This window comes from Hyperolius riggenbachi, chromosome 4 (assembly GCF_040937935.1).
Source record: "Hyperolius riggenbachi isolate aHypRig1 chromosome 4, aHypRig1.pri, whole genome shotgun sequence".
Lineage (NCBI taxonomy): Eukaryota > Metazoa > Chordata > Amphibia > Anura > Hyperoliidae > Hyperolius > Hyperolius riggenbachi.
Window position 1 is genome coordinate 190,907,925 of NC_090649.1, and position 144,179 is coordinate 191,052,103.

General features: G+C 43.4%; 1 long non-coding RNA gene across 1 annotated transcript; it reads right to left on the minus strand.

Annotated features, from left to right (window-relative positions):
* Positions 1-52,083: 52,083 nt before the first annotated feature.
* Positions 52,084-93,818, minus strand: LOC137570614 (uncharacterized). Its single transcript, XR_011031112.1, has 4 exons — positions 93,741-93,818; positions 88,243-88,493; positions 60,348-60,537; positions 52,084-52,368 (listed from the first exon to the last, which is right to left on the minus strand). It is a non-coding gene; the product is annotated as an uncharacterized lncRNA (long non-coding RNA).
* Positions 93,819-144,179: the final 50,361 nt, after the last annotated feature.

Genomic DNA, 144,179 nt, shown 5'->3' on the forward strand with positions numbered 1-144,179 from the left:
ACATCTATACAGTGTTGGGTCCCTGAGCTGTCGCCCTAGTGATCACATCCGCCCTAGTGATCACATGAGCGCTATGGGCAGCAGCCATTGCAGGTGTCCATGAATCTTAAGGCCAAGTATAGGTCACACAAAGGTTAATTAGTCTGGTAGGGGTTTATACTTTAAGTGGACCTGAACTCTTGCACTGGACAGAAGGAGACATATAGAAATGCACCCTGTATGTACTCAGAGATTTTAGTCTGTCCAATTCCCCCTCATCTGTGACTAATAACAAGTTGTAATTTGATCCCTTAGCTGTGTCAGTTGACTGGCACAGCAGAGAGCTCATTTGTAAACACAAGATGTTAACAATATGTATGCTCCTGTGAAAGCAGGAAATATACAAACTGCAGATTTACTCCAGGATTTGTATCCGCTGTAACAAAGATATGATTTTCCTGAAAAGTTATTATGCTGTTGCTTATTTTTTTCGAGCCGAGATAAGTTTAGTTTCGCTTTAACAAAAAAAACCTTTTTAATGGGATACTGTCACTTTAATTTAATCTCCCCCGAAACCCCCCCTCCCCCAGGTAACTTTATGTGAAGAAATGTGAACGATTGCTGGTAGCAGAAATCATTCAATGTTGGATGAGTGCAAAAGCTTGGCACTAGCGGCAGGGGCGTGCACGATCGCGGTGGCTTTTAGTGCTGGAGGTGAGTCTCAGGTCCAGGAACCTTTAGGGCCCTTTTACACTTTATGCGTTGATATGCATTAGTATGCGTCAGTATGCATTAGTACGCATCAGTATGCATCAGTATGCATTAGTACGCATCAGTATGCATTAGTACGCATCAGTATGCATTAGTACGCATCAGTATGCGTTGGTGTGCGTTTTTTCAATAGCAATGCATTGTGAAAAAGATTTCAGTTAAAACGCATTAAGTGGGAACTGTGCCAAAGGAAAATATGGACATTACTTTGAAAATCAGTTGTCCTTTTAGTTATAACTGAGAGCAATGATTAGAATAGCTAGTTTGGACAGGAGACTCACGCCCAGGAACCTAAAGTGGTTAAATGTTAAATTCCGTGTTTTAAAGGGTAACTGCATAGTTATACATTTTCTCACTTGTCAGTTGACATGTCAGTCAGGCCAGTAAAATAATTACATTTTTTTTATAGACACACATGACTGCAGTAGGGATTAGACTGTAAGGCCATCTGAGGGACAGGTAAGTGACAAGACTACATTCTCTGTACAGAGCTGTGGAAGGTGTCAGAACTATTTAAATATTAAATAATTAAGATGGTATTCATAGTATATGTGCACAAATTAATTTAGCTATACAGGTAAGGACCAGGGGCCGGATGATTGTAATTTACCCATTCATCGCAGAGATTAATCACTTCAGAACGAGATCAATTTTTTAAATATCAGTGCGGTTCCCATATATTCGCCAATAACTTTATTACTACTTATCACACCTAAATGATCTATATAATTTTTTTTCCAGGTCAAATTAGGCTTTTAGTGTGTGATTATTTTGTCTTTTTCTGTTAAAGCAGCGCAGCTTAATGAAAGGAGTTATGCGCACGTTACGCGCGGTAGTGCAGCGTAGTGTGCGCTGCTAAGTAGTACCCCGCACTCCTTGCTAATAACGACCACTCCACTGAACCCGCCTTGAGCCCCAGCACGTCGAGTGTCCTTAATGGACATCATCCCTACACTTTGATTAGCCCAATAGGCTACCTGTCACTTGATAACTCACGCTCCCCTCATTAAGCTGCGCTGCTTTAACAGAAAAAAAGACACCTTAATTCCAAATGCAATATTGTACTAGGGACATAATTTAGCAGTGCAGTTTACTGAATCAATCCCCTTATTTGTAATAATAATAGTAATATACCCTCATGGCTCCTAAGGTAACAATATATGTTTTTTCTTTTATAGTCTGTCACTTTGTTTACATTTTACAAGTCTTTTATTTTGATACAGAATATGTAAAAAATATAATTGCTTTTGATTTAGTTTGTGACTAAAAAAAATACACAAGACATGGGCCTCAACCCTAAAACTCTCTAAACTCTATTCTACTATTTATCACGGTTAAAATGTTATCACAAATGTCTCTTGTAGGTTTTCTAGAACTTTCCAAAGTTTGATCATAATTCTAAAAATGACTTTTTATGTTGGGTTGAGTTTGTCCCTACCTATTTTTTATGTGACGTGGGTCCAAGATTTAAGACACACCAAAATGTATTCTACAACTCGTTACGGTTAAAATGATAACACATGTGCCTAATTTAGTAATAAACTGGTGGTGCACTCTCCACAAATACACTGGATGTATATATACGTCCAGTTGTCATTAAAGTGAACCTCCAGACTAAAAATCGACTCAGCAGCACTGAAAAGGCCTAGTGTTTCTTTATCAGTTTCACAGCATCAGAACTTTGTTTCTCTTATACAAGCCTCATTTTTAGCTGCACAGAACTGCCCGGACAGAACTGCACAGAACTGCCCGGGCAGTTTTCTTCTGTGACCTTGAGACTGTACTGTGTACTCCTGTCTGTTTATTGCCTGAGGAAGCGGGAATATACCCGTGAAACGCGTTGCGGCTCTGTTCATGGAGTATGTGAATAAATTGTCTTTATCTTAAGCGACAGCATCGAGTCTATTTCTGAGTGGCCGGTCCACCGCCGCCACCCGAATATTTTAAACATTTTAGCATATTTTATCCTTTTGGCGCCTCTGTACATCTACTTGTCAAGATATCCACCCTTGGTGGTTGGAAGGGTGACAAACCCTCTTTTCCTTCTTCAGAGAGCGACATCTTAATCCTGAGTGGGGACAGGTCTAATCTCCCCACATGCCTATATAGTGGTTGCCTGAACGGTAACCCATGTTTGTAAGTATAATACTTACTCCACACTAATTCTCCCTGATCCAATACATACTACACTATATTGGGCTCTCGGTTTCTCTGTTTTATATTCCCCTTTAAGTGGTTAACTCAACAACCAGCCAAGCTGCTGACTAGATTGGTGACCAGCCTAGAGGTGCATACACACATGCGACTATAGTCGTTTGAAACGATCGTTCCCCGATCATTTCAAATGACGATCATTTAAAAAAAGCAGCCAACGACCATTAAGTCTAACGACGGACGAACTAGATCGTTAAAAATGAACAATCTAGCTTGGTGGATTTTTTCCAACGATGATCGTTTGCAAAAGTAGTACATCATTGGAAAACGGTCGTTTGTACTAGGCTTGACATGCGCTATTTCTCCAAGAACTTTTCATTTTTATGCGCAAGCGCAATAGTTGCTTTACGTGATGTAACGTTCGTTCTAACGATCAGATCGTTACACACCTTTGAAAGCTAACTTTACTTAGGTCGTTCTTTCGTCAATTAAAAGTTTGTTCGTCGTTCACAACGAACGATCGTTGTCGTATGTGTGAACGTAGCTTAGGAATCAGCCAGGTTGATTAACAGCCTAGTGTACAGCCAGCCATATAGTATGCAAACTCCTGCAGGCCTTCAATCAAGTATAGCGGGAGCCCTCTGGCAAAAGGTGATCCACCTCACTGAAATTCTTTCTCATGGTGACACAGGCAGAAGTAACAACAGAAAGGAGGTCTTCTCCATTTCCACACTACTGAAAATAAATATAAACAATTTCTTGGAGTTTAGCTTTATGAGGATAGCTTTATGAGGATAGCTTTATGAAAGCATGGTCAGCCCCAAATCCACCTATGATGCTTTCCATGCCATTATTTCCTCGTTTCCATTCAAGCAATTGCTAATATATGTTTTATTTCATTTTTGCATGACTTCCTTCAATCAGGAGGAAGCATCAGAAGAATATTAACTAGATAAGTGGTTGAAAATAAAGGTCATGAATAAATGCAATAAAGAGGATGTTATCCCTGTACAAATCTTTATTTATGCTTTTTTAAAATATATCTAATAAGACTGATACAGCCGCTTCCCTCCAGCATTTCCAGTAAAGCATCAGCCCTGTTTGGCTGTGGTGCATGATGCGTGGATCTGGGCAGGAAAGCCTCACATGTAATGATTTTATTATATTTTGATTGATGCGCCTATTGCCAAGCCTCACATAAATAGTCTGTGGAGTCTAGGAAAGTACGTGTGGCTGGTCAGAAACATCAAGCCCTCTGGAAAAATGTTTCTCTACATCCAGTCAAGGCACATTCATGCCGGATCACAAACTGCAAAGCTGTAAGGAATCAAATGTAGGTCACTAGTACCCGGAATGTGGAACACACAGAACATTGCCCAAAGGCTTTTTGTAAAAGCATCATTACTACAACTGGAGCCTACTTGTGCATTTCTGTGTATTCTTTGCATAGGCAGTTCTCTACAGCCTGTGCTGAACTGCTAGGTTGTTACCGCAGTAATAATGTAGCACTGTTGTCTTGAAGAGACTCTGTACTGTAAAATTCTTACAATAAAAAGCATACCATTCTATTCATTATGTTCTCCTGGGCCCCTCTGTGCTGTTTCTGCCACTCCCTGCTGCAATCCTGGCTTGCAATTGCCATTTTTATGCAGTGTTTAAGCCCAATCCACACAATACGATTCTATTTACGATCCGATTAAATCCAACATGTCCGATCGGGATTCGATTCAATTCAATTTGATTTGCCATTGTCTTGCAATGGCAAATCGAATTGAATCCTGATCGGACATGTTGGATTTAATCGGATCGTAAATAGAATCGTATCGTGTAGATTGGGCTTTACAAACAAAAAACATAGCAAGTGATAGGCTGAGAGTAGCTCAGTGTGTGAGTCATACAAAGTGTGCAGGGGGCCTGCAGAGGGTGTGCATAGCTTCTATCCAATCACAAGCAGCACAGCACATTGCAGCCTGACTGCCTCAGCCTGACAGAGCCGACAGAGGAGAGAAGATTAGATCATACAGTATAACAGAGATAATACAGCCACTGTGCAACTAGAAAAGGCTGCAGTTAGACAGAGCACATTAGGTATGGAACTTATAGGATAGAAGAAATAAGGATGAAAATTTTGTTACAGAGTCTCTTTAAGTTATAGATGTGTCAGGGACATTCTCTGTATAAATGATTAGGTACTCTATGTGTTTGTGTGTGGCTTGTAGCTTGTAGCTTCAAACCTTATTTCATGTTACTAGAAAAAAATATAGAATAGTGCTCCTTGAGGAATGCGTCAGGTCCCTGCATGCATTTTACTTCACCAATGGCCGCGATCAACCTGTAATTTATATCCAGAGAACATTCTACCAAGGATCCATTTGCTTCCCTGTATTCTTGTTCTGCCCACAGACATGTACCAGCATTACATGCGCTCCAAAAACAGTGGCACTTTACTTGGCCTAAGGAAGTGTGTTTGCACACACGAAATGCGTTGCCAGTGCTAATAAAAACAACTTAATCCTATTTAATTGTGTCATTTGAGAGGTAAGCCACCTCCACTCTTTTTCTGGTGTATTTTGTTTTTAACATAATTTCATCTCATTTTGTGGGTGCCTCTTCACCCTTGTTATGTACCAGCATTGGTGATGTTTTAAACCACACATCAACTATGTATGTATTTGTACTATGTATTTGCTGAATGTCCTGATTGTACAGTGTGTTGAACTAGTCATGTATCTGTTTTCCTCTATTTGTTTTGTACTATGAACAGTGCTACGGCAGATGTTGGCGCCATATAAAGAAAAAATAATAATAATTTAAAGTGGTATGAAACTTGGCATTTCTTCTTTGCTCTAATAGTATAGTATTTACTGCATTAAAATTACGAGGAAAAAAATGGTAGCAGAACAGTATTCAAACAAACACAGCACTTTTTTCTTCAGTGGAAAACTTATTTGGAGATGTGATTGCATTGTCTTTTATTTACATTTCCTTTTCAGCCAAATTTAGTAAACATTTTTAGCAATGCTGACACTCAACTGCAGGCTTAGCAGGAGAGAGTGGAGAGGGAAGGAGAGAAATTATCACTAGATTCTTTGTAAATTATAAATATAGCAGCTATGCAATAAAATGCAGTGGCAGCTTTAAAGTGGAATGAAACCCAGCATTTCTTCTTTGCTCTAATAGATTATTTACAGCATATTATATGCAACCAGCATTTTTTTTACTAGAACAGCATTCAAAGGGTTACACACAGGACTTGAAAGTTCAGTGCAGAGAAATCTGGACTCATCCGAAGTTGTAGATAATGTTATCTTGTGTTTAATTGTATCAAGTGAGGACTGTAAATAAACACTTATCCTATGCTGCCCGGTCCCCTGAACAAAGTCAGACAATTTAGAAAGCATTTCTGCTTGTTAGAACATGAATAAAGCAGGTATAAATAAAATGCAAAGTCAGCTTTCAGAGCAAAAAAGTGTACTTTGGGAACGTATAATTTCTAAATGAATACTAATACTTATGCACAAAAGCAAATATGATAACCGTATGGCATATAAAAAGTAGGAAAACATATTTTTTATTGAATATTATGTCAGGGTTTTATACCGCTTTAAGAGCAGATAAACTGTACTTTGGGACCTTGTCATTTGAAAACGAAAAGTTTCCAAATTACTTGTCGTTTACAAATGACAATGTTACTTGTGCATAAAAGCAAATATGATAACTGTGTGGGTAATAAAAAGAAAAACATGTTTTTATTGAATGTTATGTCAGAGTTTTATGCGGGCTTTAACCTTTTGGGGACCAAGTACGTTGAATCAATGTCCAGCAGGTGGTGCTACCGTTCTGACTGGACGTTGTTTCAATGTCCGCGCTAACGATCCGTCCCGACGCAATCGTGCGCACCGGAGAGGGGAGATTAAGCTGTCATATGACAGCTGGCAACTCCCCTCAGTGATCAGCAGCCATTGCGTATGGCTGCTGATCACGTGATCACTACGATCGCCGTCGGATCGTAGTGATCAATTTGCCACCTGCAGCAGTAGGGGGGAAAGAAGAGGATCCACTCACCTCCCTGCCGTTCCCGCGATTGGCGCCCCCCACCGCTCTTGCCGGCATTTCTGCTCCTTCTGACGTCAGCACCGGGTCCCGGCTTGATGACGTCATCAAGCCGCGACCCAGAACTGAGCGGCAGTAGTAGCTGAGATGCCGGCCGGAGTGGAGGGATCCGCTGCGGCTCTTCGCTGGAGCCTGGAAGGTGAGTGATTGCTGCTGACAAGGGGGGACAACTGGCCACACAGGGGGGAGACAGCCCAGCCAGACCCTGCAGGGATTCAGCTACCTGACCCCCCAAACGCGCCCCCCCCCCCTTCTGCAAAAATGCCAGGTCCTGAAGGGGGGTTAGGCGGCCGGTCCCGAAAGGGTTAAAAAAAAAAATAGAAATCAATAACATATGGCAGGGCTGACAGACATATTATTTTATAAAGATACAACTGTAAATGCACAGCAAATCTAATATCTGCACATGTATTCATGCATTTGTGTCTCAATTTGATTGTATGTAAAACGTGCCCAATGTACACATACTAGAGCAGTGATGGCTAACCTTGGCACTCCAGCTGTGGTGGAACTACAAGTCCCATGAGGCATTGCAATACTCTGACAGCTCTAAGCATAACTCGAGGAGGGAGAGGCATGATGGGATTTGTAGTTTTGTCACAGCTGGAGTGCCAAGGTTAGCCATCACTGTACTCAAGTGTGCATGACCTTTCAGCTATACTTCAACAAGGATCCCTGGATGTTCTGAACCCTGAAGCTCTTGTCATCTGTTAATAACTTCACACAACTCTCCCCAAACGCAGTAAAAAGCAGCGTCACGCATTGCAGCACTTTACAACATCCCCTTGACATTTCTACCGTGCAGGGAAAGGGCACACTTCACCTTATTTTTTTTTAATCATGATTAAATTTCATACCTGTGCCCTACACAGCCCTGGAACCTAACATTAATTCTCTTTAAGAGTTTCTCAGCTGTCATGAAAAATGTAGGTAGAGCAAGAGTGCAGGCACCCGTAACCGGAGAAGCTGTCACCCAGATTACATCTGATTTGCCTTAAATACTGAGATTAAGACCTTTAAATTCATTATAAGTAGTCTGGCCTTAACAGGAAATCATTGCGGCTTTCTGGAGCATGCTTCTGTGCGGCTCTGCAAAGTGCTTGACTTCTCTTATTATGTAAGTTATTGAATAAAAGCAGGCAATATGGACAAAAGAAGGGTTTTCTGGCCATGTGGAAAGAAATTGAACAGTATTATAATAAACTTACTCAACAGAGTGGCTGTAAAATGTCGAGGTGACTGTCTAGACATGTTACGCCGGTTACTAATGTAAGTAATAGTCCATTATGTGATGAGTAATCTTTCGCTAGATGCCATTTCACATGTCCTCCCAGTGTTAAGGTTTCCCGTGTGGCAGAAGTCCCCATCGCTGTCCTCCTGATAGCCAGTCACAAAGCTAAACAAAAAGTTACAAATCCTTGAGTTGAAGCAAACCTGAAATGAAAATACATTTATGAGATACTGAATTGCATGTGTAGTACCGCTAAAAAATAAAACATTAGTAGCAAAGAAAAGAGTCTCACATTGTTTTCCAGTACAGGAAGAGTTAAAAAAAAAATCTCCAGTTGTTATCTTTGCAAAAGAGCTTCTCTGAGCTCTCCGACCCACTGCGGAAAATAGAGCCCTGTTTTCTGAAGGACTTAAACAGCAAAGAAACAGTGAGAGACAGCTGCAGGAAAGTTCCAATGGTCATTATTTCTGCTTTGTTTTATAGCCTAAAAGACATAATGTGGTTTTAAAACTGCAACTGTGACCGTATGATGCAATGTTATTTAAAAAAAACAAAAACGATATAACGGAAATAAAAATATGAGACTCTTTTCTTGGCTACTAATGTCTTATTTGTTATCCATACTGATACTACACATACAATTCATTATATCTTACGGTTTTTTTTTTTTCACTTTAGGATTGCTTTAAAGGGGAGCTGACTATCATTTCATATTGTTTTCAGAAAATACAAAAGTCCCAAAAGAAACATTGACGTGTGTTACATGACTTAAAGTGTACCTGAACTCTTGCACAGGACACAAGGAAAACATAACAGAAAGACACCCTGTATGTATTTAGAGAGTTTAGCCTGTGTAATTCCCCCTCATTTGTGTCTAATCACTGGTTGTAATTTGGTACCTGTGTCACCTGACACAGGGGGGAGATCTGCCTATGGCAGATAAACAGATAAGCACATTTAAAAGCACAGGCTGTAAACATTATGTCTGCTTCCGTGAAATCAGGAAGTAGAAACTGTGAAGATTTAATTTAGGATTTGTATCAGCTGTAACAAAGAAATGTTTTTTTGTGTAATGGTTATTATGCTGTTGTGTATCTTTTAGAGCAGAGAGGAGTTCTGAGTTCAGGTCCGCTTTAAGCTAGAAAGAAGATATACGATAAGCTAACATGCAAGAACACATTTTGCTGTTTTGATGCAGCCTGGAATTCCCTGGCTACAGTTATTGAGTTATTCATGCTACTTCCTCTTGTCTAGAAAAACGAATTGTACTAGAGCTGTAAAATTCATTTTCACTAATTAATCTCTGGTATATGGCAGTTCACATAGAGCAATTAGCAGAAAGCTGTCATCAGCCAGACCTATTTATTAATCTGGAATTTGCTCTAAGAGTGGCATACAAGTGTTCACAAAATGATAATTATTGTTATTAGTGATGTATAGAGTGCCATCGCCTTCCGCAATGGCGAACAAAAGTGTATAGCAAAACATGGATACGTAACACTGAGGTGGTGAACAACATGAATGTAACAGTGGCTCAAACAGTTTGTTCCCTAATAAAATATACAGTGGTAGGAGAAAGCCTTCCTTGTAAGCTTACAATTTAAGGAACACATGAGGTTAGGCAGTGAGAAAACTGTATATCAAGGAGCAGTGAGCAAGTGGCAAATGGGAGCAGCAATTGAGGAGCGAGAGGAGAGGCAGCTGAGTCTGTATGGACTGAAGTGGTCCCACTCTGTAAGATGGCAAGTAACTGAGTTGTACTGTTATGGTCACCTCATAGCCATGGGAATAATTTAAATATGCTGCCCCCCCCCCCCCCACACACACACACACACAACACCACCTCTTCTGCCTGTGTGTGCTGATCTTTCCCTTGACTGCATAAAACCGCCTAAATAGCCTAAATGCACCGCACCCCCCTCGAAAAAAAATAAATATCTAAGCACAGGTAGCCTGTGTACGCTGCTTTTGACTCATCCCTCCTGCAGAGTGGTAGTGGTGGAATGTGATACTTGACCTGCTTCTGGCCACAGGACAGATTCTCCTCACTCCCCTCTTCATTGTAGCCATGCACCATACACCGCATTACAATTTATTATACAAATTATTATGCAAATTATATCTTCTCTGATTTTCCTAAATAGTTGATGCGAGTGGCAGTCAGCATCATTTTTAAATCCTCAACCATTAGAATATAATCCGAATGTTACTGCACAAACCTCCTAATGATAGGTGTTTAAAAAATAAAACACAGCAACACAGTTTCAAAACATTTCATAGGTTGTAAATAGCTGAAACGATCATTTGTTGAATTGAAGTAAAAGCTATTTTAAATTGAAAACATCTTATCAGGTCATATTATCATAGGTCCCGTTATTTGACAGCAGCTTCACGATTCTTGCATCCATTGAACTTGTGAGTTCTTGGACAGTTTCTGCTTGAATTTCTTTGCAGGATGTCAGAATAGCCTCCCAGAGTTGCTGTTTGGATGTAAACTGCCTCCCATCCTCATAGAGCTTTTATTTGAGGATGCTCCAAGGGTTCTCAATAGTATTGAGATCAGGTGGGGATGGGGCCACACCATGATTTTCTCTCCTTATATGCCAATAGCAGCCAATGATGCAGAGTTATTGATCGCAGCATGAAATCGTGCATTGTCATGCATGAAGATGATTTTTTCACGGAAAGCAGTTCTTCTTTTTATATCATGGAAGAAAGTGGTCAGTCAGAAACTCCACATACTTTTCAGAAGTAATTTTGACACCTTCAGGGATCCTAAAGGGGCCGACCAGCTCTCTTCCCATGATTCCATCCCAAAACATGACGCTGTCACTTCCTTGCTGACGTTGCAGCCTTGTTGAGACATGGTGGCCATCCACCAACCATCCACCACTCCGTACATCGGGACCATCCAGGGTTGACCAGTACTCATCAGTAAACAAGACTGAAAATTAGTTTTCATGTAGTTTTGGGCCCACTGCTTATGAGCATAAAAAGAGCCCTGAGACGCAATACTATAGTATCCAAACGTTTAATTAAAAAGCAAAATATTTAATCTATTAAATACAATTTGCATAATAATTTTGAACACGATGTACAGGACTATACTGAGCGCGCCCAGCCGGGCTGCAGCTCTCTTAAGCTGCTCCAGACCTTGTCTCAGATTTCTACACCTTTAAACCTATTTGTGCTGAAACTGGACTCAAAATACAGAGGATTTCCACCCACCACGACTAAGGCTACAACTACAACCAACCAGAACAATCGGATTACTTTGGATGGCAGAGATTTAAACTGGATTGAAATCCTCCATGAAGCTTACCACTGCTGAACACACCAAGCCTTCTAACAGCTGACCTGAAACAAGACCTTCAACCTCTCTGAAGACTTGATTGCCTGTGATTGCCCTCACTCCACCCTGTGAGTAATCCTTTATCCATTATCCAAGGCATATGCACCAAGTGATTATTTTCCACATTTATGTTATCATTTATCATCTAACTCTAAAACAAGGAACTTTACTTAAAATAAATCTATGATCCAACTCTGTGTAGGAATGAAAGGAGTTTGCACAGATCCCCTTTGATCTCAGCAGGACTCCAGAAGTACAAGCTATCAGAACAAGTCTATTGTTTCTAATGTCAACATACAAATACTCATCAAAGGACCTTTTCTCTGCCTGCCCTCCAAAGAATCAATTACAAATTAACACCTCACTAGCTCTCCTTTTAAAATCCTTTGGGATACTCAGGAAAAGCAGAAGGGGGCGGAGAGGTAGTGGATCCAAAAATAAACACCAGGGAAGCAACACCAGGCAAAGGATAACAAGTTTGACAGTGAAGCCTAAAAAACATCCCCAGCAAAGCCCAATCACAGCCACACTCTGCAACGCCAGATCGATAAATAATAAGACTGCAACTATACATGACCTAATAGAGCTCTCTGATTTGACCTTTTTGACAGAGACCTGGCTTGGGAAGCATGCAGGCCCAACTCTTGAAGCAACCGTGCCGACCAATTATTCAGTTTTGCACTGTGAGAGACAAGTCCGCAAGGGTGGGGGGGTTGCCATATGCTTCAGATCCTCTTTGAACATAAGGCCCCTGCCCATAGGCCCCACTGAAACCTTTGAATGCATTGCAGCCCAACTGTCAGCAGAAGTAAATATCAACATATTGCTCATATACCGCCCCCCAAAAAATGGTCCAGCCTTTCTTAAGGAAATATCTGAACTCTTATCCTGCCTAACAGTGGAACACCCTAGATGGATCATCCTGGGAGACTTCAATGCATGGGTGGATGATCACGACTCCCACCTAGGAAGTGAACTACTTCTCATAATGAATGAACTGGGTCTCTCTCAGGCTGTCAACCTCCCCACCCACAAGAAAGGGCACACCCTGGATCTTATATTTCATTCCGGACTTTTAATATCACACATGGATATAAACCCAGTGGTATGGTCAGACCACCACACCATCCACTTCTCTCTGACAGCACCAGCGATAAAACACAGAGGGAAAGAACTCATAAAATACCGTTCACTGAAAGATGTCTCACCCCAGCACGTTCAGAATACCCTCAACTTCGACGCATTAACCAATCATTGCGCAGACCCAGACTCCATGGCCCTGATGTACAACCACGCAGTGTCATCTGCCTATGACGCCCTTGCTCCAGTTCGCATTAAACGGTCTACACCACTTCACCATGCACGGTGGTTTGACAGCTCACTAAAGGACATGAAGAAAGAAGTGCGCAGACTAGAAAGGAAGTGGCGAAAATCCCAGAATTCAAAAGATAAACACACCCTTGTCTCTCACCTGGAAAACTACCAAAATGCGATCACCAAGAAAAAATCCTTCTACCTATCACAGGAGATCGCAAAGGCCGCCAACAGGCCAGCCCAACTATTCCGCACAGTTGATAGACTATGTAATCCATCCTGTCTAAAACCTACTATAACTCCCTCAAAGGAGCTATGTGAGAAATTTGCTTGCTACTTTGCTGACAAAGTATCCTCTATTCGGTCTCTCATTCAATCCATAGCACCCAAGACTCATGCAACTCCTGGAAATAGCTGCAAAAACAACCTAACACCCTGGACTGACTTCAAAAGTATTAGTGAGGAAGAGATCTCAGACATCCTCCGTCGCCTCCGCCAGACAACCTGCGACCTGGACCAACTAAACATATGCTGAAATGCCCTGACCTGCTTGGTCCAGCATTTCACAAAATAGTAAATTGCTCTCTGCAAGCAGGGAGGTTTCCTACCTCTCTAAAAGAAGGAATCATCAAGCCCCTTCTTAAAAAACCTTCCATGGATCCAGATGCTATGAGCAGCTACAGACCTGTCTCCAACCTCCCCTCCTTAGGTAAAGTTATTGAAAAGGCTGTCTATCTGCAACTTGAAACCAGGCTGTCAGTAAACAACATCCCGGACCCTCTACAATCTGGCTTTAAGAAACACCACAGCTGTGAAACAGCCCTCATCCAAGTCTGCAACGATCTGCTCATGGCAAGGGACAGAGGGGAATGCTCCATCCTAATCCTGTTGGATCTCTCAGCGGCTTTTGATACAGTTGACCACGAAATCCTGCTTAACAGACTGCAGGAGTACTGTGGCATCAGTGGATCAGTCCTCCAGTGGTTCAGATCATTCCTGACTGACAGAACACAGAGAGTATCCCTAGGACCTATAATGTCCAAACCTGCACCTCTACAATTCGGAGTGCCACAAGGTTCAATCCTATCCCCTCTGCTGTTTGCAATCTACATGTTGCCACTCGGCACACTTATCCAACGACATGGCCTGACGTACCACTGCTACGCCGATGACACACAGCTATACCTGTCCTTCAAACCTGGTGGAACAGACCCTACCCCAAAAATAAACTCTTGCTTAGCTGAGCTAGAGGCATGGATGAATAACTGGTTGAAACTGAATGCTGACAAAACTGAGGTCCTGTTTGTCCAAGGCCAGTGCCCGCCATCCAAACAGCTCTATCCTAAAGCAACACCAATCAGGATTGGGAATTCAGACATAAACAGCTCCAACCTTGTGCGCAGCCTTGGCGTACTAATCGATGGGGAATTGAGTTTCAGAAACCAAATTTCATCTGTAGTTAAATCCTCCTTCTTTCATCTGAAGAACATTGCAAAGATTAAACATCTGATTCCCCCAGAGGATCTTCCAACCCTAGTCCACGCCTTCATCACATCACGACTGGACTACTGCAATGCCCTTTATGTTGGCCTCCCCAAAAAGGACCTGCGTCGCCTGCAATTAGTGCAGAATTCTGCTGCCAGATTGCTAACAAACCAGCCTCGCCACTGTCACATTACACCGATCCTTCGCTCACTGCACTGGCTACCAGTAGAATGGAGAATACTCTTCAAGATTGGACTGCTGACATTCAGATCCCTGCACAGTCTGGGCCCTGGATACATGAAGGACTTGCTAAAGCTGCACCACACCTCTCACAACCTCAGATCAGCAAGTTCTGTAAACTTGGTCACTCCCAGAGTGCACCTCAAAAAATCTGGAGATAGAGCCTTCTGCCATGCTGCCCCTACTCTCTGGAACTCCCTACCACACCCAGTAAAGACAGCACCATCCCTGGAGCTATTCAAATCCAGACTGAAAAGCTACCTGTTTAGCCTGGCATTTCCAGAGTTATAAAATTTCTTCCTCTGTACCACGATGGTCTGAGCCATGCTTATGCGCTTTGAGTCCCACGGAAGAAAAGCGCTTTACAAATGTTATTTGTTGTTGTTGTTGTTGTTGTGGTCCCACCTATGCATGTCATGTGACATGCGTCAGAAGCTGCAAGGAGATAGGCTGTGGGTTGCCGAGATGCACTGAAGAGGACTAAGGAGCACCTATCCTGGCTCTGGAATGAGGTAAAGTATGATGCTCTGCTGTCGCTACTCTGCACCTAACAACAGGATATGGCCCTCTTAGGCCCCATTTACACTTAATCAGTTGGTATGCGTTAGTGTGTGTTAGTGTGCGTTTTTTCCATAACAGTAAATTGGGAAGAAGATTTCAGTTAAAACGTGTTAAGTGTGAACTATGCCACAGGAAAACATGGACATTACTTTGAAAATCAGTTTTATTTCAGTTATAACTGGGAGCAACTGATTAAGTGTAAAAGGGCCTTAGCCTCCGGGCCCTCCACTATAGCTCCGCCTCTGCTTGTAGCTCAGCTTTCTGCAGAAATAGAAAGCAAACAGATTCTTTACACATTCCACAACACTTTCTTACAAAAGCTAATTTTTTCCTTAGTTATATAAATGTTATGCTGCATATCCTTAGTAATAGGCTGTGTACACTGCCAGGTAGCCAACATACCTAAACATTTACATCAGCATCTAACAGTATACATTCCCTGGCTCCTGAGCTGACTACCCCATAACTTCAGCTGGATATTTAATCTATTGAGTATTATCACAGATATATGCTGTAAAAAAAAAATGTGCTTTTGTTTTGCGACAGACCTGGCCCTGTGTCCTCACTCCTGGTAGGAGCAACCCACATTGTAAGACCATGAAAGTAGAAAAGGAATAAGATGAAACGGGACCCTTGGCAAGATAACAGATTTTGCCCACCGCTGATGATCACCCGTTTTTGTTTTTTTAAACGATTTGGTGAGGTCTAGCAACCACCAGGCCCCTGGACTCTCTCCAGGCCCTAGGTAACTGCCTAGATTTACCTAGTAGATGATCCGGCTCTGCATGAAAGGGAACAAGACTGACCTGTGCTGCGGGGAGAGACTCTTGGCTCACCTAAGACTATTTTTTAAGTTGTTAAAGATTTGTTGCGGTTTGAATTGGTGCTGCTGTAATCTGAATACTACAGAGGGAGTATTTAGCATCTACTGTCTCTAAACATTTACAAATGCAAGATAAATACAATAATCTCAGCAATGAGTGAGCTTATCCACACTTTGATTCAAAAGTGACGAGTTTAGGATGGTGGAAAGGAACATAACAAATTGATATAGTAATTACACTGAATGTACTACATGTGGTGACAAGGCAATTATAAAAGTAATAATAATAAAAAGAGGGGACAACGGACACAAAAAGTGTCAAATACTTGTGTATGCATAAGATTTACATTTTCCCATAGTAAAATGCACTACGAATTAAAATTGTCCTATGTTGCTGTCACTTACAGCATGCAGTAAAAATTTGACAGGTTTTGAACTAGTCTATCTCCTCATGGGGAAATCCAAGGATTTTCTTTATTTTCAAAAGCACTTACTGAACAGCAGTTGCTCAGTCCAACTGTCAAAATAATGTGCAAATGAATACGCAGGCTGGTCAATCCAGAGAGTACTTTTGTAACAAATAATGGAAATACTGACAATCCCCCATCATAAGATGAAGCCGTCACTAACCTGTCTAATCTGTCTGATTTGTATTACCTACTGTAAGTGACAGCCACATAGGAAGAAAAAGTGAATTACAGTGCATTTTACTCTGGAAGGAATGTATGTCTTATATGTATGTTTATATGTACAGTAGATAAATATTTTACTCTGACTACTCTGTATTTAGATATACTGTATATGAACAATGTTTTCTTGTTTTCAGTGAAATGTTGTAACTCGAGTCCTTTGTAAATAGGGGATGGTCTGTACTTAAAGGAACACTATCGTGAAAATCGTAAAATTTCAAATACTTGTAAACACATACAACTAAGAAGTACATTTCTTCCAGAGTAAAATGAGCCATAAATTAATTTTCTCCTATGTTGCTGTCACTTACAGTAGGTAGTAGAAATCTGACAGAAGTGACAGATTTTGGACTAGTCTATCTCCTCATGGGGGATTCTCAGGGTTTTCTTTTCAAAAGCATTACGTTAATGGCAGTTGCTCTGTCCAACTGTCAAAAAAGTGTGCAGCGAGCAGAGAGGCTAGCCAGCAATCCTTTTCAGGGAATTACTTTATAAAGAATAAAAGCCATGCTGAGAATCCCCCATGAAGAGATAGACTAGCTCAAAACCTGTCGGTTCTGTCAGATTTCTACTACCTACTCACTGTAAGTGACAGCAACATAGGAGAAAAGTAATTTATGGCTCATTTTACTCTGGAAAAAACCATACTTCTTATTTGTATGTTTACAAGTATTTTACATTTTACGATTTCCAAGATAGTGGTCCTTTAGAATGTCATAATTTTTCACAATAGTGGGCCTTTACCTAACTTTACATCTAAGCTAAACAGAACGTGACGGCCGATGGTGGACTTTATAAGAGGCTAGCTTCTGCCTACATTGTAGAATTTTCAAAGGCAATATTCTCCATCTTGACATTAATCTAATAAAACTACAGAAGGATTCCTTGCATAATAAGAGCTGAGAAGGTTTATGTATTCCAGGCATAGTGCAGCCCCATTTCTTCCTGCTGTTACTGTGAGTAATGAAAGCAGCAAGAACATAACACATTTTCAGAACCAGTAAACTCCTCACAGCTTCATTGTAATTCAGGTTAAATATTCTGTACACTTTCAGCCAATGCTCCAGCTCTATGTATTTGTTGTTGAATATTCATTTCACAATTTCAGCTGTATGTGTCCCTGTGTTCTCATTGCCTTGTCCTATCCTGTGTGTGTTCCTGTGTTCTCATTGCCTTTGCCTTGTCCTATCCTGTGTGTGTCCCTGTGTTCTTATTGCCTTGTCCTATCCTGTGTGTGTTCCTGTGTTCTCATTGCCTTTGCCTTGTCCTATCCTGTGTGTGTCCCTGTGTTCTCGTAGCCTTGTGCTATCTTGTGTGTTTCCCTGTGTTCTCATTGCCTTGTCCTATCCTGTGTGTGTCCCTGTGTTCTCATAGCCTTGTGCTATCTTGTGTGTGTCCCTGTGTTCTCATTGCCTTGTCCTATCCTGTGTGTGTACCTGTGTTCTTATTGCCTTGTCCTATCTTGTGTGTGTCCCTGTGTTCTCATTGCCCTGTCCTATCCTGTGTGTCCCACTGTGTTCTCATTGCCTTGTCCTATCTTGTGTGTGTCCCTGTGTTCTCATTGCTTTGTCCTATCTTGTGTGTGTCCCTGTGTTCTCATTGCCCTGTCGTGTACCTGTATTCTCATTGCCTTGTCCTATCTTGTGTGTGTCCCTTTGTTCTCAGTGCCCTGTCGTATACTGTGTGTGTCCCTGTTTTCTCATTGCCTTGTCCTATGTTGTGTGTGTCCCTGTGTTCTCAGTGCCCTGTCGTATTCTGGGTGTGCCCCTGTGTTCTCATTGCCTTGTCCTATCTTGTGTGTGTCCCTGTTTTCTCATTGCCTTGTCCTATCTTGTGTGTGTCCCTGTTTTCTCATTGCCTTGTCCTATCTTGTGTGTGTCCCTGTGTTCTCATTGCTTTGTCTTATCTTGTGTGTGTCCCTGTGTTCTCATTGCCCTGTCGTATACTGTGTGTACCTGTGTTCTCATTGCCTTGTCCTATGTTGTGTGTGTCCCTGTGTTCTCAGTGCCCTGTCGTATTCTGTGTGTCCCCCTGTGTTCTCATTGCCTTGTCCCATCTTGTGTGTGTCCCTGTGTTCTCATTGCCCTGTCGTATACTGTGTGTACCTGTGTTCTCATTGCCTTGGCCTGTCCTGTGTTTGTTCCTGTGTTCTCAATGCTTTGTCCTATCCTGTGTGTGTCCCTGTGTTCTCATTGCTTTGCCCTGTCCCATGTGTGTCCCTGTGTTCCCACTGCATTGTCCTATCCTGTGTGTGTCCCTGTGTTCTTATTGCTTTGTCCTGTCCCATGTGTGTCCCTGTATTCTCACTGCATTGTCCTATCCTGTGTGTGACATGTCCCTGTGTTCTCATTGCTTTGTCCTGTCCCGTGTGTGTCCCTGTGTTCTCAATGCCTTGTCCTATCCTGTCTGTGACACGTCCCTGTGTTCTCATTGCCTTGTCCTGTCCCGTGTGTGTCCCTGTGTTCTCATTGCCTTGTCCTGTCCCGTGTGTGTCCCTGTGTTCTCACTGCATTGTCCTATCCTGTGTGTGACACGTCCCTGTGTTCTCATTGCTTTGTCCTGTCCCGTGTGTGTCCTTGTGTTCTCAATGCCTTGTCCTATCCTGTCTGTGACACGTCCCTGTGTTCTCATTGCCTTGTCCTATCCTGTGTGAGACATGTCCCTGTGTTCTCACTGCCTTGTCCTGTCCCGTGTGTGTCCCTGTGTTCTCGTTGCCTTGTCCTATCCTGTGTGTCACATCCTTGTGTTCTCATTGCTTTGTCCTGTCCTGCGTGTGTCCTTGTGTTCTCATTGCTTTGTCCTGTTCTGTGTGTGTCCCTGTGTTCTCATTGCCTTGTCCTATCCTGTGACAACTAATGTTACTGTTCAGATTCAGGTTAATGTCAAATTCATCCTAAAACACTGAAGATTCATATTCAGATTCTGTATCGTCAAATGCAATTTATCATCCATTCTATTACCATACACATGATGTATGTCTGCCTTTACTCACCCACATTCTGTGCTTTCAAGTTCTCCTATATTCTATAGACTACCCCCCTCCAACCATTATCTTCTCATTCACAACAAGAGTAATATTTACATAAGTTTGTCCTATTTTTTTATTTATTTATTTATTTAGCGCTGACATCTTCCACATCGCTTTACAGAGTATATACTTGTGTCATTAAGTGTCCCTCAGAGGGGCTCACAATCTAATCCGTACAATAGTCATATGCCCATAATAGTTTAAGACCAATGTGGTTGAAAGCAAATGAACGTATCTGTATACTTGGACATACTATACGGATGAGGGAGGAGGCCTACACAAACATGGAAGAACATACAAACTCCATGCAGATATTGTCCTGGCCTAGATTCAAACCAGGCACCCTAATGATATAAGGGGAGAGTGCTACCCACTGCATTTACATTATTATTTGTTTGGACACCAGGATGCTTATCTGTACAAAAGTTACATCATGCATCTGCTGATTTTATAATATAAGTAAAATATTGGAATATATTAGCCTTTGAAGGAGCAGCCTCTGAGCTGCAAATCATGCATCAGGCAAGGCACATATGCACGATTTATACATTATATATATATATATATATATATATATATATATACGATTTTGTTGCTATAATGTGCCACTAATTGTTATCTGTACTCTGTACTGATGGATATTATGGATATTATATACTGTACATGTACCTGTTAATATATATTTTAAATTCTATTATAAGATAAGTGTTTTAAAAAGCATAAAGATCTGTATACTCAGAGGATTTACAAATACAATGTGCTTATTAAAGAGGAACTGTAACCAAAATAACATATTTAATAATTTTTTTGCAATATTTATTTATAAATGATTTAGTCAGTGTTTGCCCATTGTAAAATCTTTCCTCTCTCTGAACTACTTTGTGAAATTTATCACGGGTTGCTACATCTTGAGTACTGTCAGGTGATCTCTATGGAATGTGCATTTATTGAGAGTTCCAAAGCCAGTACAAAATAAACCTGATCTCCCAGAATGCTCTGGGGAAGGTGGGGTTTCCACATGATAAACAGCCTAAGTTGTGCCTCAGTGGGAGGAGGGGGGTTACATACCAGCTAATATATTGCTATATGAAGTGTCTTTATTCATGCTGAAACCAGGAAAGTACTGTAAAAGTGGATATCTTGAATAATTTACTGCATACTACTATATGTTACAGTTCCTCTTTAAACCCCCTTTTCCCCCTGTTTTTATCTAGGGCTCTTCTGTTCTATCCTTTTAATGGATGGTTGCTCATGTTTATTGAGGATGGTGACAGGAACCTTTCTTTCGCTTCTCTTTCTTGTTATTTTTTGAAAGGCATAATTTCTTCACACATTCATTTCCTTTGGATTTGACTTTGGCCATATTTTGTCTTCCTTGCTTTTGGCACTCAGTGCCCTGTGTATAGAGCTAACTGCCCCAACACTGCAAGCCACACATACTACAGCTGCTGGAGGCAGGAAGAGATGGATGGATTTTTTTTTCAGTTTCAGAAAACTCAATGAAATTATGTTGCACTTTTCTATGAATATGTTTGAATGATTTTCTATAGTACACCAGTCTACTTGCATACTGCCATAAATAATAACAATGAATGGAAGCACAAGTGCAATTTCAAACAATTGGGACTTTCATGTAAATGTAGTAAATAGTCTTATATCATTGTAATTGCTTGTAATTATAACAAATCACAGGTCACTGAACAGCAGTAAAAAAATGATAAAAATGCATTGAATATATGAAAGCAGATGGCCCTCCAGTGCTTGAAAGGTAAGGCTGCCTTTGCCCTAGAAATGGAAAAAATAGAGGACAAAAGATAAAAGTAGGTCAAAAATGGAGAACAGTTGTAATGTGAATGAAAAAGCTCCCTAGATAATCAGTGAGTCACTGACAGCCTTCTTCTTTCATTCCAAGAAGCAAAACATCTTCATATATCAAAACAGCTTTAAGTCGTGGGCGATACCTTAGCATAAAGGATTAAATCGTATGCTTATTATGTGACAGGAAAAAAAGAGCTAGAATTCCACTTACTATTCGTATATAGATTTAAAGCAAAACTGCTACTTTACATACTTTGTCTAAAAAAATAATATTGTCATCCCCGTGGGATAAAATCAATAGTAAATCAAATGTAATCTTTGTTTAGATGCTAAAAAAGGCTTCCAATCCGTTCATGTTCCCTCTGCTGTAATCACATGATTATGCTTACAGGAAGCTGTTGACTGATGCATGCAGTAGACATCTAATGGTGGGCATACACGAGTTGACCCGGCGGCTCGGTTAGCCGCCTGATCGACCCCCGCCGCGTCCCCGCGCGGCCGGATCGATTCCCGCTCGTCCCCGCGGGCGCTCCTTATCTTCCACTCGATTCCCTGCTATTGTCCACCCACGGGGATCGAGCGGGGTATCGATACGGCGGGTCATCGGACCTGTCAGAAATTATCAATCGAGCCATCAGTGGCTCGTTTGATATAAGGGCGCATCGGCCCGTGTATGCCCAGCATAAGTCAGCTGCTTTACTTATGCATAATTCTGTGACACAGCCTGGGTAATAAGAAAATAAGGTATTTTAGTATGAAAACAAAAATGACCTTTACACAAGGCCGGATTTATACCTTTTCCGCCAATAGGCCAAGTATGTTGGGTCTCCCCTTCCAAGTGGATCAGTGCTTCTCCGTATTCCATGTGCAGCCCCCTCTTCCATGCATAACATCCATATACTGCAGCCCCTCTCTTTCATTTACAACGCTCTTGTACATCAGCTTCCCTTTTCATGTGTTGCGCCCCATTTGCAGCCTTCGCTTTCATATGTAGCAATCCCTATTTCATGTCCATTCCCCCCCTTGGGCTGCCTTTTTGGCAGAGGCGTAGCTAGGGTTTTCAGCGCCCGGGGACAAAGACTATTAATGCGCCCCCTAAGGTGAAGGGGCGTGGCCAAATATGGGCGTGGTTATGGGTGGAGCCAAACGTACATGGAGGTTAGCAGGCTCACGCTCACCCACCCTCCCTCAGTAGGTACCTTCCAGCATGTTCCAAGACAAATTCAGCAATCATGAGCTCCCCCCCATCAAGACAAATTCCGCAATCATGAGCAAACATGACCAACTCAGCAATCATGAGGCCCCTAACAAGACAAATTTAGCAATCATGAGGCCCCCAACAAGACAAATTCAGCAATCATGAGGCCCCTAACAAGACAAATTCAGCGATCTTGAGGCCCCCAACAAATCATGAGACCCCCAACAAGACAAATTCAGTAACCATGAGGCCCCCAACAAGACAAATTCAGCAGTCATGAGGCACATAAATAGACAGCATTTCACATAAATAGGCAGAATGCCCCCTTAATATGGTAGACACCTCTCACCTGGCAGCAGTTCCCCAAAATACACTCAATCTGACAGCAGTGGTTCCCCAAAAATAGGTAGCCCCAGTATAGGTGGCCAGCAGTATAGATGTCCCCAGAACAGGTAGCCAGGAGTAGAGATGTCCACAGAACAGGTAGCCAGGGGTATATGTGCCCAGTATATGTAGGCAGGGGTATGTGTCCCCAGTATATGTAGCCAGAGGTATATGTGCCCAGTATATGTAGCCAGGGGTATATGTGCCCAGTATATATAGTCAGGGGTATATGTGCCCAGTATATATAGTCAGGGGTATATGTGCCCAGTATATGTAGCCAGGGGTATATGCCCAGTATATGTAGTTAGGGGTATATGTGCCCAATATATGTAGGCAGGGGTATATGTGCCCAGAGTAGGTAGCCAGGGGTATATATGTGCCCAGAGTAGGTAGCCAGGGGTATATGTGCCCAGAGTAGGTAGCCAGGGGTATATATGTGCCCAGAGTAGGTAGCCAGGGGTATATGTGCCCAGAGTAGGTAGCCAGGGGTATAGGTGCCCAGAGTAGGTAGCCAGGGGTATATATGTGCCCAGAGTAGGTAGCCAGGGGTATAGGTGCCCAGAGTAGGTAGCCAGGGGTATAGGTGCCCAGAGTAGGTAGCCAGGGGTATAGGTGCCCAGAGTAGGTAGCCAGGGGTATAGGTGCCCAGAGTAGGTAGCCAGGGGTATAGGTGCCCAGAGTAGGTAGCCAGGGGTATAGGTGCCCAGAGTAGGTAGCCAGGGGTATAGGTGCCCAGAGTAGGTAGCCAGGGGTATATATGTGCCCAGAGTAGGTAGCCAGGGGTATAGGTGCCCAGAGTAGGTAGCCAGGGGTATATATGTGCCCAGAGTAGGTAGCCAGGGGTATAGGTGCCCAGAGTAGGTAGCCAGGGGTATAGGTGCCCAGAGTAGGTAGCCAGGGGTATATATGTGCCCAGAGTAGGTAGCCAGGGGTATATATGTGCCCAGAGTAGGTAGCCAGGGGTATATATGTGCCCAAAGTAGGTAGCCAGGGGTATATATGTGCCCAGAGTAGGTAGCCAGGGGTATATATGTGCCCAGAGTAGGTAGCCAGGGGTATATATGTGCCCAGAGTAGGTAGCCAGGGGTATATATGTGCCCAGAGTAGGTAGCCAGGGGTATATATGTGCCCAGAGTAGGTAGCCAGGGGTATATATGTGCCCAGAGTAGGTAGCCAGGGGTATATATGTGCCCAGAGTAGGTAGCCAGGGGTATATATGTGCCCAGAGTAGGTAGCCAGGTCAGGTGTCCCCCTCCCCAGCAGGAGGGGAGCAGCGCAGAGAAGAGAAAGAGCTGCTCTCTCTCCCTCGCTGTCCCCTCCAATGTCTGTCCGGGACGGTGCTGGCAGCCGCGGGCGGAACTTACCTCCGTCTCTCGCAGCGCAGGATGGATCTGCCGCTACTCTGGTCTGGTCCAGACCAGAGCAGCGGCTGCGCACCCGAACTTCCGCCCGGCGCTGGAGCGAGACGGAGGTGAGTTCCGCCCGCCGCTGCCAGCCACCCGGACATTGGAGGGGACAGCGAGGGAGGGAGAGCACCTAAGGTGAGGGAAGGAGGGGGGATATGGCCCCCGTTCCCCACCGTCCGCACAGCTCTCTCTTCTCTGCGCTGCTCTCCTCAGGTCTCCGCAACAAAACAAAAAAAACCCCGAAGCTCAGCTGGGCGCCCTTGGGGACCCGGCGCCCCGGGGCACTTGTCCTACCCCGACCCCCCCTAGCTCCGCGCCTGCTTTTTGGCCTTTAAAAAAATCTGGCCTTGCTTTTACAATGCTATATATTTTATGATACAGGGATTGCAGGTCATTCTTTTAAAACACAGTATATGTGGCGACTGTTGTTCCACTTAAGCTGTTGTCCAGGGTTGACTTATTGAGCACACAGACCATAGGCTGGTGCTGTTCTAAGGTGGAGCTATTCACAAGCTGCACTACAAATATTCTCCAGAAAAACATTATTTTATTTATTTATTTTATTTCTATCCGCATGAATGGTTTAAATGTTGGTTTAAAGGTTGTGGAATGGAAAAACCCTTACAAGGCATGGTCCAATTAGCCCCAAAAGGGAAAAAAATTCCTTCCCGACTCCAGATGGCAATCAGATAAAATCAGATAAAATCCCTTGATCAACATCATTAGGCGTTACCTAGTAATTGTAGCCATGGATGTCTTTCAATGCAAGGAAAGCATCTAAGCCACCTTTAAATGCAGGTATAGAGTTTGCCATAACGACTTCCTGTGGCAATGCATTCCACATCTTAATCACTCTTACTGTAAAGAACCCTTTCCTAAATAAATGGCTAAAACGGTTTTCCTCCATGCGCAGATCATGTCATCTAGTCCTTTGAGAAGGCCTAGGGACAAAAAGCTAATCCGCCAAGCTATTATATTGCCCTCTGATGTATTTATACATGTTAATTAGATCCCCTCTAATGCGTCTTTTCTCTAGACTAAATAAACCCAGTTTATCTAACCTTTCTTGGTAAGTGAGACCTTCCATCCCATGTATCAATTTTGTTGCTCGTCTCTGCACCTGCTCTAAAACTGCAATATCTTTTTTGTAATGTGATGCCCAGAACTGAATTCCATATTCCAGATGTGGCGTTACTAGAGAGTTAAACAGGGGCAATATTTTGCTAGCATCTCGAGTTTTTATTTCCCTTTTAATGCATCTCAAAATTTTGTTAGCTTTAGCTGCAGCGGCTTGGCATTGAGTACGATTATTTAACTTGTTGTCGATGAGTACTCCTAAGTCCTTCTCCAAGTTTGACGTCCCCAACTGTATCCCATTTATTTTGTATGGTGCTAGACCATTGGTACGACCAAAATGCATGACTTTACATTTTTCAACATTGAATTTCATCTGCCATGTATGTGCCCATATAGCCATCCTATCCAGATCCTGTTGCAATATAACACTATCTTCCTGAGAGTTGATGATTCTGCACAATTTTGTATCATCTGCAAAAATAGCAACATTGCTCACTACTGCATCTACTAGGTCATTAATAAATAAATTGAAGAGCACTGGACCCAGTACAGACCCCTGTGGGACCCCACTGCTAACAGTCTTCCATTTTGAGTATGATCCATTGACCACAACTCTTTGTTTTCTGTCCATTAGCCAGTTCCCTATCCATGCACACAGACTCTTCCCCAGTCCTTGCATCCTCAACTTTTGCACCAGACTTTTGTGGGGAACAGTGTCGAAGGCCTTTGCAAAGTCCAAGTATATCACATCTACAGCATTCCCAATATCCACATTAGCGTTCACTACCTCATAAAAGCTAAGCATGTTAGTCAAACAGGACCTGTCTTTAGTAAACCCATGTTGATGCTGAGAAATAAGATTATTTTCTACTATGAAGTCATGTATAGTATCTCTTAGTAACCCCCTTAAATAGTTTGCATACAAATGATGTTAAGCTTACAGGTCTATAATTTCCTGGATCTGATTTTTTGCCCTTCTTAAATAATGGCAAAACGTGGGCTGTACGCCAATCCACTGGGACTCTGGCAGGTGAAAGAAAATCACAAAAGATAAAATAAAGGGGTTTATCTATAACTGAACCTAATTCCCTTAGGACCCGAGGATGCATGCCATCCGGGCCAGGTGCCTTGTCTTCTTCCTGTGTTAAGTATTTAATATTACAGTTGGAAGATTGAGACTCTTCTGCATCTGTAATTTGCAACAGTGCAGTTTCCTTTGTAAAGAAAGCATTTAATAACTCTGCCTTACCTTGGCCATCCACCATTGAGTTCCCACCCTCATCCTTTAGGGGTCCTATACAGTCAACCTTTCTTTTTTTAGAGTTGATGTACTTGTAAAACTTTTTGGGGTTAGATTTGATATCCCTAGCGATTTTATTTTCAGCTTCTAACTTTGCCAGCCTAATTTCTTTTTTACAATTTTTATTGCACTCCTTATAATTGCTTAGTGCAGCCTCGGTCCCCTCCTTATAGGCATTCTTTTTCCTCTTCATTTTATCTCTAACCTTTCTATTCATCCATAGAGGCCTTTTTTTATTCCTAGACATTTTGTTTCCATATGGTATATACATACTACAATATTGATTGAGAATAAGTTTAAAAGCTTGCCATTTCCCTTCAGTGTCCTCCCCTTGTAGTACATTATCCCAGTTCACCAAACTTAGTGCCTGCCTAAGTTGATTGAACTTTGCTTTTCTAAAATTCATAGTTTTAGTGGTCCCGATGCCCCGTGGCCTATCAGTCACCAGATCAAACGTTATCATGTTGTGATCACTATTTCCCAAATGTTCTTGAACCTGCACATTTGATACATTATCTGGTCTATTAGAAATGATCAGATCCAGTAACGCATTCCCCCTAGTTGGTTCCGTTACCATTTGAGTCAAGCAATTGTCCTGTAGTGCTGTCAGAAATCTGCTGCTTTTACCAGAATGGGTAGCCTCAATACCCCAGTCAATGTTTGGAAAGTTGAAGTCACCCATAAATATGACCTCATTTTTACTTGCAGCTTTTTCAATCTGCTGTAGTAATCGCAGTTCTGCAGATTCATTAATATGAGGTGGCCTGTAGCATACCCCAATAAGCAATTGGCAACTTTTATTTCCACCATGAATATTTACCCAAATGGACTCCACATCTTCGCAATCTTCCTCCATCTCATCGTTGAGGACAGCTGTAAAAGAATTCTTAACAAAGAGACAAACCCCTCCACCTTTTTTCCCTGTTCTATCCTTCTTAAACACATTGTATCCTCAAAAATTCACTATCCAGTCATGGCTTTCATCCATCCATGTCTCGGTTATTCCCACAATGTCATAGCCTTTGCCATTCAGAATGAACTCTAGTTGGTCTATTTTATTTGCAAGGCTCCGAGCATTGGTTACCATTAACTTTATATTTTTACCACCACATTTACCAATTTTGTTTACATGAAATGGGCTACTTGAAGTTTTACCAACCTCCTTAATCTTTACACTGTCAACAACCTCCTCTCCACCCCCCATAATGTTAGGCTCCCACTGTCTTTTTACCTTATCTTGTCTATGTATTGAGACTTTATCCTCCCGCCTCCCCCCAGATCCTAGTTTAAAATCTCCTCCAAATAGTTTTCGTTCGATTTCAATTTAAAAATCGTGGCTGCCATCTTGGCTATGTTACAACTTCTGAATCACCCCTGTCTTCTCTGTTAGAGAAGTGCATCACTGAATGAAGCAGGAAGAGGAAGTGACACGCATGGCCATTGCAAGAGGCGTCATAGCATGACTGTTGGAAGTCGTCTGGCTTAAAGGCATGCCCATAAGAGGTGCTCGGAAGTCCCTTTAATCCTGCCATTGAATTATCTGGGAGGAAGAGAGGGGTTTGCTGTCATTCTTTTACAACTTTACAACTGTGTAGCATTGTTATTAGCTCAGAGATAAATAGTGTTATCTAGGATTTTGTAGGGAGGGGATTGCAGAGACTTATTTTCACGTCATGGGGCAGGAAGTAGTTAAAGATTACCTGGATGCCATATTTATTCCCTTTCTAAACTGAGAACTGACTTATGACCGATCTTTTGTTTTCATTAGCTTTGAGGTTACACACCTGTAACAAACCTGCAGCCAATGGAGTCAGAGCACTAGTTGTTGTCAGTGATTCGGAAATGACAGGAATCCGAGATTTCTGCAAAACAATCCGGTGGGTAGTATTTTCAAAAGAGAGACATTGATGTTGCTTTGAATATTCTTTCCAGCTCAGGTTACCTTTATTGAATAACAGTTGAGTGTTTGGAAGGTGTGGAGGAAGAGTTTGCTATTTTTATTAAAGAATTGAAAATTCCATTCACTTTCCAAATCATCGATTGTAGCAGCAAATACTTTTGCTTTAAAGGAAACATCCAAGCAAAAAAAAGATCCACTTACCTGGGGCTTCCTCCAGCCCATGGCAGCCGGTCTGGGGATGGAGGAAGGCCCAGGTAAGTGGATCTTTTTTTTTATTTTTTTAGTTTGGACACTTAAAGTGAACCTAAAGGCAACCAAAAAAAATGAGATTAACTCACCTGGGGCTTCCCTCAGCCCCCTGCAGCCGATCGGTGCCCTCGCAGCTCCGGTCAGATGCTTCTGGACCCGCCGGCGACGACTTCCGATTTCGCCGTCACCGGCCGACAGGCATGGGAACGCGAGTGATTCTTCGCGTTCCCAGCCTGTATATCGCCCCTTATGCTGCTATTGCAGCCTCCTGGCCGCAATAGCAGCATAGGGGGCGATATACAGGCTGGGAACGTGAAGAATCACTCGCGTTCCCATGCCTGTCGGCCGGTGACGGCCAAACCGGAAGTGTTCGCCGGCGGGTCCTGGGCCATCGGAGCGGAGCTGCGAGGGCACCGATCGTCTGCAGGGGGCTGAGGGAAGCCCCAGGTGAGTTAATCTCTTTTTTTTTTTTTTACTTTAGGTTATCTTTAAGAGGCCCATACACCCATACAGACCCATTTCATTCTGAAATCTATTGGAAATCTGTTCATAGTGTGTGGCACACATCAGATAGATTCCTGTCAGATTCGACTTGAGAGGCATCTGACAGAAATCTATCTGATGCTCCAATATGCTGCAAATCTATAAGTGTATGGCCACCTTTATTTTAAGAGTTAACCTGAGAAGTGGCAGCTCTAGAAATTTTAAACACAGTCTTTAGTTGTTAATCCGTCCCTTTATCACACTGTCTCTGTACTTTGTACACAGGTTCTCTAGTAAAGAAAAAGCTGTCACACAGCACAGTATAAAGGTTTCTTGGCTGTTTACTGATCAGCTTAGCTGGCAACAATACAATGTCCATAAATCCTGCAAAGGGTGTTTACTAGTAGCACTTACTAAGAAGTAACTGTTTACTGAATAACTGAATCCTCAGCATAACATGCCCATGTAGTTTTGCAGTCTCATTTAACACATTGATATTTCTTAAGGGGCCCATACACCTAACGATTTTCCCGCCGAAATACTGCCGCTTCGATCACAGTGATCGAAACGGCCGTGAAATCGCCGCGCACACCGCTGACAGAACAATGAATTTCCGTCCGAAATCCATCGTTCCCGACGACTCCCGTCGATCCATCCGTGGGGAAGATTTTTCTCGGTCGCCGGCGGGTCGGGAGTGCGTCGATTGCCCGATGACCGACGCAATACAGCGGGTATACATTACCTGTTCCGCCGGCGCGAGTCCCCTGTCTTCTCCGCCTGGTCCCGGCATCTTCTCCGCACCAGCTTCCGCATCCCGGCATCCAGCATAACTTCCTGTGTCACTGCAGTGACAGCGAAAGTACAAATAGAGGGCGCTCTATTTGAACTTCCGCTGTCACTGGAGTGACAGAAAGTTATACGTGGATGCCGGCCGGGAACCGATGCGGAAAAGATGCCGGGACCAGGCTGAGAAGACAGCGGTGGACCAGGGGACTCGCGCCGGCAGAGCAGGTAATGTATGCAGGGGGGCGGCAGCAGCGGCAGCTCCACAGATTGTGATCGGTTTCAAACAATCTGTTTGCAGTAAAGGTGGCCATACGATCCCTCTCTAATCAGATTCGATCAAAGAGGGATCTATCTTTTGGTCGAATCTGATGGCAAATCGACCAGTGTATGGCCACCTTTAGATGATGTCTTGCCGTAGCAGGAAACAGTTGGATTTGGCACACCTATATAGTACACAATACAATATTCTATATCACAAGTGCCTGCAATGTAACTTCTACTCTATACTCCTGTTTATGTACTTTTATATAATGTAAGATCTGAGGAATCTGTATGGCTGATAGTGTGATGAAACTACTCCCACAGTGTGATGTCAAGACCATGGTCCTGACAGTTTGCTGTCTGTGAACCTTGTTGCATTGTGGGAAATAACAGCTTTTTCCAACTGCCAAGCAAGCGATACCACCCTTTGCGCATAGAACTCTCAGCAACGGACATTCTGCACAGATCACCTGGCAAAACTAAAGATGTCACCAGCAGTGATAAATTTCAGAATGTAACTCAAGGAGAGGAAGGATTTTACTTTGGGCAAACACTGACTTAATAATCTGTAAATGAATATTGTTAACAATTATTTTATTCACTACAGTCCCTTCAGAAGGTCAGAAGGTCCAGAAGTGCGGGGCCCAGCCACGGATAGCAAATCAAGTCAAAATTTTGCTGGTGAGCATTGTAGATAGGGGCTGACGCAATGTTAAAAATATGAGGCTTGTAATTAGTTTGTGCTATAACTCTTTAGGGCATGCATAATAAACCTTTTAACCAAGCTGTTGGTTATGCCAGCTTTATATTTTAACCTAAACCTGATCTTAACACTAGCCAAACCCTCAAACTAATCCTTTCCTAACCATAACCTGACCTGACCTTCCCAAGCCCTGAAGATAATGCCAAGATGAACTACTTGTCCGACTGTGAGGACTCATATGCATATCCCACTTCGGGTGAAGCCCTTCTTCACCACACATTTCATAGCTCCAAACCCACATGAGCTCAGGATGCAGTCAGTGTAACGCTATAAAAATATGGAGTGGCTGTCCTAAGAGCTCTGCCAACATCCTGTCTCTGCATAATGCAGCACTCGGTGTTCCACATACTCTGGCACTACTTCACCATGCTTTCTCAATACAACCAATCTGCAATGAATGCTAGGGATCACAACCCAAAGTAAATATATCACTATATTAATGTTTTTCCCTCATATGGAGGCCAGGGAGCCTATCATGCAGTTTGCTGCTTTTGGCATTAATGTCGCTATAGTTGATTAACACTAAATTCTCAATTAACCCTCTGCACAGTGCCAATACTTCAATTCGTTTAAATATAAATAGTTTGGTTTTCAGCTTGAGTGGTAATAAATGGTGTGATACACACACAAAAAGTAACCTTGGTTGGCATAGATGAAGCTGTAACTCCCACTCTGCAGCCCCTATGAACTAGAAGGTAATAGTCTATTTTTATGTTATATTTAATTACACTCTATTTTAAAGCTGTTCATTTTCCCTGCAGGTGCTGTTGTAATGCTGCTGCAAGTTAAAAAAAGGAAAAAAATAACGTAATATTAATAATATGCATGGAATATCCCAGCTATAATACTCTGTAATACGTTCATCCGGACACCTTTCTAGATCTGTTTTCACACAGGTAGTCAGAACATTCTTTGCCTTTCAAGAAGAAGAAGAAAATCTTTTATTTAAAAAAAAAAAATCCGTACTGTAAGATCTTAGGGGTTGAAGCACTAACTGCCAGTAATATTGCCAGGCGCAGACAGTGCAGGCAATATTACTGTAATTATCGCCAACAGAATACTGTGAATTATGCAATTAGCTCAACCCTGTGGTTCATGGGTAATGTAAGCACTGCCTACGGTACCATGCATTACTGGTATAATGCACGTTACTATAGGAATGCTCATGTTTATCATGTATAGCGGGCCGCTCTAATTGTGTAACACGCGGGACACTGCTGGTGGTAGTAATGTTAACATTGCCTTACGCAGCCTGCCTAGGTCACGGGAATGTCCATTTACTTGGAGATAGCCAGGCTTCTCCATAATTTTCTTTCTGATGTCTCCAGTCAACTCTCTGCTTTTTCCCTGTTTAGTGTGGTAACATGATAATACTAGGATGTTGTGTCCACTTTTCTCCAAGGTGAATCAATAACTGCATGATTGAAGGCACATCTAAAAAATGGTTTGAAAAATTCAGATTAAATTATTTAAAAACAAAAAGTGGAGGAGCACTCATGCATAAGGAGGAACTAGCGGCCGCCAGAGCCTATTTTTTGACCATGTTGTCATTTTAATGACTGACAAATAAAGAGCTAATTTTTTATTTTTCCTATTTTTGTGTGGTGCCAGCCTTTTTCTGCATACAGATTAAATTATTTATGATTTTCTTCTGAATGTACCTGACAAATGTGTTCAGGCAATTTCAGGGTATATTTGAAGCATAAGCTGTACTATTTTAATGGTTGTAATCAGGGTGGGAAGATGTTGGCATAGCCAAAGTTATGCCATCTCCATGTTGCATGCCAAATGCCCTCCAAACAATTCTGCATTTCTTCTTTGCTCTAAAAGATTATTTACAGCTTTAAACTTACTACCATAAAAAATGGTAGCAGAACAGCATTCAAACAGTTAAACACAGCACTTCTTCTTCAGTGGGAAGCTTAATGCCGACGTTAAATCCGAACTCAAGTGATAACATTATCTATTCAGCTACTGTTTGTAAACATTGCTGTGCAGTGTATCAGCATGCACAGATAGAAGACGGTAAAAGCAGCAGAGAAATCTCACTGGGCACATAAAAATATGTAAATACAGCAGTTGTGCAATAAAATGCAATTGCAGCTTTTAGAGCAGATAAACTGTACTTTGGGAACTTGTAATTTGTAAATGGACAATAATTCTTGTGCACAAAAGCAAATATAACTGTATGAGTAATAAAAAGTAGGAACCATGTTATTATGTCAGAGTTGAATCCCGCTTTAACTACACCAATAGCTGTTCTGTCCTCAGAGCGTAGCTAGTCCACAAACAAATACAGTGGTTAATGCCATGAACTACTGATCAAGATGGAAGGATTGCCTTGGTGCCGAGAATTTGAAGCAGACTAACTTTGCTTCACACTCAGGATCTGTTGCAGCTACTGTGTGACCTAAATTGTATATACGATTAAGGCCTCTTGCACACTACATGCGATTCTGATTTTTTTATACAATCCAATTTATTCCGATTTAAAACAAGTATTGTATGTTGCTGCGTTTTCTTTTAATCGGAATCAACAATTGGATCGCATAAAAAAATCTGAATCGCATATAGTGTTCAAGAGGCCTAAAATACCTCTTAAAGAGACACTGAAGCGAAAAAAAAATTATGATATTATGATTTGTATGTGTAGTACAGCTAAGAAATAAAACATTAAGATCAGATACATTAGTCTAATTGTTTCCAGTATAGGATGAGTTGAGAAACTCCAGTTGTTATCTCTATGCAAACAAGCCATTAAGCTCTCCGACTAAGTTTGTCGTGGAGAGGGCTGTTATCTGACTTTTATTATCTCAAGTGTTATTGTACTAGAGTTCATTACTTTACAGACTGCTCTGAAAGACTCATTTTGAATGCTGAGTGTTGTGTAATCTGCACATATTATAGAATAATGCAATGTTAGAAAAAACACTATATACCTGAAAATAAAAGTATGAGAATATTTTCTTTGCTGCTAATCTTCTAGTAATTATTCATAGCACACAACTAATTCACTATATCATATTTTTTTTTTTCGCTTCAGTGTCTCTTTAAAGTATACCAGAGCTGAACTAAATGCAAAAATCGATACATACCCGCAGCTTCCTCCAGCAGCATAAGCCCGTCTGAGTCCCACGCCGTCCTCCCACGATCTGCTGTTTAGCAGCGATCAGCCCTGGTAATAGGCTCAGATGGATTTAGTGTAGGTCTTCTGCGCTTGCGCGGAGGTCTTGCGCATGCGCAATAGACCCGGACGGACGGGTCTGAGCCCTATTACTGGGGCCGATCGTGGCTGAACGGCAGATCATGGGAGGACGGCGTGGGACTCAGAAGGGCTTATGCTGCTGGAGGAAGTTGCGGGTAAGTATTGATTTTTGCATTAATTCAGCTCTGGTACACTTTAACTACTTCAGGACCATAGGCTTACACCCCCTAGTGACCAGGCTATTTTTTACAATTGAGGGCTCTGCAGCTTTAAAAGCTTGCTGCAGAGCCATACCACACAGCACACAAATCAACCCCCCCCCCCCCCCCTCCTCCCCCTTTCTGCCCACCAACAGAGCTTTCTGTTGATGGGCTCTGATCGCTGCTGTTTATTTGGGGTTTTTTTTAATAAGCTGACCGTCCAGTTGTGAAGGCGGAAATGTTGGGATAGTGGTGTGCAGCCTGGCGGGAGAGGCGGACACACAGGACATGTAGCACATTCTGTTTGTGAGAAAACGCGGAAAAGCCGCCGCATATGCCAAGAGCGAGGTGGCTGACTCCGCGTCCAAAGCGGCGGTTTGCACGCATGGACACGCGTCTGGTAGTATGGTGGAATGCGGAAAAGCCGCCGCATGTCCTGACAGCAAAGCGGCTGTTTCCGCGTCCAACGCGGCGGTTTGCATGCAGCAGCATGCGCTTGGTGTGGCTGGGTCTGTTAGTGCACATAGGCAGATGGAGAGCTACGCGCGCGCGGGCCTGAACTCAGGACCTTTATACCAGCAGGGGAAGTGTCAGCTGATCAGGAAGATCAGCTGATTCCTGCAGGACTCATGATTGGCTGAATGGCTCGGGCGGGGCGGCAGAGTCCAGCAACTATATATTCTGCTGCTTGTCAGTTGCTGGTTGTCTGCCATTGCTAACACTTGCGTGAAGGCACTGAGACCTTAGCTAGACCCGACAGTGTGCCAGAACCGGCTGGAGCTGGGAATCCACACTGAGTCAGATTCTTGATAGCTTAAAGTACTAATTGAATTGTATTATTTGTTAGACCAGTTCCAGGGTGTTGAGATCAAGGCCCTCACACCCCAGACTAGGAATACTGTGTATCTTCTGTGTATTCTCTAGCATAGTTCCAGGGTGTTGATGATCACGGAACTCACACCCAAGACTAGGGAATTGTATTATCATTTGTGTTATGCTCCAGACTAGTTCCAGGGTGTTGTGAATACGGACCTCACACCCCAGACTAGGTTGTGTTATTACTGTGTTACGTTAGCCCAGTTCAGGGCAAAACCTTACATATTAGCAGCAGAGCTTCCTGCATCCCAGCCTTGGTCCCTCGCTCAGGGGTCCACAGGCTACAGGCATATCACCCACCGCTCAGGGGTGAATTCCTCAGGAGTATAGGCCGCCAGCTCCTCTGGTGGTCTTTACTCAGAGTTGTTATTCTCTCTGGTGTCTAGAGGTTAGACATATCTGATTATTGATGATTCCGCAGATCCTCAATAATCGGGTATATCTGTATTCTTGGGGATACTGCGGATCGCCAAGGATCATATTCTCTCTCTGGTTGCTGACACCGATCGTTACACTGTTGCACCCTGGGTTAGTGGTCTCACTTATTCCTATACATGAGGTAAAAAGCCTAAATAGTTGTAAGATGAAAGATTGCTATGGTCAGCAAAAACACTTTTCTATAACAATTTCTTTAAAAAGAATGACCCTTGTGATTTTCAATTAGAACATTTTAGTTAATGCATTTCTGTTCAGCGTGAATTTAGCAGATGGGTCTTTTTTCATCCATATCAGCTAGCAATTCTGGTGCTGGTAACAAGTTATAATTTAGACTAGTCACCAGTCCATATAAAGCAATGAAGACGCAACTACTTAGAACATTTTTAGCACTTTCAGAGAAGTTAATTATAACCCTTTCAGCCCATAAAGATAATTACTGTCTGCAAGAAACAAAGAATGTGTTTGATGTTCATTGATTTCACTTTCCATAGTAAATGTCACTATTGCATTTGCATTCCATTTACAGTGGGTTGCAAAAGTATTCGGCCCCCTTGAAGTTTTCCACATTTTGTCACATTACTGCCACAAACATGCATCAATTTTATTGGAATTCCATGTGAAAGACCAATACAAAGTGGTGTACATGTGAGAAGTGGATCTAAAATCACACATTCCAAACATTTTTTACAAATAAATAACTGCAAAGTGGGGTGTGCGTAATTATTCGGCCCCCTGAGTAAATACTTTGTAGAACCATCTTTTTGCTGCAATTACAGCTGCCAGTCTTTTAGGGTATGTCTCTACCAGCTTTGCACATCTAGAGACTGAAATCCTTGCCCATTCTTCTTTGCAAAACAGCTCCAGCTCAGTCAGATTAGATGGACAGCGTTTGTGAACAGCAGTTTTCAGATCTTGCCACAGATTCTCGATTGGATTTAGATCTGGACTTTGACTGGGCCATTCTAACACATAGATATGTTTTGTTTTAAACCATTCCATTGTTGCCCTGGCTTTATGTTTAGGGTCATTGTCCTGCTGGAAGGTGAACCTCCGCCCCAGTCTCAAGTCTTTTGCAGTCTCCAAGAGGTTTTCTTCCAAGTTTGCCCTGTATTTGGCTCCATCCATCTTCCCATCAACTCTGACCAGCTTCCCTGTCCCTGCTGAAGAGATGCACCCCCTGAGCATGATGCTGCCACCACCATATTTGACAGTGGGGATGGTGTGTTCAGAGTGATGTGCAGTGTTAGTTTTCTGCCCCACATAGTGTTTTGCATTTTGGCCAAAAAGTTCCATTTTGGTCTCATCTGACCAGAGCGCCTCTTCCCCATGGTTGCTGTGTCCCCCGCATGGCTTGTGGCAAACTGCAAATGGGACTTCTTATGCTTTCTCTTAACAATGCCTTTCTTCTTGCCACTCTTCCATAAAGGCCAACTTTGTACAGTGCATGACTAATAGTTGTCCTATGGACAGAGTCTCCCACCTGAGCTGTAGATTTCTGCAGCTCGTGCAGAGTCACCATGGGCCTCTTGACTGCATTTCTGATCAGCGCTCTCCTTGCTCGGCCTGTGAGTTTAGGTGGATGGCCTTGTCTTGGTAGGTTTACATTTGTGCCATACTCCTTCCATTTCTGAATGATCGCTTGAACAGTGCTCCGTGGGATGTTCAAGGCTTTGGAAATATTTTTGTAGACTAAGCCTGCTTTAAATTTCTCTAACTTTATCCCTGACCTGTCTGCTGTGTTCTTTAGACTTCACAGTGTTGTTACTCCCAATATTGTCTTAGACAACCTCTGAGGCCCTCACAGAGCAGCTGTATTTGTACTGACATTAGATTACACACAGGCAGGGCCGGATTTAGGCCTAGGCCACCTAGGCCATGGCCTAGGGCACCACAGAAGGAAGGGCACCAAAGCAGCAGGCTAAACTGGTGCAGATTTGCAAGCTTGCAAATGCTGCAATGCAGGGAGATCAGGCGAGCGCCTGACTGTGGTATTCTACTGCTGGCTGCCTGAGAAGGGGAGGGGTTATCTGGCCACCTATACTGGAGGGAAAGAGGGGAGGAGTCATCGGGATACCTATACTGGGGGGGGGGGGGGTCATCAGGCTACCTATACTAGAGGGAAGGGGGAAGGGTCATCTTGCTACCTATTGAAGGGGGGCGGCTGGTGACAGTGGCCTAGGGCGGTAAAGCGTACAAATCCGGCCCTGCACACAGGTGCACACTATTTAGTCATTAGCACTCATCAGGCAATGTTTATAGGCAGCTGACTGCACTCAGATCAAAGGGGGCCAAATAATTATGCACACCCCACTTTGCAGTTATTTATTTGTAAAAAATGTTTGGTATTATGTATGATTTTCGTTCCACTTCTCATGTGTACACCACTTTGTATTGGTCTTTCATGTGGAATTCCAATAAAATTGATTCATGTTTGTGGCAGTAACATGACAAAATGTGGAAAACTTCAAGGGGGCCGAATACTTTTGCAACCCACTGTATATAGCATAATCAAGAATCACGTGCAGAGCATATGTGCTGAGGGCAGCGCACATCAGTGACACCCTGTTCATCACTGCTCAGTGACACCCTGTCCAATCATTGCTCAGTGACACCCTGTGCCTCATGTGACAACCTGTCAAATCCCTGCTCAGTGACACCCTGGCCATCACTGCTCAGTGACACCCTGTCCAATCATCGCTCAACGACACCCTGTCCAATCATTGCTCAGTGACACCCTGACCAATCATTGCTCAGTGACACTGTTAGCTCAATTTCATCGGAGGCAGCTACAAGATGACTTAGCAGAATAATCTGCAACCCAGGTTAAAGTTCTCCCCCAATCCAAGTGAATACCCTCTCTCCAGCTGGGAGACACGGACCACGAACACTTAAGTTGGTGGAACAGCATCTGAAATCTTTATTTACAGGTCAATCTTATATACCCACTGATGTTGGGGAAAAACCAGATTAGACCGGAGTGCACATAGAAAGTATTTGAAACAATAGCATAGACATGGTACAGACAGCAGAGACAATAGGATTTGTTATTCTGTAAACAACTGGCAGAGGTAGACTTTGTTACATGTGTTAATTTTCAATAGACCAGGTTCTTAACAACAATGCATGAATAGGTCTGAGTCTTCAGATCTCTGTCACAGTGGCTTGTATGGTAATATACCAAGTGGGTATTCAAATACAGGTTTGTCTCCTATATGGCACAATAATGTGTTTCTGGCCAGACAGAAGACAAAATGAAAATTTGATGTGCTGTATATCGTTTAATATCAGGGTGGTTCAAGCAGCACATTATTACAACCTTTCAACCCAACCTTTGATCCCAACCTTTTCTAAAGGAAAGGGCGGGATCACTTAGATACTATGCACAGCTCTATGTATGTTAGAGATCAAGGAGTTAGTGTTGTCATTGGTACACAAATACAATATACAGTTTAAAGGGTTACACAACTGCAAGATGAATTGACAGTAGTTAGCTTTGCTAGTATATCATCCTAATCTAGCCCTGCATAACTTAATGGAAAACTGAATGTGGTAAACTTTAACAGGTTGCCTAAAGCCACACCTCACCCATAAGGTTAGAACTTCTTAATGCATTTTGAAAAAAAAATGATCCTCGAGTGGGTCCAGGAAATGTCAGTTCATTATTGCAGAGTAGAATATTGTTCATCTGAAGGGTGAAGGAGGACGGTGAATTCATCACCACAAGCCCTCATGATGAATGCAGATGTTTTTCTGCCAAGCTCTCGCTGTCTCGGGGCAAACAGACAGTGGTGGTTGAGAGCTGGCCGTGTAATCACCGTGGCTACACCCAGTGCCTTTTTGTTAGCAGTTTCATTGTATGGCATTGGGCACCCACAAAATAAATGGAAACAGATTTATAACAAGGATGTAGCAATTGCAGCCAGGTTGTAAAAGGCAGGGAAGGGCAGACTCAACTTCTCATCCCAGTTGAGAAACCTCACATCACAGTTGCAACGGCAGAGGCGGAGTTCTTCCCAAAGGATGACACAAAAGAAAGGCTTGAAGCAGCCATTACCAACACAGGAGGAGGGCAGGTGCAGGAAGGGCTCATCCTTACAGCAGAGGGTCATCCTTCTAGGGCTGCATCAGTGCAGGAGAATCAGATCAGATGATCTCCAAAGTCTTCCATAATCAGGTGATATCACAGGTAGGTCTCCAAGTGAACAGGTAATAAAGAACACTTGTGCAGGCAAATTAGTAAAGATGAGTCAGACAAGAGTTCAAGGTTTGTCAAACTGCATGAGCCAAGTAATTGATAGCTCAGTCTCAATCAAAGCAGTTATGTAGAGGTCCTCAATGGTAATAAGAAGTTAAACAGCTTAGTGGGTATGTGCAACCTATTTACCACATGTGTAGCTATGTAACAATATTTTGGACAAAGGTTACTCTCTCTATTCTCGTCTCTATTCAAATTTCTTCTACTAACATCATACTGTCTGTAAATCCTAGTACTATAGAGTTCTGACACTTACAACACATTTCTCTGACCTTGCTTTATACAGCACAGTATTAATACAGACATATGGAGACAATTACAATCAAATCAACCAATAAGTATTTTACATGACATATTTGTCTCCACCCTCTCCAGGCATGTTAGAACACTGATGTGGGCCGGGTTATGAGGCTGTGTGATTCAGCCACTTGCAGGTTTAGTTGGCCCCCCATCTCACCCTGTGCACAGTGGGTGGTACAGGGAGTCAACGTCTGCTGTTCAAAAACCTCCCCAAATGCACCAACACCAGGGTTTGTTTCCCACACCCCTCAGATTGTAACCAGATACAGACCAGAAACCAACAAAGAAATTGCTGTAAAAGCATTTGTTAGAATTTTACACAATTACAAGTGAAAAAATATAAGTATGTCACTTTGCTTAAGGGACTCATCACCACTAATGTCATACAGGTACCCAAACATTCACACAATTGTTTGCATTATTCTTGGCAATATGAACGGAAAACCTGGATTGAGCATAACTTCTAGTAATTTGAGCAAGATGATTTTGGACACAATCTCTCTCCATTACATTCATTTCGGCATGAGTGCAAGCTCAAATGATTATATTTCATTCACAGCAACTTAATTCCTACTTGAATATTTACAAACCTAATTAACCCATTGACAGCAAAACTGTTGTGTGCTTTGAATTCTCAGGTATATGCAAAATACCTAACAACCAAAACACAAACTCCAGATTGAACATGCCTTATCATCCGTTAATGTGACATTACTGACCTTACATTACAAATGTCAAGGCATTTTAAATCTGGTTTCCCTTAAATAAATTGTTGCCTTTTTCAAAGATTAAAATTAAAAATCATTGTAATGGCCAGCAACTTTGTGCATGGGTAATTAATTATGAGGTAAAAAACCAATTACACATTCAATCTCACCTGCCTTGCCTCAAGACAATTTACAAACCTTCTCCTATAGTAAACAAAGACAACACATGCAAATGTACATAACCACAGTCAGCATACCTTAGACTACAACAATAATTTAGCTTTTGACTTTTCTGACTGTAGAAAAAAAACGATCAATTAAGTTAAGAGGTTTCTTCCTAACTTTAAAAAAAATATTTGGATACTCTCTGTGCACAGACACATACACAAACAGACAAACAACAAATAGCTGGGATCTTCTTTTGTTTCTGTTTCCTGCCACTCTCCTCATTGCCCCCAGTCTTTTCAGGGAAGAGGAAAGAGAAAAAACAAAAGCATTAACACAAGTCTCTCCCAATACATGGAGGGAGGGGGTAGAACCCTGCAACAACTCTGAGCAGATGTCCAGAGATGCATATTTAAAGTACAACCTAGCTGAAAAAGTGCAACCAGTCATACACAAGCAATTTATATCACAGTTCCACAGAAACTACAGTGAGAGGAGATAGACAAACACATTTACAGTAATCAGAAGAAAAGGCTCAGAAACATCTAGTAGCCAGGCCAGAACATTTTGGAGGGACTGATAAAAAAAAAGTTATCCTGCGGCCGCAATGCCCATTCAAAATGTCCTGGTCCAGAGAGACACCTGCAACTGCTGAGTGTTTCAGAAAAAAAAAAATGAAACCCCTAAATAGAGTTATTCAGAAATAAGATTCAAAGAAAATTGTGGAACATGATTCTTTCTAAAACTTACAAATCTATATATCCGCATTAAACAGCATCACAGAATATGATACATCATAAATCAAAAATAACCCTTGGAGTCTCCTTACCTTGAGACTTTCCCATTATGCTAAGCTAAAATAAAAAGAAATAGAGTGAGATTAGCTGAGTTTGAAGGTTTATCTAGGGATGGTGACATCAGTATTAGACTTTACTGGCAAACCTGGTCTCCAGCTTATGTGATTCTTCTATAGTTTCTAACCAGGTTTATCTACACCCAATTTATGATTTGAATTTTAACTATCCTCTGTGGACAAGTTTATACCTTCAATCTCCGCTTAACCTCACATACAATCTACACAAATCTATACAGTAACATGCAATCTTATATAACAACTAAAATTCACTTAAGCGACTATACAGCAATATACAATGTTTAGAGAGAATATTCACTTAGACACACAGTACTGCTTTCTTAATTGGGGCATCAGACCTGCTATTTACTTTAGGAATATCAGATTCCTGTGAGAGGCGCTACAGAAGCGCTTTCCTTCCGGGTTCTATTAATCCGCTCTGACAGTATAGGGTGGTAATCAAAAAATAGAATTACTCACCCGATACTGTATATGGCGGATCCAACTTCTCGACACCAAACTGTTAGCTCAATTTCATCAGAGGCAGCTACAAGATGACTTAGCAGAATAATCTGCAACCCAGGTTAAAGTTCTCCCCCAATCCAAGTGAATACCCTCTCTCCAGCTGGGAGACACGGACCACGAACACTTAAGTTGGTGGAACAGCATCTGAAATCTTTATTTACAGGTCAATCTTATATACCCACTGATGTTGGGGAAAAACCAGATTAGACCGGAGTGCACATAGAAAGTATTTGAAACAATAGCATAGACATGGTACAGACAGCAGAAACAATAGGATTTGTTATTCTGTAAACAACTGGCAGAGGTAGACTTTGTTACATGTGTTAATTTTCAATAGACCAGGTTCTTAACAACAATGCATGAATAGGTCTGAGTCTTCAGATCTCTGTCACAGTGGCTTGTATGGTAATATACCAAGTGGGTATTCAAATACAGGTTTGTCTCCTGTATGGCACAATAATGTGTTTCTGGCCAGACAGAAGACAAAATGAAAATTTGATGTGCTGTATATCGTTTAATATCAAGGTGGTTCAAGCAGCACATTATTACAACCTTTCAGACACCATGTCCGTCACGGCTCAGTGAAACCCTGTTCATCACTGCTCAGTGACACCCTGTCCATCACTGCTCAGTGACACCCTGTCCATCACTGCTCAGTGACACCCTGTCCATCACTGCTCAGTGACACCCTGTCCATCACTGCTCAGTGACACCCTGTCCATTACTGCTCAGTGACACCCTGTCCATTACTGCACAGTGACGCCCTGTCCATCACTGCTAAGTGACACCTTGTTCATCACGTCCATCATTGCTCAGTGACATCCTGTCCATCACTGCTCAGAGACACTCTGCCCATCACTGCTCAGTGACACCATGTCTATCACTGTTCAGTGACGCCCTGTCCATCACTGCTCAGTGACACCCTGTTCATCACTGCTCAGTGACACCCTGTCCATCACTGCTCAGTGACACCCTGTCCAACATTGCTCAGTGACACCCTGTCCATCACTGCTCAGTGACACCCTGTCCAACATTGCTCAGTGACATCCTGTCCATCACTGCTCAGCAGTGTTGCCAACTCATCCCTTTAATCACTGACACATCTAAGTTATACAGGTTCTGGGGCTATTTGCACATAATTAGTGCCTTAACTGCATCTACCTAGCCACAAAACCTGTATAATTCATATGTGTCAGTAATTAAAGGGATGAGTTGGCAACACTGCTGCTCAGTGACATTCTGTCCATCACTGCTCAGTGACATCCTGTCCATCACTGCTTAGTGACACCGTGTTCATCACTGCTCAGTGACACCCTGTTAATCACTGCTCAGAGACACCCTGCCCATCACTGTTCAGTGACACCCTGGCCATCACTGCTCAGTGACACCCTGTCCATCACTGCTCAGGATAAATTGCTGCATATTACCATACATTATATATTGTAGCATCAAATATATTTCTGTTGCTATCCTTTTTGTTTTATCTCTTCTTTCTCCGTCCCCACAGAGAAAGGCAAATTCAAAAGAATGTCATAATACATTGATGACACTGGCTGCTAATGGTATTTATTTGTTGTTCATTAAAGGGACTCTGAGGAGTAAAAATAAATGAAATTGGTACTCACCTGGGGCTTTCTCCAGCTCAACGTAGGCCGGAAGGTCCCTCGGCGTCCTCCTGGCTCTTCTCCCGGTCCCCCCGCCGCATACCGCACCGGCGACAGGGTCGGGTGTCGGGCTTCTTCTTCCTGATCGGTGACGCTGCGCGTCATCTCGCTGGCCACTGCGCGTCATCACGGCGGCCGGCGTGTTAGTACCGTGCATGCGTGAAACCGCCATGCATGCACAGTACTGTCACGCCGGTCAGCGTAATGATGAAGAGCGTCCCCGTTCAGGAAGTGGGAACCCGACACCCGGCACGGGTGTCCCCGGTGCAGCATGTGGCGGAGGGACCGGGAGAATAGCCAGGAGGATGCAGAGGGACCTCCCGATCTACAGTGGGCTGGAGAAAGCCCCGGTTGAGTACCAATTTCATTTATTTTTACTCCTCAGAGTCCCTTTAAGTATTTTAAGCATTTAGCAAATAAAGAACTGTTCAGATTTCTACAGATTTCTCATTTTATTAATAAACATATCAGGGCCCGATAATCATTGCTTTCCAAAACATATTTTGAACATATATGTACTACAGGCCCTGTATCCCCAGGCCTTATCTCCCAATTATATAAGAATGCAATCTCTCCCCCTAACTTTCCTAAACCACAATACATTTTGAGGTGGGAGCGGGAACTTAACGTTACTTTCGATATCGAAGACCTACAACATATGTGGAAGGGTACCCCTAGCCTCTCTATAAGCTCATCTTTGGTAGAAACACAATATAAAGTTCTCTTACGCTGGTATATGACTCCTGACCGTATTGAGAAATTGTGTCCCTCAAACAATGGTTTATGCTTTAGAGCTTGTGGTCAACGGGGTACCTTCCTACATGTATGGTGGTCTTGTCCAAGAGTGCGTAGGTTCTGGATCAGGGTATACCAGGTTATTTACTCCACCATACGCCACCAAGTTCCTAAGCTCCCAGAAGTAGCCCTATTAGGTTTAAAACCTCCAGACCTCTCAAAAGCACAATACAAATTATTAATGCACATCTGCCTTGCTGCCAAAAGAGTGATTGTGGGCTCCTGGAAGACCCCTTTACTTCTCTTCAACTAATTTAAGCTATGCACTGTGTTTTGAAAAAATGAAAGACATCCTGGACGACTCTCTCCCGCGATTCGAAAAAATCTGGAAACCTTACTTTATTAATTATTCCCATTGGCTTCCGACCACACTTGCCACGGTATAAGACTAACATGATTAGATTTAGGGAGGCTAGTGGTTCGGCAAATGACACTCCTTCTCCTTTCATCCCTTCAATTTTCTCTGTCCTTTCTCCCTCTTCTTACCTCTCCCTCTCTCCTCTGGATGGTTCTGTCCCATCCACTTCCTAATTACTGTAGCCTCCCAGCTACAGAGTCAACAGGGATGGAGGATACTTTCCCCCTCATATCTTTCTTCAGCTTAATAATGCTTAGGCCTTATATTTAGAAATAAGGTACTAACAGTCAAGAGCAATTGAACCACCGAATCTGCGGTGGCCCTTGTAATAATTTTGTACATTAGCTAATTGTTGGCTTATTGTGGTGTTGGTATATGATGCCTTGTGCTGCCGACAACTACTTCTATATAATGTGTAAACTCTCTCTGCTTTTGCAGACCTTGTGTAACGATTGGTGTAGTAACACAGACGTCTGATTATGTGTGATCTGCAGAATCACCGATAATACAGACGCTATACCTGATTATGTGGTGATCTGCAGAATCACCAATAATGCAAGTATAGCTAGCAAAGTGTGTAGTGCTTGGTGCAAGAGTAACTGAATAGTTTTGCGAGACCTCACCAGAGGAGCTGGTGGGCACTATCGGTACACAGTAACTGAATAGTTTAGCTTAACCTCACCAGAGGAGCTGGTGGGTACTATGAAAGAGCACCTCACCAGTGACAGGGCTCACTGGTAAGTAGAATGGTCAGACAGGCTAGGATCAGCAACAGGCGGGCAGGTACAGTACAAAAATCGACAGGCAGGAGAGTAGTAAGATATCAGGCAGAGTTCAGCAACAGAGTCAGATGGGCAGAAGTACAGAATCGATAAGCAAGAGCAGGGTCAGAGGATAGGCGGAGTCATATACAGAATATACAATAATACAGTAATCCTAGTCTTGTGTGAAATCCCTGGTTTCCTCCCAGATCAAAGCACACCGGATACTATCTAAGGTCTGAGCGCTAGCACCAAGTGTTTGCAACAGCAGACAGCGAGCTACTGACAGCTCGCTGTCTTTATGCTGGCAGGGGACTCCCAGGCACGCCCCCACCAGCCAAACCAATCAGGAGCGAGGAGCTGACCCGTAGGTCAGCTGATGCGTCTTCGAGATGCATAAAGGTCTCGCCGCTGGCCGCGCGCGCATAGCCCTGACGCTATGCGCTGGCGAGAGGCCAGCGCGTGGCGGAGCGAGCTGAGCTGTGGGGACGGCAGAGATCGTATCCCCGCCGCTCGTTACACCTTGCTGTACCTTATGCATTGTAAGTGTTACTATTGTTATGTTGCAATATGTTTCTTTGGAAATGCATTTCTCCTGTTTTTTAAAACAATAAAAATGTTAGTGACAAAAAAAACAATAACTTATCGTGTAGAGATTTGACCAAATTATTCATTTGTCTCCATTTGCTTCTTTTCTAGTCTGATCCCTTGAAATCTATGACAAGCTATCAGTGGGGCCCCTGTCACAAGAGGCTGAAGGTGGTGAATTTACATGCACCTGCAGGATAATTTGGCCTGGCTGTGGTGCAGCTGCATGGGCCCCTGAGGACATTGGGGCTTCTGTGCGGCTGCACAAGTCTATGTCCACCCCTGATCCACTGCCTGTCAGCTGCTCCCATACACTGGCTGGGTGCTTGCCATGGGCAATGAAGTTTCCCCTCATCGTAGTCAAATCTAAGCATGGCCAAAGAGGCAACATGATGGGATTTCTGCTGCCAGGTAACTGAACTGTGAGTCAAGCAGCACTAACGGGTGGGATTACAAAGGCATTGCAGCTGGAAGGCACACATTGCAGCTGGCTGGCAGAGGGGAGCACACAGTTCAGCCTCCCATGTGAATGAAGCCTTAGAAATAATTTTAGCTTAATCCACATAAAATGAATGCATATAAGCCAGTATATTGATCTGATTGGTAAGTGTAAGCACCTTAATGTTATATTTAGAATTGCTCTGCATACTCAGTAAATGGCATCTAATATTGAACAATTTATTAGCAATACTTATACAGGGTAAGTCAGCTAATTAAGAAAAAGTTACCTGTCAGTCAAACAAACACAGAACATTTATATCGCGCTTTTCTCCTGGCGGACTGAAAGCGCCAGAGCTGCAGCCACTAGGACGCACTCTATAGGCAGTAGCAGTGTTAGGGAGTCTTGCCCAAGGTCTCCTACTGAATAGGTGCTGGCTTACTGAACAGGCAGAGCCAAGATTTGAACCCAGGTCTCCTGTGTCAGAGGCAGAGCCCTTAACCATTACACTATCCAGCCACCAGACTTTATTTAGCGCAATTAAATTTAATATGAACTGTTTCATCTTTCATCGTCTCTGCTACATTTCAGCTCTCCGCGTTTAAATACAGTCTGTCATTATCATTTAATATCATACACTGAAATGGTAGAGCCTTCTTTAAATGAAAGTAATTTTTTCCAGCAAAGTGCTACAGGGAGTGCAGAATTATTAGGCAAATTAGTATTTTGACCACATCATCCTCTTTATGCATGTTGTCTTACTCCAAGCTGTATAGGCTCGAAAGCCTACTACCAATTAAGCATATTAGGTGATGTGCATTTCTGTACTGAGAAGGGGTGTGGTCTAATGACATCGACACCCTGTATCAGGTGTGCATAATTATTAGGCAACTTCCTTTCCTTTGGCAAAATGGGTCAAAAGAAGGACTTGACAGGCTCAGAAAAGTAAAAAATTGTGAGATATCTTGCAGAGGGATGCTGCACTCTTAAAATTGCAAAGCTTCTGAAGCGCGATCACCGAACAATCAAGCGTTTCATTCAAAATAGTCAACAGGGTCGCAAGAAGCGTGTGGAAAAACCAAAGCGCAAAATAACTGCCCATGAACTGAGAAAAGTCAAGCGTGAAGCTGCCAAGATGCCACTTGCCACAAGTTTGTCCATATTTCAGAGCTGCAACATCACTGGAGTGCCCAAAAGCACAAGGTGTGCAATACTCAGAGACATGGCAAAGGTAAGATAGGCTGAAAGACGACCACCACTGAACAAAACACACAAGCTGAAACGTCAAGATTGGGCTAAGAAATATCTCAAGACTGATGTTTCTAAAGTTTTATGGACTGATGAAATGAGAGTGAGTCTTGATGGGCCAGATGGATGGGCCCGTGACTGGATTGGTAAAGGGCAGAGAGCTCCAGTCCGACTCAGACGCCAGCAAGGTGGAGGTGGAGTACTGGTTTGGGCTGGTATCATCAAAGATGAGCTTGTGGGGCCTTTTCGGGTTGAGGATGGAGTAAAGCTCAACTCCCAGTCCTACTGCCAGTTTCTGGAAGACACCTTCTTCAAGCAGTGGTACAGGAAGAAGTCTGCATCCTTCAAGAAAAACATGATTTTCATGCAGGACAGTGCTCCATTAGGCCTCTTGCACACTGCAACCGATTCCGATTCCGCTTTTTAATCAGTTTTTACATCCGATTCCGATTCCGATTTGCAGTGTGCAAGGAGCAAACTGCAAATCTGAATCTGAATCGTAAGTAAAAACCGATTAACCACTTAACGACCGCCTAATGCCGATAGGCGTCGGCGGGTCGTTAGTGGTATAGCATGGAAACGGCCGCTCGATTGAGCGGCCTTTCCATGCTAGTTCACGGAGACTGCCTCCGTGAACAGTGTGCGAGCCGCCGATCGCGGCTCGCACGCATAATGTAAACATGCGGGGAAGAATTCCCCGCTGTTTACATCACACGGCGCTGCTGCGCAGCAGCGCCGTGACGTAGATCGGCGATCCCCGGCCTCTGATTGGCCGGGGATCGCCGCATTCTGATTCCCTGGCATTGACTCTAGGCGGCGCAGGACGGATCTCCGTCCTGCGCTGCCCATAGGAGGAAGGGGAGGGACGGAAGGGGACTGAGGAGGAAATTCGCTGTGGAGGGGGGCTTTGAGGAGCCTCCCCCCCCCGCCGAACGAACAGAGCCGGCGGCGATCAGACCCCCCAGCAGGACATCCCCCTAATGGGGAAAAAAGGGGGTAAGTCTGATCGCCCAGCCTCCTTGCTGATCTGTGCTGTGGGCTGTAGAGCCCACGCTGCACAGATCAGCGAAATCACCCCTGGTCCTTAAGTGGTTAAAAAGTGAAATCTGAATCTGAATCGCTTGCAGTGTGCAAGAGGCCTCACACGCGTCCAAGTACTCCACAGCGTGGCTGGCAAGAAAGGGTATACAATAAGAAAAACTAATGACATGGCCTCCTTGTTCACCAGATCTGAACCCCATTAAGAACCTGTGGTCCATCATAAAATGTGAGATTTACAAGGAGGGAAAACAGTACACCTCTCTGAACAGTGTCTAGGAGGCTGTGGTTGCTGCTGCACGCAATGTTGATGGTAAACAGATCAAAACACTGACAGAATCCATGGATGGCAGGCTTTTGAGTGTCCTTGCAAAGAAAGGCGGCTATATTGGTCACTGATTTGTTTTTGTTTTGTTTTTGAATGTCAGAAATGTATATTTGTGAATGTTGAGATGTTATATTGGTTTCACCGGTAAAAATAAATAATTGAAATGGGTATATATTTGTTTTTTGTTAAGTTGCCTAATAATTATGCACAGTAATAGTCACCTGCACACACAGATATCCCCCTAAAATAGCTAAAACTAAAAACAAACTAAAAACTACTTTCAAAAATATTCAGCTTTGATATTAATGAGTTTTTTGGGTTCATTGAGAACATGGTTGTTGTTCAATAATAAAATTATTCCTCAAAAATACAACTTGCCTAATAATTCTGCACTCCCTGTATGAAAACATCTTTTGTTTGGTGAAGAACATCTTTTATGAAGAGGAACACAGTGCATATTCTCCAATACCGTCCAAAGAAGACTCCTGTTCTCTTCAGTCATGTTATATACAGAATAATGCAGGTACCGGTGGGGAGCATCGGGTAATGTTCACATCAATTATCTGAATGAGAAAAATGTGATCTACGAGATTTTCATGGTTCCTTGAACAAACGGTTGATCGGTGTTGCAGATTTTTTTCGGCTCGCGGACTAAATATAAATGCAGGAGACATTTGTCTCCTTTGTTTACATTGAACGGCGCTGCTGCTACAGCAGCGCCGTAAGGCAGATCGGCGATCAGCGGCCCGGGGATTGCCGCCATGTGACAGAGGACAGCCTGTCACAGGCTGCACAGGACGGATAGCGTCCTGTGCAGCCCCGATCACCAGGGGGGAGAGGTAGGAGAGGGAGGGGAGGGGGAATTTCGCCACGGAGGGGGGCTTTGAGGTGCCCCTCCGCAACACTTAGGCAGGCAGGAGCGATCAGACCCCCCCTGCACCTGATTGCTCTGCCTGCAACCTGATCTGTGCTGGGGGCTGCAGAGCCCACCCAGCACAGATCATAAAAAACAGCGCTGGTCCTTAAGGGGGGGGGGGGGGGGGGTAAAGGTTGGGTCCTCAAGTGCTTAAATAACATGTTTTCTTCCATTCTGATTTTACTTAAAATACGATCATTCGCTAAAAATTGCATCGGTTATAGGCACCTTTATAAAAAGCTGATATGTAGTGGCTGGATAGTGTACTGGTTAAGCGCTCCGCCTCTGACACAGGAGACTAGGGTTACAATTAAGGCTAGCCAGCACATCTTCAGTAAGGAGTCATTGGGCTAGACTCCCTAACACTGCCCACTGAGTGCGCCATGATGGCTGCAGCTCAAGCGTTTAGTAGGACGGAGAAAAGCGCAATATCTTATTTGTCTTGTCTAGTCACAGAGGTTGCCTGACTAAATGCCACAGCATCTGGGATAAATAGCTCTAGAATCAACTCAGTCATTAACACTGAGCAAGAGGTTAATGAATCCCACCCACAAACCAAATCACCAACATAATCCCATGTGTCACAAGTGGCCTGACCCTTCTGAATTATGGATAATGTATCGGTTATCATTATTCCCACTATAACATGGACTGAAAATCTGTCACTTTGGTCTTACACTGCTGTATTTATTATGTCATATTTAATATTATATCCGTTTCTTAACCTTTTAAAAAGATATGCTGGTTAATTGCACTTTGGAGCTGCAAGTTGTGCATCTGTGTGTCAGACAAGCTTGGGTCACTAAGGGAGACAGCTGCAGCACATCCTCTGCAGCTGCATCCAGATCAGGACAGCTTTGGCTTAACAAATATTTTACATTCATTTGTTCCAGCTACACTCCATACATGAGACCAATGCGCTGCTTATCCTCATATTCTAGTAGTTTACGTAAGATGAAAGTAATCATTCATCAGTAAACCACGTATTGTATAGACACTGCTCCCGCTGAAAGACACAGACTTTATTTAGCGCAATTAAATTTAATGTGAACTGTTTGATCTTTCATCGTCTCCGCAACATTTCAGCTCTCTGCGTTTAAATACAGTCTGTCATTATCATTTAATATCATACACTGAAATGGTAGAGCCTTCTTTAACTGAAAGTCATTTTTTCCAGCTAAGTGCTATGAAAACATCTTTTGTTTGGTGAAGAACATCTTTTATGAAGAGGAACACAGTGCTTATTCTCCAATACCTTCCAAAGAAGACTCCTGTTCTCTTCATTCAAGGATTCTAATAAACAGCCACATAGCAACATCAACAATCATGGCACGCATCCAGCATCTATATTAGTACAGATCAAACAAAGAAAAGAACAGTCTAATTACCGTACTTGTGGCCGATAACACATGAACATAATGATATAAATAAGCATAAGTTACTTGTACAAAGATGCAAACAAATGATATATGTGAAAACAAAAATGTGAAAATTTTTTTGTTATACTTACCTGGGGGCTTCTTCCAGCCCCCAGTAGTATCTGAGGTCTCTTGGTGTCCTCCCGGGGTCCATCATCGTGCCAATGTCCCCCTGTCCCATCAACAAAAGTCTGTGATAACTACTGTGCATGTGCAGCCCCAGCAGTTGCAAGTCTTATGAACTCTGAATGTCCAAAACGCTTCCAGCCAACTGAGCTTGATTAAGGAGGCGTGTACGGTTGGGACAATGCATCAGGAGACAGTGGCACAATGGTGCGCACCAGTAGGACACAGGGGGGGGGGAGGACTTTAGATACTATGGAGGCTGGAAGAAGCCCTAGGAAAGCAACACCCACTTTAGGTGTTCTTTAAGCAGTGTACACACTTTTCGTGACATTCCTTCCTTATCCTTCCTTATCCCTTTACTGTGATCCACCAGAGGGCAAATTGCCTTGCCAATGTTTCTTATGTTTGACATTCCTGCACTGCAGTGCTACTCCAATGGCCACTCATCTTCCCTTTCCATAGAGCAGTACACGTTGGTGGGATGGATGACGAGCAGTATGCCTGGACAGCAATTTTTTTAAATCCACCTCCTGAAATAATCTTCAAATTGTTTTGGGTGAGTATAAAGTCCCGTACACGCGCTAGATAAAACTCGGCCAAGCCAGCTGACAATGACCGCCTCTGCCGAGAATACAGCATGTGTTAAAGAGAATCTGTATTGTTAAAATCGCACAAAAGTAAACATACCAGTGCATTAGGGGACATCTCCTATTACCCTCTGTCACAATTTCGCCGCTCCTCGGTCCTCGCCGCATTAAAAGTGGTTAAAAACAGTTTTAAAAAGTTTGTTTATAAACAAACAAAATGGCCACCAAAACAGGAAGTAGGTTGATGTACAGTATGTCCACACATAGAAAATACATTCATACACAAGCAGGCTGTATACAGCCTTCCTTTTGAATCTCAAGAGATCATTTGTGTGTTTCTTTCCCCCTGCAGCTATCTTCCACTGAAGTGTCAGGCTGTTTCTTCCTGCAGAGTGCAGACAGCTCTGCCTGTATGTAATTCCTTAGTATGTGAAAGCCCAGCCAGCTCAGAGGAGGATTTATCCAGCTTGTAAAAGATAAGAGAGAAGAGAGAAGCTGCCCTAATCTAAATAATACACAGGCAGTGTGCAGAGAGGGGCCTGGAGGGGGGAGATGCATCACAGAACCACAACACTGAAGAACTTGGCAGCCTTCCAGACACAGGCCGACAAGTCTGACAAGAGAGAGATAAGTTGATTTATTACAGAAACAGTGATAGTATAAAGTGCTGCAGTAAGCCAGAACACATTAGAATAGCTTTTGGAACTTGTAGGATGATAAAAAACAGGATGCAATTTTTGTTACGGAGTCTCTTTAAGCACCCTGGATGCCCCTCCGATGACCTGTCTGGTGGATTACTTCAGCCTAACACTAGCCAAAAGCACTGTCCACTCCACTAGCCCCACCCGCCATGTCACTCCTGAGCCGCTCAGTCAGCCCTATGCCTAAACAGAACACGTTGCTACCATACAGGCCAGCAATGCGTCTGTACAGCTTCAGCCCAGTAATGATGCTTGAGGGATCGGGTACCGATCACCCCTGGGTGACATGCCTTGTATGCATATATGAGGCTCAAGTGTGTTCCTGGTTTAAGATAATTTATATGCATGTGATTTAATGCCAATACACAATATACTCCCATTTAACATATATATATACAGACCTGAAACTTTTGATTTGTCATTGTTTCAGCTGACATTCTGATGTCTGTAATGATAGCTCCCATCTTCCTAGCCTGACTTAGGGCCCTTTCACACTTATGTGCAGTACTGTCACTTATAATGCATGCCACATTGTGCGCAACATGCATGGTAACATGAAAGTCCATTGCCTTTCAAGTTACCGTTCACAGCACAGAAATTGTTCCCGCGTGTTGCAATGTAACACGCCTGGAATAATCACATGACACGCAATTTCCTGTTGCGTTAAATTGTGTTGGAGACACAGATTCATGCTAAAACTGAACCCCCCTCCCCATGCTGTCTTTAGGCTCACCCTGTGCCCAACTCTCTGGTGGTGCAGGTTTAAATACGCATCTTCAGTGGGGATAGAATCAAGAATTCAAACTCACTGTCATCCACAGTTCTCTCCTCTAGTCTTCTTTCGTTCTTCCAAACGTTGTAGTCGGATTGCCCCTACGTTGTTAGCATGCGATGTATCTGCCACCAATCTGTCCAATTCTTCCCTGTGTTGGTCACCACTAAGCAGGACTACCCCCCTCCTCTTTATCAGTCGGTCTAATAATCAAATTATTTTCCTTTAGCAATTATTTGCACCTTTAGTTTTTCATGGTTCAATCCGCTCCAGATCATTTTTGACCATTTTCACCTCAGCACAGTTTGACGAAGAAATAACCTGTTGGTTGAACAATGATCTATTCCTCATTCCTGTATGTACATATTCACATATTCACTGACTTGATTGACCTTATTGTGCTAAATTTGTTTCTGGGCTGCCTAGAGGCATGTTTCAAACCCTGGTCTAACAATCCTAATTCCTCTGGTGTAAGGAGGGTCCCACTGATGTTAAAAATCACCTCTCACTTTGGTTATCACACATAACTGCAGTTATACCACTACTTACTTGTATAAACCACTATTGAAAAGGCTGTCTACCTCCAACTTGAAGCCAGGCTCTCCAGAAACAACATCCTTGACCCTCTTCAATCTGGTTTCAGGAAATATCACAGCTGTGAAACAGCCCTCACCCAGATTTGCAATGATCTGCTCATTGCAAGAGACAAGGGTCAATGTTCCATCCTGATTTTACTCGACCTCTCAGCGGCTTTTGACACAGTCGATCATGAAATCTTACTCAACAGGCTACAAGAGTACTGTGGCATAGATGGCATTGTTCTCCGGTGGTTCAACTCCTTTCTGGCTGGCAGAACACAAAGGGTAGCCTTAGGGCCCTTCCTCTCCAACCCTGTACCACTAAAATACGGTGTACCTCAGGGCGCAATATTATCCCCTTTACTGTTCACCATATACATGCTGCCACTTGGAGAAATCATACAAAAACATGGCCTGACATATCATTGCTATGCTGATGACACCCAGCTATATTTGTCATTCAAACCTGAGACACAGACCCTACTCCACAAAAAAACGCATGCTTAGCTGAGCTTCAGGAGTGGATGAATAATAATTGGCTAAAACTTAATGCAGACAAAACTGAGGTTCTTGTTATCGAGGGCCAGGGCTCAACAGCAAAGCAGCTCCAGTCTCAACCAACACCGCTAAGGATAGGGAGCTCAGACCTGAACAACTCAGACTGTGTGCGCAGCCTGGGAGTACTGATTGATGGGAAATTAAGCTTCAGGAATCAAATCTCAGCTGTTGTGAAACATTCCTTCTTTCACCTAAGGAATATTGCAAGGATTAAACACCTAATTCCTTCAGAGGATCTTCCAACCCTAGTTCATGCCTTCGTCACATCAAGGTTAGACTACTGCAACGTCCTCTACACAGGCCTGCATAAGAAAGACTTACGCCGCCTGCAATTAGTACAGAATGCTGCCGCAAGGCTGTTAACGAGCCAACCCCGCCATTGCCACATAACACCAACCCTGAGCTCACTCCACTGGCTACCGATAAAATGGAGAATTCTGTTTAAGATTGGCTTACTGACATTCAAATCCTTGCACAATCTGGGCCCTGGATACCTGAAGGACTTGTTGCAACTACATCACACCCCCCACAATCTTAGATCAAAAGGACGTAACACCTTGGTCACCCCCAGAGTCCACCTCAAAACCTTTGGAGACAGAGCCTTTTGTCATGCTGCCCCTACACTTTGGAACTCCCTGCCACACCCAATCAGGACAGCCCCATCCCTGGAAACATTTAAGTCTAAACTGAAAACCTACCTTTTCAGTCTGGCATTCATGAACATCTGACTATCTCCTCTGTAACACAACCCAGCCTGAAACCCTGTATTAATCTGAGACACAGCTATGCGCTTTGAGTCCTATGGGAGAAAAGCGCTTTACAAATGTTATTGTATTGTATTTTATTGTACTTATGTATTAACCTCCCTGCAACATATGATCCAGACAAGAATTCCCCAATTTCTTTCCACCTAAGGCAGATTTTTTTTGCAGAACATCTAGTCCTCTTTCAGATAAACAGCTGACAGGCAGTGAATTCACCACATGTCAGCTGCTCTCCTGCACCAGTCGAGTGCTTCTTAGCCCTCTGTACCAGCACTAGACAGGTGGCCCCCCCATAGAGTCACATCTATGTGCGGCAGCAGCTGTGTTGAGACACGGCATGTCACGTTCCTCTGCTGCTAGGTTATGGCACATGCAGGGGCGTAGCAATAGGGGTTGCAGAGGTAGCGACCGCATCGGGGCCCTTGGGCCAGAGGGGCCCCAAAGGGGGCCCTCCCTCAACCACAGTATTAGCTTTCTATTGGTCCTGTGCTCATAATAATAACTTCTATAGATACTTTGAATAGTGGTAACCACTAACAAACTGTTCCCCAACCCCTTCTTGCAACTCTAACAGTGTAGTTTCAATTGGCAGGTTTTGGTGCGCCGTATCAATTGGTATGTATAGAGTGCTTGGGGGGCCCCATTGTAAAACTTGCATCGGGGCCCACATCTTCTTAGCTACGCCACTGGGCACATGCGTGGTGTTACAACTGCTACAATTGCACTGGCAGGTGGCAGGCGTGACACTGAACTGCTCAGCATTCGTGCAGTTTAGTTGTCCATCTGAAAGAGGCCTAAATGTTCTCCTAATTAGTACAAGAGGATGGAAAAAGCTGCTGTCCCTAAGTTGTGAAACCCGAAGCTGAACTCTTAGCAGCTAATAATATGAAAAGCAATGTTAATTATAATACGATTTTCCTATCAACTCTTTTCCACAGGTTTAGAATTAGGTATAAATATGTTTATTCCTATTAAACTTCATCTGTATCTCTTAATTTTAAGGAATAATTACTGCTTAGTTTATAACAGGGATGAGTAAAGTAAGTTTAGCCTTTTGAAAAACTGAACTGGCCATGTTAGTGGTTGCAGAGAGCAGTTTAACTTAGCTATGTCACTTTCTCTCGCTGCTGCACTATACAATGCTCTCCATCTTCCTGACACTTGTGTTTGAAAATCAGATCTGCAGAATGAAAACGTACACCCAACAGGGCTTATCACAGACCTGGACATCATTTGCTACTTAACAACTAGATAAATTGTTTGTAGTGACGTAGCTGAGGAGCCAGAGGCCCCAGTGCAAGTTTTACATGGGGCCCCAAGCACTCTATTGATATGGAACCCCAAAACCTACTAAGGACAGTTTCAGCGTCAGAGAGGTGTAATCAGAGTAAGAAAACAGTTAAGGATTTACACTATTTGCATATATAAAGGTGTTCATTATCAGCACAGCACCAATAAAAAGTTAATAATGGGACCCTCTGGTCCAGGGACCCCGGTGTGGTCACAACCTCTACATCCCCTATTGCTACACCACTGTTTGTAATAAAACAACAGTAGTAGTGGCTGGATAGTGTACTGGTTAAGGGTTCTGCCTTAGACATGGGAGACCGGGGTTTACATCCTGGCTAGGGTCATTACCTATTCAGTAAGAAGTCCTAGGGCAAGACTTCCTAACAGCGCAGGATGGCCACTTGAGTACGTGTACGTCTTTAGTGGCTTCAGATCTTGAGCAACAGGAGAAAAGTGCCATAAAAATGTTAGGATTATTATTATTAGTATGAAAGAGTTTCAACAGCTATCTTCAGATCCTGATTTTTTTAGTTATAGTTTCATATTATTATTCTATAGTTTTAATTAATTGATTCTGTGTATGGATTTAATAACCAGGAAATGGAAAATGTGAACATTTTGATTTGATTCTTTCAACTTGAGGGGCATTCATTAATGTCTGTCTGCCCCTTTCCCTGTGTACCTAGCTGATTTTTGACTGACAGACTTAGCTTACTTTCCAATAAATAAACCTACCAACTGTTCTTACCCTCAAGTTACCTAGAAGATGAATATCTAGATAAATAACTGAATAATGAAGATGCAACTGCATTTTTACCTGATAGAAGTCTAGTATACACATACCTTGTAGGAAACAACTATTGCTATTCGTCTATTCCATTATTAATCCTGTTCCAAGCTCAAATTAAAAAAAAAAAATACACAACTTCATCCTGTCCTATGCAAATCATTCCTAAACCACCTATCTTGTTCTACCAATCCAAACCTTAGTTCAAATACACACAGCCCAGATTTGCTACATCTCAGAAGTTCTTTGGTGTTCTCAGATATTAACACGTATGAACATATGGTGTACATGCTACCAAGTTAGAGAGTTTCCGTATTTCCCAAATGAAGTTGAAAGATGACATGAACTCTAAAAAATGCTAAATATGTATCCGCATTTTGAAATGAGAAGGAGGGACAAGCTATGGTATGTTGTGAAACAAGCTGCTACTGAGGACATTGATATTGGCAGAAAATTGCGCAGAAACTGCTCTTGACAAGTCTAGACTTGTTCTACCAGTCCATATGATCCGGGTAGAGGATAACGGGAGGAGGGATCATGTAGGGGGCTGTGGAGATTGCAGACATTAAAATTGTGATTGCCTGGGTGCAATAGACTGAATGAGACTATGCTTGTGGGTGGGAAAGATTGGATGAGTTAAAATAATTAAGCCTGTGCAATGCTGCTATGTGTCCCATACCACAAGAAGAAGTGGTGTGGCCAAAGTATGGGGACTCAGGGCAGAATGATAAGTGACTGGGCCACCAAATTTTGGGACTGGCCCACTTTCTGGCTGGTAGAAATTTGGGAACTGGGAAAGTGGGTTCACAGTTTGGAAGTGGGTTGGGAGCTGAGGAGTGAGGTTTTGAAGTCTGACTAGACTATATGGGGATGGGAAGAAGATATTGTAGGAGTTGGCGACAGTCCCACCCCCTGCTGAATACACCATCATTTCCATTTTAACAGGGACAATATGTTCAGAGAGTACAGAGTAAATATCCCCATGCATGGACTTAAGGTGCCCATACATCAAGCAATTGGCCAACTGACAAATCTCTCTTTAAACAAATCTGATCCGAGAGAGATCTGTTGGCTGCACATTCACCACAGACCGATTTGCGATAGATAGAAATCGGCCTTGCAACACTGCTGATTCAGCCCGCCTGCCAGGTTTGAATCTCACCTCTCCAGCCACCACAACTCCTGGTCTCTTCCGTTATCTCCCCCGTGTGGCAAGAGGTGTGTGTGATGTCACACATACGCCGTATATGTGCCTCCACATGCTCTGTGTGACGGCAGCACATGGGGGAGATAGCGGAGGACACCAGGAAGTGTGGCAGCTGGACAGGTGAGATTTTGCAATCCACTAATCCACAGGAACCGGGGAAGATTTTACACTTGGGGGACAGTGGCAGAGTGTCTGTCACATTCATCGCAAAATCACACACTGTTACCACCACGCACCTGATCATCCATGTCGGACTGAGATCTTCCAGCTTGCTTGATCTATACATTCAACTGATTTCAGCCCGATTTCAGTGCCCAAGCATCTCAGCCCAAAATCGGTCAAATCATCGATTGGGCATGCTTGTTGCTGCACCGATTTTCATCCAATTCGATAAAGTTATCAAATAGAATGGTCAATTGGGCCACAAAATTGCTAGATGTATGGCCACCTTTACAAAATCCCCAGATGTCATCATCTGCCCCTTCATCCTTTTCTTTTAGCTGATCTTCTTTATAATGCAGTATATAAAGCTTACAATAATGGCGTACTCATCTGTCTGTGCTCTTTTCTTCTCTGTATTCTGCTTGCATTTTCTTTTGTCACTTGCTGCTTGCATCTTCCTAAGAACAGGGATATCTTCCTCTGGAGGGGAAGACAACTTGCTGGCAGGGCCCTCCCAGCTGTCACTGTTTGCAGCTATAACAGGATCCACATTTCCCGATGAACTGCGTTAAAAAAAAAAAAAGAAGAAAAGAAAACCATGCATAAAAAAAATCTATATGACTCAGTCAGCTATCTCCATGTTTCTAGATGTGTGAGGAAAAAAATACATTTTAAAGATCTAGGCTGAAAGCCTTAAGGCCTCTTTCACAGTGTGACGTTAAAGTCCCACGTTAGAAAATGTTCCAACGCAGACTAACGCACAGCAATGCAAAGTCTGTGCGACATTCACAATGCACACGTTGCGTTGTGTGTAACGTGTAGCAATATTTAGGGAGTGCTGCATGCTGTGCATTATAGGTGGTTTTAGCTGCGTTAGACTGTTTGCACATGCTCAGGAATGTTGTTTTTTGTGTGCAGGAGAGGAGGAGGGGAGAGCCCGCTATTTTGCATAGCCACATGGCTAATTATTATTCACTGCACTGCAATGCCAGTTCTCTTCCTGCTAGCAATGATTCCTATGAATCATTCTCTGCCTGCTAGCAATGATTCTATGAATCATTCTCTGCCTGCTAGCAATGATTCTATGAATCATTCTCTGCCTGCTAGCAATGATTCATATGAATCATTCTCTGCCTGCTAGCAATGATTCATATGAATCATTCTCTGCTTGCTAGCAATGATTCATATGAATCATTCTCGGTTTCTGCCTGCTAGCAATGATTCATATGAATCATTCTCGGTTTCTGCCTGCTAGCAATCATTCATATGAATCATTGCCGGTTCTATCGAACGAAAACGGCGCACAAAGAGCCGCACAAAGCGCCAATATGTAGCGTCCACCTTTAGCACCACCATACGTTGCGTTAGGGGAGCGTTATGCGACCTTAACGTCCCCCGCAGCGCAACGTCCCACTGTGTAAGAGCCCTAAATCCAGATCAAGTTTTTACTGAATCCAATTGGTCAGGTAAGCATACAAAATATTTCAACCTGTGGTGATAGTCTGAGCAATGTGGAAATCATACACACTAAATTCATTTTGCTCATCCTTGGACAGAGAGCCATAGCCAGGTCCATGATTCTTATCATCTCTACCCAGGCAGCCTTGTTTTCGGCATTCAGCACAGCATCTGTCTGCCAAATCATACATGCAGGACTAATCCTACTACAACATCAGCTTGTGGGTTAAAGAGGTGCAGCAAGGCATGGTAGCAGCCAGGGCAAGAGGACAACAAGAAGGAGGAAATGACATCACAGGAACTATTTCTAAGCCTTTAAGCACAGGCAGATGGATTTAGATGAAATGGGGTCCTAAGCAATATAGCAGTTCCACCACTGACGGTTACCTGGCTTTTTTTGAGTAAGGTTTGGTGGGAGCTAGCATCCACCAGGCCCCTAGACTTCCTCCAGGCCCTGGGCAACTGCCTAGGTTTGCCTTGTGGATGATCCGGCTCTGTGTATAGCATCAAACTACAGAAAATACACCCCAAAAATGATCCTCAAACTGTCTCTACAACTTTCTGTGGAGGACCTTAACTGGTTTCAGTCGTAAACCACTACCCAGACACTGCATGTCCTGTTATTTTCACCACCCATAACTGCGTTATGCCTCAAACACTCACATGAACTGTATACTGGAATATTAGAGCTGAGTTGTGCAGATGAGAGCAGCTTAGAGACAGCAAAACTGAGCAGTTATCTGCACGAAACGCTACAGTATAAGCAAGGTCTTAATACAGAGGTTTAGCTTTGCTGCTGCTAGGCTTAGCACCAATGCAGGATTTGGCTACGCGATTCCCACTATTTAGTGAAGCAATGCTGTTATCAGTGGATGTTTTATTGTTTCTTCCCACATTGTTTATAACCAATACCTCTCAGGAAACCCACTGAGGGGATTGTTATGTAACCCTTTTGAAAGCCTGGGCTCGCAAAGCACCACCCCCTGGATTGGTAAATATTATCTCAAGGACAGTGTGACACCGATATAACCAATAGCTGTGCATAGTAATCACTTCTAAACAGTGTCCAAGCATTTACAATTGCTGTTATTTAGATAAAATACTAATTTATGTTGGTTACATAGGATTTATGATTTTCTAAAAATCGAATGGTCGGATCCATTTCACTTTTTCTCCGACATTTTCTCCTAGGAGATAATTTTTCATCTTCTGTTTATTATATCTTTTCAGCACTCTGACTTTTCAGCACTCTGCAACTGTAAAAGTTCCGAAAAGTAAGTGAAAAAGGAATTATTCGGAGTATTTTCTTGCTTGTTGGTGGCTTAAACTGCATTTAATTGATAAGGCAAGAAAATATCTCCAAGGAGAAAACTTAAGAGAAAAAGTGAATTGGATAGGGCCCTAAGTGTATTATACTGTACTTAGTTAACTATATCAAGCTAGACATACCATTTGAACTCATCAGAAGTACCCCCTGCAGTACACGTACCACGCATTGAGAACCTAGGCCTTAGCATATCCTCCACTTTTAATATTAACTCCTCCCTGATAACTAACCCTAATCGCCCCTAACCATAGACTGCCTGCTTAATGTATACCTCGTCCTAATGAAAATGCCTCAACCCTAAACACAAAATAAATATGAGAGAAGGCAGATGATTTGCATTCTGTCAGTGATTAATGCTGTCTGTTTGTACATTTTCTTCTACACTCATCTTTACCAGCACAGGAAGTGGAGAGATTTCTCTTCAACAAGGATACAGACACCTCTTTCAATACAAAACTAGACAACAGCTCTGAAGCAATGATTTATATTTTGTTAGCTAGTTTCATTATATCAATCAATATAATCATGAATGACATTAGCTATGTCCTTTTTAAATCCGTACGGGATTTGAGTGGAATAAAGTTCTGGGAAGTCGAACATTGAATTGCAATGCCAAAAATAGATCTAAATAATCACAGTTAGACAGAACAATGACTCTTTTAAGTGTTCTTAGAGAACAATCTATTTTTCCAAATGACCTTATAATTACTAAGAAGCACCAGCACTCTAAAAAAAGACTAATGAAAATGTATTATTTGGTGTATTTTCTGAAAATTGAATTAAAGACGAACTCTACACTGATATGTAGGAGAAATCCTCCAGCAGTATAACATTAAAATGTCCAAACATGTCATAATAGAACCAGCAGTGCCTGGCTTACTCTTTTGCACATGAAGCAATAAGAGGGTTGTCACTTTAATTCTTCTTCTGTGCCTTGGATGACATCTTTGACAGAGTTATGGGCGGAGAAACCTTGACATACTCCCACCATCTAAGGCAAGGGTCCCCAAACGTTTTGGGTCGAGGGCCGGGTCAACATACTTCAGACTGCTGGGGGGCCGGAGTGTACATAGAAGTTTTTGCGGGCCAGACAGTGATGCATACTAAGGTGACAACCTTCAGTCCAATTGGACAACAGAGTCACCTGATGTGGAATTTGTTTGGAAACCAGCGAATTACTGCTTTCTGGCTTTATTCTATATGCAGACCACCAATATTTAAAGATGTAGCTGACTGCATCTATAATACATTTTGTGTGTGGGGGGCCGGTAAAAAAGCCTCAGGGGGCCACATTCGGCCCGTGGACCTTAGTTTGAGGACCACTAATCTAAGGCTTATTGCTTTTTGAATATCATCTACATAGCATCGAAACTAGTCACAAAAAATAAAATAAAATAAATTAGTTGCATTGAATATGAAGAAAGCAGTTCTATCTCTGACAGCATCCTTAAGAAGTGTAGAGAGAACAGTTAGGCCTGGTTCACATTAACGTTCGCTGTCCGGATTTGCCTGATTGGATGCGGACCGTATACTGTAAAAACGGAACATACGTTCCGCATAGCAAGGCAAAGTCTATGCGGATGTTCACATGCGTCCGTTCCGTACACTTTTCCAACATGAGCTATTTTTCGGGTCCGGATCATCCGGCCCACGCACCCGGACCGGAGCCTGACTGCACCATCCGGAAATAGAAACCAATGGGAAATGAAAAACACAGAACACGCTGGCTACAAACACCTGACGTTCTACCCTACTTCCTATGCGTATTCTAGCGGCCATTTTGGATGGTGACACATGGGCCAAGCATTTCTGGAGTGGAGCAGCAGTGACTAACGTGCTGGAGCTGTTTGGCAGTATGTCGGAGGTGGAGGTGAGGCCTAAACAGCGGAGGACCTGATTCTACAGGTGCACCTTCTGCTGACCTCCCAGACCCCAACAATTATATAGTTTTATTTATAACTTTTACCAAACGGATCCGGATCGCAGCCGTATACATACCTGATGCAATCGGACCGGATCTGGTCATCTGGTCCGTTTGGCACAGAAACGCAAGTGTGAACGGGGCCTTAGGGGTTTGACTCCTCCTTTGTTCAAATTACTGCACCTCTCCCATTAGCCAGCCTGATCAGCACCCTTAATTCTGCAATGGGAGCTGACAGCTATGAGTTATTGAGTTTACAGGATTATGATTTTTGGTTTAGATTAAATAAAAATACATGACATGGCACTAGAGTGTAGAACCAACATTTTTTGTAAGTTCTCCGATCATTGCTAAGTGGAGAGTGAACAGCTGCTATGTTATACATAGGAGTTGTTTACACTTGTCACGCTGCAACCGATTTGTGGGACCTGTTGCAATAAGCCGACCGCACTTCTGTGCCACCTGCAATAATCCCGGGACAGGCAGATGTGTTTCCTCATATACTATGATGGAGCGCATCTACCCTGGGCTCCAGCTGCAGACCATCAAAGCGGACATTATACTGTCCTCTCCGCTGGCCGCACGTGATGCGGAAGTAAGTGGAAATACAGCCTTAGACAGACTCAAGTGAGTACTAGCATGATCAGGCCCACCAACAACGGTTTCCGAACAATCAGAGGTATTCATCATTTCACAGTACACCACCACCTGACCTGAGATGGTCAGTGAAATGCTGAGCAAATCAATTTCTTCAAAAAGTACATCTGATTGGTCCGATTCCGAGCTGAAAACAATTCACATTAAACTTGCATCTAAACTATAACTACTTGCCTCTCATTGACCATATCTCTTTAATCTGACTGATACTGTACATTGGCAATGTGATTTTTCTTATTTATTTTAAAAATGTACTTATAGAAACAGCTTATTGAGGGCTGATTGTCATCTCAGGCCATTACTGTAGGCATTACCAGTAAGTAAGTACTAGTAGAATCACTTTGAGTGTTGGAATGTATCTTAAAGGGAATCTGAAGTTAAAATAAACTTATGATATAATGATTTGTATGTGTAGTACTGCTAAAGGCCCATACACACGACTGATTTTTGCGAACGACGGGTCATTTGAACGTCCCGTCGTTCAGTCGTTCGCACGCCAAATCGGGCGTGTGGACAGACTGTCGTTCGGGTGATAAGACTGGTCCTGAGCGATCCGCCGGGCGGATCGCTCAAGACCAGTCTTATCACCCGAACGATAGTCTGTACACACGCCCGATTTGGCGTGCGAACGACTGAACGACGGGACGTTCAAACGACCCGTCGTTCGCAAAAATCAGACATGTGTATGGGCCTTAAGAAATAAAACATTATTAGCACAGCTATGAGTCTCATATTGTTTCCAGTACAGGAAGAGTTATGAAACTTCAGTTGTTATCTATGCAAAGGAGCTTCTGTGAGCTCTGCGACTTTATAAAGTCGTGGACAGCATTGTCTTTTGAAGCTCTTATCTCAACTGCCTCTCATTGTTTCTTTTTCTGCAGAGAAAAGTTCAAAGGGTCAATAGTCTGCTCTGTGAAATCATTTAAAATGCTGAGTGTATTTTGGAAACTGCAATTATTAGAGAATGATGCAGTGTTATAAAAAAAAAAAAGCTATATACCTGAAAATAAAAATACCGTATGACACTATTTTCTTTGCTATTAATGTTCTAGTACTGTTCTATTAATTATCCGTACTACACAACCAATTCATTATATCATGAAGTGTTTTCGCTTTAGTGTCACTTTAAGGCTTGAACACACGTCCAACAAAGTGCATGACCAACTCCAGGATATGACCGACAAACCATTTACACGACTTGTATTTTCCGCACATTACCCAGCTAAACAACCAACTCATTTGCATGCTGCGAGTGCAAGTTTCAAAACAAATGCACGTCGCTCAAACGACTTTTGCACACGTGGCCAACTGCCCAATATCAGCCCATCAGCCGTGTGAGTTTGGATCGGGAGCAGGTAAACCTCCTGTTATCCGCCGCTCATCTAGTCATTTGCCACATGTACACACACTCCTGATAGTCATCCAGCAGATCAAAATCAGAGGAGAATCGGGTGTGTAGGAGCCTTTAGGCAAGCAGAGAGGCTCACGAATGCCCATTGCTGTAGGCTATGGCTAAGGAGTATGTCATAACATTGCAGGAATGTAGCCATGCTTGGTCATCAACAACTTGAGACTTTGTTATAGTGGTCAGATCACAAAGTCCAATAACTATTAGTATTTTGGTCTCCTTTTGACAGGCTGCCACATCTACTGAAGAAATGGATCCTGAAAGATTGGTCTCTGGTCGAAGATTTGTCTACAAGCAAGCCAATAACATTGGCATCTGGTGGTAAGAGCCAATATCAGCAGAGATACATTTTTCACACAATGATTTTTAGGGACTCCTGCAGAGTGGCTCATGTGACATTCTGGGTATTGTACTAAGACACAGTTACGGAGCCTTTCACCCTTAGATATCATAAACATGGTGTGCCCTCCACAGTAATAGGATGACAGTGAGGGCCTGGCATCCAATCTCAACCTCTACAGTTTCAGTAACTTTGTACAGGCCATCAACCACTCTGCAGCATCCATTTACATTGTATAATTGTTGTTTGGAGGGAGTTGCTATAATTGCTGTTTGAGGAGTGTCTCATAATTGGTTTTGTGACGGTGTTATAATTACTGGTTGAGAGGAATATGTTATGATCGCTGCATTAGACGCATGTGTTATAATTGCTGCCTGGGCGTCCATAATTAAACTTACAGAGCCCAGCAGTAGTCCATGTCCTGGTGCTGACTATGAGTGGGTGATACGAGAAGCTGGAAATCTCAGCCACCAATTGTCATCTCACTAGCCATTCAGTTTGGCAATGGAATGCGAATTGCAGATTAAACCGGAGAGAATTACAATTTGTGAGGTAAACTATAAACATAAACCCAGTGTAACCCCATAGACCTTAAAGTTCTTCTTAAAATACATGTAAGAGTTACCTAAAACATAATTAGCAGGTCTATATTTACCTGGGGCTCATTCCGGCTCCCTGTAGTCCATCAGTGTCTGTTTGGTCCCCTCCGTTCTGCCGCTGTCATATTCTGTAATCATGGACTACTGCGCATGCACAGCCCCGGCCATGCGTCTCCTTTACAGCGCTCCCATTGCCCATGTCACTTAAGGCTTGTAACTGCGCAGGCACAGAATGCTCCCAGATACAGCAGCTTGATCACGGAGGCATATGGCCAGGGCTGCACATGCACAGTAGTCCCAACGGAGCTGAATTGCGGACTTTACCGGGGCTTGCAGCAGCAGAACAGAAAGGACCGCACAGACACCAAGGAAGTTGATAGACTACAGAGGGCTGGAAGAAGCCTAGGTAAGTATAAATTCTCTTCTTCCCTTCATGACAGGTACACTTTAAAGTGGAACTCTACCACAATTTTTATGTTTTATTTGGATTACAGCAAAGAGAACATCATAGGCTACAATATGGAACAGTGATGTTTGTCCCAGTTTGCTGAAGATCACCAATGTCAAAAACAGTGACATGGGGCGGCAATAGAAGGCTATGGTTTTTATTCTGCAACATTTTCTAGCAAGAATGAATGTTCACAGCTGGCAATACATCACTCCAATTGAATGGAGATGAGTGAGGATTAACAATTTAGGTACTTACAGTCCTGATCGCCACTTTAATAAATCTGATAACCTTGTTATAAATATGGTGTTGTTAAAGCGGCAATCACATTTTAAAAGGTGGAGAACAAAACCTAACAATTCTTTGTTCTCTACCTCTGTGGTATTGATGTCGATGGATGCAGGTTTGGTTTAAATGTTCTTCCTAGTCCCTATATCGGTACATGACATCCGTTAAGGGATATCTGTAAGGAAACACAACACCTCAGCGACATTGCAGTGTGCCCTGTGCAGTTATTTTTAGACTAATCCCTTGCTGGGTACCTATGAAACAAATATTACTTTCCTCTATCTGGCGGTAGCACTCTAGACACTGGACAGCTCTCCACACTGTGCTGCAAACAATTAACAAGCCTTATATAAAGGTTATGCTGGCATAGTGGCTGTCATGGGAGATGGAAGTGTTTTAGTGTTGTAGTTTTCTTGCTTTGTGTTCAGGCTCTGGTAAACATAAACCGATCCTGTTCCAGGAAAGAGAATCATTTAGCTTACAAGTGGTGATGCTTCTTTATTCAGCTATTCAAGAACTTATTATTGTGGATGTTTTCTTTTGGCTGCAAACAATTTCTTTATTTACTGACAGTCTATATAGACATTTTATTATCTTGCTTTTTTTCGTCTATCCTTGTGTTTGGTCTATTCTTATCCAGTGGGTGTTCAGAACAGAATTTTCTGGATATGAAAAGATTCCTATTCAGCCTGTGAAGGTGTTGGTATTTGAAGTGCAGTAAATATTGCCTCCCACTGTTCCTTTAAAGGCCTGTTGTGTGACTCTATTACCTTTTCACACTGGAGGCATTGAATTTCCCACTATGAGACTACAGCAATGAGAAAGGTGAGGGCTCACACAGTGCAGCTATCTGTACACTGCTCGGCTATGGGCATTCTTCCAGCAAATTGTTGAAAACATAAGCCTTCCACATGAGTAAACTTATCCTAGCATGAAGAGAGTGTTCTGAGCAATATAACTAAACTAGCTCTATTGCAATAAAAATACAAGCATTTATGTGATAAATCCTTAATAGTATCCGCATCCCCCATGCTCGTGCTGTGAGGAGGATGTCATTATTACAGTCTTCCCCTGAAGTGGAAATGCAGGTGTGTGTTTCCTTACAATGCAGTCTCTCCATGGGAGGGCTAGCAAGTGGAAGGTGAACTAGCAAGGGAAGCAATGGGGTCCACTGAATTATATCAATCTACATACAGTATATACCAAACTTATCTTCTGAATGACAATTTGCTCCAGGAACAAGGTTCTAAAATAAAGCAGCTCTGACTTGGGCTGTATGCTGGGGGAAGCTATACTTTTTGGTGGGGGGATGACTATTGTATATTTATTGTAAATACTTTGTGCACTACATGTACTCCTGACGACGCTCTGCTTAAGGTGCGAAACGATCGTAGAGTTGGCACTCTTACTGTTTACCACTTTTGTCTCACTGTACACAATTCGGATATGGTATACCACCCAGCTACCTTCTGCGATGAGTTATTTTTGACCCCTTTGGGGTTTTGATTGTTCTGATCTATTAATATCAGAGGCAGGGTTTTTTATGTTTCAAACCCTTCCGATGGGCAGGTGTGTCCCCTATGTTCAACAGTCACCAATCATTTTGGGATAAGCAACAGTTCATCTGGTCTGTTTTGGCGCAAAAACTTGCAAGATAGCTACACCCCATGGAAATTAATGGGGGGGGGGGGGGGGGTCAGAAAAGACCCTTGCTACAGTTTTGCAGTCAACTGATGGTACACTTTGCTGTTAACTTTAACAAACCCATGACTGTTGTGTTCGACACACTTTATTTTTAAGTAAACCCTCTTATGAATTGAGAATATATACAGTATTTCTAATCATAAAGGGGAATAAGGAGACCGACATATATCTCCGTGTATACATCATGTACATATGTGGTTAGGCCCCAAGAGGCAAAGTGCTCCAGTGCTTCCTTACAATGCAGTCTTCCATGGGAGGGCTAGCAAGTGAAAGGTGAACTAGCAAGGGGAGCAATGGGGTCCACTGAATTATATCAATCTACATATATACCAAACTTATTTTCTGAATGACACTTTGCTCCAGGAACAAGGTTCTAAAATAAAGCACCACAGAGTACCCAGATACTTCCTGGTGACCCGGAACCGCTAGGAAGGTAAAGAAGCTTAAAGATACCAAAAGTCCTCTAAGGCCTCATTCACATTATCAAGCAAGGTAGGAATTTTTATGGGACCTGCACAAAAAAACTATTTGGAACCTAAAAATTGCAAACACAGAATGGCAAATACTACACAATGCAGAAAAACACCTCTTGATTTTGCAGGGATGAGTGTAAAAGCTACCTTAAAGGAAGCACTAAAGAAGTGTGTGTGTGTGTCTGTGCGCGTTTGCGTATGCATGTATCACTGCACGTGTGTTTGTGCGCACATTCTACATGTGACAATGCATGTGTGTGTTAGTGTGTGCATGCACACGCATGTAGACTGCATGTAAATATAGTACTCTATAAGTGCATGTGCCCAGGCCCGGATTTACATCACAGGAACCTATAGGCACAGATGTTCTGGCACCCTGAACATCGCCCTCCATGGACATACAAACCCCCACCAAACCATACCACAAGTGTGCTGACTAGCCCAGCTTTACCTGTCATAACTAGAGGTGTCCTCTAGTATTAGGTAGCCAGAGGAACCCTCCTTATTAAGTAGCTAGTGGTGTCCTTTACTGAAGGGAGATCTCATCAGTGGAATGTCGAGAGCTGGATGAGTAATCTCTCATTTACACTTTGCTAAGGACTCTGCATAGGGAAGGAGGGAGGTACCAGGGGAGGAGTGAGCCACCTTTTCATCATAATCAGGTGCCTGTAGGGGCGTGCATACAGTGCCTGATGGTAAATCCGACCCTGCATGTGCCTGTGTGCATGCGGGCAGCATGGTGGCGTAATGGTTAGCACTCTTGCCTTGCAGTGCTGAGTCCCCGGTTCAAATCGCAGCCAGGGCACTATCTACACAGTTTATGTGTCCTCCCCATGTCTGTGTGGGTTTCCTCTGGGCACTCTGGTTTTCTACCAAAAACATACAGGTACCTTAATTGGCTTACCCCTGAATTGGCCCTAGACTACGAAACATACACTACACTATATAGACATATGACTATGGTAGGATTAGATTGTGATCCCCTCTGAGGGACAGTTAAGTGACAAGACAATATACTTTGCACAGTGCTCCGGAGGATGGGACACTATATATATATATATATATATATATATATATATATATATATATATATATATATAATGCTTCAGATATTCCGATAGTTTCTTCAAAAGGTTCTAGACCTTGGCTTAAAATAAAATCTAGGTCATGACCTACTTTTGCACCAGTCATCCACCAAGAAAGGCAATACATACTAATGTTTCCAGATAAACTCTGCAGATTTGGAAAATCCTCTTGATTTGGACTGCTACTTAATACAGTAAGTTCCTCTTGAGGCTTGTTTAGATTAAGTAATTTCCTGCCTCATTAGTTAAACTGTATTCTATCCAATGTTCTATCAATTTTTAAATAAGGAACAACATGGCCAGGGGACTCCGATAAGGATTTCAGGATATTCTTTTTCTTTGTTGTTTTTATGCACTGCTAATGAAAGGGCATAAGGAAGCATCTCTAGGGCATGAACATGTATAGATTACACTGTACATAAGGGTTAATTAAGGCTTTTGGCACCATATTAATTGGCTGCATACCATTTTCTACACTAAATTAAGAAATGGAACCTTAATTGCTTACATTTCAAAGCCACATTTTTGCTTTTATGGTCTTAGGCATGATAAGGGGATAGTAAAAAACTTGACACTTAAAACACTGGGAAATCCTGAGTAGTGCCATAAACCTCCCTGAGCTGTGTGTGACGCTGAATGATCACACTGCGAGTAAGATAATTATAGTCAGATCGTCAGCTATGGTCATACACGTAAGATCAGATAATCTGCGGTACAAAAGGACTGAGGCAAAGCTAGGTCAAATAACAGGCTAGGTTCATACACTGGTAGTCAGATGGCTGAAGTACAATGGGCTGAGACAGTCGTTTAACAGGCTGAAGTCATACACATAAGATCAGATCAGATCAGGTACAAGCAAGGAAGAGACAGAGACAGGTTTGTTAGTCTATACCGAGTATCAGATGACTGTAGTACAGAAGGATGAGACTAATCAAAGTGGAGAGCATGCCGGGTTATACACAGAATAACAATCAGGATAATATACAAAATACAATATATATATACTGTGTATGTATATGTATATATATATATATATATATATATATATATATATATATATATATATATATATATATATATATATATATCGACAGTGTCCATATATATATATATATATATATATATATAGCTCTGAAAACTAGTTGACTAGGTACAATAGCAAGACAAGGTCCAGTGCTCAGCGGACTGATAGCTATAACAGACAGTGAGTAACTGAATGCCCTGGGCTTATATAGAAGGAATAGATCACAGACCAAGCACCCAGGAAAATCGGACCAATCAGCAACATCCCTGCAGCAAGTGTCAGCTGACCACAGGAATCAGCTGACACACCTCAGACACACCTCCTTAACCTATAAAGGCAGCTCTGAGCTGCACGCGTCCTCCTAGGGAGACTGCCAGAAACAACGCGCTGACTCACATCTACAGGGGAGCGGGGGATGCGTCTGAACAAAGAGGAAGAGGAAGCTTCTTGCAGCTGCTCAAGATTGTCAGAGCAGCCTCCAGAGACAACACCAGATAAGTGTGTTACACTGTGTAAGTGGTTCCCAGTGGATCAGCATTTTGGAACATGGAACCTTATACACTGATTTAGTTAGTGTAGCCCATAATCATTTAGAAATCGTTAACTAATCTTCATCTTTATCAGTAGCGTTCCTACAATAGGGCGCAGGGGGGCGTGGCGCACCGGGTGACAGCCAGAAAGGGGGGTGTCGCCACGACCCCCCATGCAGCCGCAGCAGGGGAAGAGCAGCGCTGGAAGGAGGGGTGACAGGGATAGCGGCGGGGAGGGGAGAAAGATCCCCCCCCCTCCCTCACCTGGGTCCCCTTCTTCCGCCTCTCTTCCCCTCCAAATGACAGCGGGGGCAGCGGGCAACTTAGAGTAAGGGCGGGCAGGCGGGCGTGCAGAGACTACTCACTTTACGTCTTGCTGCGTTCCAGCAGCTGGAACGCTGGGTCGCCGTCACATGCCTCTTCTCCGCCTCCAATGCTGTGACACGCATTGGAGGCGGAGAAGAGGCATGTGACGGCGACCCAGCGTTCCAGCTGCTGGAACGCAGCCAGACGTAAAGTGAGTAGTCTCTGCACGCCCGCCCTTACTCTAAGTTGCCCGCTGCCCCCGCTGTCATTTGGAGGGGAAGAGAGGTGGAAGGAGGGGACCCAGGTGAGGGAGGGGGGGGGATCTTTCTCCCCTCCCCGCCGCTATCCCTGTCACCCCTCCTTCCAGCGCTGCTTCCCCCCTCCTGGAGCAGCTATACTGGGGGCAACTAAACTAGCTATACTGGGGGCATCTATACTAGCTATACTGGGGGCAGCTATACTAGCTATACTGGGGGCAACTAAACTAGCTATTCTGGGGGCAGCTATACTGGGGGCAACTATACTGGGGGCATCTATACTGGGGGCAACTATACTAGCTATACTGGGGGCAACTAAACTAGCTATACTGGGGGCAACTAAACTAGCTATACTGGGGGCATCTATACTAGCTATACTGGGGGCAACTAAACTAGCTATACTGGGGGCATCTATACTAGCTATACTGGGGGCAACTAAACTAGCTATACTGGGAGCATCTATACTAGCTATACTGGGGGCAGCTATATTAGCTATACTGGGGCAACTATACCAGCTATACTGGGGGCAACTATACTAGCTATACTGGGGGCAACTATACTAGCTATACTGGGGGCAGCTATACTGGGGGCAACTATACTAGCTATACTGGGGACAACTATACTGGGGGCAACTATACTAGCTATACTGGGGCAACTATACTGGGGGCAACTAAACTAGCTATACTGGGGGCATCTATACTAGCTATACTGGGGGCAGCTATACTAGCTATACTGGGGGCAACTAAACTAGCTATTCTGGGGGCAGCTATACTGGGGGCAACTATACTAGCTATACTGGGGGAAACTAAACTAGCTATACTGGGGGCAACTAAACTAGCTATACTGGGGGCATCTATACTAGCTATACTGGGGGCAACTAAACTAGCTATACTGGGAGCATCTATACTAGCTATACTGGGGGCAGCTATATTAGCTATACTGGGGCAACTATACCAGCTATACTGGGGGCAACTATACTAGCTATACTGGGGGCAGCTATACTAGCTATACTGGGGACAACTATACTGGGGACAACTAAACTAGCTATACTGGGGGCAACTAAACTAGCTATACTGGGGGCAACTATACTATCTATACTGGGGCAGCTCTGGGGGCAACTATACTATCTATACTGGGGGCAACTATACTAGCTATACTGGGGGCAACTATACTAGCTTCACTGGGGCAGCTATACTGGGGGCAACTGTACTAGCTATACTGGGGGCAACTATACTAGCTAATACTTTAAATTACAGTTAGCTCCGCCCTCATTCGGTCATGACCACGCCCAATTCTTTTGCCGGTTGTGGCCACGCCCATTTTTTTTAAAGGGGGGGGGGTGTCTTTTAATACCCAGCACCGGGTGCCAAATGCCCTAGGTACGCCACTGATCTTTATCTATCCAGTGGCTGGATAGTGTACTGGTTAAAGTGAATGGGAACCCATATTTAAATAAAAAAGTCAGATACTCACCTAAGGAGAGGGAAGCTCTGGGTCCCATAGAGCATCCCCTCCCCTCTCCTCTCCCGGTCCCCGCTGTTGCGCTGGCTCCCCCGTAGTGGTATTCGACCGGTTCGGTCAAATACTGCTGTTTCCCGGCCGAAAGGGAGACTTTGGAAATGGTTCGGGAGCCTGAGCTCTCCTGAAGACGGGCCGCTCTATACTGCGCACGTGCGAGTGCCCACTATGACGCACTTGCGTGTGCGCAGTATGGAGCCGCCTGTCTTCAGGAGGACTTGGATCACGAAGACTTTCGAAGTCCCCTCGGCGGGGGATGTGAACGGAGGAGCCAGCGCAGCACCGAGGGCACCGGGAGAGGAGAGGGAAGGCTCATTAGGACCGAGCCTTCCATCTCCTTAGGTGAGTATCTGACTCTTTTTATTTAAATATGGGTTCCCATTAGCTTTAAGGGCTCTGCCTCTGACACAGGAGACAAGGGCTCAAATCTTAGCTTTTTCCTGTTAAGTAAGCCAGCACCTATTCAGTAAGGAGTCCTTGGGCTAGACTCCCTAACACTGCTACTGCCTACTGAGCACTTTGCGTCTGCCAGGAGAAAAGTGCAATAAAAATGTTATTTTTCTTGTCTTTAGCTGTATTTACCCAAAATTTGTCTGATTCAACATTCCTAATCAGCCCAGGCTAAACATTACTGGGAGGGCAGGCCTACATACAATATACAGCAATATACAGTGGGTTGCAAAAGTATTCAGCCCTCTTGAAGTTTTCCACATTTTGTCACATTACTGCCACAAACATGAATCAATTTTATTGGAATTCCACATGAAAGACCAACACAAAGTGGCATACACATGAGAAGTGGAACGAAAATCATACATGATTCCAAACATTTTTTACAAATAAATAACTGCAAAGTGGTGTGTGCATAATTATTCGGCCCCCTTTGATCTGAGTGTAGTCAGTTGCCTATAGACATTGCCTGATGAGTGCTAATGACTAAATAGAGTGCACCTGTGTGTAATCTAATGTCAATACAAATACAGCTGCTCTGTGATGGCCTCAGAGGTTGTCTAATAGAATATTAGGAGCAACAACACCGTGAAGTCCAAAGAACACACAAGACAGGTCAGGGATCAAGTTATTGAGAAATTTAAAGCAGGCTTAGGCTACAAAAAGATTTCCAAAACCTTTAACATCCCACGGAGCACTGTTCAAGCGATCATTTAGAAATGGAAGGAGTATGGCACAACTGTAAACCTACCAAGACAAGGCCATCCACCTATACTCACAGGCCAAACAAGGAGAGCGCTGATCAGAAATGCAGTCAAGAGGCCCATGGTGACTCTGGACGAGCTGCAGAGATCTACAGCTCAGGTGGGAGACTCTGTCCATCGGAAAACTATTAGTCATGCACTGTACAAAGTTAGCCTTTATGGAAGAGTGGCAAGAAGAATGGCATTGTTAACAGAAAGCATAAGAAGTCCTGTTTGCAGTTTGCCACAAGCCATGTGGGGAACACAGCAACCATGTGGAAGAAGGTACTCTGGTCAGATGAGACCAAAATGGAACTTTTTGGCCAAAATGCAAAACGCTATGTGTGGTGGAAAACTAACAGTGCACATCACTCTGAACACACCATCCCCACTGTCAAATATGGTGGTGGCAGCATCATGCTCGGGGGGTGCTTCTCTTCAGCAGGGACAGTGAAGCTGGTCAGAGTTGATGGGAAGATGTATGGAGCCAAATACAGGGCAATATTGGAAGAAAACCTCTTGGAGTTTGCAAAAGACTTGAGACTGGAGCAGAGGTTCACCTTCCATCAGGACAACAACCCTAAACAAAAAGCCAGGGCAACAATGGAATGGTTTAAAACAAAACATATCTATGTGTTAGAATGGCCCAGTCAAAGTCCAGATCTAAATCCAATCAAGAATCGGTGGCAAGATCTGAACACTGCTGTTCACAAACGCTGTCCATCTAATCTGACTGAGCAGGAGCTATTTTGCAAAGAAGAATGGGCAAGGATTTCAGTCTCTAGATGTGCAAAGCTGGTACAGACATACCCTAAAAGACTTGCAGCTGTAATTGCAGCAAAAGGTAGTTCTACAAAGTATTGACTCAGGGGGCCAAATAATTACGCTCACCCCACTTTGCAGTTATTGGTTTGTAAAAAATGTTTGGAATCATGTATGATTTTCGTTCCACTTCTCACATGTACACCACTTTGTATTGGTCTTTCACGTGGAATTCCAATAAAATCGATTCATGTTTGTGGCAGTAATGTGACAAAATGTGGAAAACTTCAAGGGGGCCGAATACTTTTGCAAGCCACTGTATGCGGTAGATATAGGAAGTGCTTCTAATGCTGAAAATTAATGTAAAAGTGGGTATCCTGAATAATTTACTGCATTCTACTATATGTCACTACAGTTCTTCTTTAATGGGAGGGTTCACAGAGAAATAAAAATACTAATCTACCCGTGGCAGGCAGGACGTGCCCTCGACGCCTCTCCGGAGGCTCCCAGTCTTCTCCGGTGGCTCACCCGACCTGGCCAGGTCGGCTTCCAGGTCGGGCTCTTGTGCGCTCCAACATGCATCTCACGCGGTCGCGCTGACGTCATCGGACGTCCTCCAGGCTGTACTGCGCAGGTGCAGTAGTTCTGCGCCTGCGCAGTACAGTCCGTAGGACATCTGATGACGTCAGCGCGACCGCGTGAGACGCACATTGGAGTGCAAGGAGAAGCCCGGCCAGGTCGGGTGCGCCACTGGAAATGACCAGGAGCCTCCGGAGCGGCGTCGAGGGCACGTCCTGCCTGCCACGGGCTGGAGGAAGCCCCAGCTAAGTGCATTAGTATTTTAATATTTTAAACAACTCTGTGGATCTTCCCTTTAAGTTGTGTCACTGACTAGCAGCTCTATACATAGAATTTTGTATAGAATATATAAAACAGCTGTCATAAGAGAGCAGTAACAGTCCTTATGTTAGTGTGCGGTTGTGCTCATGCTTTTGTTTGCAAGTCGATTCCCGGTGCATAGACTGAGGATCATAAATCTAGAGCTTTTATCCTTTTTATGCATTCAAATAATGCTGATATTGTCCGCAGCACTTAACAGAGCACACTAAGTAATTATTGTCACTAACAGACCTATCCCACCAGGCAAGGGGGTGGCTGAAGAACACCACCCTACATGGGGAGGGGACTTTTGCCCCTCTGTCTTGGAGCCAGGCCCACTGCTGACAGGTGCATACCTGACTGACTATTTATTTAACGAGTTCAAAGCTGAGGGGGGAATCTGCTTTACATATAGGGATTTGGCCATATGCCCCCCCCACCCCGCCCCCCACCTCCATAATGGCCAGTCAATCCCCCCTCCCCACCTTGCAGAGTAGCACAGAGATGGCTGTAATATTTGTCTGTTCCATGCTGCATTGGATCGCCTCTTCCTCTCACCAGCAAATTGCTATATGCTGGCATCCTCTGTCTCCTGATCACATGACATGCATCAGGAGCTGAAGGATGGCAGCATAGAGTGAATGGCTGTTGGCAGGAAGAAGAAACCTGACACAGCGCACAACAGGTAAATATTACAGAATTTCCTGCGCTACTCTGCAGAGTGAGAGGTAGGAGAAGCGGGCCTCCATAGCCCCCAAGGCCAGGGGTACAGGGACTATTGTTATATAAAGGTGGGTGCAAAGGGTAGGGAGGAACAAAAGAAACTATCAGAGCAACAGGCAGATCCACACCAGTAATTAGTCTTTGATGGTGTTTCCATAGGGTGATGATCATCACTACACCTTCACTAAAGATAAGGCAATTGGGGCATATACAAATAAAAGAAAAAAATGCTGTCTTCCAGTTGTAGATTATATTTATCAATCAATATATTTATAACAGAAAAGTCAAACAGAGTGGCATGCATGCAGTAATCAGATTCCATTCATTGTTCATCCAATATAATATGTGATCCACATCAGTACTCGGAGGGTTTACAAGTCTTTTGAGAGAGGCATCATTAAGCCCCATACACACACTCAACAGCGGTCTTTTAGGCTCTCACAACCTTTCTTGTGAAACACCTACAAAAAAATCTCTTGCTATTGTTCAGGCAGCTGATAAGACTGATAAGAAGTCAATTCAACATTTGGGCGGGTTTTCAGCAGACAGTACAGCGTGTGTACAGTCTGTCGGTGGACTGATAAGGCCGTTTCTGAGCGATCCGCCACGCGGACCTTATCAGTCCACTGACAGACTGTACACACGTTGTCTTCCGTCAGACGTGTGTACGAGCCTTTAAAGACCGCTGTTGAGTGTGTGTATGGGGTTTTTGTGTTGGCTTATATAATTACATTGCTGATCATGCTGATTGTACACATGAGGCTAGCGTTGCAGTGCAATGCTCCGCCCCCTCGCATCGCAGCTGCAAAAATCAATTTACATGACCTTGCAGCAGAGTGCACCGCAGGGTCATATGCTGGACAGGATGTCACTGGCATTCTCAGCTTCCCTGACGTATTTGCGTTATTCCATGCCTGTACACCGCCATCGCCCAAAAATTTAAATTCTGCGTCGGCCATTGATTTCCATCCATACCGCATACTTTTACACTAGGGCACATACTAGGCATGACTATGAATCGGCCGCTGGGAGTTTTGGGCGCAAGGTAAAGCTGATACTCACCCTGCTCCTGCACAACTCCTAGTAGCGTTAATTACTATTCCCCCTCCTGGCCGTCATGATGAATAGTGGGGGAAAAATGTTGCTGGCAGACGAATTACAGTGTTTTTGTAGTAATTTGTGCTCCATTTTTTGACGGCGTTCAAATTACTCACTAAGTGCCGGTATAGCCATAATTCCTATAACGGTCTATGGTGGCGCTCGCATACTGGTGCCCTAGTGTAAATGGGGCCTGAGTGGTAAAATTACATGTATAATACACTTATTCTTAAGCATTTGATATCACAGTAGAATTGTGATATTTTATCTACAAGAATAAATAAATAAAAACAGGTTTTTTTTTTCAAACAAGCCTTGTATTTACACATTTGCTCCCATTTTAGAAGTGATGATCAAGTTTATTGCTTTCATTAAAAAGAAATGAAAATCGTTATATAAATCATCGGAGATGAGTGTGTCTCCCGGGGGAAATTAACGATTTGCTGATACAGAAACTAAGAAAGCACGCCAGAGAACCCCCCCTTGATTAGGCAGATCTGATTGCTTTATAGGCACAAGTGCATTCACCTAGGAAATCTTTAAGTGATATCTGACACAGATTATGTTGTGACCACAGAAACTGAGTCTGATAAATATTCCACTGGGGCTCCACTGCCTGGAAATTCAGTTCCAACATGCAAAGAGTTATTAATGCAGGGGAAGATGAAAGATATCTAAAATACAAACATTTTGCACATAGCACTGAGGTGCCAGGGGAAACAGCGGGATGGGTACACTTGGTACTGGTGCAGAGCTGATTTCAGCTGGATAATGTTACATTTAGCACAATACAGCACAGCAGCTATACCGACAAAGAATGTTTTGTGATGAAGGCAAGAAAGCAGTTTGTTCCTATGAACCCAGATTAAAGAAAATCACAGAATAAACAACATCTCAGGAAATGAAAGCAGAAAAGAATGTTCTTTTCTACTCCAAAATTGCAGATGCGTTTAAGAAAAGGGAGAAAAATAAATAAATAAATAAACACCACCTGAATGTACAAGCAGCAATACTGTTTTTTTGATGGAACCATATAAAATAACGTCACGTGGATGTGGAGTACAATAGACACTTGAAGCCTGACTATGCTTACCGTGTGCTTAAAGGACTCACAAGGTGAAAAAAAGAAAAGTAGTTTTACTTACATTGTGCAGTATGCCAGACACAGTACGCTCCCGATGTGGGGGCTATCACATGCGCAGAAGGTGCCCACCCATCGGGGGTCGGCGATCTTTACTGACTGTCATTGGAACCCTGAAGAGGACCAGAGCTGTGCCGAGGGACCCAAATGACTTCTAGCGCCTGGAAGAAACCCCAGGTAAGTAAAACGTATTTTCTTTTATTTGCCCTGTGAGTCCTTTAAGGGCATTAAAATGCAAACATGTTAACCATGGGCGTAACTATAACAGTTATGGAGCTCCCTAGCAAAGCTTTGATGATGGCCCCCAATATTTGACACCCCTCCCCTTAACTCCCCCTAGTGACCCTCACAGCCTGGGTGCCAATCTTGCAAGGGTCATAATACAAGTGTGTTCATAATGATCTTCACACCAATAACAAGTGTACCCACAATAAATGCCCTGTGCTGCACAAGTTGTATTAACAACCTCCTACCATCCATGTCCCTCCCACCATTGTAAAACAAAAAAGTTGTGACCACCATTCAAAGGAGATGAGTGTGTGATATGACGAAAGTGACCCTGTTGCCCTCCAGGGACTAACAATAACAAAAGAAAATAGATCAGCAGCACTGCACAGAATTATGGCTCTGTATTGAGAAGATGACATGTAATGACAATCACATGTGAGAGTGGGCTTGATGTCAGCCCACCACTGTAGTCTTGTACACAATGCCTACTGTATAGTGAATGTCAGCCTCCACTCAGCCTCCACTGCTGCAGCCAACATACTCTGACCTCTAACTACTTCACCACACTCTCCATCTCTCTTCTGTGCTCTTCCATGTTGTCACTCCACACTACCCCAGGTGCCATCCTTTGTGAGGCCATCCCCCTAAACTCACTATTCTCAACCCACATGCCTAACTAGAAATCACCACCAAGAAAAGCAGCTCCTCCCTATTCCCCACTAGTTGCTGTCATCCTTCCAGCTCCAGGGCACTGCACTCCCCCCCCCCCCCCTTTCCCCAACCCACTAGGGGCTGTCTCCTCCCTACTCCACACTAAAGGTCCGTACCCACGATACAAGTTTAATACGTTGTAACAAATAAGTATTTTTCTCTGAAGGTCATTATGCTGTTGGTTATATTTTAGAGCAGAAAGGAGTTCTGAGTTTAGATCCGCTTTACGAATAATAAATTACCATCTTAGATTTGACCTATATTGGCCTATATTAATCACACAGCTGCTAATTTGAAAACCTTTCAGTAATTCCCATCATGTTCCAAAATGGCCAAGTCAATGACTACAATTTGTAACTAAATAATCACAGTCTACTTTTAAAAAGTGGTCTAAGTTTGCTGAATAACTTGTTAAAGTGGATCCGAGATGAACTTTTACTCATTGCATAATTGTGTTCCTTTCCTATTGCTTATAGGGCATTCCTCAAGCCAAATGCTTTTTTGTTTTTGTTTTAATACTGTAATTTCCTATAAACTAAACAAGCCACTCCCACAGGTTTTCAGAGAGCCAAGGCACTTTCAGACAGTAGCAAGGGCTCATGGAAGCTCAGTCTGGGCAGGAGGAGGGGGAGGTATTACTAGCCAGAGATTTCAGAGGCAGAGGGGAGGAGGGGGGGGGTGTTAGGTTTTTTTTGCTCAAGATGCAGATAAGCCTGCCTCTGTGTAATGTTTACAAACAACATGGCTGCTGTCATTGTATAACAGGAAGAAATATTCTTATTCTATTAAAGCTTTTTGCAGCTAGATTTGCTGTGTAAACTATCTAAACTTTAGATAAGATATATAGACAAGTTACTTGTTATAGTTAGTTTTTCATCTTGGATCCACTTTAAGTAAAAAATGATTAACAAGGACATTCATTTCTTTTTTGTGTCTCAGACTGCAGGACCCCACTTGCTTGTTTACCACTTATCACCCCTTCTCCCCATTCCATAGCACATGCTGCTTGGCTATAGTGAAACAACATGTCTATATAGCGCTCATATTCAGAACTGTTGTTTTCATGTATAACATACACAGAGTGACAGTAATCTAGTGTTTGTAGAAGGCCTTAGTTAATGGAGCTTTGCTATGGAGCTTCACAGTATAAAGCTCCATAGCATAGCTCCATTAACTTAAGCCTTCTACAAACACTAGATTACTGTAACTGGTCAATTAGGGCATACACAAAAAAGGAGCACGAGGAAATTTGGACGGCTGGAAATATCAGTTGTGAAATACTGGTAACATTACCAATATTCTGGTTAATAGAATATCGGTAATTGTTCCAATATTCTACTAATGCCTTTCATAACCTTACTCTCATACTAACCTGCCACTATCTACACCTGAGAATTACCCCCCCTCCCTTCCAAATACGAACCCATCTTACCTAAGGCTAACACTGAACCCCCTGATGGCAAATTTCTTACCCTCGCACTGCCTACGCCACCAAGTGGAAGCACCATGGCTATCCTCCGACAACAGGGTTCAAATATATTAAAGTCGACCTCTGTCGCCTAAATTGCCCACTCTGTGCCAACATAGCTGGCTTTGGCGGCACCCAAGTCTCCAGGCGAGATATGTTCCTGCTTTTCATTTGGGGTGGCAATTTATCAAAAAGTGATGTTCAGACATGTTGTTTACCAGGGAGGGGCAGAAGCAGCAAGTGGCTTCAAACCAAGGCTCTGCAACTATGGTAGGCATTGGGTGAAAATGATCCATCCCACCAGATCGGTAGAGAGAAGAGCAGAGTGTTGGGAACACCTGTATACACTAGGTTTATAGCTGAAATATTGGATAATGAGGATTTTTTCTCGGGAAAATCTAAAGTGCTTACTTTGCACAAGTATGAATAAAAAAAATTGGTAGGCCTTGGTACCGCATACATATCAATCAGCCACCGGGTTATTCAGGCACAGGGTAATGCTGATAAACGGCTCACCCTGCTGCTGCACAAGTCCCGGCGGCGCTAATTACTATTCCCCCTCCAGGCCGCCATGAATAGTGGGGTAAGATGTTATTTAACAGTTATTGCTGTCGGTCGAATTACAGTGTTTTTATAGTAATCTGTGCTTCCTCTTCTGACGGCGCCCAAATTACTTACTGTGCCATAATTCCAATTACGGCCTATGGGGGCGCTGGCTGCACCCAAACCTCCTGCTGTATTTTTACATCACTTGCTTGCTACCTACCTCCTATAACTATCTTAACAATTACAAGCTATCTCTTTCAGGCAGAACCTATTCGTTTTATTTTTCAGGAGATGGCAATCAAGCAATATGTCCTTATTACTTAGGCTTGACTTTCAGACCTGATTAGAGAAAACCTTTGCAGTTAATAACATTTGAAGGGCAAAATTATATTAAGAAACAGAAATAATATGATGCAAGTCTCAATAACCAATACATTATACTTCACAGAGTTCTCCTTTAAGGTGAACTTCCCACAAGTCAAAGACCATTTCAGCCAATACTACTGAATAATACATAATTACTTTTGTATGATAATGATCTCCTTTCTGTAACCTACTGTCCTAGCTGTTTCTGGATCAATTAATTCTGACACATTTTTTGCATTTTATTGCATTTGTTCTTGCATATTATATTACTTTTCATGGAACAGAACATTCCAAGAAATAATGGAAATCACTATTCTGAAAGCCAGGCTGACAGTAAAAAAGAGATTCAAGAATGTCAAAGGAGGTGCCCAGCTAAAAGGGAAAGGCTCAGCTCTGCACCCAAAATGACATCTTTATAATATTCTGACGATGTGACTGCTCTGTTTTCTGTTCCTCATCCCAGCCCTGCAACTGGATCTGGTGAATCACTACATGACTATGTTATGGCACAGCATTATGTCCTACAGAGAAAGAAGAGGCAACACTTGAGAAAGAGGTAGCTAGTACATGTTCATAGACCCCAAAGGTTCTACCCCAATTTTACACTGTATTTTCTTGGTCTTACACCCTCAAAGCAAAGATTGACTAATTTCACCTAGACTTGATCCCATCCCAAACATGTTCTACATACCAAAATATTTTTGTGTTACTAGTGCACAGTCATCTCACATTGCTGGACAGAGCTGTTGTTTCTGTGTTTAATGGGGGATGCAATCTTGCTTTTTTTCAGAGCAGGCAGGACTTGTTCAGTGAGAGATGCGAGCTGCTGCAGACACTAAAGGGTTCTCTCTGCATTTACAGCACCATGGAGGGAAGTTTTTTTATACTAAATATCAAAGAAAGGTCATACTGTCATACAGTACTCTCAGTAGCAGAGAGATGTACAGCCATACTCTACAGTGGGTGGATAGTATACTATTTGCCAAATCAATAAATACATTACCTTTTACTATTGGAAAGAGTCTGCTATCTATAGTGCACATTCTAACAATGGAAACAGCAAATTATATTCTTAGCTTGCTGGTAACTGACGATTGCATAGTATACTGTATAGTACTAGTTCTAAATCTAAGGGCTATTTTCCGATAGCAGCATTTTGCAATGTGATTCCGATCACTATCCGATCGTAAAATGCTAGGCACTCGCTCGACTACTGAAAACCATTAGGCTCCCTGCACACTGCAAATCTGTTTTCTGATTCCATTTCCGATTCTCAATTCCGATTCTCCCTGAATACATTCAACAGAAAACCGGATCAAAAAACGCAGCATGCAGTAAAGATTAAAAATCGGAATCGGAGGTCAAAACCGATTGAAAAGCGGAATCAGAATCGGAATCGCATGCAGTATGCAAGGAGCCTAAGGCCTCTTGCACACTGCATGCATTTCCGATTCCAATTTTCAATCGGTTTTTACCTCCGATTCCGATTTTTAATCTTTACTGCATGCTGCGTTTTTTGATCCATTTTCTGTTGAATGTATTCAGGGAAAATCGGAATTGAAAATCGGAATCAGAAAACGGATTTGCAGTGTGCAGGGAGCCCAGAGAGATTTTTTTGTACACTTTAGCTATAAAGGAGTGCATGAAAAATGCATAGTAATCGTGCCACTATGCGTGTTTTTCCGCAATTCAGTATTTCCAAATCCTGTCCTGCCCTTTTATTTGTTCCTTCTGTTGGAAAGCGCAAAACCAGACACATTGCAATTGCGCTGTACACCTGATGGGTCAGACGAAAATCATGGTGGTTGACTCTCAGCATGATCATAATTCTCAGTGGAGAACGGCCCTCTGTGTGTGGGTCAGTGTATGATTCACATAAATGTATTTAAAAGTTTGGTTGTAGAAAACACGATTCAACAAATTGACACATTTTTTATCAGTTTGTTTATCACTGGTTTGTGTTCTATCCATATTTGATGAATGCATAACCAAACACTGTTCATAAAGGTAGTGCGTGTATTTTATTCGGTATTTTAGACTTTTGTGTGCTAATTCATAAGTATTTTCACAGGTGCGGTAAAAGTTTGGTGAATTACCGAAGCCCATTGAAAACCTATTAGTAACAGCAGGAGAGATTTACAAGCTGTTCCGTGCAGTGAGGGTATTACAATAGAAGAGACATCCCAGACATCCCTTTACATGTACATTTTGTTATACTGCCTCTGCTTGCTCTGAATCTGATCTGAATCTGTCTAATAGTTTTTCTTAACATTCTATTTAATTGCCACAGCTTAGAAGAACTTTAATAAACTTTACACATGCCAACTAGCTCCTACACATCTTCAAAACAGGACCCAAGAGGTTAAACAGCCACACAGCCTGAGGTATTCAGGGGAAGCCTGTTTTGATCTGTTCTCACTCTGCTGCTGCCTGGGGGGGTTTAAAGGCTTGTCCTGCCGGCGAAGGTTGCAGGTCCTATCAGATTCCAACAGTCAGACTTGCAGGAGAACAGGGGCTGTTTCTATTGGCTCTCTACTCCATTCAGTTGCAGCTTCCTCTGCTTCCAGCACAGTCTCTGCACTCTTTTCAAAGCAGACGGTATTGCTTTGGGGCTTTACCGCTTGTTGTAGGGTTTATGAATTGACATTTACTGACGTGTTGAGATATTTACCTCACCACTCGGTAATTTCAGCTTTTCATGCGGTAACAGCTTTTATGAATTGACATTTTCCTAAGTGCTCTGTAAAGTTAGCTGTTTTCTGCATTACCGAATGCAGTAATGCTTTATGAATCGACCCCATTAGACTGTCACATCAGCATTGCCATGTTTATGGCCTATTAATTTTAATTGTTTGCCAAATCAATAAATACATTACTTTTTACTATTGGAAACAGTTTATTGTTGCCAACATATTACGCGGCGCTGAAATAAATAAATAAAATAAATAAATAATACTAGTACACTGTAATACACCTCAGATACACAATTCAGGTTTATAGTACCTTAAAGTGGTCTGAAACTCTGACATAACATTCAATAAAAATGTGTTTCTCTACTTTGTATTCATACAGTTATCATATTTGCTTTTGTGCACAAGTAATACTGTCTGTCTACAAATTACAAGTTTCCAAAGTGTAGTTTTTCTTGCCCTGAAAACTGCATTTTATTCCAACTGCTTTTAATTATATATTAAACTCTTCTGATGAGTTGTTCTGAGCTGTTTGTGTGCCTGAAGAAGAGATAGCTTCTCAGAAAGTGTTTTTTACTTGTTACAGACAAATGTATCAACATTGGAATGTAAACAAAGATACTGTTGCGTGGCTGGAAAGTGTAATGGTAATGGTTAAGGGCTCTGCCTCTGACACAGGAGACCTGGGTTCGAATCTCAGCTCTGCCTGTTCAGTAAGCCTGCACCTATTCAGTAGGAGATCTCGGGCCAGTCTCCCTAACACTGCTACTGCCTATAGAGCGCGTCCTAGTGGCTGCAGCTCTGGCGCTTTGAGTCCGCCAGGAGAAAAGCGCAATATAAATGTTCTGTGTTTGTTTGTTACTGTTATCTCCAGTTTGGATGCGGATTTGAAGCTGAATAGCAGGACAAAGTGCTTTGTTTAACCATTTCAGTGATGTTCTGCTGAAATAATTCTGGGATAGTATCTTTAAAGCTGTGAGGAATCTTTTAGAGCAAAGTAGAAATGCTGACTTTCAGACCAATGTAAGTACCTTGCAACCTCAGGTTTCATCTCATGTTCCCCATTTACAAAGCTTCTGGTCTCAGCATAAAGTTTTACTAACATAAAATTATTTCACACCTTACTTGACCCACTCTCATACAGAGATGCATGACTGCTTCTCCAGCAATCAGATTTTGAAGATCACTTTTCTCTATGATGATAGTGTTTCCAGGGTCAATCTTAAGACATCAATTTCTGAAAGTGAGACTCGGACCCTTCAATGTGATGGTCACTAAGTGTTCCAATGCAAATCAATTACTATGGTTTAGCAGATCAACCATGTGATAGATGCTGCATCCACTCAATGGGACATTTCAAACATTGCAGCCCTATGAATATATGGAAGAAGATATGAATATATAAATCCACAGTATTGTGAAACACACACAACAACATTGCAACAAATATTTTTAAGATTAGTTTTAAAAGCCTAAAAAAACATGTAGTACAATGATTATTACTAAGGTCACGTTCAAATTGGTGCATTGTGGAACGGTGTACCGGCAGCTTTGTAACTGAGCTCACTATACAGCAATGTACAACCTATTTTATTTTCACAGTACAGCAGCAGCATTGCAGCATGGTAACCCAGTGTATGCAGTGCATTACCGTTAAATGCACGCGTCAACAGTGAAGATGAAGCATACTTTTCATTGACTATATGCTTCACTATACAACACACACAACGCAAACATAATGACGCCGCTGTTCCGATGCTGCTGTCACAGGGAAGGCAAGGCTGCTCTTGCTTAGCATGGAAAAGATACCTTGCATAGTAGACAACAAGATGCGCACATATGTTATAAAATGTACTAATGAAAATGGGAACAAAATGTAAGCTATTTTATTAATCATTGTGGCAGTTTTGTGATGTCAGAGTAAGAAATATGTTGCTGGGCCCTCAGGCTTGTTACATTCAGAAATACAGCACAGCAGTGCTAGGCTGAGACATGTAGATAAATACCAGTGTAGAAAAGTAGCAACGAAAACACTCCGTTTATATTTCAGGCAGATTCACTGCATGTTAAAGAGGACTTGAACACAGCACTTCCTCTCTGCTCTAAAATATACAGCATAGTAACCTTTAAAGAAAAACACATTTCTTTGTTACAGCTGGTATGTAGAAGCAGAAGAATATTGTACCGTCTTAGTCATCAGTAAAAGCAAGAAGTTTTGAATCAGGATGATACCAATTACTGGATAACTAAGAGATAAAAAGTAAGCTTTTAGCTAATACAATGAAGTGGAAAAAGAATGCCTATACAGTCCTAGAACAGGAGGGGACCGAGGCTGCATTAAGCAATTATAAGGAGTGCAATAAAAGATGTAAAAAAGAGTAACCAAGCAGCTCAGGGTGACCCAAACTACTAGGAATGTGTAGGGGGATAAAAGGGACCAAAAAGCCCTCTTACTAAAAAAGCAAAGCTTGGTCTAAGTGCCCTCTTAAAACAGAAGGAAATTTGCAATAATTCAGTTATAAATGAACATTTGTGGTTACCCATAATGCACTACCACTAAATATGCAAATTATCCCTTTTCGCCCTAGTTAAGCCAAGCAAGCATCCAGAACCGCTGGTGTTTAGCAAGCCTATAGCTTTAAATTTTACACAGCCATATCAAACCCACATGTAGACAGCCTGTTTCGGACTTTTGGTCCTCATCAGTACATGGCAGGGATTGATAAGGCTGTATGAAATAGGGCTTGGACGAGTACAACAGAGTAACCAAGCAGCTCAGGGTGACCCAAACTACTAGGAATGTGTAGGGGGATAAAAGGGACCAAAAAGCCCTCTTACTAAAAAAGCAAAGCTTGGTGTAAGTGCCTTCTTAAAACAGAAGGAAATTTGCAATAATTCAGTTATAAATGAACATTTGTGGTTACCCATAATGCACTACCACTAAATATGCAAATTATCCCTTTTCGCCCTTTTCATTTATAACTGAATTATTGCAAATTTCCTTCTGTTTTAAAGAGGAGCTGTTAGGTATAAGGTCTCAGAGAAAATAAACACATATATCAGTAGCTAAAGATTGGCTGTACTTACATTACATATGCATTTCACTGTCCACGTTTGGATTTCACAGAATTTTTATATAGTATATGCAGAGAATGATGCTCCTGACAGCCCATGGCAGGTTCCATGTTTGTGAAGCCAAATGTGTCGTCATGTCCTGCCTGCTTCTGATCACAGAGGAGCTAGTACAGAATAACACAGTGTGCAGTGAATATTAATGAGCCATGTGGCTAGGAACAATAGCGGACTCCTGCAGTGTACGCTGCCCCGGAGATTTATCTGTGCTGTGGCTGGACTGCGTTAGAAGCTGCTGAAACTTGATCCCGTCTTCTCCTTAGCAGCCGAGGGGAGGGCCCCAGAATGCTTTGCAGTATGGAATGCGGCTTGCGTCCTCCTTAGGAGCTTAGCTGTGCTGATAAGCACACATTAAATGTAAGAGAGATCTTTATCTTTAGTAATGTCTTTTTGGCTTCTGTCTAAACTGTTTAACACAGGAGAATAGAGGTTTAAATTAGCTTCTGCAGCCTGACAGTTACTCTTTAAGAAGGCACTTACACCAAGATGTAAAAAAGAAATTAGGCTGGCAAAGATTGAAGCTGAAAATCAAATCGCTAGGGATATCAAATCTAACCCAAAGAAGTTTTCAAGTACATCAACTCTATAAAAAAAGGGGTCAGTACTGGGTCCAGTGCTCTTCAATTTATTTATGAATGACCTAGTAGATGCATTAAAAAGCAATGTTGCTATTTTTGCAGATGATACAAAATTGTGTAGAATCATCAAGTCTCAAGAAAACAGTGACATATTGCAACAGAATGGAAATTTTTGAACAGAGGCACCAACAAGGATAAAAACTTCTAAAAACCGTTTAAAAAGGGGGATGTTTAGGTGGACTTACCTCCCTTGTAGATTAACAGATTGAAATCCTTATTTTCAAATAAAATAACGTTTATTTAGTGCTTCAAATTGCAACACGTTTCGCAGGTCACAATCCCTCTTCATCAGGCAAAAAATTTAGAAAACGTAAAGGGTCTGTGTAACGGCCAAGCGCCTTTTGAGCATGTGGAATGTATTGCCACAGGAAGTAGTTATGGCAAATTCTATATTTGCATTTTAAAGGGGGCTTAGATGCTTTCCTTGTGTTGAAAGACATCCATGGCTATAATTACTAGGTAATGCCCGGTGGTGTTGATCTAAGGATTGCCATCTGGAGTTGGGAAGGAATTTTTTTTTTCCCCTTTTGGGGATAATTGGACCATGCCTTGTAAGGGTTTTTTGCCTTTCCCTGGATCAACAGGGACATGTGAGGGTGCAGGATAGTGTTGTACTTTGTCCTTTGGTTGAATGTTGATGGACGTATGTCTTTTTTTCAACCCAAATAACTATGTATGCATATACAGGAACAAGGAACATACATACTGACAGGTATATGCAGGAACCAAGCCTGATGAAGGCTTATTATTAGCCAAAAGCTTGCCTTTTATTTATCTCTAAGTTCGCCAATACATGGTATCATCCTGATTCAAAACTTCTTGCTTTTACAGCTGATACAAATCCTGCAACAAATCTGCTGTGTATCTACTTCCTGCTTTAAAGGAAGCAGACATATTGTTAACATCCTGTGCTTTTCAATTAGCCTCTTTGCCGTGGCAGTCAGCTGACAGCTGAAGAGATCAAAAACTTGAGATTAGACACAGATGAGAGGAAATTAGACAGGCTAAACTCTGTAAATACATACAGGGTGTGTTTCTCTGTTTTCCTTCTGCCCTGTGCAAGAGTTCAGGTTCACTTTAATAAAGTCACATACACACACACATAAATAAGGGTTTTCCTGGCATTCCTAGACCATAAAACAATCAGCCCAAATTTTCCATGGAAGACGTTTCTGGAAGAAGCATGGCAGGTTCTTAAGTTTTGTGACATATAATTCATGATTTAGGAGGATCAGGAACACACAGTAGGGAATTTTGGCATTTGCAATGAGAATGTTTGCCTTTTGAGTAGCATTCATTTATTATACCCAGATTACTGTAAAGAGGTAGGATCAGAACAGACAAAATTGTAAAAAACGGAAACCCTGCAGAGCTGAATATGGTACATGGCATGTATTATACCAGTTCTAACCATTTACTACAGGCCACACATAGTGCTACAAATGGATCCCGGAAAGCCCCATGGAGAGCAGGGCCGGATTTGTACTTTTTACCGCCCAAGGCCCACTATCACCAGCTGCCCCTGACCAATTGCATCCAGGACCATTCAGATTCCAGCTTCCAAGTCTTTCTTCATTAACAGTCAAACGCATGGGCACATCACGTGGTGGGAAGCCAGCCTCACACACAGATACATAATCCTGGATCTACTGTGTTTACTGAAAGAGCCCTTTCATCCCCTGATTGAGTGCCAGACCCGGCCATCCCCTGCTATATACAAGCTAAGTACGGTGGCCACAGACTGGGTCTGGCTGCTACTGCTAAAGGCTAGTGTCTATCTATGCTTGTGCAGGGTGCAGAAATGGGACGTCCAGCTCCCGAGTCTCCACCGCTGTGAATGTTCGGCAGGTTAACTGCCAATAAAGTCTGCTGCCCACAGGCCGCCCCTTGCATCCTGGCGCCCTAGGCCATGGCCTAGGTGGCCTTGCCAGAAATCCGGCCATGTGGAGAGCAGAGCTCTCAGTACACGGGTGCCAGGCTTCTCTACAATATTCAGTTCAAAGAACAAAGTTCTTTTTGAAATACAGCATTTAGTGTGTCACTAGGGGCAAAATATTCAGGAACGATGCCCCAAATACTGATAGTCCATGGGACTTAATTCCTATTGTGCAGTGCAGGCATAACGCACAGGACAGTTGTGTGCTGTATCTCACAGCTACTAAACAAATGTCATATTTCCATTGCTTAGTCTAGCTAGTGATAGCTTGTCACACAGGATGCTGTAAATACACCAAGCTTACTTTATCAAAGTGCTTTATTAGTGAAATATCGAGTGGATACTGCTTGCCAGACAAACAAGTAGGTCAACCACTACTAAGCTGCCTTAAGCCTCGTACACACACCTGACTGAAGTAGGCTGAGGCAGCCGATAATGTCCGCCTCAGCCAACAATCAGGTGTGTGTAGGCAGCTAGCGACCCCAGACTCCTAACCCGCGAGCGACCCACCAGGCAAACCTGCTCAGCCCCAGGGACTCTGATGCCCCACCAATGATGTCACGCACACTTGTCGTAACTCCGTCTCCCCCGCATAGCTACACAACTGACATGGGTTTGTGCAGCCCAGTGCAGCGATGTTGCCCGTTGGGCATCAGGTCCTGTTCCCTGATGGGCAACATGGGTTGGAAGTGTGTACAAGCGCTAAGATTCATATACACGTTCAACATTATGCACAATCGCACAACGTGACCAACAGCACGAAAAGTTGTTTACATGACAAGTACTTACACACACCCCAACCAACTAAACAACAAACTTAAATACTGCATGAGCAACCAAAACAACAATCTGCACAACATGTCCGCATTCAAAAACAAAGCTGTTCAAATGACTTGTAAACATGTGGCCAACCTGCAAGATAGTTGTGTAGGTTGATCTGCCCCGTTGGATCTGGCAAACCACCTGTTATCAGTTGGTCGTCTTGTTGTTTGCCAGTCGTACACACGCCCAACTGTCTTCCAACAGACCAAGTTTAGATGATAGTTGGGCAGATTGTTTGGATGTGTGTATGAGCCTTTAGAGAGAATAAATATAGCACATAAGAGCTGCAACAATGCATCTGTTCTTTATTTGTAAAAATAATGTCATATCAATTCATAGGTAAAGTTATAATACATGTCTTTTTTACTGGCTCATTGAATGAAAAAAAAGCAAATTTCAGGCCATTCAGGGCATCATGAATTTCCACCTCTCACAATCAGACCAGTTAAGCTGGTGCATTTCTTTGCTTGATCCACTTAAAAAACCTACAGCATACAAGGAAACGAGAAGTTTATTTATAGCATTAAACAAAAGCGGCTCTTGATGCAGGCAGAAATTAGCCAAGGCTGATCAAAGGTAAATGCTGCTTTTAGCCAACAATTCAAAATAGATGACTGCATAATTAACACTCTTCTCTTAGTATTATGGCAAACAAGGCAGAGAAGTAGGAAGTCCTGCTTGTTTTTACACCAATTTCCTTCCTATCCGCTGTACCAAACAGGGAAAATAAAGACAGTTTTGTTAAATACTGCTGGCTTGATAGACTGTGGATGAGTGGAAGGCAATGATGTGTGTGTAATGGGACTAAATCAAGAAAAGAGTACAAAACATGAAGCTGACCACTCTAAACACCCATATTCTTTGTTCCCTATAATTAATGTGCATACTGTGGGAAACAGACATGGGATGTGCTTGTGCTCTCTCAAGGGCAGGGAACTTCTCCTAGTGATTCTTATTCTGCTGTAACCTATCATATGAACATGTACTAGTATTAGTGATGTCTCAAATCACACATCAACTATGTATGTATGTATTTGTACTTGTGTCACTGGATGTCCTAATTGTACAGTTTTGAACTTCTCATGTATCTAAGCTCACCAATATTTGTTTTATAATGTACAGTGCTATGGAAGATGTTGCAGCTTTCAGATGGAGTAAAATTGGGCCAAATCTGGCCCTCAGAGCCATCATATTTGGCCCCCAAGTGGTTTCCTCACTTTACATTATGTTTGGCCCACTATAGACCACCATGGAAGTATATTGAGAGTGAAGCCCTAGATCAGGGGTCCCCAACCTTTTCCGGCCCGGGGACCACTTTCTGACCAAATTCTTGTCTGCGGGAGGTGGGGTGTCCTAGTCACAGTGAACAGTGTCATGCACAGGTGGAGGGGGGGGGGGGGCTGGCATAGCTAGCATAGTTGCCCCAGTATAGCTAGTATAGTTACCCCAGTATAGCTAGTAAAGTGCCCTAGTATAGCTAGCATAGTGCCCCAGTATAGCTAGTATAGTGTCCCAGTATAGCTAGTATAGTGGCCAGTATAGCTAGTATAGTCCAAGTATGGGTAGGTAGTGCCCCAGTATAGCAAGTATAGTGCCCATTATAGCTAATATAGTGCCCAGTATAACTAGTATAGTGCCCAGTATAGGTAGGTAGTGCCCCAGTATAGCTAGTATAGTGCCCAGTATAGCTAGTATAGTTCCCAGTATTGGTAGGTAGTGCCCCAGTATAGCTAGTATAGTGCCCAGTATAGCTAGAATAGTGCCCAGTATGGGTAGGTAGTTGCCCAGTATAGCTAGTATAGTGCCCAGTATGGGTAGGTAGTTCCCCAGTATAGCTAGTATAGTGCCCATTATAGCTAGTATAGTACCCAGTATGGGTAGGTAGTGCCCCAGTATAGCTACTATAGTGCCCAGTATAGCTAGTATAGTGCCCAGTATGGGTAGGTAGTGCCCCAGTATAGCTAGTATAGTGCCCAGTATAGCTAGTATAGTGCCCAGTATGGGTAGGTAGTGCCCCAGTATAGCTAGTATAGTGCCCAGTATAGTTAATATAGTGGCCAGTATAACTAGTATAGTGCCCAGTATCGGTAGGTAGTGCCCCAGTATAGCTATTATAGTGCCCAGTATGGGTAGGTTGTGCCCCAGTATAGCTAGTATAGTGCCCAGTATAGCTAGTATAGTGCCCAGTATGGGTAGGTTGCGCCCCAGTATAGTGCCCAGTATAGCTAGTATAGTGCCCAGTATGGGTAGGCAGCGCCCAGTATAGGTAGGTTGTGCCCCAGTATAGCTAGTACAGTGCCCAGGATAGCTAGTATAGTGCCCAGTATGGGTAGGTTGCGCCCCAGTATAGCTAGTATAGTGCCCAGTATAGTTAGTATAGTGCCCAGTATGGGTAGGTAACGCCCAGTATAGGTAGGTAGTGCACCAGCATAGCCGTAGCCCCCCCCCCCCCCCCCGCGGCCGCTGCTGCTGTTACCTTAGCTGGCGCCCGCTTTCTCTATATTCCCCTTTCCTGCCCGTGCAACTGATTCACAACAGCACACTCCGCGGCTGCTATGATGACTAACATTTAGCAAGCTAGGGTACACAGTTTGAAGTGGATTATTTGGAGGTGTAGTTCAAATACGAGAAATACCTTCAAGAGAGGTAGGAAAAAAATCCAAGAAAAAGCAAGGCCTTTTATAGGTAGATGATAGTGCCTGGGGGAGCAGAGTGTGGGAGGGTGACAATGCTGTCAGTTGCAAAGAACAGTTAAGGAAGGATGAGTATGAAATAATGGCCTTTGGATTTAGCTATTAGATCATTTGCTATTTTGGTAAGAGCTATTTCTGCAGGATGGTTGGAGTAAAAGCCAGAATGGAGACATTCAAACAGGGATTTCAAAGGGCAATAATAAGTTAATTCTTCATGAATATGTTATTCCAGCACTCTGGTTGGGAAGGGGTGACATATACTTCAAGTATTGGTTTTTCAAGTATTGATTTTATAATTTAGGACTGGGAAATTTCAGCAGAAATGTAGATCAAAAAGAAATGTTATCTCAAGGACGAGGAGAGCTACAGAATGAGGTGGAAGTGAAGAGGATCCAAGGCACATGTAGTGAGGTGGGATTTGGAGATTATAGAAGTATTCTGCAGTTTTAAAGAAAGAGGAGGTGGGAGACGGAAAACTGAGGTAAACATGCAAAGTGGTTGCTTTGGATTGTGAAACTGTGATGATATGAGGGAAGAGAAATAGAAGTGTTTTGCAAATGAGAGCAAAGTAAAAAGACTCGTATTGTTTTCCAGTACCGGAAAAGTAAAAAAAAATTCAGTTGTTTTTTTTATGCAAAAGAGCTTCGCTGAGCTATCTGACCTACTGGGTTAAATACAGTCCTGTTTTCTGAAGCACTTAGACAGCCAAGAAACAGTGAGCCACAGCTTGAGATAAGGTTTTACTGCAGGAACATTCAGAGTCATACTCTTTAAAACAGAAATAAAGTGTGGTTTTAAAACTGCAACAGCTTGATGCAATGTTATAAAAAAAAAACTATATAACTGAAAATAAAAATATGAGACTCTTTTCTTTGCTACTAATGTTCTATTCATTATCTGTACTACACATACAATTCATTATATTATACTTTTTTTACCTTCAGGTTTGCTTTAAGCCGTGTCAGTACTTTGTTTTTTGTAAGCCCTCATCAGTGTTGCTTTTTCTCCAACTTCCTACAGACCATGTAGAACCTCTTTGCTTACGGGTTTGTTGATTCTGCTAGGGTTGACTTTTGACATGACAAGAATGGGAATCAGTAAGAGGGGCAAAGGTGTCCAAGACTGATGTGAAAGAGTTGTGGTAATGTGTATACGCTCTCTCAAGGACAAGGTCAGGGCTCTCTCAAGGACAAGGTGAGGTGCGATTACAGAGCATTATAGAGAGTGCAGAATCAGGTGGTGAATGTTTCTGGGTGAGCATGTGTGTACATGTGAGGAGTGGCAAGAATAGAGGTAGAGGATGTGTTTAGAGGGTTGGAAAGAAAGTGAAGATGAGGATGAGAGACGAGTGTGGCTATCAGTGTGATCTGGTGCAGATGACCACTGAGAGGCACCATAAGAGGAGGGGAGTGGGAGAAATTTGGTGGCAGCAAGTATATTTGTTTTAACAAGGATTTTGAAGTTAGGGTATCAGTAGACAGGAATTGTAAAAAACATGAAGAATAACTCAGAAAAAAAGAAGCAGGACCAGAAATTGACCTGCAATTTCAACTGCAATTTGCAGTGTGAAGGGGATGTATGGACAGTGTGGACTTCAAACTGAGAGAGAAAGAAAAGGAATAGGAACGAGTGGCTTAAATGTGCTGCGATCAGAAAATAGAATGCCCACCCCACCACCATGCCTGTTACTTAAAAAAGTGCGGCAAGTGAGAGTGTGTCAGACAGAGACAGCCATGTTTCATTGACCCCAAAGAAGGTAAAGGCATTGGAAATGAAAATGTCATTCATTTGACAGAGTTTGTTGCAAATAAATACTATACTAGTACACTGGCCGTAAGGGAAGAGCACACAGTGGAGGGTGAGGCACAGAAGGATAAGAGCACATAGTGAAGGTGGGAACACAGGTGAATAAGTTATCAGTATTTGCAAGGACTTTTAGTCACCAGGCTGGAATCGTCAAACACACTGAAACACACTGTTTCTTGATCAAACCATTCTGGTAAAGTCACTAAAGTGTTTGGGGATAACAAAGTTTTTAACAGTGGAACCACGCTCAAGAATTTTCCATGTGACTATAAACACTCACCTGCTCCAGGGCAGCACTATCTCATTTTTAATTTGTACTCGTAGCTACTCGTAGCTAGCACCACTATTTAACACCACAGTTGAAGTGCAAAGTAACTGGAGAGGTCACACAGTACTGGATATAACTGTCATTAGAAAAGGGTGCACCATGTGATTTAGGGCATGTTTAAAGGGAACCTGAAGCGAGTGACATTTTTCTAAAATAATCACATGATGTAGCTGCAAATGAATATTACATACTTACCTCACCGTCAGTTCCTCTCAGAAGCTCACCATTTTCTTCTTACAGTGATCCCTTCCAGTTCTGACAATATTTTGTTAGAACTGATATATACCAGTTGAGGAGAAAGAGATTGAGGAACGGAGGTACATATGACCTGTGGATGGTTATTTTGACTTATTTTCAGTTCAGGTTCTCTTTAAACATACAGTAACAAAATATACTAAGGTTCATGCCACTCCCTCACCACCATTGCCTGAGCATCCCTTTAACAATAATACTCATTCACACTGAGAGTTGTGTAGTGAGGCATAGCAGTTGAGTTTATAGCTGCCTGTATTTTGACTTGGTGGATAGGCAACTCCATTGGCAGTGGTGCCCAGTGGTGTGCATTACTTGGAACCACTGCATATATGAACAGGCCAGGCTTTGCTGGTCCTCTCAGTGGACATAGGGCTTTCTGTCTACTTCACACTGGAAGGCCCTATCCCCTATGAAGAAACATAATCAATCTAAATCACTTGTCTACTTGCCAAAAGAAAACACGTTAAAGTAATTCATCTAGAAAATGTGAGCATTACAAATATTTTTGATTTACCGGTAATTCGCTTTTAGGTTTTATATTCAAAGATAAACATAATTGAAACATATAAAAAGCTATTTTGAAGGATAAACAGCTTATTGGAACTTAGAGGTTTCACTTGTAAAAAAAAGGGTAATAACAACTGCACATAATGATCCTTTATTGGTAATCTCTGCCATCCTCTATAATGGGAGCAGTGTCAGTGTGTAGTACATTTACCCACTGAGACCTAGAGAGCACAGGACATACAATTCATAGCTGTCTTGTTCCACCACTCATTTAAGAAGTGATTAAATTCTAATCATCTACACATTGCTATTTATTAAATTGACTCTACAAATGAATGCTAATATGCTTGTTAGATAATTGCACAATATGTTAAAATGTATTTGACATTCCTTCCGTCTCACAGTACTTCCAACTGAAAGTGGAAGTTACACAGCTGTGCTAGAACAAGCCTCGGTGAAATGTACCCACTTGATGAGAACACTGAATAATAAAGAACTAAAGCATATGGTTTTATGAGGGATTTACATATGGTTTTTGCCGTAAGACGTTCCAAGTGTTGAGTACCAGTGCTATTTTGCATAATGTACTGTACATTTTATTAGATCTGGATACAAGTTTCAACAAAATTACAATTTAGAACACAGGAAATCTTAATGTAGATGCTTGCATTTTTATTTTGTCAGTAAAGTACAACCTTCACTGGGCAGAGCCTTTCAAAAAAGGCAGGAGACTGAATTTAGGTTTCCTCAATGTTCCGTGCAAATATGAATACCCAGTTAGAAGCTACAGAAACTACCTGTACACACAGTAGTCCCAACCTCTGTTTAACCCTTTAGCAGCCATGTTATTTAGAGGCTTGCAAGTGCTCCAGGTCAATGTATTTTAGCACATTTTTTATTTCTTATTTTTTACATTTCCCTGCTTCTAATTTGTACTAATGTAATGTGTATTTATGGCCACTAGTCACTAGGGGGCAGTGTGAGAATGGCAGATGACTTATGCTTTCAGTTTCTATATTTTCTACTAGTAGAAAGAGATCAAAGCATTCCAAGAATTTACAGCACAAGTTCTGCCGGTCAAAAGCAGTGCACTTATCTCAAGTGAGATAATTCTCAAAGGACTGAACTGCTATCCCACCTGCCTTCTACATACTGTATTAAGCAGTGATATAAGCCAGTTCTCTGCTGCTGGCAATTGCTTGTGAAAACTGCAGAGAAACAGAGAGAGGATTCCCCAACCTGCTATGCAAAGTGCTGACATTAAACCAGATATCTGAAAGAAATAACAGTGGATAACAGATAAGGTCTTATTTATTGGAAGCATGCATTTAGTACAGGTTTGCGTTAATATTTATTAGCCATGCCTGGTTTCACATCAGTGGATGTTTAATAAAGATAAGCTGCATTCAAATCTGATATTATCATATATATTTTTCATAACGTAGTGTTACAACTACATTACAGACAAATGTGATTGGACCATTAGACGAATTGCTGAAAGTCAAACTTTAATATACAGTTAGTATATATAACATATACTGTACAGCCTTATACAATAGAAAGTACACCCAGTGGATGGCGTCTTTTGCTTTAATACTTGAAGATATTTCAGCATCTTTTTTTAAGATCCCTTGCCCAAAGTCCATACATGTCGAAAGTAATAAACACACTGACTTTGAATCTTGTAAACTTTATTTATTCTTTATCCACTGGCTTGATTTACAGTGAGTTTCTACTTATTTATTTATTTATTGTATTTATAAAGCACCAACATATTACGCAGCGCTGGACAATAAATAGGGATACATACAATATTTAGGGGGGACATGCAGCAAAATGACAATACCTGAATACAAGAAAGAGCAGATCATGCAGCACAGTATGAGTACCAGGTAATGCTTAGTCAGTGACTGGAGGGGAGCATGGAGATTAGGCAAGTTAGGTTCACTCAGATGCCTAGCATGGGTTCACAGTAATGGAGGTGCATGATCAGGTTGGACACAAAAGGAGGAGGACCCTGCCCAAAGGCTTACAATCTAAAGGGAGAGGTAGGGACACGAGAGGTAGGGGACCAGAGTTCAGCTGAGGGTTTAGAGCACTTGTGAGGGGTAGTAGGCCAGAGTGAAAAGGTGAATTTTGAGGGATTTCTTGAAGATGTTGAAGGAGGGGGCTGCCCTAATGGGTGGAGGTAGGGAGTTCCATAGTGTTGGAGCAGCTCTTGAGAAGTCCTGGAGGCGTGTATGGGACTGGGTGATGCGGGGGGCGGTTAGGCGAAGTTCATTGGAAGAGCGGAGTGAGCGGCTAGGTGTGTACCTCTGAGTAAGATCGGAAATGTAGGTTGGACAGGTTTTGTGGACAGATTTGTAGGTCAGACACAGTATCTTGAATCTGATTCTGGACTGGATAGGAAGCCAGTGGAGGGATTCAAGGAGGGGATCCGCCATGGTGGAGCGATGGGAGCAGTGGATAATTCTGGCTGCTGCATTCATGATGGATTGCAGTGGGGCTGTTCGGGTCATAGGGAGACCAGACAGCAGGGCATTGCAGTAGTCAAGGCGGGAAATTATGAGGGCATAGATGAGGAGTTTGGTGGTGGCAGAGGTCAGGAAAGGGCGAATCTTACAGATGTTACGAAGGTGGAAGTTGCAGGACTTTGTGAGGTTTTGGATGTGGGGAGTGAAGGAGAGTGCGGAGTCCAGGGTGACACCCAGACAGTGGGCTTGAGAGGTAGGGTGAATGGTAGTGTGGTTAACAGTGACATGCACATCTGGGAGGTTTATGGATGTCCGGGGTGGGAAGATCATAAATTCCGTTTTGTCTAGGTTTAGTTTCAGGAACCTAGCGGACATCCAGGAGGAGATGGCTGATAGACAGGAGGAGACCTTGTCCATGGTAGTGGTGGATATGTCAGGGGTGTGGAGGTAGATCTGGGTGTCATCTGCATACAGATGATAGTTAAAACTCATGGAGGAGATAACCTTGCCAATGGAGGATGTGTATAGGGTGAACAGTAGGGGGCCAAGGACCGAACCTTGGGGGACTCCCACCGAGAGGTGGTTGGGGGTGGATGAGGACTCATTGAAGGCGGTCGTGAAGGAGCGGTTGGAGAGGTAGGATAAAAGCCAGGACAGGTCAAGATAGTGAATGCCCATGGACTGGAGGGACTGGAGGAGTAGGGGATGATCTACTGTGGCAAAAGCTGCTGAAAGGTCAAGAAGGAGGAGAATGGAGTATTTACCTTCAGCTTTAGCTAAGGCAAGGTCATTGACCACTTTGGTGAGAGCAGTTTCGGTTGAGTGGGCAGGCCGAAATCCAGATTGCAGTGGGTCTAGCAGTGAGTTGGCATTGAGGAACTGGGTCAGGCGTTTGTGAACCAGACGCTCAAGGAGTTTTGAGGCAAAGGGGAGGAGGGAGATAGGACGGTAGTTGGAGGGTAGCGAGGGGTCGAGGGAGGGTTTCTTGAGCAGGGGTAGTACAGTGGCCTGCTTGAAGTCTGAGGGGAAGGTGTCTGTGGATAGGGAGAGGTTGAACAGGGTAGTGAGGACTGGGGCCAATTCCGTGAAGTGAGGCTGGAGTAAATCAGAAGGGATGGGGTCAAGGGGGGAAGTAGTGGTATGGGAAGTCTGCAATAGGTGGATGACTTCCTTGGTGGTAGTAGGAGTGAAGGATGTGAGGGGAGGATAGGGTGGAGGAGGAGCTGGTTGGGAGGGGGTGGGAGGTGAAGATTTGAGATTGGATATTTCCTGGCGGATGGAGACAATTTTGTTGGTGAAGTGGGTGGCTAAATCTGTGGCAGAGAGGGAGGAAACGGAGGGTGGGGGGGGGGGTTTAAGCAGGGAGTTGAAAGTGGCAAAGAGACGCCGGGGGTTGGAAGCTTGTGCTCCGATGAGCTTGGTAAAGTATTCCTGCTTCGCATGAGCAAGGGCAGTGTGGAACTGCAGCAGGTTGGTCTTGTACTGTAGGAAATCCTGGTTAAGTCTAGATTTCCTCCATTTCCGTTCAGTGGCGCGTGTTTCCCTCTGGAGGTTGCGAGTATGGGTAGTGCGCCAGGGCTGGGGGTTAGGGGGTCGGTTGCGGCGAAATATTGGTGGAGCAGCTTTTTCTAGGGCTGATGAGAGAGTTTGGCGATACTGAGCTGCAGCAAGATTAGGACAGGTTAGGGTGGGGAGAGTGGAGGAGAGGGCATGGAGGGGGTCAGCAAGGACGTTAGGGTTGAGCTTGCGTAGGTCTCGCTGCCATCGACCAGGTACGCGGGCGGGTAGTTTGGAGGTGCCTTCCGTGAGGAGGTTGAAGGTGAGAAGGTGATGGTCTGAGGGTGGAAAGGGTGCGATGTCAAGGTCTGCAATAGCGGTGGATTTAGTGAATATAAGGTCGAGAGTGTGACGTGCAGTGTGAGTGGGGGCGTTGGTGTGTTGTACTAGTCCAAGTGAGTTGGCAATGGTGAGTAGCCGGGTCACAGTGGAGTTCTGGGCTTCATCGATGGGAATATTGAAATCCCCAAGGATGATGGTGGGGAGGTCAGAGGAGAGGATGTGAGGGAGCCAGGAAGCAAGGTCATCGAGAAATTGTAGGGTGGAGGCTGGATGACGGTATAAGACCGCAACAATGGCAGGGAGGGGGTGGTAGAGGCGGATGGTGTGGGCCTCGAATGATGTGAATTGTAGGGAGGTAGGTGGGATGAGGACACGGAAGGTACAGGATGGGGAGAGGAGCAGACCCACCCCTCCCCCGGTCCTGTTGTCCGGTCTGGGGGTGTGACTGAGGTGAAGCCCACCATAGGAGAGGGCAGCCTCTGCGGCAGAGTCAGAGGGGGTGAGCCATGTCTCAGTGAGTGCGAGGATGGTGAGGGATTTGGAGAGGAAGAGGTCGTGGACTGCTGTAAGTTTATTGCGGACGGATCTGGCATTCCAGAGACCGCAGGGTAGGGGGAGCATGTGTTTGTGGGTGGGATGGATGGAAATAAGGTTGGAGCGAGGATGGGTGTTGAGGTTATTTGTGGACAGAGGGCTGTGAAGTGTATGAAGCAGGTCAGCAGGGGATGCTTGTCTGGAAGCAGGCTGTGGTCCAGGATTGGGTGATATATCACCGGCTGCAAGTAAGAGTAGGAGGGAGAGACTAAGAAAATGTGAATGGGAATTAAATGTTTGTGAGGTTTTTGAGCTGCTGGAGGGAGAGAGAGATTTCAGGAGAGCTAACAGTTCATGAGAAGCTGAGTAAGGTGAGGAAAGCAGAGCAGGTGAAATGAATATGGAGTGTGGTACACTGGGAGGATGCATATTGCAATGCAACTTGTAGATATTTGCAGACAGGCAGAACATGAGAAAAAGTGCAGTAAACATAGTAATGGTCTCTGATTATAACCAGGAAGTTTCCAACCACTAAACAGTTTATATTACCTTGATTACAGAGCAGTTCCATCTGGACTTCCATATTTGCTTAAAGTCTCTTACTAGTGTTATTTGAAGAATCTTGTCGGCTTTTGGCTGAAGAGATCTAGATCCAGCACCTTCTTACTTTGTGCTATGATGCATTTTGCATGCATACTGCACCTTTTCCAAGTATATTTAAATACACTGGGATTAGGCAACCTCATTGCTTGCATTAAAATATATGCTGTGGGCTAGCATTGAGCGAGAATACCTATGGCAGTCTCACAAGAATTTCCTCAAACTACCGCAAGAATTTCCTGAAACTACCAGAAATGTTCACCAAAACACTTTGCGAATTGCCGGCTTTATTATTATTATTGATTTATAAAGCGCCAACATATCCAGTGGTTCTGTACAAAGTAAGAAACAAACATGGGGTACAAAATAATACAGTCAACGGTGTACACCAATATACAAGATACAGAGTTGGCACAAAATACAGAATTGGTACAAAATACAGAGTTGGTACAAAGTACAGAATTGCTAATTACAGTGACAATATTAATATGAATAAATGTGTAACAAAATCCAGACACAAAAGGGTGAGAGAGCCCTGCCCTTGCGAGCTTAGCAGTTAATAGCAATGCCCCCATACATGCTTTACTCACCAAATGTTGATTACATTATGGAGAATGGTGGGAACATTTTTTTTTGTAAAGGTTAGTGTCAGAGGCTTGAACTAGACTCTCTATGTGATGAAGAGCCAGTGGAGAGAATGACAGCCTCTTACCATGTCTTCCTCAACCACACTGGCCAGAACCCTCTTTCGGTTCCCAATTGTGTTTCCTTTTCCTGCATGAGTAGGGCTGTACTGCACTTGTGTGAGTATAGCGTGTCTGCACAGCGTCATGGAACCGCTCATGAACAAGCGTCTGTTGCTTACAGCGCAGGCGTGGCCATATTTGCATGAGCAGGTGGTTTTGGCGCACAGTGTTCAGCGCCAAAACTGTGCGCCACTATAGCACTAGTGCTGTAGTACGGGCCCTGGGCAAGGGTAATTCAGGGATCTGGTGATTGCCGGATGTGGAGATATATTGAGGTGCTGATGATATTAGGGAGTACAGAAACATATTCTATCATTTTTATGTCTGCTGTATATCTTCCAGAGGTGGATGTCAGCCAGTATGGCTTGAAGATATTGGCAGCTAGCTTCATGGACGGTTAATGGGATTGTGGGTGGGTGTCAATAGACAGACAAAAGGGAACCTCATTACCTGTTTCTGGCTGTCCAGAGGAACTGTAAGCTGTGATCTTTTGTATTAATGTAGACAGCTGCCATTGTCTTCAGTGAATGGACCAGTCACCTTCAATAGGCAAGGAAGCGGCTCATTAGGCCACTAGCAGTCACTTTGATCTGCTGCCCCAGGTGTGATGGTCTGTGTCTGCCTACCGGCAATTACAGGCAAACTGCTACCTGTAACCAGAATGCCATCTTTTCATGTATGTGCTAAAATACACTTTAACCAAAGAAATACTGTGGAGGAAGCCTTTTTGATGTCTGGTAGGATACAATCTCACCTATTGAATTCTGAAACCTTCAAGAAGCTAAAACAGGAACCCCTTTGAAGTTTGCATATCACAGGAAAGATTATAACAAGCGTTCGGTGATGTCACAAATGGGGAAACTGCATTAGTTCCTGTGGGCTGGACATTAAATGCCCCAGGGGACACTTCAGAATATAAAAAGCAGAGACAGGTACCTAGTGACCATCTTCTCTTGGATATAGCGCATAGCTAGAGATGATCTCGACTTCTGGTCGAACAAGCGGCATGCTCCTGCCGACAACGTTGAGACCTTCAAGTTGGTAATGTTTTTAATCCCCATTTTTATTTTTACGCAAATATCCGTGTGTGTATCTTTGTAACCTCTTATTTTTGTAACTTTTATACTTTGTTTTTGTACATCTTTTGTATATATTAAGTTCTGCATTGTTCCACGTTTTTTATGGAATATTAAATCGTTATTTAATAAGCTTGACTTCTGCTGTGCTAAACTAACACTCATAGCCTAGAAGAGACTGAAGTGTAACCGTGTATAAGTTCATGCCTAATTGTACGCTTGAGCAACACTACCGTATGAAATTGTAATTGCATTGTGTGTATGAGGCACTTCTGCGCTCGACAGCCGAGTGGGAAGTCTAACAGTATCGTTCGGAACGACTGTTAGTGGTTTTGCTTCATTACAGCGTAAGATTGCAACTGTGTGTGTGTGCATGGCGTTCTCGTATTCGGCCTAAGCGCAAAGCTGACCCAAATACGAAAACGCGGAGTGCGTGTTGAGCACTCGACAGCTGAGTGAACGTGTCTAGCAACGGCTAGTGGTGGCAGTGGGAAGTGTTTGAGGGGTCCCAGCCTTGTTTTTAGCTTAAATAAGGCTGTTCCCCGCTTGATCAGGTCAAACCCGCAGTCGGGAACCGTATACGCAGGCATGCCGCGGGCCGGTTCCTGACTTAATTGGCTGGCAGTGGTGGAATCGTTTAGTACATTAGTACGCAGTTTAGCTCGCTATTCTGAGTACTAAAGGCTGGAAGCTTGCTAAAAGCAACTAGCCTACAGAAGTCTACTCAGTGCAGAATCTATATACGTTTTTTTTTTGTTCAAAGATACACACTTGGTATTTGCTTTCTCTCCCCCCCCCCCTTTTTTTCTTTTTATTTTTTGCAACGCGATGGCTCAGAAAGCATCCAGCTATGCAAGGCAAAACAAAGAGATACTACTCAACCTGTGTGAGCACAAAGGCATCGAGACGGTGAGCGGCCAGACTAAGGAGCAGTTAGTTCGTGCGCTCGAGGAGTATGATGAGGCAGAGCAAGCCCGTGCTTCAACGTCGGCGGATGCAGCTCACGACACGACAGAGGAGGAATCGCTCCCGCCACAGAATGCGAGGGGAGACGATGTCTGGGATGATCCACCGAACACGGAGATGACATCTCTGGAAGCTGATCTACAGCTACTGAACTCGGCTGATCCTGAACTGCGCCTAAAGCTGATCCTACTCCACCGACAGGCAGAGAAGGAACACGCGGCACAGCGACTCCAGGCCGAGAGGGAACAAGCTGCACAGCGACACCAGCTGGAGCTGGCTAAACTTCAGCAGCAGAACCGGTCTGCTGGACCCGCAGAACGCGAAGGTGAGCGAGTCCACAGAATCCCCCTGGATAAGTTCCCCGCTATGGACAAGGACTCTGACATAGACACTTTCCTACAGGGGTTTGAAAGGACTTGTCGGCAGTATGTGGTGCCCCGTGAGCAGTGGGCAAGATACCTCACACCAGGGCTGAGAGGCAAGGCCCTGGAGGCGTTTGTGAGTCTCCCCCAGGAAGAAGAAACAGACTTTTAGGCAATTAAGAAAGCCATCATTGCGCGATACCACCTCACGCCAGAGGTGTATCGCAAATGTTTCAGGACAGTGCAGCGAGGTCCTAATGACAGCTACCTGGATCATGCTTGCAACCTGCGCACTGCCTTCCAGCAGTGGTTAAAAGGACTGTCAGTCAAAACCTTGGATGCCCTGCAGGAGCTGATGATAAAAGACCAGTTCCTACACACCTGTCCTGTTGAGGTCCGGCTGTTTGTGCTGGATCGAGAACCAAAGATAGTGGATGAGGCTGCAGAAATGGCCGATTCCTACACCGCCCATAGAGCACCTGAGTCCCGGAGGACTACTACGCCCAGCTGGAGGGGAGAACAGAGTGCTAAACCTGTGTCACCCAGCACCCAGAGGAGGCAAGCACTGCTGTCTCCTGGATTCAGGCAACCAACCACTGACACTCGGAAATGCTTTGTATGTGACTGGGTGGGTCATATCAGCACGACTCGCCCAGAGAGGAAGAGGGAGGCCCCAAAATCCAGTGAGGCCTCAAACCCCAGTGAAGTCCCAACGGCTTTGTGTGCTACCAGGAATGCCACTGGCTATGCAGAGAATCTGCAGCTTGTCACGGTTGGGGGTATAGTTGCCACTGGGCTGAGAGACACTGGAGCAGAAGTGACTCTCATACATCCCCAGCTTGTGAACCCGGAGCAGTACATACCTGGGAAAATGATTGCTGTCAGAGGAGTTGGGGGTGTCACCCCTGCAATACCCACCGCCTTGGTCCACCTGGATTGGGGGGCCGGCAGCGGATTGAAAGAAGTTGGGTTAACAGACAAAATCCCCACCAACGTTTTGCTGGGTACTGACCTGGGATGGTTAGTAGCCCGGTATGAGCCTAATCCAACCCCCGTGGAGCCCGCTTCCCCAGCAGAAGTTCAGGACTCTTGCAAGGTACTGTTTGATAATGCTGTGCAAGTGGGGAGTGCTAGTGGGCCCCCAGGGGCTATGGACTGTGTGCTAGGAGCCAGCCCTAGTAATTCTCCAGTGCCTAGGCCTGGAGTGGGACATGTTGATCCGGAGAATGCAGAAGCTGATGATGTCATTTATGACGCACGGACTATCGAGGTGATCGATGCAGGAACTGTTGAGGCTACTTGTGAAGTGCTGGGTAGCGCTGGGTATAATGCGGCAGATAATATTGATGTGGAATGTAATGTTCTAAATGTCAATATGTGTAAGACGGATAATGCTGATGTCATATGTGTTGTGCTACATAATGCTGTGTGTCAGGTGGACACTCCGTCGGCTGCAGGAGTAACCAGCCGGGCTCGCTGGGCTGCAGCAGATGGATTGCCCACTGAAGGGGCAGACGGCACCAGGCCAGGTCTTCCCCCTTCCAATGTTTTTAAGACTAAAGTTTATGTGGTTTATGATATGTGTAATGTGAGCGTTCCCTCAGCTGCCGTGGTAACCCGCAGCGCTAGCGGGTCTACAGCACAGGGACTGTCCTCCGAAGTGGCAAATGTTGCTGAGTAAGCCACATCCAATACAATCTCACCTATTGAATTCTGAAACCTTCAAGAAGCTAAAACAGGAACCCCTTTGAAGTTTGCATATCACAGGAAAGATTATAACAAGCGTTCAGTGATGTCACAAATGGGGAAACTGCATTAGTTCCTGGGGGCTGGACATTAAATGCCCCAGGGGACACTTCAGAATATAAAAAGCAGAGACAGGTACCTAGTGACCATCTTCTCTTGGAGATAGCGCATAGCTAGAGATGATCTCGACTTCTGGTCGAACAAGCGGCATGCTCATGCTCACAACGTTGAGACCTTCAAGTTGGTAACGTTTTTAATCCCCATTTTTATTTTTACGCAAATATCCGTGTGTGTATCTCTGTAACCTCTTATTTTTGTAACTTTTATCTTTGTAACTTTTTTTACTTTGTTTTTGTACATCTTTTGTATATATTAAGTTCTGCATTGTTCCACGTTTTTTATGGAATATTAAATCGTTATTTAATAAGCTTGACTTCTGCTGTGCTAAACTAACACTCATAGCCTAGAAGAGACTGAAGTGTAACCGTGTATAAGTTCATGCCTAATTGTACGCTTGAGCAACACTACCGTATGAAATTGTAATTGCATTGTGTGTATGAGGCACTTCTGCGCTCGACAGCCGAGTGGGAAGTCTAACAGTATCGTTCGGAACGACTGTTAGTGGTTTTGCTTCATTACAGCGTAAGATTGCAACTGTGTGTGTGTGCATGGCGTTCTCGTATTCGGCCTAAGCGCAAAGCTGACCCAAATACGAAAACGCGGAGTGCGTGTTGAGCACTCGACAGCTGAGTGAACGTGTCTAGAAACGGCTAGTGGTGGCAGTGGGAAGTGTTTGAGGGGTCCCAGCCTTGTTTTTAGCTTAAATAAGGCTGTTCCCCGCTTGATCAGGTCAAACCCGCAGTCGGGAACCGTATACGCAGGCGTGCCGCGGGCCGGTTCCTGACACCGGACTCCGAATAACTTCTCCCTCCGAGTTGCTATGACTTGGAGGGGGAATAGTATTTAACGCCGCTGGAGATTTGAATGGCAGCAGGGAGAGCCGTCATTCGGTTCACCCTGCGCCCAGCTCCCAGGCGGCACAGTAAGACATACGCTATTTGCATTCATACACGGTGGAGAGCATGGTCATGCAAATATATCCAACAAGCTCTTGTCGGGTATGTCAGAGCAGAGGCTAGCAATGGTAGAGTCCCGGAGGAGATGGGAAGCTTTCCTCTACCTAGTTAAGTATCTTTTTTTTGTAGGGATTCTTAACCACTTGCCGACCGCGCACTCATAACGCGCGTCGGCAAAGTGGTAGCTGCAGGACCAGCGACGCAGATCTGCGTTGCCGGCTGCAGGCTAATTAATCAGGAAACAGCCCTCGCGCGAGTGGCTGCTTCCTGTCAATTCACGGCGGGGGGCTCCGTGAATAGCCTGCGGGCCGCCGATCGCGGCTTGCAGGCTAAATGTAAACACAAGCGGAAATAATCCGCTTTGTTTACATTTGTACAACACTGCTAACAGTAGCAGCGTTGTACCAGATCAGCGATCCCCGGCCAAGCCAATCAGCGGCCGGGGATCGCTGTCACATGACAGGCAGAAGCCTGTTAGAGGCTGCACAGGACAGATCCGTTCCTGTGCAGCCTCCAATCTCCGGGGAAGGGAGGGAGGAGAGGGAGAGGGGGAATCCTGCGGTGGAGGGGGCTTTGAGGTGCCCCCCCGCCAGCCACATGCAGGCAGGAGCGATCAGACCCCCCCCCAGCACATCATCCCCCTAGTGGGGAAAAAAGGGGGGCGATCTGGTCGCTCTGCCTAATGTTTGATCTGTGCTGGGGGCTGTAGAGCCCACCCAGCACAGATCTCTGTAATCAGCGCTGGTCCTTAAAGGGATACTGTAGGGGGGTCGGGGGAAAATGAGTTAAAGTTACACTGGGCTTCTAATGGTCCCCCACAGACATCCTGTGCCCACGCAGCCACTCCCCAATGCTCCAGCCCCGCCTCTGGTTCACTTCTGGAATTTCAGACTTTAAAGTCTGAAGACCACTGCGCCTGCGTTGCCGTGTCCTCACTGCCGCTGATGTCACCAGGAGGGTACTGCGCATGCCCAGTATGGTCTGTGCCTGTGCAGTACGTTCCTGGTGACATCAGGGGGGGGGCGAGGACACGGCAACGCAAGTGCAGTGGTTTTTAGACTTTAAAGTCTGAAATTCCTGAAGTGAACCGGAGGCGGGGTCGGAGCATCGGTAAGTGGCTGCGCGGGCACAGGATGTCAGCGGGGGACCATTAGAAGCCCCAGGTAAGTTCAACTCATTTTCCCCCGACCCCCCCTACAGTGTTTAAGGGGGGGTAAAGGCTGGGTCCTCAAGTGGTTAATTCCTCATAGCTGAACTCTTTCACAGACAGTAAGGGGTGAACTCTTTTTACAGACACTATTTATAATATATATTATACAGTATATGGATGTCTAGAAATGTCTGTTGGTTAAACACCTTTCCTGTATGCACTATATGCACTAGTGCACTTGGTTTAGTTGTTTCATTTCTGCCTTAGATAACTTTCACATTCTATTTTAGATTGTTGTGTGAAGGAAAACGCCCAAACCTTAATCTTCTGTCTGAAGATCAGATGGGGTTTGAGAACGAGAAACCTATCATCACATCTGTGAGATACTGCCAGACTGTACTATCTGGGTGTAACATATTTCACATCCCACAGAGAGCGACACTATCAGTTCTTATTTAGGGTGGACTGCATTTGTCTAATGTTGTTATATAATAATGCCATAAATGACATATGGGGTATTATTTAGGGTGTATCCAGGTGGTGTCATAGAATCCCACAGAATTATTTTCTGGTCTCTGTCTTTATGACCTCCATCTGAAAGGCAGCCTGGATCATCTAGTGAGACCTGTGGAATGTTAAATATTATAATTATATTGTGGATTACTGTACCATGGTCTGTTCTGTTACTCTTTGTTCTAGCACTTTCTAATTTATTTGATATTATTTCAGCTACACTGACTACACTCTTTATTTAGTTATATGTGCATCTCTATCTCTATAAATATATATATATATATATATATATATATATATATATATATATATATATATATATATGTATATATATAATTTTATTTTTATCTTAAAAAAGTGAGTACACCTCTCACACTTTTGAAAATATTTTATCACACCTTTTCATGGGACTGAATGTACATTGTATCACACTGAATTTGTGATACAATGTAGAGTAGTCAGTGTACAGCTTGTATAACAGTGTAAATTTGCTGTCACATCAAAATAATTTGTAGAAGTAGTTCAGAGAAGAGCGTCTCTGTTGGTGAGAGTGATCTGGTGACAGACCCACACTGGAGCAGCTCCGTGGAACGCTAAGTTGAGCGGCAAGTGGAATCAGTAGTCAACTTGTAACAAAAGCGCTGGTAGCAGATGAGAAATGCCACGGTACCGGTGCAGTTTGAGTAGGTGTAATAATGTACGGAGTTCATAATGGTTTGTGCAGTGGCGGTGGACTGAGGGCCATACCCCCAATGCTCTGGGACTATCTCAGTTATTCTACACTTATTTGGCTAATAATAAAAATAAAAATTACCACAATTTCAACATTAAAATAATTGTACCTGTACATCATACAACAATATTTTAAAATCCATAATGCAATAATATAGATCAATTAAAAAGTCACCATGAGGTCCAATTCAAGGAAAAAAAGGCTAATATAAATGCATGGCTACCGTCATAATAATTGTTTCAAGGGTAGCTCATGTCCTCCAAACATGCATTGCGGCTGTTGGGGGATAAGGTGCCAAGTTAGAGAATCGAATAAGACTTCTTTCTACATAGAAAAGAACATTCTTCAATGCACTAAAATCTTTCTTGAACAAACACACATCCCTGCAAAGCTTAATCTCCACCTCTGTAGCCCAAGAGGTTGTGGGTGACAGTATGAGGAGACTTATGGTAAGTGGACCTGTTTGCATGCTTCAATACAAGCTATTGCTTGAGCCATTTTTGTGCCATCCCCATTCTTTCTATTAACCTCCCTGGCGTTTTGATTACGTGCGGCGCACGGCCGCGGGAGGTTTTTTTCTTACCTAATTTTTTTTTTCATGTACAGTGGGTTGCAAAAGTATTCGGCCCCCTTGAAGTTTTCCACATTTTGTCAAATTACTGCCACAAACATGAATCAATTTTATTGGAATTCCACATGAAAGACCAACACAAAGTGGTGTACACATGAGAAGCAGAACGAAAATCATACGTGATTCCAAACATTTTTTACAAATAAATAACTGCAAAGTGGTGTGTGCATAATTATTCGGCCCCCTTTGATCTGAGTGCAGTCAGTTGCCTATAGACATTGCCTGATGAGTGCTAATGACTAAATAGAGTGCACCTGTGTGTAATCTAATGTCAGTACAAATACAGCTGCTCTGTGAGGGCCTCAGAGGTTGTCTGAGAGAATATTGGGAGCAACAACACCGTGAAGTCCTAAGAACACACCAGACAGGTCAGGGATCAAGTTAATGATAAATTTAAAGCAGGCTTAGGCTACAAAAAGATTTGCAAAGCCTTGAACATCCCAAGGAGCACTGTTCAAGCGATCATTCAGAAATGGAAGGAGTATGGCACAACTGTAAACCTACCAAGACAAGGCCATCCACCTAAACTCACAGGCTGAACAAGGAGAGTGCTGATCAGAAATGCAGTCAAGAGGCCCATGGTGACTCTGGACGAGCTGCAGAGTTCTACAGCTCAGGTGGGAGACTCTGTCCATAGGACAACTATTAGTCATGCACTGTACAAAGTTGGCCTTTATGGAAGAGTGGCAAGAAGAAAGGCATTGTTAACAGAAAGCATAAGAAGTCCCGTTTGCAGTTTGCCACAAGCCATGTGGGGGACAAAGCAACCATGTGGAAGTAGGTGCTCTGGTCAGATGAGACCAAAATTGAACTTTTTGGCCAAAATGCAAAACGCTATGTGTGCCAGAAAGCTAACACTGCACATCACTCTGAACACACCATCCCCACTGTCAAATATGGTGGTGGCAGCATCATGTTCGGGGGTGCATCTCTTCAGCAGGGACAGGGAAGCTGGTCAGAGTTGATGGGAAGATGGATGGAGCCAAATACAGGGCAAACTTGGAAGAAAACCTCTTGGAGACTGCAAGACTTGAGACTGGGGCGGAGGTTCACCTTCCAGCAGGACAATGACCCTAAACATAAAGCCAGGGCAACAATGGAATGGTTTAAAACAAAACATATCTATGTGTTAGAATGGCCCAGTCAAAGTCCAGATCTAAATCCACTTGAGAATCTGTGGCAAGATCTGAAAACTGCTGTTCACACACGCTGTCCATCTAATCTGACTGAGCTGGAGCTGTTTTGCAAAGAAGAATGGGCAAGGATTTCAGTCTCTAGATGTGCAAAGCTGGTAGACACATACCCTAAAAGACTGGCAGCTGTAATTGCAGCAAAAGGTGGTTCTACAAAGTATTAACTCAGGGGGCCAAATAATTACGCACACCCCACTTTGCAGTTAATTATTTGTAAAAAATGTTTGGAATGATGTATGATTTTCGATCCTTTTCTCACATGTACACCACTTTGTATTGGTCTTTCACATGGAATTCCAATAAAATTGATGCATGTTTGTGGCAGTAATGTGATAAAATGTGGAAAACTTGAAGGGGGCCGAATACTTTTGCAACCCACTGTAGCTAGCCTAGCGCTAGCTACATGATTTCCCCCTCCCTGCTCTCTCCCTCCCACCCTTCTGATCGCCACCTGCGTTAATACCCATCAGGAAATCCCGTTCTGAACGGGATTTCCTGTAGGGCTTCCCCACGTCGCCATGGCGACGATCGGACTGGCGTCATTGACGTCATAGACGTCATGACGTCAAGGGGAGTCCCGATTCACCCCATAGCGCAGCCTGGCGGTGATTGGCCAGGGGGGGGGGGCCTTTTTCGCGGTAACGGCGGATCGGCGGCAAGCGGTGGCGATCGGGAAAACACTTTGCTAGCTTCATATTTTAACAAAACAAATTATGCAAATCGGCCCACCAGGGCCTGAGCAATCCACCGCGCCGTTACTGGAAGAGCTGAGCTCCTCCGTAACGCCCAAGTGGTTAAAGAGACACTGAAGCCTCCAAAAAACAATCTTTTTATTTAATAAATAATGTGTTTAACATAATAGCCCTAATTAATTCCCGCCGCTATAAACTATCTAAATCCCCCAAACTCTCCCTCCTTCTCCCCTGCAAAATCCACAACTTTCTTGGTCATGGATTTTGCTGCCCTAAACGCCTCCGTGTGAGGCGGAGCTATGAGCCGCAGCCCTGCCTCACACGCGTCTGTCAGCGGCAGATCTCTGCCTCTCCCCCGCCCCTCTCAGTGGAGAAAGACTGAGAGGGGCGAGGGAGAGGCGGCGATCCGGGCTGACAGACGCGTGTGAGGCAGGGCTGCGGCTCATAGTCCCGCCTCACACGAAAGCGCTGCCCGGATTGCCCCCCGGGGAGTTTGGGGGGATTTAGATAGATTAGAGCGGCAGGAATGCAGCGGTTAAGTTAGGGCAAAGATGTTAAACATATTAGTTAAATAAAAACTTTTTGAGACTTCAGAGTCTCTTTAAAGGGACTTACGGGGTAAGGTGTGGAAGCCGTCTTTAATAATACATAAGGCCAGAGATAACTATTCCCAACTTAAAACTAGAACACCCCACTGTTTTAGGTAAATATTGTTGCTTAGGAGCAAATTCAAAGAAGCCCAACTGAAGCTGGTTTGAATTTTTTGCTAGGGCTTATCTGAATTTGCTGTTGTGGATTCCCATTGGTCAGTGAATCAATGGGAAACCCTAGAATTAAATTCTAATTTGCTGACGTCAGTACTCAGCAGAGGGAACCAATGGGAATAGAGAGTAAGATAAGCAAGACAGAAGATGAAGAAATGAAGAATTACAGATGATAACAGGAGAATTTGCACATTTGCCCACTGTAATGTGTCAGGTCCTCTGGGTCCCCTACATTGTGCTACTGCCAGCTTTGAAGTATTTTTGACTCGAGCTCCAGTTGCAACTGCTGCGCATGCATGGTCCCATCACCTGAAGTGTTCTGCGCATGTGTAGTTCAAAAAAATTGAGCTCCAGTTGCAGATATTTCGCAGATAGTCACAGATATGTTTTAAGATATGTTTTAAGTCGGCCTTATAAGCTAAACACACCTCCAGATCCACTGGAATGCAATGATGTGTCAGCTTGTAATTAGTACAGAGCCATAATAATACAACATGCATACAGATTGTTTCGGATTGGTTGATCCTCATCAGTGCATGGCATGGATTAATTTGGCTCTATGGATTAGGACTTGAAAATCCCAGAGGTACAGACTAACCAACAAACTCATGGTGAACCAGAACTCATTGAAGTGTGTAAGGCTCTGTACTAATTACAAGCTGACACATCAATGCATTCCAGCAGATCTTGAGGTGTGTTTAGCTTCTAATGACAACAATAGTTAATTTGCATATATTCAGCAGTGATGCACTGGGAGACATCTCGGAGCTCACTCCAACCTGAATTATCGCAAATTCTTTCTGTTTTAAGAAAGCAAACTTTTGTTTTCCATACCATTTTAGTAAGGGGGCTTTTTGGACCACTGTAGCCCCTTACACTACACACTCCAATGAGTTCTGGTTCACCATGAGCTTGTTGGTTAGTCTGTACTTCTGGCCTCTTCAGAAACAGAAATAAGGTTTGAATCAGGATGATACCATTTATTGGCTAACTTAGAAGAAAAGGCTTTGAAGCCTTCCTCAGACTTGATTCCTGTATACTGACAACATTTAGAACACACAGCTTATATACTGTACACTGGACATTAAAGGGAACCAGAGATGAACGTTTCACACAAAATAAACATATCAGTCCATAGCTTGTAAAGAATAAATGCTCTACCTGATAATTTCGCCACCCTGATGTGCCTTTTTTTAGTGTTTTTATCCATTATTGCTCCAGGAAAAATCAAATATGGCCGTCGGCTCAAATCCCTTCTGCTTCCGGGTTATGAGTTGTTCTGGATGTGCTGTCTAGGCTATATGAGACTAGGCTGCTATCTAGGCTATATGAGAAAGGCTGCAGCCTTTCATCTGTGTGCTTTCATTTTGGTATGATGTGCAGCTGACTGTAGGAAGTCTCTCTCATAGGAATGAAACATCATCAGTATCTATGCAGAGTGCACACAGATCATATTGCCACACGTGTCTGTTTCAGAGCTTCTCTCTCAGCAGCAGCAGCCCCTTCCATGTCATCACTGCTCTCAGTATGCAAAGCAGGAAATCTGAGCCAGGAGGTGGCAAGGCTTGGGCTTGAAACGACTCCACAGAAGAGTGACTCAGCTCTAATGATTCCAGGTCAAACCTAGACTGAGCCAGTCGGGGATTCTTATCACAGCTGATAATAGACTAATTAAGCAGATAAGAATGAAACTAAAAACAGGGTAGGTGTTTACTGTCATGTTCCCACTGATAAATGTAATAAAATACATGAGGGTGCATCGTCTCTGGTTCTCTTTAAAGGACTTCCGAGGCCAAAATTGATGGCGGAACGGAGCGGAGGACGGGCAGGACGTCCTCCGTGGATTCTGCAAAAAAAAAAGGTATAGTGTGATTTTATTAATTTTGGCCTCGGAAGTCTTTTAAAAGGAGATACATTGTTCTGCAACCATAAACAAATGTCATTGGATGCCTTAATTACAACATAAGGAGTGTCTCACAGGGATGCTGGCTTAAAAAGACACTGAAGCGGAAAAAAAATGATGATATAATGAATTGGTTGTGCAGTACGGATATTTACTAGAACATTTAGAAGTAAAGAAAATATTCTCATATTTTTATTTTCAGTTATATAGTGTTTTTTAAAACATTGCATCATTCTCTACTATTTGCAGTTTACACATTACTCAGCATTCTAAATGATTTTACAGAGCAGGTCAGTGACCTTTTGAATTCTCCTCTGCAGACTAAAACAAGATACATTACCAGACAGTTGAGATAACAAGCTTCAGAAGACAGAGCTCTCTGCGACTTTGAAAGTCGTGGAGCTCAATGGCTCTTTTGCATAGATAACAACTGGAGTTTCTTAACTCTTCCTGTACTGGAAACAATATTATATCATATATTTTTTTTCACTTCAGTGTCTCTTTGAAAGACATATGAGGTAACACAATAAATCGATCTTTACTTACCTGGGGCTTCTTCCAGCCCCTAGCAGTCACGTGTGTCCCTCGCCCCCAGCTCCGATCTTCCCTGAGTCCCACTGGCAGCCTCTGCGGCATTGCCAACCCCTAATAGGTGGGCGTCTTCTGCACATGCTCATGTGCCTGTGCTGCATGTGAACACGCTCACGTCATCGGGAGCATACTGTGCAGTACGCTCCCGGTGACGTAGGCACGATTTTGCATGGGCCGGAAACTTTCTTTTACTTCACTGAAATGTCTTTCTTTTACTGACGGCTAACATAGTACAATGCTCCACTGCTGCTCTTCAAAAAAGAAAGGGTATATTTTGAAGATGTTGCAAAGTTGGAAGTGGAGGAATGTGGAGACATTCTAATTGTAGGGAGAGAAAGGGAATGCAAAGTGAAATGATATTACACAGCAGTGCACTTGTGGGACAAATAAAATTACTGAACCATTTCCAGGGAGAAAGTATTCAGTCAGGATGATAACATTTATTGGCTATGTTTAAAAAATTCAAAGAGTAACCTTTTAGTACAATAATATGTTCCCCCACACTCTAACAGTTTCTCATTCAAAATGTATATTTAGTCCGTCTTTACCCTTTAAGATAATAGTCAGTGAGTGTGGTGGATCGATAGCACTAAGTACGGTAGTTGTTTGAAATAATGTTCTCTGCTCTGCTCATCTCTGATGATGCGCTTATCCAGCGCTTTGTAAGACAGGACTTGACTCAACATAACATCCTGTCATTTTTTTTAGTAAATGTATTAAGGGCTTTTAAAAATTGTATGTACTTTTGGTTTTTCTATATAATCTTTCTGTTATTGTTTCTAGTATTGTAAATCACTCTTTTTTTTTCCAGCTATACACCTTTATTCTTTGTTTCAGATAAGAACTGACTTGGTGCTATGTGAACAATTTCACAAATCTTTTCCTTGTTTTCTTTGTTCCTTGTTTCCTTATTCTCCTGGCGCTTTGAGTCTGCCAGGAGAAAAGCGCAATATAAATGTTCTGTGTCTGTGTCTTGTTAATCTGTCTGACCGGATTCCAGTGAAACTCACCTGTCATTTTCTGACATTCTCTTACCTAGACTGTTATTTCCTGTTTGTTGCATTACATGATCGAATTTCTAATTATCATATGAACATCGTCTTGCAAAACAATGAATCTATTCTTCAGAGACATGGCACATTTTTGTTTGTTTTCTGTATCTTTTCATTTAGCTACTGTATGTTAAATCATGGAAGTTCTCTTTCTAGAGTAAGTTTACCAATGAGCAGATTAAGGTCACTGCCTACATCTGTCCTCCTTTTAACCTCTTATAACTTGCAATGTCTCCACTTGCAAATCTATAATCACATAGTCAATTTAAAGGTGCCCAGTGCCCACTAATGATCCAATCTTTTTCATCCAATTTTACCAAATCTATGTAGTATAAGGGTAAACAGAGTGAATATATTGAATGGATAATTTAGGCAGTTCCCTAATATTACAAAGAAATGGTAAGATTGGATGAAAAAGATTGAATCATTAGTGGCCACCAATAAGGTATCCAAACATTACTCGATCACTTCGGACTCAAAATTCTTGGTCGAAAGGGGGCGGTCATGTGTGCAGCAGTAGTGGCATTCGAGTTTGGGACAACAGACAGAACCGACGGACTCCTGGCCAGTCTCCCACCATCTAAAATGTGCTCCCCCAGACTGTGCAGAGAGTTGCAGCAGACCATATGCTCATCTATCCACAAAGGCAGATTTTTTTGTGCCTCTAGGCCAAGTGTGATATGACTCTCTTTCTGTGTAGCATCACCCCTCCTATTCCATGTGCAGCCCCCTCTTCCATGTGCTACATCTATATACTGTAGCACTTCTCTTTAATCCCCTTGGCGTAATGATTCTTTCCGGATTTTAGGGTCTAAAAACGGTACAATTTTTTTGCACCCTTTCAGACCCTAAAACCCGGAAAAAGTCATGCTGCCAGGGAGATCTGCACAGCCCCAGTAATCACTCACCTCCCTGGCTCCAGCGCTGCAGTTAAGCCTCCAAGCTCCGGGTGGCGCTGCAACTCTAAAGTGATCTTGCCAGCTGTCGTCATGATGACAGCCGGCGATCTCACCAGGAGAAAGCAGAGCCCATTGCTCTGCATAGAGCATCCGGCGGCTACCCCGAGCAGAGGTCAGGATTACCGCTTTGAGCTGCGGTTTTCCGTCTTGACCCTAGCTCAGGGTTATCGCCAAGGAGGTTATTGAACAGTTCCCTTGAACATTAGGTTCCCCTTTTCATGTGTTTCTCCCAATTTGCAGCTTTCTCCTTCATATGTAGCAACCTCATTTTCATGACCAGGTGCACCATTGGACTGCTGCCACCCATTGCCCAGGCCTTTGTTGCCTTCCAGAAATCCAGCCCTGCCTATCCACCTCCTCCTGAGTCCTATGTCTTTTCTCCATCACCGGCAGGGCACCCGTAACAGCACGTATGCGGTCACATTCAGGCCACCACATCATGGGGCACAGGTTCCCAGAGGTGATGGAGAAAAGACAGGAGGAGGAGGTGCACCAATGGATAGGTGAGCCTATGCTCTGCTGCAACACTCATGCTGAAATCTATTGGGAATCTGTGTGCAGAGTGTGGCAGGTAATCAATCCCTCCCTGATCAGATTCAATTAAAGAGGGAAATATATGATGATAGATCTGGTGGACATCTGACAAGTGTATGGGCACCTTAATTCTCTGTTTTCTCTTTAGATTACTTTCTTGTCATTTTATGTACATGTCGCGCAGGAAAACATTTCCTGATTTTACTATATTCTCTTCTTAACATGTACCACACTGTCTCCAGCCACTATCTATTGTTCTATTCATTCACTTTCTCTTGTCCCTCTTTTGATGTTTTTGTCCCCTTGATTAATCATCACATGGCTGAGGATGCTTTCCATGACTGCCTGCAGACTGCTGTAGAAATCCCCTCTCTCCCTTCTCCATTTACATTCCAATAACAGGGCAGGGCTACTGACACCAGAAATCTAGAATTAAATCAGATATACATAAAGCATTTATTTATTGCTTTGCATTCAAACAAGGTGCTCTTATGTTGTTCTGAGATAATGACTTTGACACCCTATTTATACTTATCCTCATCTTGCTAAAGCCTAAGTATGAGATCATCATCTGCAAGAGTTCCCATTTCTTTCCCAAACTATCATGTCTCTGGAAAGTCTGGTACAGTAGGTTCCTTGTATTGATGTAATTATTGCAAAATTCGGGCCAGCTTTCCTGTTTGGCACAAAATGTGCACATTTCAACACCCAGGGATGATAGTTTTCTCAGCGGGGAGCATGTCAGCTATGGATCTGTTGAGATTCTTACTGGGATGAATTCCTTTTAAGCTAGTTACCTAGTCAACTTTCCCACTACCAAAGATTGCAGTTATCTCTTTGATTTCTCTTTCCATAAAATGTTGTTGTTTTTTACATGAGTGCATTGCACAAGTCTTGAGGGTTGTGCCTTGTTGTGTCTTTTCTATTTAACATGTGACCCTACAAGGAGATGTAGCTCCTGACAGCATAGCTCAGAGTTTGATTATAAAAAAATGTCTTTGAAGTTTTGAATATTCCCCAGAGCTCCATCAAATGGAAACAACATGATACCACAACACACCTGCAAAGAGAGGGCTGCCCACCAAAACTCAGACCAAGCAAGGAGGGCATTAACCTCTTGGGCATTACGCATGCCGGAAGGTTTGCAGCCGACAGTCCCCCAGGATGATTTTAAGTCATTGCATAGTTGTAATAGCTTCAGCTAGCACTAGGCTAGCTAGCAGTGGTGGCCGGCATCCTCAGATTACTTTTGATCCCTCCCCCCCCCCCCCCCGATCACCGCTAAATACATTACCCCGCCTGGATCTAGCGATCGGCGTAGCCTCCCCGGACAGCTCCGCTCTTCTCTATGGGGAGGACCGAACATGATGTCATGACGTCATGCGCAGACCCGATCCTCCCCATAGAGAGGACCGGAGATGTGCAGGCAGGCTGCGCGATCGCTGGATCCAGGAGTGGGGGGGGTTATGTATTTAGCGGCGATCGGGGGGATCAAAAGTAATCTGAGGATGACGGCCACCACTGCTAGTTAGCCTAGTGCTAGCTGAAGCTATTACAACTATGCAATGACTTAAAATTATACTGGGGGACTCCTGGGAACAGCCGGAGGTATGCCAGACACAGTGTCGGGCATACCGCTAAGGAGGTTAATCAGAGGCTGCACAGAAACCAAAGTTAGGAATGCAGGAGTTACAGAGTTCCACACCAGAGACTGGAGTATCTGTCCATAGGACCACAATGAGTTGTACACTCCATAGAGCTGGGCTTTATGGAAGAGTGGCAAAAAAATCCATTCCTTTGTGTTAAAAATAAGAAAGCCCGTTCTGAGTTTGCCAAAAAGTAAATGGGCGATTTCCCAAATGTATAAAGGAAGGTGCTTTGGACAGATAAGGCTAAAATTAAACTTTTCAGCCACCATAGAAGATGCTATGTCTCGCGCAAGCCCAACACATCCCATTACCCCAAGAACACCATCCCTACAGTGAAACATGGCGGTGGCAGCATCATTCTTTGGGGATGTTTTTCAGCAGCAGGGACTGGGAAACTGGTCAAAGTTGAGGGAAAGATGGATGATGGGATACAGGGATATTCTTGAGCAAAACCTGTGTCAGTCTGCCGGTTATTTGAGACTGGCACACAGGTTCAGCTCCTAGCAGGCCAATGACCCGAAGCATACTGCTAAAGCAACACTCAGGTGGTTTAAGGGGAAACATTTAACCAATTAGCAGCCCTGCTCATGTGAGATACCTTAGGCATCCTCAGCCAGCTGTACTCGGGCTGCCTAATGCAGTACAGGCACAGGGAGTGATTTGATATTTACCTTCTCTGCACACAGGATCGGCTTTCCTCTTTCTCCACCAAGTTGCTTGAGGGGGTGAATAGTTATCCCGCCTGTCATTTTCAGTTGTTTGTCCTATTTGTTGCTTACTTCACAATAAACCAAATAATACTGTAACAATCAATAATATGGCGGCTGCGGAGGTGCGGAGTATGGCCACAGCTGCCTGTGTTCCCTGTTCCCTGGTCTTATCCGTTCCGTCGGCGTTTAGCACGCTGGGAACGGTACAGTCATCTGCTCATGGGGGTGGCTGTCTCGCGCGGACCTTTATGCTGGGAGAGGACGCGTCAGCTGACCTGCCGGTCGGCTGATGTCAGAGGTGACTTTCGCCGCTCGGATTGGCTGTTTCCGAGCTGGGCGCGGCTGAGAGCCTTCCTCTGCTTCTTAAGCCTCCGCTCTCCATTAGCTAACTGTCTGCTGTCGTGAATACTTCGTGTTAGCGCTCAGACCTTAGACTAGTATCCGGTGTGCTTTGATCTGGGAGGAAACCAGGGATTTCACACAAGACTAGGACTATTGTATATTGTTATTATTTGATTACCTGTGTATGATTCTGGCTATTCTCTGACCTCGCATTTGCTTACTGATTCTGTACTTCTGCCTATCTGATCCTTGTTGCTGAACCTCTGCCTGATTCCCTACTATTCTCCTGCCTGTTTCTGTACTGATACTGCCTTTCTGTTGCCGAACCTTGCCTGTCCGACCACTCCTCTCACCAGTGGGCCCTTGCACTGGTGAGGTGTTTGTAGTATTACCCACCAGCTCCACTGGTGAGGTGACACTTGTTACTGATAGTACCTTGCCAGTTCCTCTGGTAAGGTCTTACCAAACTATACAGTTACCGTGTCTGATAGTACCTTGCCAGCTCCTCTGGTAAGGTCTTGTCAAACTATACAGTCACTTATCACTGATAGTACTTTACCAGCTCCTTTGGTAAAGTCCTTGTACTTCTTCATAGCTACGTGCACTGTAGTCCCTGACCAGCCCCACTGGAAAGGTCTGGTTAAATTATACAGGCACATCTTCTGACAATACCTTGTCAGCTCCTCTGGTAAGGTTCAGTCAAACTATTAAGTACAGTGCTGCTAGGCCTCCCAGCTCCAATGGGAGGCTCGATCTCCTATTTGTTTACTGTTGCACCAATCACTATCACACAGTACCTTGTGATAGTGATTGGTTTCTGTACTGAAACAACAGTATACTTGCATTATTGGTGATTCTGCAGATCACCACATAATCAGGTATAGTGTCTGCATTATTGGTGATACTGCAGATCACCCAATAATCAGACGTCTGAGTTGCAGCACCCAATCGTTACAAATACATTGTCAATGTTGTAGGCATGTTCTGTCAATTAAATGGTGTAAACAATCCATTTAGGTTGGAGGCGTACTTTTGCATGGTTTTGTATATGGTTCATGGATGAACATGCAGAATGTTAGACAGTTACTAAGATAATTCATAACAATTAATGGTGGAAAAAGTCTGTTTCAGATGTGGGGAAGAGGTCAGCAGAGCGGTCCTAATTTATAACATCGAGACCGTTGCGTGGGTTGCCTGGTTACTTCCAGCCCCGCCTCACTCCATACGTCACTCCCTGTTTCCCCCATCGCCGCGTAAGCTGTTCCCATGACCACGGCGGCAGAAATCTTAATAAGGGGCGTGCTGGAGCTTGTAGTGTCATTTGACGAAGGCACAGAGCGCCGAAACATGGAATGACGCTACAAGCACACCAGGAATAAGCCACGCCCACCCTCTCAGAGACGAGCTACAAGACCCATCAGGACCGCGCTGCTGGCCACAGCGTGTGAGGCATAGCCGCCAGGGAGCTAAGCGGAAGGCTTACCGCTGATAAGCGAATTTGTGAACATCTATTTTGTGAGTATAACTTTGAATCGCGTAATAAATGCCTTTTTAACGTAATGCACTATGGAGCGCTCCATATTTTTGTTTTAAAGTTGAATAGTTATCCCGCCTGACATTTTCAGTTGTTTGTCCTATTTGTTGCTTACTTCACAATAAACCAAATAATACATTGTCAATGTTGTAGGCATGTTCTGTCAATGAAATGGTGTAAACAATCCATTTAGGTTGGAGGCGTACTTTTGCAAGGTTTTGTATATGGTTCATGGATGAACATGCAGAATGTTAGACAGTTACTAAGATAATTCAGAACAATTAATGGTGGAAAAAGTCTGTTTCAGATGAGACTGGCCTATTCACAGACAAGACACTGCCCACCCAGAGGTGATTCAGAGTGCAAAACATTAGATTGTGCTACAGAATATCAATCAGTCTTTATCAGAAAAGTGATGTGCACAATATGTGAAACGTGTTTACAATTCAATGCAGATGAACAAATGTAAATCCCAGAATGTACTAATCTCCATTTAGGCAATAAGTCTTGGGAAAGTGCTGAAAAAATGCTAAGTATTCAGCTTCAGGGATTTATTTGTAAGATGTTTTCTGAACAGTTATCCTACTTTTCATTAAATAATATGTTTTGGAAAATGAATGTATTTGCTGCCAATGTGTGCTGGAATGCACTCAGCATTCAGCTGTAGTGTAAAAGCTATTGCCTGACTGATACACTAGTAATATCTCCCACTCACAGCAGCAGCGTTTTGTGAAATACTTAAGCCTTGTACAAACGTACAAGGACTGTAACCCAGCAGGGATCATGACTGGGTCCTTTGGACAACACTGCAAGGCAGAGACTGTGCAGACGTGTCACTAGCCTTCAGGCTAGTGACGCATTCTGCTGCTATGTGTGATGTTCAGGGGGCAAACGAAGCAGCACAGGAAGGAGGATCAGGGGCCGCTGTACATATACTAGATAGCCAAGTTTAATCTAACTTGTGTACATAGCTTTAGGAATAGGAAACATGGTATTTACATGACACAGTGTAATGCCCCTCCTCGTGTTTCCCCCCATTCCTTTTAGACTGTAAGCTCACAAGGACAGGGCGTTCTCCCCCTTTTGTGTCTTGGAAATCATTATACATTTTATTCATCATGTTACTTTTATCACTGTCATTACCAATTCTGTATTTTGTATCGTTTTTGTATTTTGTCACTAATTATGTATTTTGTATATTGGTGTACACCATTATTATTGTATTGTACATGTATCCCATGTTCATTTCTTACTTTGCACAGCGCCACAGAATATGTTGGCACTTTATAAGTCAATAATAATAATAATGCACAGACCAAGCAACTTCAGTCATGCTCCCTGGATTTTGTACTGTTTAAGGGCTCTGCCTCTGACACAGGAAACCAGGGTTCAAATCTCATCGCTTCCTGTTCAGTAAGCCTGCACCTATTCAGTAAAGTAATCTTGGGCAAAACTTCCTAACACTGCTATTGCTAAAAAGCGCGTCCTAGTGGCTGCAGCTCTGGTGCTTTGAGTCTGCCAGGAGAAAAGCACTATATATGTCCTGTGTCTATGGCTATCATTCATAAAGAATTTCCGCATGCGGAAATGCTTAATGCCGCTGACTTTACCGAACACTCAGCAAAATCCCCATTCATAAAGGCTCTTTCCGCATGAAAAGCTGACATTCCCGTGCAGAGCGATACATTTCCGCCTTGTGCGGAGTTTTTCTAGATTAACAAACATGTAGATTAGAGCAAGCGGTATGCGGAAGGAAAATACTGCTCGACAGTAGCGATAGGCGGGCGGATTACTTGTAAATGAATGGGACGGACCTCCCAAACAGCATCAGACAGAGCAGCGCACAGAGGGAATCGGGCAGCTTTTATGTTTCCGCATGTCTTCCGCCACGCTACCGCCAGCTTCCTCCAGAAAACCTCGCAACAGGCAACTTTTTTATGAATGACCACCCAGAAGTCTTAAGTACCGCTTGCAGAGAAGAACGGTGGTTTCCCACACTGCCGACTGCACCTTTATGAATGATAGCCATATGTCTCTAAAAGGAGAATAATTGCACAAACAGGCACTCCAAGTCCGGAAAAATTGTCTGCAAAGACGCTATACTGATGACCCGAAGAAGCAGGTAGGAGCCGCAAAAGTATCGTCCTCATGTCCAATAGATATTTGTCTTATATCTCTTATTCCCCGTTCTGTGGTAAGTATGTTTAGTTTATCTATTTACCAATTGACATCCCTGAGGCGCCTAGTCCCAGCAATCTCAGTTTTTTCCTATAATTAGGGATCAACCCTGGTATTTATATCCAGTGGCCTTGTTTTTTTTTTTTTTTCCTGAAAAGCGACCAACAATACCCCAAAAATTATTCTGGATTGAATCCAGAAAATCCAGATTGAATCCTGGAAAAAATATATATATTTTTTTTAAGAAAACAAAGGAAACGCGAGCAGGTTATGAGGAGAAGGAGAAGAGATAACAAAAAGAGAGAAAACAAATCCTCTTACCCTGTCAGTGTCGTGTTGAATAAGTGCCTCATGCAGCATGGGAGGAATCATGTTTACCAGAGGAATTTTTATTCCAGTATTGGAAGACACACCACTTTTTTCCTTATATAGATACCCAAGTTTATCCAGGTTTCTTAGGGCCTTGTTTCACACTGAACATTGGTGCAAAATCACTGATATTTTGCTGCAATTCTGTTTGCAATTCTTGTTCAGGGAACGATTCTCATTTCCTGAATGAAAACTGCAAACGCAAGTGTGTAAAAATGTTACCACGATTTTCAGTATGAAACAGATTTTTCACACTGGGTGATTTTCTGCTACTTCTCTTCTCTCCACTAGGCTGCTATGTCAATGCTGTGTCTGATCCTGTGCTGCTGCTGCTGCTGCTATTTCTCTAGGTCGCTATGCCGATGCTGTGTCTGATCCTGTGCTGCTGCTGCTATTTCTCTAGGTCGCTATGCCGATGCTGTGTCTGATCCTGTGCTGCTGCTGCTGCTGCTATTTCTCTAGGTCGCTATGCCGATGCTGTGTCTGATCCTGTGCTGCTGCTGCTGCTATTTCTCTAGGTCGCTATGCCGATGCTGTGTCTGATTCTCCTATGTCTCTACAGTATTATATTATGCTACTGATATTAAAGGCTCAATATCCCTGCACTCATAGCTCCTACACATTGGTTCACTAGACACCATCAATATACCCTATCTGTGGGGCTGCAATTTTGCAGAGATGTAGTTTGGGGGGTCCCTTCACTCCCGGCAAAGTTTGCAAATTAGCATATGCAAATCAGGAATGAGCTGAATGTGATGTCATTACCCACAAGGCTGTGCATTAGTAGGCCGAATTATAATTAAGCCTACAGAGTGGGAGTGGTTTTACCTTTTCAGCTGGCTTTCCATTGGATGCAGGACTTTTCCCCTATGAGAACTGAGTTTTTCCCTGACAAACCTGCCATCAGATTCACACTGGAGGTACGGTAAGTTAATTTCCACTTTACAGTTCCTCTTTAAGGCTGCTTTCACAGTAAGACGTTACAGGCGCATGTTAGTGCAGCCTGTAACGCTCCCCAACGCACAGCAATGTAACTGCAATGGGCTGTTCACAGTGCCCACGTTGCGTTACATTGTAACGCTGCACGTCAATCTAAAGTGCAGCATGCTATAGCGTTAGAGCAGCTTTGCCGCGTTAGCCTGCTTGCACAGGCGCAGTGATTAGCTACATGGCTAATTAATATTCACTGCACTGTGCTGACGTCACAGACGTGACAACGTGATGCGGAGTGTTCCGCTAACGTGGTCTCCACCAGCGCATGCGTACTATAGTACGCATCACGGACGCATCAAAGAGCCGCTTAACGCGGCTCTTTGCTACCGTCCTCTGCCACCACCACCATGCGTTGCGTTAGGTGCACGTTATGCGACCTTAACGTAGCACCTAACGCAACCTCTTAGTGTGTAAGTAGCCTAAAGGTATATTTTAATTTTTGTTATTAGATAAAAGTATCAAATTGAATAAAAATAATTCAGGGAACAATACATCTTTGCTGGATCTGAACACCATCACATAATGAATGGTTGTATAACTGAGGACATATTATGCTTCATTTTATTATACAACTGAACAGAATAGTTTGCTGTATGACAATAGAGGATCTGTTTCAGATTAATAAGGCTCTGTGTCATTTAGTTACCTGACAAACAAGGATATCAAATCCTGACATGACAAATCAGCTGTGGACCTAAAAACAATAGAAGTTTAAGAATATTCAAAAGAAAAAGAGGTGTGTGTTCATACCAGGAATCACCTGACTTATATACTGGTTGCCAAAATGTCTATTGCCAATTTAAAGGGAAGGTTCAGGGAGGGGATTCAAAAAATAAAAATAAATAGTTCTGCGCATGCGCAGTACAGCCCGGCGGACGTCCGATGACGTCAGCGCGCCGTCGTGGGACGCAGAAGTCCCAGGAAATGGAGCGCAGAGGAGCCCGACCTGGCAGCCGGCCTGGCCAGGTCGGGTCGGGCACCGGAGGCCACCGGGAGCCTGCGGAGCGGCGGCGAGGGCACCTCCTGCCTGCCACGGGCTGGAGGAAGCCCCAGGTAAGTGGAAATTTATTTTTATTTTTTGAATCCCCTCCCTGAACCTTCCCTTTAAAGGGGTACAGCAAATGCATATTGAATCCACTTTCCAGAATGTGCAGGGTCTCAAACTTAATCGCTGCTATGCCCTGCAGGAGTTGGCCTACACAAAATTCTTTGAATCTCAACAGGTGCTCTGAGTGTAGACCTCCCATGCCCCTAAGAAATGGGGGGAGCAGTGCTGACAGCACCCCAAGCACTCTCACTGCTCAGGAGCGCTGCAACTGCACCTCAGGAGGAGCAGAGGACTGCAGATAGCCCACCCCCAGACTTGGCCACCACCCAGGAAGGAACTGTCCACGTTGCCCCGCCAAAGGAAAGACCCTCCTGTACCTTATTGCGAATTGCAACCAGCTGCAAGAGTATTCAAGATGCATGACCTGGGAGTGACTTCACAAAATGATAAGAGGGGGGGGGGGCAGTGTTTAAGTCAGGTGATTCCTAGTATGAGCACACATATCTTTTTGTATTGAATGCATTTCAGCAGCTCTTCCTTCCAGTGGTATTGGTGTCGGGGGTAGGGGGTGTAGGTGGCATCCCCTGTCATTTGGTGATGTCATTCCTAGGTCATGCATGTTTGCATGTTGCATATTCTTGCAGCTGGTTGCCTTTCACATAAGGTCCCTACCTTATGTTGATTTGCAAAGGGATCTTTTCTTTTGGGGAAGGGGGCAACGTGGATAGTCCCCCGGGTAGTGACCAAGCCTGGGGGTGGGATATCTGCGCTCTTCTGCTCTCCCCTCTCCAGGGTGTAGTCGAAGTGAGTGTGCGTGAGGTGCACTCAGGGCTGCCCTTGTTTCTTGGGGGCATGGGAGGCTTACACTGTTTGGATGCAAATAATTTTGCATGGGCCAACTCCTGCAGGGCATAGCAGCAAGTTAGTTTAAGACCCTGACCATTCTGGCAAGCAGTTTTGACAAGAATGGTGCCACAAGCTGATGTTTACTGCACTTCTCAGTATAAAGGACTCTGCTTTTTAAATGCAAGCACACTGGAAGGCAATGGCTGAGCTATGATTGACCAACGATGGGCGGAAATCTTTTTGCAACCAAACAAATTATGTAACAGCTCAAAATGATATTGCAAGAATTTAAAGAGATGACATTCAGAACTGAGCTGGTACAAGAGGCCAGTTTTGAACACTTCAAGCCACAAAGTTCTGAACATGAGGTACTCAGATTCCCGGGGTACTGAAGGTGGATGCGGGGGGGTACTAGATCTTGTCACTGTCAGTCCATTATAGTACATTTTGAAAAATGCTAAATCCTTTATATACAAATCTGAATACATACAGTATTTTCTTTATTCTAATTACAAACATAAGGAAATGATTAAAGAACATTCATACACAATTATGGAATACTCCTAAAATATAATATGTCTCAGGGTTTTGTTTTGTTTTTTGAGATGATGTTCTCCTCAACAAGGGCTACCTTGAAAACATAGAACTTATTTACATATTTGTGCGACTCCATTTGCATGCTTCTGCAGTAAGGGCTTTTGTTTTCAATAAATCCAGGCAGCTATGAATGTATTTTAAATAATAAAGCTTTAAACATGGTTACAACTGTGACTTATGCTAGGCTTCACTGTTTTAATCGACTTTGTTTAGATTTATTGTAAAAGCTGCAAGTAGTATAGTACCATCAGAGGGCCAGTAAAGTAATATGCTAAGTTTTCTATTTATGACAAGGGAAAATGCAGCATGTTTCTTCTGTTTAGCTGCAAAGTATCTCAACACTGAAACTTCCACATATAAGTTGCTTACACTTTACATTATGATATGATAAGTTAAATGGGCTGTTGACAAACCATTACTCTTGGAACTGGAACAGCTGCCTACCATTGTTTGCTTGCTTGGTATCTATATTGACTCAGGCTCCTATGTGGGACATAAGACCAATGGAAGGCATATGCTATCCAGATAACCTTAGTGCTAAGGGAGATAGCTTTTAATTGCAAAGGCAATGCCAAATGGAAATCTTTGTAGCCTGCATCAGTAATGTTTGTGTTTCCTATTCGAATGCTAAGCACAGACTCCAGCTCCAGTTAGTCCTCTTATCAGTCATGAAGGATGAACACTTTATTCCACAAACATCTGTGCACTGCCTATACCGTCTTGTGCAGTGGGAATCCATCCTATTGCAAACATAATTATTAAATGTAAAAACAGCCTATCTGTAGTGGGATAAACGTGATGTGAGACTCTCTTCCACCCGTCTCCGCCATGTTTCAAGCCTGAAAACACACCCTAAAGGCCAGTTCACACAGGCATCTGCCGTTATTTCAGCCAAATGCTTTTCTGCAACACCTAGGGCACGCACTGAAAGTGAGGCATGGCCAGCAAAGATGAGGTGTGGCAACAGGTCAGTCGTGCAGTGACATAAGTAGGTCCGTGTTCATATTTCCCAAACAGACAATTGGGAAACAAAATATCCCTGAAAGGACCTCTGTCGCGAAAATCTTAAAAATTTAAAAACATGAAAACACATACAAATAAGTACGTTTCTTCCAGAGTACAATAAGCCATAAATTACTTTTCTCCTATGTTGCTGTCACTTACAGTAAGTAGTAGAAATCTGACATTACCGACAGATTTTGGACTAGCCCATCTTCTCAAGGGGGTTCTCAGGGTTTTCTTTATTTTTAAAAGCACTTGAGTGAATGAATGAATGAATGAATGAATGGCAGTTGCTCCGTCCAACTGCCAAAATAGTGTGCAGCGAGCAGGGAGGCTGGCCAGCATCTTTGTATAAATCTTTTTCAGGGAATGTCTTTATAAAGAATAAAGGCCATGCTGAGAATCCGCTATGGAGAAATGGACTAGTCCAAAACCGGTCGGTAATGTCAGATTTCTACTACCTACTGTAAATTACAGCAATATAGGAGAAAAATAATTTATGGCTCATTTTACTCTGGAAGAAATGAACTTCTTATTTGTATGTGTTTTAAATTTTAAAGAGAACCTGTACTGAGTAAAAATATTTAAAATAAACGCACGAGGCAACTTTAAATGAACATTACATAGTTACCTTGCCATCAGTTCCTCTCAGAAGCTCACCATTTTCTTCTGACAATAATCACTTCCAGTTCTGCCAATATTTTGTCAGATCTGAAATATATCAGTTGCTGTCAGTTATAGCTGAGAGGAAAACGGATGTCCCAGGTAATGTCCATGTTTCCCTATGGCTCAAGTGGGCGATGTTACAGTTTAACTGTGTGCTGACCAGAAAGCTGTTATGGGTAATGGGCATTTTCAAAATGGAGGACAGAAAATTCCCTTGATCACAGTGGACAAACAGGACGCGGGAGAGGAGAAAGAGATTGAGGAGTAGACTACATGGAAGGTAAGTATGACTTGTGTATGCTTATTTTGACTTTTAATTTTCAGTTCAGGTTTTCTTTTAGATTTTCGCGACAGTTCCTCTTTAAATAACAGTTAGGCAGCATGTCCTCAGAAGGCATAATCAATGTAATGCAATCATTCTGAGTGGATGCAAATAGCATGGCAATTTTATGCAAATGTATTTAGCTTGAAATTGGACCGGCTAAAAGCAACAGCTGCTACATTTGACTGGCCCTGACAGCCCCCGGTAACAAACAGCAGCCCATTACAGCCCCCCATAAGGCAGCCCCAGCTACTACTTCACTCCCACTGATAAAGGGGTCCGTCCTTAAGATCAGGTGTTTTTGTGGCTACACTTGTTATGAGTGGAAAGATTATGATGTCCACACTTGTTTTATCACCCTTTCAAGTTGGGCCCCCAGGCTGTGAGGGTCACAAGATTGGCAAGGGAAAGAGTGTGAACATTGTGTGGGCCTATCAAAGCTTTGCTGGAAGGCTCTATGATTTATAGTTACACCAAAGAGAAAAACAACTATTGCTCTGATCTAAAATGTGATTGGCTGCAGGTACAACACTGGTACATTTAAGCATTAAAAACCAAGAAAACAAGGACCAACCAGTATTCATTGCTCTACTGCAGAATTTCTATTATTAATAATGTTTCTTCCAACAATCACATGAATTGTAATTTTCCACAGTACCATAAGATAAGTACCATAAGTGTCATGCTGGGGGGGGGGGGGGGCATACTTTCTTATCACCCAGCACAGCAAGGCTAAGAGCCGAATAATGGAAGAGGCTACACAGGCTGCCCAGAGCAACTGCAGCTCTGGGCTTCTGATAAGACGCAATGATAGCGCAGTGCGATGTTGCGCTGCTCTTGTGATAGCAAACATTCAGACAGATACTAGACAGACTGGAGTGAGGTAGCCAATAGCAACCGCAGCGATGGCTACCTTGCAAGGATAGGACTAGGAGGACAGAGGCTGACAGAATGAATGCTTGCTAATCTAGTGACTGCCTCAGTGACAGCAAGCATTCACAAAGACAAGAGTGAGGTAACCAATAGCAACCACAGCAATGGCTACCTCGTAAGGACAGGACAGAATCGTCAGGCAATAGCAGAATCAAAAGGCAAACGTAATACACAGACAAATATACAATAGATATGATTTCCTAGTGAATTACGATTTACAGCTATCAATTAAACTACAAACGACTGACTAACATATGTATATATTGGCGATGAACCAATATATAACATAAGCAAGGAAGATTGGCTAGGATCTGGAGCAATACAGCGAACACGGCTAGGCAATACAAAATCTCTATACTAGAAGGAGTACGTATATATGTCCCCGTGGGAAATATATAACGTAGCTCCACAGGATAACTGAACTAAGACAAGGAATATATTTTACAATATCAAGGGACCCAGTAACAGCCTAGACAGAGCTGAAACTATGACGGGTCGGGGTCTAGGAGGAGAGGCAGGCTTTTATGCTGGCGTCAGCCAATGGATGCAAGCATGCAAATCTCCACACAGCTGAATGGTAATCACTCAATCCTGAGCTGGCTTGGTTACCATTTGTTAGCTGAAAGTACCAGCTATCTGTACCAATGCATGCAGTCCTATGCAACAACATGCATGCAGGAAATCCAGGGCTAAAATGACAATGTGACTCACTGCAAATGCACAACTGAATACAGACTGACAAGCCGGAACTGTCCATTTGCGGCTCCAACTGCAATGGACAGAACACGCCACAGGAGGAACCCTAACAATAAGTCTGTTAAATATCTCACCAATTGTGGATCAAATTCCCAATTCTGGAATCATTTGGAACGCATCAGCCACTACTTGTAGTAACCTGTGAGACGATGGATTGAAAAATTATTGGCTAGATTAATCCAAAAATCTCATGGAGAGAAGCTAATACAATTAATCAAAAACCACAAATATTTTAGTTTGCATATTGTATGTTAATACATTTGAGTCCTAAATTGTGCACATAAGCAATCAATGGTGTGTGGATACCATATTATACAACTGAATCATATTGCTCGTATTAGCTTCTCTGCGTGAGAGGTTTTGGACTAATGTGGTGTAATGATCTGCTGTCGATTTCCACCGACAGCGCACTGCAGGTGCGCTGAAGCAGATGGAAATCCCCACACGGAAGAAGTGTACCCAGTAAGTGCAAACACATATGCAGAGGGAAATTCCAACCAACAGGTGGAGCTGTGGAGTACAGAGAAGCAGGTTCTCTGTACAACCACAGATGTCAGATTGGAATTGCACGACATGAAACAAAACAGAGCAAACAGAAACAAGATAACAAGATAGTAGAGAACAGGAACAGATGCAGGCAAAGAATGTCTACCAATCTAGTCGCCCCCCCGGCGATGATAGACATATGAAACAGACCAGAGTGTGAAAACCAATCGCACAAGAGGCGATTGCTATCAGAGATACAAGACTGAGTAAAGACAGAGCATGAAGGAAGATACAGCAATAGGTATGATGTAAAGGCCAAGGAAAATAACAAAGCACTAACTGAACGCGGTCACAGCACGTTATGCGCAACAGCGACAAAAAACACGTTAATAGCACGGACACCGCACGATAAGCGCAACAGTGACAAAACGTAGCAACCCTGACTGACAAATGAAGACAGAAGGCAAAGACAAACAGACAGTGAGAACACGTGCCAATCGGTTGTCTAACACCAGACAACAGCAAGCGTTCCTTCCCTGCAAGACAGACAGATGGAGTAACCAGTAGCAACCGCTGCCAAGGTATACTCCACGACACAAACAAGGGAGGTCCACCACCTCTAACGCTAGGGTAAGTGCGACCAAGGAACAGGACTGAACGATTCACTACCAACCACCGCTGGAGGTAGTGCAATCGCAACAACAGGACAAGACAAGATAGACGGAACGACTCGCTACCAGCCACCGCTGGAGGCAGCGCAATCACAAGTTCAGGACAAGACAAGATAGACAGAACGACTCACTACCAGCCACCGCTGGAGGCAGCGCAATCGCAAGTTCAGGACAAGACAAGATAGACAGAACGACTCACTACCAGCCACCGCTGGAGGCAGCGCAATCGCAAGTTCAGGACAAGACAAGATTGACAGAACGATTCGCTACCAGCCACCGCTGGAGGCAGCGCAATCGCAAGTTCAGGACAAGACAAGATAGACAGAATGACTCGCTACCAGCCACCGCTGGAGGCAGCGCAATCAAAAGTTCAGGACAAGACAAGATAGACAGAAAGACTCGCTACCAGCCACCGCTGGAGGCAGCACAATCGCAAGTTCAGGACAAGACAAGATTGACAGAACGATTCACTACCAGCCACCGCTGGAGGCAGCGCAATCGCAAGTTCGGGACAAGACAAGATAGATAGAACGATTCGCTACCAGCCACCTCTGGAGGCAGCGCAATCGCAAGTTCAGGACAAGACAAGATTAGGCAGTACAAAAATAACACAATACTAACTGCACTAATAGGAATGCCGAATGCACTCCCCAAGAACAACTACACTAGAATATAGACAATATGATCCAAACAGGCTGAGGCTCAAGGTGAGTCTATCAAACAAAAACCTATGACGAGCAAGGAACTCTGGGAGGAAGTGACATATATACTGAAAACCTTCCAAGGAAGCAGACAAGCAATTTGCATGACAAGTGGATGCAAATCAGTCCACAGCAGCAAGCTGACAAAAAAGGCCTCTTTTCCCTGGACTGCATTATGCAACCTGCATAAGAAACCAACCAAATGTCCAGGGAAACACGGCCAGCAAAGCTGATTCTAACATCTAGTAAATAATTTTTCAATCGATCATCTCACGGGTTATTACTAATAGTAGCTGATGCGTCCCAATTGATTCCAAAATTAGGAATTTGATCCACAATTGGTGGGATATTCTGTAACTATAGTAGGAGTCTCTAACAGACCATTATCTTATAGTACTGTGGTTAATTACAAATCATCCGACTGTTGGAAAAAAAATTATTAATAATAAAAAATCTGCAGTAGAGCAAGGAATACTGGTTGGTCTTTGATTTGTTGGTTTTTTATTTATAGTTAAACCCCTGAGTGGCATTATTGGTGAAACAAACCATAAATGAGACTGAATAATTTGCTTTTCTTTTGATTTTGAGTATGGTCACACTAACTGAAAATCAACAAGATTTTATTTTAAAAACCACTTTGTGTAGGACCAGGATAACTGTGAAACACGCTTGGCTGGTTGTTTTGTTAGCATGTAGCCTGTACTCAGAAAACCTGTTTTTTCTGCTTTGTTGTACACTGCTGTTACACTGTTCATTATTTTTTTTAGAAACTTTTGTGATTATAATCTCTTCTGTCTGTGTAATCCAGCAGCACAGATATAACTTGGACAATATTTATGTGGTGTGAGGAAAATAATTAGTACAAAGTGCAATGATCATTCATGTGAGGCCCAATCAGACTCAAAAGTCCAAATCGCACAGCTTTTCTGCTGGCTACAATCAATCTCCCAACCTTCTGAGAGAGACAACAGAGGCGGCCATTAGTGTGAAAATATTTCAGAAAAGGCCACACCCCAGCCATAACTCTAGTCACATGGCCCATGAGATATTCATGAGTCCTGGGCATGGGATTTTTCTAATCATCCTAGTTCTGTCTTTCATCACTACTTTTCCTTTATGTTAATATTTAAAATATGCAGCACAGTTATTTGAAAGTTGGATATACAGTTTAGAAAAATATTACTGAATGTAATATGACACTGTTGAACTTGTGGGGTTACTATTTGTACTACTGTACAGGCTTTATACAGACTACAATATTTAAAGAAAAACAGGTAACAAGACATAAACAATCACCTTGCTACTAAATGGACTACTCTAGAAGATCCAAATCTAATATTTGCAGCAAGCATAACAATCTAAATGAACGACAGTCTTTACTAGCACACATTACCTTGCTTGTGAGCCTAGCATGCAGCATGTGCTTTCCCAGATTGGGCTCTATTCATAAAAAAGTTGCGGCGAGAAAACTCCTGGAGGGAAAATACCGCAGCGGTATTTTACACTTCTGGGTGGTCATTCAAAAAAATCTTGCCAGCTGCGATGCAAGAGCGGAGATCTCCCGCTGAAAGCTGGCGGTAAGCTGTCGGAAGGCATGCGGAAACAGTTCAGCCGGCAGAGTCCCTCCGTGCACTGCTCTCTCTGGGAGGTCTGACCCATTCACTTGTATGTAATCCGCAAAATCAGAGGAAGCGGTATTTCCCGTCCACATACCGCTTCCTCTAAACTTCATGAATGGCCATTTTGTTACTTTTTTCTAGATAAATCTAGAAAAACACTGGAGAGGGCGGAAATTTCTCTCTCTGCTGGGGGATTGTAGATTTTCATGCGGGAACAGCTTTTATGAATGCCCACTTTGCTAAATGGACGGGAAAATCCGCTGTTTTGAGCGGAAAACTTGCGGTAAGGTTTTATGAATAGAGCCCATTAGGCTGAGCTAATAGCTTTTATTTTCCCCCTGATCACACCTGTCAGGGAGAACTGCAAATCCTGCTGATGATGATCTTTTTCCTCACCTGAGCAACTGTCTGTCTCAGGGAAGACTCTGCCTCTGTGTGACCTGCTCGCCGCTCTCTGTGCCCGCTACACCCATTAGCCCCCACCGGAATCTGCCTGCATTCAGATGTCGTTAGAGTTTCAGGGAAGGGGCTTCCCACTGCAGGATAAGGAACACCTGCAAAGCACCCCTTGCCCACCTATCACAGCCTTCTACCAGGCTCTCTGCTGCCCGCTTCCCTCCACTCCTCCACCCCATTCATGTCAATCAGCGCTGTACTCTCACAGGAGAGCACAGGCACTGCTTCTCCAGCGTTGTGTCCCCAAAGGTCAAGAAACTGAAACTACAGGATTCTAGCAGCAAGGAGCGGCAGGGAGAGGAGGTAATGAGCGCTGCCTGGTTCAGCAACTCACCTGGATGAGGCAGCATGTTGTTTTTTTTTACTTTTAGACCTGGCTAGGATTCTCTTTAGGCTGCATTTCCACTTGTGCGGTGCAAATCGCCGCGATAAAAATTCGCATGCGGGTCTATGCGAATTTTCATGCGAATTCGCATGAAAATTCGCATGGATGACGATGTATGCGAATTTAACCATGGCAGTGCTGGTGTGCTTTTCCATTGTTTCTATGCAAATTTTCATGCGAAGTCGCATAAAATTTCACATACCCAAACCTCATGCGAATTTCCTATTAAATACATTGTATGCGATTCGCATAGCGGTATGCGATATGCGAATTCTGATGGCTCTGCCATGCAAATTTTTTCTGAACAGAAAAACGCAAAGGAATCCTGACAAGTGGAAACAGTCCCATTCACTTGTATTGCTATGCGAATTTGCATGCGAAAAACGCATGCGAATTTGCATGCGAAAACGCATGCGAATTTGCGATAGTGGAAATAGGCCCTTAAGGAAGCCTACATCCTACAATTGTGTGTGTGAGAATTTGTGTAGTATCTGTGCACATTTAAGGGGAGTGAGTGGGATACAGGAGAGGAGGGAAAGGGAGGATGATAAGAGGAAACATTGCAGCTAGCCTGCCTCTTCCTGTCTGAAAATGTAACTTTGCCCAAAAGTTAGATAATACCAGGCGGTAGCCATACTTAATGCTGAACCACGTTAGAGCTGCTAGGACTTGATAGTAATCAGCACAGAACTGTAAATGAACAATTCTCACATTGCTTACTGCCACTATACTTATAATGTCCTTGACTTGTAATATACACATTGTCTGCCCTTGTATTGTTTTTGTTTGTGTTTGTTAAGCAACTGCCAAGACAAATTCCTTGTAAGTGCAAACTTACTTGACGAAATAAAATTGATTCTTATTCTGATTCTGATTCTGAAATGTGTATCAGGCATTTGAGAAGCACTGTGAAGTACAATATAAACAAGGCAAGCAAAGGATACTTGAAGTGGCATGAATAAATAAACACGTATATGTACACTTCAAATTCTACTTAGAACTAAATTGTGTTCCCTTTTTCTATATATAAAGGCAAAATCAGGGCTCTAAAAGCAGTCAGAATGCAGTCACTGTAATGCTGGCCATACACTAGTCGATGTCTCCTGTCAATATACAGCAGATTCGATCACCGAATCTGCTTTAAATCAATAATGAAAACATTAATCAATCGTTTTCCATGTAAACTTGATTGATTTGGGTGATCAGGAGGGATGGAAAATTTTGCTTGAGTGTTGGTTGGGAGCACATCACTTACGGCATTCGATTCAGCGAGGATTGACGCAGAATAACGGCAGTACCCTCATCTGTACTGCTGGCATGTGTTTTCCCAGGTCCAGTTTTTTAACTGCATGCCGGGGTCTCCTTCTCCCTGTCTCCTATTCTCTTCCGTGTCATGTGACACAAGTCGAAGTTCAACTTCAGTTAGATGTACAACAGCATACACGCTGCAGCTCTAGTGTTTGAACTTTAACTTGTGTTACATGACATATGACACCAAAGAGTAGAGGGACACAAGGAAGAGGAGAGGAGGAGACCTGCAGCATGAAGTTAAACCCCCGGACCTGGGAGGACACCCGCCAGCCGGACAGGTGAGAGCTTTTCTGCCTGCCAGGGGGAGCACAGATGGGGGAGACCTGGGTGGGGAGGCAGGTGGTAGCTCCACAGATTTTGAATCAATTTCATGCTGAAATTGATTCAAAATCTGTGTGCAGTGTGTAGGCAGCCAACAGATCCTTCTGTGATCAGATCAATCAGAGAGGGATCTATTTGATGGTCGATCTGGTGGCCATCTATAGGTGTATGGCCACCTTAAGGCTCACTGATAAGCACTTACAGGTAGCAAAGCTATCTGTGGCTGAAAAACATATATCTGAGTGCTAGGAACAGAAAAGTTCAACATCTGTCTCTATGGGAGCTGAATAACATTAAGGTTTTGACTGACACAGGTATATTAGTTAAGTCAATATACATGCAGATTTCACCTATAAATAGATAACAATCAGAAAATACCTATTTACAATTAGACAGATACTATTGTTTATTTCATCAGTTTATTTTCAAATCAGGTGTGCTTTAAGATCATATGAACAGCAGGGCCTAGTTAGCGGTCACCACGTCTGGCAACTTTCCGCTTGCAAGTTTTCTTTTGCTCATTTTGTGGTGTTTGTGTACATTTTTATGTGAGGATTTTTCCTATTTGATGGGCATCTTTTACTAAATACCGTTTTCATTTTTATTTTATAACACTTGTTTTCCTGTCACAAGGGACAGCCAGTACATAGTTGAGGGGGTGCATGTCATCTCGGCGCCACTCAGTTCAGCGCAGTGAGAGCCGAATGACGGCTTTCACTGCTGCCGCGAAATACTGAGGCGGCGTTAAATACTATTCCCCCTCCAAGTTGTCACAACTCAGAGGGAGATGTAATTCGGGGTCTGGCAGCTGCCAGTGCCCCGAATTACTGCTACGCGCCCCGCGCAGCATAGCTTTGCTGCTGTGGGGTGCCCAGTTTCTCAGAGCCGCGTGCCGAAATCAGCTGATGCGTAGTTGAGGAAATGACAATTACATTTTTCTTTCAGCATCAAGGGTCGTCTTCCAAATTCTACAAACAGCAGGCTTGATGTATCCACTCTGTAGTGGTAAATACCAATATTATATGAAGCCCAGTTAGCTGCTCAGCAGATGGTTTCTAGATATAACTTTGTATGGGTTGCCTAGGAGAATGAGAGGCTCTGGTGGAATGTTTTCCAACAGTAGAGAGTGGATCCATCTGTTTTTGGTCATAGTCCTTCTGGATGAGCCTTACCAACTACAAGACAATCGTTTTTGATGCGGCTTTTTGATCTTGAATGATGTGGACAAATTAAGCCATCTTTGGCAGAAACAGTTGAATTGGCTGCAACACCTCTCTGTCTGGAAAAAAAGACATAATCTGAAATCCTAAGGCTTAAGGCTCAGATACCTTGCGAGCTGACGTAATGGCAGTGAGAAAACAAAGCCTTTTTAAAAGTAAATTATTTGAGTAAGCAAGCTTCTTTAGCTCAAATGGAAAAAAAGAAAGAAAATCCAGTACTAATAGGAAATTGTGTTGTGGGAAGAGATTTTTAATACATAGAACACCAAAGGATTAAAGCTGATATAACATCTGAAAAGGTTGACGGCAGTTGTATTTGGACTTGAATTGAACTATAACGAAGTCCAAGATATAACATGGCTGGAGGAATTCAAGAATCTGAGGAGTTTCTGGGGCAACAGGATTAAGTCCACTGGATCTTGAGAAATTCATAAATGCTGAAATATGACCATATGAAGAATTGGTAGATTTTTTATATTTTAACATGGTAGATATATCTGCATCTAAACAGCTGGCAGCCTCGCATCGCTTCCTCATATCTTCATTGGAAGCAAGGTTGGCATAGATTCGCTGCCCCAGAGGCAAAAGGTCTGAGCAAGCAAGGACAACACAGCCTCTACTGGGGGTATTATCTTTTTGTGACATATTTGCTCATCTGCAGGTCTTTTTCTCAATATTGCTTTCACTAAACTGCTTATTCTTATTTTACCAACAGTGGAAGTTATGTGTTAAAATAATGAACTCACATGTGCTTTATTTTTTTAAAGAGTAACTGTTAGGCATAAAATAAAAAATCAATTCTCTATTTTTATATGGTAAACAAATAATAAGGATGTTAACCAGGCAATTCAAAAGTTAGAAATCACTCTTAATTTTCTTCTCAATAGAATATGATTTACCAGGTCCCTTGGTTCTTATTTGGTACATCTGCTGCAAAAGAGAAGTTGCAGTGCACGCTGGGTTTTTTTTTCTTCTTCTTTACTTTCCTCCCCCTTTCCCCTCAGAGACAACTGATGCAGCCTGATTGGCTGCAGTTTCTTTCACTCCTGTTTCCCCCACCACTCCTCTATTCCTCTCTGATTGACCAATATTTCTTGTGCTGAGAAGCTGAGAGAGTGACTCAGCTGAGATCCGATCCATACAAATAAATCAAGTCTGCAAAGTCACACAATGATTTGTGATGATGCTGCACTTCTTACTGCAGATCTGTGTGGGAGTCTCTGAAGACTGAGAGGAGTAATGCATACTCAATCAGGCAGAGGAGAGGAAATGGCATAAAGGGAGGAAATGACATCAGGATTAGCTTCAGACACAGGGATTCCAAAATGGAAATTGGCAGAAACAGAATTCTCTTTATTTACTATATAAAATTCACTGAATTCAAAATGTTGTCAGTGTAATACATATGTTATGTCAGTAAAGCAATTATTTATCTACTAATATATATGTGTTTTTTCTGAGGTAGTATGGCTGACAGCTCCTCTTTAACAGAAAGTCAATTCACAAACAAATATGTTAGGTGATATTAATGTCTAAGTGTAAGGCCTGGCAGATTCCCTGCCTTCGGCTCAGTCTCTATGCCCCAATCTCCTCCACAGTCTTCACCCTGTGTGGCGTGTCCCCGCTCAGCCGAGGCATGACAAGTGCGTTGTCCCATTACTCAGTTACACCAAGGTCTTTAAGTGTGCAAG